The 144179-nt window shown below is 38.8% G+C and overlaps 6 protein-coding genes across 13 annotated transcripts in view; 1 reads left to right on the top strand and 5 right to left on the bottom strand.

The window, feature by feature from the left end:
• The window catches only part of LOC113024698 (B-cell receptor CD22-like), a 9174-nt gene extending 1103 nt beyond the window's left edge, over positions 1-8071 (bottom strand). Inside the window, exons 1-10 of one of the 3 annotated variants that reach the window (XM_026171975.1) lie at positions 8007-8071; positions 6752-7108; positions 6435-6659; positions 5408-5761; positions 3720-3929; positions 1541-1798; positions 672-932; positions 317-574; positions 100-181; positions 1-6 (exon numbers count right to left, since the gene is read on the bottom strand). The exon at positions 1-6 is cut by the window's left edge and continues 55 nt beyond it. In XM_026171975.1, the coding sequence (XP_026027760.1) occupies positions 1-6; positions 100-181; positions 317-574; positions 672-932; positions 1541-1798; positions 3720-3929; positions 5408-5761; positions 6435-6659; positions 6752-7108; positions 8007-8067 (2072 nt within the window). In that variant the 5' untranslated portion in view covers positions 8068-8071. The remainder of the gene's footprint in view (positions 7-99; positions 182-316; positions 575-671; positions 933-1540; positions 1799-3719; positions 3930-5407; positions 5762-6434; positions 6660-6751; positions 7109-8006) is intronic. The other 2 variants (XM_026171976.1, XM_026171977.1) reach the window with 2 other exon arrangements.
• Positions 8072-15351: 7280 nt separating this feature from the next.
• On the bottom strand, positions 15352-22712 carry LOC113024695 (titin-like). Its single transcript, XM_026171969.1, has 13 exons — positions 22350-22712; positions 21660-21974; positions 21323-21532; positions 20869-21201; positions 20438-20638; positions 20008-20340; positions 19665-19889; positions 18850-19104; positions 18449-18601; positions 18150-18234; positions 17894-17951; positions 16235-16491; positions 15352-16041 (listed from the first exon to the last, which is right to left on the bottom strand). The coding sequence occupies exons 1-13, from the start codon at positions 22417-22419 to the stop codon at positions 15978-15980; spliced, it is 2559 nt and encodes an 852-aa protein (XP_026027754.1). The 5' UTR covers positions 22420-22712; the 3' UTR covers positions 15352-15977.
• Positions 22713-33503: 10791 nt separating this feature from the next.
• Positions 33504-71068, bottom strand: LOC113024696 (B-cell receptor CD22-like). Of its 3 annotated transcripts, none has more exons than XM_026171971.1 (13): positions 70653-71068; positions 67171-67327; positions 63708-64043; positions 63376-63591; positions 62922-63254; positions 46792-47028; positions 46347-46679; positions 46038-46262; positions 40087-40341; positions 37128-37212; positions 36978-37035; positions 33785-34041; positions 33504-33617 (listed from the first exon to the last, which is right to left on the bottom strand). In XM_026171971.1, exons 2-13 carry the CDS (start codon positions 67223-67225, stop codon positions 33554-33556), a joined length of 2454 nt encoding a protein of 817 aa, XP_026027756.1. In that variant the 5' UTR covers positions 67226-67327; positions 70653-71068; the 3' UTR covers positions 33504-33553. The 3 variants fall into 3 exon arrangements, with proteins under 3 accessions (XP_026027756.1, XP_026027757.1, XP_026027755.1); XM_026171972.1 differs by having other exon boundaries at positions 70793-71068; XM_026171970.1 differs by lacking the exons at positions 67171-67327; positions 70653-71068 and having other exon boundaries at positions 63708-64182.
• A 2721-nt stretch (positions 71069-73789) lies between these two features.
• Positions 73790-91209, bottom strand: LOC113024694 (B-cell receptor CD22-like). Of its 3 annotated transcripts, XR_003272697.1 has the most exons (16): positions 91015-91209; positions 89407-89742; positions 89084-89290; positions 88630-88962; positions 88133-88369; positions 87689-88021; positions 87321-87551; positions 82398-82655; positions 81902-82162; positions 80757-81017; positions 79192-79273; positions 79022-79079; positions 77242-77459; positions 77022-77095; positions 74053-74259; positions 73790-73971 (listed from the first exon to the last, which is right to left on the bottom strand). XR_003272697.1 is itself a non-coding variant. In XM_026171967.1 (15 exons), the coding sequence occupies exons 1-14, from the start codon at positions 91118-91120 to the stop codon at positions 77026-77028; spliced, it is 2991 nt and encodes a 996-aa protein (XP_026027752.1). In that variant the 5' UTR covers positions 91121-91209; the 3' UTR covers positions 73790-74259; positions 77022-77025. The 3 variants fall into 3 exon arrangements, 2 of the variants coding, with proteins under 2 accessions (XP_026027752.1, XP_026027751.1); XM_026171967.1 differs by having other exon boundaries at positions 73790-74259; XM_026171966.1 differs by lacking the exons at positions 73790-73971; positions 74053-74259 and having other exon boundaries at positions 76485-77095.
• A 3159-nt stretch (positions 91210-94368) lies between these two features.
• Positions 94369-125271, bottom strand: LOC113024691 (hsp70-Hsp90 organizing protein 3-like). Of its 2 annotated transcripts, XM_026171964.1 has the most exons (18): positions 125058-125113; positions 117336-117459; positions 117083-117254; positions 108009-108091; positions 107825-107905; positions 106512-106571; positions 105360-105530; positions 103275-103403; positions 102980-103025; positions 100871-100961; positions 100615-100756; positions 100351-100455; positions 96845-96932; positions 96656-96689; positions 96321-96395; positions 96087-96189; positions 95800-95939; positions 94369-95638 (listed from the first exon to the last, which is right to left on the bottom strand). In XM_026171964.1, the coding sequence occupies exons 4-18, from the start codon at positions 108069-108071 to the stop codon at positions 95503-95505; spliced, it is 1464 nt and encodes a 487-aa protein (XP_026027749.1). In that variant the 5' UTR covers positions 108072-108091; positions 117083-117254; positions 117336-117459; positions 125058-125113; the 3' UTR covers positions 94369-95502. The 2 variants fall into 2 exon arrangements, with proteins under 2 accessions (XP_026027749.1, XP_026027748.1); XM_026171963.1 differs by lacking the exons at positions 117083-117254; positions 117336-117459 and having other exon boundaries at positions 125058-125271.
• A 1114-nt stretch (positions 125272-126385) lies between these two features.
• On the top strand, positions 126386-136764 carry atpv0e2 (ATPase H+ transporting V0 subunit e2). Its single transcript, XM_026171962.1, has 4 exons — positions 126386-126596; positions 127190-127237; positions 133366-133464; positions 135615-136764. Exons 1-3 carry the CDS (start codon positions 126493-126495, stop codon positions 133457-133459), a joined length of 246 nt encoding a protein of 81 aa, XP_026027747.1. The 5' UTR covers positions 126386-126492; the 3' UTR covers positions 133460-133464; positions 135615-136764.
• Positions 136765-144179: the final 7415 nt, after the last annotated feature.

The following is a 144179-nucleotide window of genomic DNA, read 5'->3' as shown; positions in this document are numbered from 1 at the left end:
CATTTTCTAAATAGGAGACAAGAATTCAATGTAACAGCACATTTATGTATCAAAGAGATGACAGACTAATTGATTCATAAGAATCACAGAACTGCTCACCTAATGCACAGGAAAACCATGACCAGTGTGATAGCAAGGAAAACAGCAGTGATTGTACCAGTAACTGCTGCTTTCCGTGTACCTGAGAAGTCATAAAGGATAATAGAAACAAATCAGGAACATCAGAAAATTCTTATACATGACTACACACTTAAAAGGTGTTCACCTGCATAGAGACCATTCTCATACTAAAACCATTCAAAAACCTCTAACTCACTTGCAGTAATCAGATGTAAGGTGGACCTATGTTGTCCTCTTGAGTTCTGGGCGTTACAGTAATAACTCCCACTGTGTTCAGTTCTAAATTCAGTAATAGTGAAGTTCTGTCCCAATGCTTTTGATGAGTCTTCGCCTTCCTTGTACCAGGTGTAATTAGCTTCTGGGTTAGCATCACTGCTACAGGTCAGAGTCACTGAACTGCCCTCCACTATCTCAGCAGAGGGACTCACTGACACAGAGGGAAACTTTGGAGCATCTGGGAAAGAACAAATATATATATATATATTTGAGAGAGAGAGAGAGAGAGAGAGAGATACATAGATACTTGAACTGAAAAATCGAATTTTACTTACACTTAACATCTATGAATCGAGAATTTGAGGTTATCTGTCCATACTGATTCTCAGACTTGCATGAGTAATTCCCGCTGTCCTCTGAGCTGATGGCAGTGAAATGATAGATGCTTACTGGACTTGCAAGCAGGGTTTGGTTCCCCTTGTACCAGGTGTGTTTAGCTGCTGGGTTAGCATCACTGCTACAAGTCAGATTGACTGAATCTCCCTCCACCATCATACCAGAAGGTGTCATTAACACAACTGACGTATTTGGACCATCTGCAAGATAGATCACAAATTTTAGGTAGATTGTGTGTTGCAGGACGTGGGGCAAGGTATTGTGATAAACCCCTTTGAAACATTCAAATAAAATTGTAAATTGTATTATTTTTTAACTGCTTCTTCACGAGCTGTTACTGCTCAGTGTGTCCTAATGCATGACCAGGACTGAACTACCAGCCATCCAGGACCTCTACAGACAGGAAGGCCCTCCAGGTCGACTCTGATCCCAGCCACACACTGTTCATGCTCCTGCCAGGAGGTACAGGAGCATCCACACCCACATCAGCAGATTCAGGGACAGTTTCTAACCACAAGCCATCAGGCTACTGAACTGCTCAAAGTATTTTTACAGTAGTTTAAGTAATTTCTATTTATTTATTCTGCTGTTGTTATATTTTTATATTTTTTCTTTATTTATATGCATTTTCTTTTATTTTTGCCTTAATTACTTTATCTGCTATTTTGCTGATTATAATGTGCAATGTGCCACCTTCATATGACAAAAAAAACTTGAAACTCAATGTTAATAATGACAAGTATGAAGAAGGTGGGCATCATATGGACTTCTTTTTATTTTGCATTTACATAAATAATTCTTTACTCACATTTTACATTAATGAAGATAAATTCAGATATCCTCCTTCCCAGCACATTTTCAGCTGTACAGTAATATTCTCCAGAATCAGAGGGTTGGATGGACTGGAAGAACAGCTGTTTTTCTTTACTGACCAGTATTTGAGCCTTCCTGTACCAGGAATACTTAGGTAATGGGTTAGCTTCACTGCTGCAGGTCAGAGACACTAAACTGCCCTTAATGATGTCACCAGGAGCCGTCCTCATCACTGAGGGAACCTTTGGAGCATCTGGACAACAAAACATACATGAATGTGTTATTAGCCTTTAACTGTGTGTCACTGTCCAGAGTGATGATGGTTGAGCTGCACCAGCTGCTGGAAATTCTGTCGCTTGTGCCTGTTTTTAATAACTGTGAAAAGATGCATACTATAATTTCTTCTACAGAGTATTTTGGCGTTGTCACTCATCCTGGTTAACAACAAATAAAAATGAAAGAAACATAGTATTTTCTAACTTCATACTATAAACTCATCAGCAATACACAATCTCAACCAGTGTTGGTCAAGTTACTTGAAAAAAAGTAATCAGTAACTAATTACTGATTACTTCCCCAAAAAGTAATCCCGTTACTTTACAGATTACTTATTTTCAAAAGTAATTAATTACTTAGTTACTTTTTAAAAACACGATTTACAACCTGAATAGGTGATAAAGCGATAGATCTTTCAGCCCAATTCTACTTTTTCTGCATAATCCATCATACAAAATGTAATCAAATGGAAAAGTCTCTTTTTAAAACTTGTTTTATTAGTTTTAAGCTTTTAACTTTATGCATCAAGCAAAAATTTAATTATATGCAACATTCTCTGACTTGAATAAATTAGTTTAACATTTAAACCTATTTTCTAAACATTCCAGCACATAAAATAAAATATTTTTTGTGTTTACACTCACTCTTTCAAATAGATTCAAGTAAAACACAGCAGAAAATAAATAAAGTCAAAGACTCAGCGGTCCTGTTGCTCTATTTTCACCTGTAAAGCAGGACTGCGGTAGGCGGAGGGTTACCCTGGTGCAGGTGTGCCGCGGTCAGTTGAAGAATCCGCGAGTTTCTCTGTGAGTTTCCCATTACGTCATTGCGCACTCGGTGCTTGCTTGGAAGTTTAGGGTTTTAGTTTTCTTCCCACGCACGATGGACGCTAATGTTTTTGTCACTTTTTATGGAATCAAACTCAAAGTAAGGTCAGTACTTCCACGCTTTAAACACTGCACGCTCATACTCTCTTCCACAATTGATATGTGATCCATTGTTGATCTGCACACAGCTGTTGTCACTAACGGCGCACTCGCTTACGTCACTATCGTGAGACATTCTCGCAAAAAATCACGGTTTTAGTAACGCAGTAACGCAGCGTTCCTACGGGAAAGTAACGGTAATCTAATTACCGTTTTTGCAATAGTAATCCCTTACTTTACTCGTTACTTGAAAAATGTAATCAGATTACTGCCCATCTCTGATCTCAACAAAAGTGAACACATACCTAGAGGCAAAATAAACCTGCTACAGGAAGCCAGTGCCATAAGTGTACCAACAAACACAACACAGTCGAGTCGCTGCCAGTCTTATCTTTACTAAAGATACAAATATGAGCAGCAAGAGTGCATGAACAAATTTTGCTGGAATGATCACGTCAAAATAGAAACTGAGTGCTGTGTTTGGAGAAAGGAAAGCACAAGGACAAAAACTGGTCCTCTGCGAAGCAGTCTGATAGTCACATAGGCTGAGCCTTTTTTTTGCTCAGCCTCAATAACTCTGCATCATCAGTGGACCAATGAACTCTCCATCATCAGTGGACCAATGAATTTTGGATTATTCTCGTAAATTCTACATTAAAATAGCAGTAATTGATATCTGTGAACTAAATCTAAGAAGCAGTTGAGCAGTAAGACAAAGTTGTTTCACTGTTTGATTACAAACAGCCAAAGATAATTTTCAGGATTAGTCAAAGATCACTGGATAAGATGGGTGGATACGATCACTTTAATCATTTGACGTTTTTTTCTTGGTTTCTCTTTAAATATGTTTCATATACAATACTTATCATATTTACTACTTGTACTTTATTCACATAATTTACTCTGTCTGTAATATAACAACTGACGATCAAAGATGATCATTTGTTAAGTGGCACTGTGAAGTAAACTCACACACTGGGTTAGAGCGGTGACCCTCGTAAGCACAGGAGTAGCTGTCGGGACCATCAGCATATTTTGTGTATAAGGAAGAAGATTCTCCAAGAATTTCCTCTTCATTCTTATACCAGACAAAGGATGAATGACCAGAAGGAAAACAGCTGCTCTGACAGATCAGCTGTGGGCCAGTGGAGGACCAAACCACCTGTACCTGTATATCTGGATCTGCAAAGAAAAATGTCAGAATTTACCTGACTTAGATCCACCGTTAACAGGTTGCTTTTAAGTATGCAGTAGAATATTGCTCTGTATAAGTATTACAAGCAGTGTTGGGTGTAATGTGTTCCAAAGTAACACTTTACTGTAATCACATTACATTTGTCAGTAACACATTCATGTATTCTTTCTGCTTGCACTACAATCAGCTGATTTTCGTTCATGTGCAAGAACTAGGGCTAGAACTAGAACTAGAGCTGTCAACGTTGACACTTTGATGCGTTAGCGCCGCATTAACGCCCGTTAACGCCGCATCATGATTAACACGATTAAAATTTTTAACTCAATCAACCCATTTGGAGCGCAGAATGACTCAAAATCCTTCAAATGTCTCTGTCACTGCATTACGAGCAGTTTGTTCAAAGTTTCTCCATTCTGTGCTCCAGATGGGTTGATTATATTAAAAATTTTATTCGTGTTAATCGTTATCATGCCGCGTTAACGTTGAAAGACCTAGCAAGAGTGAAAAAGATGATAGAGGGGTTCTGAAACTTTTCAACTTTTTCAACTTTTCAGGAACAGAGATATAGGCATTACTTTGATTTTTATGCACAATATTAGAAAAGTGCAATGGTAAACTGAAAACTGCTCCAGGAAAGAAACAACTTCAACCCAGCAGCCAGAACCTGTAAATCAGCATCAGAATTAAGTTTCTACACATATGAAGAATGTGTCTTGGTGTCATGATGCAAAAGAAAGTGGTACAGAAATAGAATACAGACTATATAAAATATTAATATAATAAATATGAATATAAGTGCACACAACAGAAATATGCACTATCTACCTAAAGATATTAGAATACAAATCAGTGTAAGCATGTAACGGTTATGAGCAGTATGAGGAAGGAAACTGTTCTTGTAACAAGAAACAAAGGCACTGATGGGCAGTCAGGCTTGCACCACTGTAGCCTAACCTTCATTTCTGCTTGCATATGTTTCTACAGTAGAACAACTGAGGCAATGGCTTTGAAGTATTGCTAGGCTGTTTTTCATCTTTGTTTTTTGGTTTTGAGGGTATTTTGATGTTGTTTTGTTTTGTTGTTGGGTTAGTGTTTGTAAACACTAAAAAAAACGGTATGTGTGTCCTCATAAGGACAGAGATTTGTGTTGGTATGTGAAACTGTAGCCTAAGATTCAAAGTGTTGACTGGTAATAATGTGGCAGTGTGTTTTAGTTCATTTTACAGAGTAACGTGAAATTAATGGACTGCATTACTTTTAAGAAAAGTAACGAGTGACGTGTAATACATTGCTTCTTTTTTTTTTTTTTTTGTAATAACGACCCCAACACTGATTGTAAGTTTACTAAGAGGATATATGGTTGTCATTCACATACAATATAGACTATGTACATGTTGAAATTAACACTGCACTATACATAGTATAGGGTTATAATACAGATAAATACTTATTAGTCAGTCAGTACCTGTGACAGTCAGAGTTGTTCCAGGTGAAATGTTCCCCCATTGAAACGATTGCGTTGTGAATTTGAAGCGGTATTCTGCAGAGTCAGTCTTTCTCAAGTCACTGATTCTCAGAGTGGAGCGTCCTTTCTCTCTTTCAAGGAGCTGAAAACGATCTGCATGCTGGGAGTCTTTACTAGGGTCCCATAGCAGAAAGTGAGTTCCCAACCAATAACTACGATCAGGTCTGAACCAGAATTTTGACACAACAGGATCTGTGTGATAGTATGTGCAAGAAATGTTCACTGATGAGCCTTTGAAGGCACAGATTCTTCTTTCAGTGTAATTCACTCTGTTGCAGTACTGATAATAGCCACCTGAAAAACAGAATTCTTTTTACGATCGCCATGAAAATACAGTTTTGCATACATTTACTGTCTTTGAACAGTCTTCTCCATGTTAAAGATATCTTACTACAGTACATTAAGGAACAGATGCACATAATAAATATTGCATCAGCGCAATCTGGGTTCTGGCATTTGAAAAATACTGTCTGTATTTAAAAAGACAGCACAGAGAAAAGACAGCGTTCATGAGGTGGGAACACATTTCTACGAGGGTCTTTGTCAAGGCGGAAAATACAGGGAGAATATTCAAATCAGGTACACAAACTTATTTACTAATGTTTGTTACACACAATTTACTGCTGACACACAGAATAAAAGCATGGCTTAATTTTTGTCTGCTCACAATTCCCATTTGGCTCATTTAGGAAATCTGGCCGTGAAACAGCATCATATCCTGCTGAGACGCTTTGTACTAATATGGGGAAAATGCATTTTCTCTTATATTCTGTTAAGATAATATTTTATTAATGCTGTACTGCCCTTACATATTTTTTTTATTACGTTCTGCTTAAAGATGATGTTCAGTTTTGATACTTTTCAGATCCAACTAATCACAAACAGCTAGGAAACATTTAATACACATCCCAAACAAGAGCTTGGGTTCTCAGGAGAGTATGAGTGGAAGACTGTGGCGTATACTCACACACAGAAGGAGAAGGAAAGGTCTCATGTGGCTTGATAGCACAAGAAATGCTGTCTCCAGAATAAAGGTAGCCTGAATAAAGTGATTCTGTTGAAGTCATGTGTCCATTCTTGTACCAGATGTATGAAGAATGATGAGGAAGGCAACTGCTGTGACACTGCATCTCTAATTTGTTGCACCAATAAGTAAGGCATTGAGATGTGTGAATCGTCTGCACTTTTACACCTGGATTAGTAAAATGCAATATAAAAGACAGTGAAATTTGCTGCACTGTTTCATAAATGTTAAGAATTTGATCCAACAGACAACAGTCTTACCTGTTACAGATAAACTGACTCCAGGTGAACCAGTATAGGTCCCCCCTGGCTGGTTTGTTATGAGCTTTAATCTGTACACAGCTGAGTCGCTCTCTCTCAGGTCTGTGATTCTCAGAGTGCAGTCGTTCGTACCACAGTGATACCAAACACGACCTGCATACTTTGAATCTATTCTAAGATCCACAGGTTCAACATTGGGCACATAAATGAACCAGAAGATATTCTGAACTGTGGTATTGATGCTGTTTATTCTTGGTGGGTATGTGTAGGTGCAGTGCATTACCACCGTCGATCCTTTAATGGCACAGATCTCAGTAGTAGTAAAAGTCACTTCCCATTCTCTCCAACTGTGCGCCACTGAAACATCAGAAACCACAGTCAAGATTAGCATAATTTTAAATGTCAAAATTGTATTTTGTTTTCATCTGAAGTCACAAAACTTTCTCCACAAGAAATATTTGAATACATAATGCAGACTTCAAACTGAGACAATACGGTTTGGTCTCTCAAAGATAAGCTGGATATTCCTAATGCACATGTCTCAGTAATCCATCCATATATTAATAATGACTGAGAAAACAAATGTGGGAAATTTGACTCTGTGTTTTGGGCATTCCTGGCTGCTGGAGAATTTCCACCTGTGATATGGATGGGAAAATCCTAAATGCTAACAGTTAGAAGGGCGTGTCGTGTCTTTGCTTGGTTGGTTTCCCATGTTCGTTGAAGCGTGGAGCTGCTGAAGAAATGTGAAACTCTTCAGCATCAGACTGTGATGTCTTGATAATATGAATTTTGCTAAATGTTGCAGAAATAGCACATTGTAGTCAGAATACCATCGCACAAACTGAAACAACAAATACACAATTCAAAAAGGAAATCTTAACTATGGAAAAAAGTTTTAAAGAAAATTTACAAATTTACTTTGTGTTTGTGGTGAACAGGTAAAAACTGTTCATCACATTTTACATTAAATATTTCATTTTTTTAATTGAAAGGTTTCTATAAAAAGAACATGTTCAGTTTATGTAAGACTGGAAATAATTCCTTGTTGCTTTATATTTAGCCTGAAACCATCACTATTCTTATTACGTGCAAGCAGTTTAACCATCTCTGCAGGAAGTTCCGGTTATTTAATGAAATAATTACATTAAAGCATACAGTGTTCCAGGATGATGTCCAGTAAGTAAATATACTTACAACAACTATAATAACTGTACTAAAGACGTAAGAAGTGTATTTAAAAGATGTTCAGTACCTGACATGGACAGAACGATGAGAACAATCCCACTCACAGCTGTTGTTACACTCATAGTCATTCTGTTCGTCTCACTGTTAGAAAATGTCACATGGTCAGAGCTGCACATGAGATATAATCCACATAATGATCTAAAATAAGACATAGGACAGCAAACATGTGACCGTTGTGGTTTCAACACATTAATAAGACAGCTGTCAAAGTCTGTCTGAGCTTACTTCCTCTTTACCAGCCTGTAATATTTGAATATCCGGACATTCCCAACATGAAATTAAAACTTCTCATAAGCAAAAAAGAAAGTTCAACTTTGAGGCTGATGATCATTGCAGTAATGAAACTTTAAAAAAATAGAGTGCACTATCCACTTGACAGCTTCTTCTGTTTCCTGATCAGCAGATCAGGACTCAGAGATACTGCGACATGTAACTCTTCATTGACTTGAATTTAATGTGGTGTGCATAATACATGAGACATCTATAGTGGTGTGATGTGTTTGTGTTATTTCATTAATTCTTTAAAGTCATACAATGTGAATTATTTGTCCCAGACAGTGACAATGCACTGTCAGTACTGCTGCATAAATGCATTAGCACATACAATTATTATTATTTCTAATTAATAAATGCTCCGTCTCTACGCATTTTACTACTGCAATGGATTCCAAGTACTGACTTCAGGTTTCACTTATTATATGCTGCAACCAGAGAGCAGACAGACACTGTAATCCTGTGTAGGTGGCACTAAAAACAGAACAAGAGTTTCTTTCTTCTACTACTTTTTTACAAACTTACTAAACTGCACCCCCTCGTGGCAGACGCTGTGCTGTCCACGTCCAAATGTAGATTGAGAAAAAATAAAAAACAATTGTTGCTTCTACTAGCATTAACTGATTGTTGACCATTTGAATGTGAACAAACAAAAACCAAACAAAAGCTCTAACAGTGTTCAAAACAACTGTTTCAAAAATATTCAACATGCATAGAGCTGTGTATCACAACATCAGCTGTCCTCTTACATTTAACTCCAAATTTATCAGGTTTCTACTCCTGTTCAGCATATTCAGAAACCACCCACGGTGCACGCAGAGTGCAGCAGTGAATTCTGACCAACGTCCAGTGAAGTGTCATTTTTAATGGATCAAGACAACATAGCAAAGAGAGACAATAAAATCTAAAACAAGTAACAGTTTTTTAATATGGATCCAGGACACTGACTGAGAACTTGATTTACTCAGTTTCTTGCAGAGACTGTTTGTGGAGAGGCTGGCCTAGTTTATTATTGTACCTACAATTTATAGACTTCTCCTGATTCAGAGGCAGATTGGCTATAACTACAGACAGGTAGTTAAAAATGAAGTCAGTGTGGAAATGCCTTAAAAGTGCATTCTAGCTGAAGGCCAACAGATGGTGATAGCTGTGCTCGTAAAAATGAAAAAACAACAACCTTGAAAGTCTTTTGGAGAACATGAGAAAGCAGCTCTGTTTCTAGACGTGTAAACACTTCCCTGCAGAGTTTATGTTCTCAGTCACTCATTTTGAATCCATTAAATAAAAAATTGGAGTCTTTTTTTTTTAACTTGGTCATACTATGTTTCGCTGTTTTTTTTCTCATTGACTGTACTGGCCTGTCAATCACACTCATCAGTGCATGACAAAGGTACTCTACGCGTGAAACTAATGAACTGAATAAAAACCTACTGCTGTGATCTGCTAAATAAAACAGACAAGAGTTAATCACCCGGTTATCTTTGGGAGTTTCAACCAAAACAGTTTTGGTCGAAACTGACAGTTTTGCTAATGCACTTAAATTCAAATGCAGATGGAGAAAAGAAATGCCCGTACCAGTGTCCCTTTGGTGTCTGCTTAATGTGTAACAAAGCAAATGACAGATATTCAAATTCAGTATGTCTTTAGTGATTTGACGTCTATCCTCAATAACCTGCAATCCTCTTCATATTATATAAGCTATTATGTGCTTATTTGTACAACAGAGTCAAACACCACTGAGCCGATTTCTCCTGTATGAAGTTGAAGTCTCTGGTTTTCTTTTGTGAGTCCCTGCTGCCAAAACTGACTCAAAGTGTTGCGAGGTCACCGTCTGTCAAAGATCACTATTTATTCACTCTCACATTCACACACTGGTGCAAGCAAACCACAGTTGTAGCCACAGCTGCCCTGGGGCAGACTGACAGAAGCGAGGCTGCCATATCACGCCATCGGCCCCTGTCGCCAACACCAGTAGGTGTTAGGTGTAGGGTGAAGTGTCTTGCCCAATTAAGGACACAACAGCCAAGACAGACAGAGCTGGGGATTGAACTGGCAACCTTCCGGTTACAAGATGAGCTTCCCAACTGAACACCAATGGCCCAATGTGTCCTCATCTGCCAGAGAGAAGTTGTGCTGTTAGCTTAATTGGTTGAAATTTAGTTTTCACTTTAATTGATTTCCTGCAGCTAAGTTGACAAAAAAATTGGGTTAAACGTTGTCGGCATGATATTTAGGGCCAGATTCAGTGTATTCAATCATTCAATGCCATCAGGGCGACCATCCTGGGTGAAAACCTGACAGCGATGCAGGTGGATGTCTCTCTCGTGTCCTGGATTGTAGATATTTGACGGGAAGGCCACACTCAAAAAAATGAAATTGGGTGATTGTTACATGTACAAGAGTCAAACTTGTAATTTGAACTAAATAATTTAATGTTTCTATGGTGAACATAAGTAAATCATGTAGCATCAGCATGAAAATCAGCAACTTATTTTCTTCTTGTTGAGATGACATGATACAATCTAGTAAGAGTGGTTAGTTGCCTGGACTCACGAAATTCACAAGATCACATTAGATGCCAAACTGCAGGAAAATCGCTGGAGTTTTAAGAGGCAGATAACTACATCCACACCACATGTGTATGCTATTGCTATTTATTGTGGTTTAACCTGTCAGGGACAAAAACGTACAGAAAACTCTGCATCAAGCCTTGTAATCATAGCTTTCCTAGTTTTGCTAAGCCTGGATTGGCAGCTTGGTGGTGTGATGGTTAGTGCTGTTGCCTCACAGCAAGAAGGGCCCGCGTTCATATCTACAATCTGGCTGATTTGCAGTGTGTATTTAGAGTTAGGTTCATTGATGATTCTAAATTACCCATGAGTGTAATTTAGTGTAATTTAATGGTTGTTTGTCTCTAATGCCAAACGTGTTGATTTGACATGGTCAAAAATGGGTTACTGTACTTGGTTAAATCACGTGGAAAAAGGTGCCATGATTAAATTGTGTTCATCCAACAACATATTTTTTTGAGTGCACAATATGTGTTTCTTCAACACTGTGTCTGATCAGCAACACTATATGATTTATTTATTATATTTTATGTGGCGTGAATAAATAAAAGTATATTTACGGTGGCCCCTAGAGACAAAGCACGTACAAACTCCAAAACACGTACAAACTCCAAAACACGTAAAAACTCAAAACATGTGCACTGAAGCACCGCAGCAATTTCCTAATGTTGTAAACCTGCTCAACATTTGGCAATAAACCCCTTTCTGATTCTGATTCTGATTCTGAAAACACAACAGAAGTGCTCCAGGATGCTAGGTGCAGTGTTGAGCTTTTGTTACCTAGTGGCTACACAAGCCAGCAAGTACCAACGACCGGATTTGGTGTGTGGTAACAACAGGTAAATGAACTTTTTTTTTTAAATTATTTGAATATATATGAGTGCTTGTGTATAAATACACAAACAATACACATATGCTTTCAATTGTCTAATTTAAGTGATCTAGGCAGCTCTGTTTTGGAAGTTCAGTTCATGCTAGAAATGTGTTTTGGAGTTTGTACGTGCTTTGTCTCTAGGGGCCACCACATATATTTATATATAAACATATATAAATAAAACCACTTTTTTTTTACATTAGTAATTCCTTTTGTGCATAATTTTATATTATTGTTAATAATAAATTAATCAAAGCAACAAAACAACCTGAAGAGCCGGTTGGGAGCCGAAAGAGCCGGAAATCCCATCACTAACAGGAAGGGCCAGAGTCGGCTCTATTTTAACACCTGTCGGACAACGCTCAGGATTTTGTAGGAGTCTGTTGTGGCCAGTGCCGTCCTCTATGCTGTTGCATGCTGCAGCATCAGGTTGAGGGTGGCAGATACCAACAAACTCAATAACCATTAATACAATGTATTGTATTATTTTATTGGTACTTTAAGTAGACATTTACTGTTCCTATTGTCTGTGAGTAAATGTGTATTCTGATTCTGATTCAGTGACTGTCTGAAGACACATTTGCCTTCAAACAGCCACTGTAGGGGTTTACCAGTTAGCCTGATGATGTATTAGCAGAAATGCGCCCACGGGAGTGGGAAGTTCTTTGATCTAACATTGCACTTTTTCTTTTTTTTTTCAAAGGTGCGGTCTGTTCATTTCAACAACATCAGCGCAAAGTGCTGGCTCAGAATCATCGGATGAGGGAGCGAGTGAACAGACTGTAAGTGCAGCTTTCCCCCCTTTCTCACTCAGAACGGTGTGACTGTTGAGGTAAGTGAGAGGAGGTAACTGTTGCACCATATAAACCTGAAATCTGTAAAAGAGCAACAAACACTTTACTCTCCTCCCCTCTCCTACCTTCCCTGTATGCTCACGTGCCGTCTAGATCAGTTTAGTGTGGAAGAAGTGTTTGATAAGGATGGATAAATAAAAAAGGAAAGCTGAAAGAGGTAAAATAAACTAAAAAATAAATGCAACAAAATGTGTCAGACTACCCAATGTAGGAGAAATAAATAATATAAAGGCCTCGGATTCACGGGTGGTGACTGCTGTGAACACTAACCGGGGAGAAACACTGGAGGAAGAACAGCAGTCCCACCAACCGAGTGAGCAAGAGACGGAGAAAAGTGTACTTTACGTGCGAATAACAAAAATCGATGGAGGCACATAAAGAAAGAATAGAGGAGGAAAATCAAGTAAACTTGATTAACCTCGTTTAAAAAAACTGTCTCAATATCAGTAATTAAATCTATGTATAGAATTATATTTATTTTATTTTTATTATTAATTTTTGTTTATTTATTAAAATGGACTGATCACGGCGGGCCGTTTTTTAAATCGCAGTCCAGACATGACCGTTACTGAGCCGTGTTCGTAAATATCGCTGCAGGCTGTGTGAAACTGAAGCTGCATGAACGGATTAGAGTCGTTATTATATATCTGAAGGCTGTGGCATGAAGCAAAACAGTTTTATTAAAAAAAATTAAGAAGAAGAAAAGGAAATGACATGAAAATCGCTCTGCGTGCTCACTGGTGAGACACTTGAGGTTTGTGCCGATCTCCGTGCACAAATGCAACTAAAAACCTGAAACACGCTTCAGTTCTGCTCAATAAAAATCTCTGTGTTATTACTGAGGAGCAGAAAGCGCTCAGCTCTGCGTGAGGACTGAGCGAACAGAGAAAGCCACGTTTCAGCCGTGAACTCTCAGCTCTGAGACATCCACCCGTCACAGTTACTCTACACTTACTGACATTTCCCCATCTCCTCAAACACTCTATATACCCTTACTTACTTCTTGTTACCCTTACTCATTTCTCTTTTTTAAATTGCATTTTTAGAAAAAAAATCTCATATAATTTTTTTAAGTAAGAATTTTTTTTTGCCTTTTATTTTTGTTAATCCCTTCACCATTTGAATTATTTATTGATTAATCAATCATTATTTATTATTCCTCTTTTACTGTTCATTAAATTTTCTAAATTCACAGCCTCCCACATAACTCTTAACCCTTTCCACTCTGATAGACAACTTTGTTTCTTTAGCTCTGTCTTTATTGTGGCATGATGTGTTGCATTTTGTGCTCTTCACTTAATCAGATAAGTTCTGTTTAAGTGATTTCTTCATTCAGTGGGTCCTGCAGCAATCAGGCCTATGTGTAGCAAACTAAATTTAACTAGCTTTCCAATAAATAGAAAAAAGCCAGTTATTTCAAAATTTAACGGGGTAATATTTCTCATAATATAAAAAATATCTGTCATATTGTAGCAAATATACAAAAAGAAAGAAAGCATATGCAAAGACATCAGGAAGGGGTAAATACTTTTTCAGTGCACTGTATGTGACCTCACATGTACATGCAAGAATCCTTGATCAAAGCTGTCAGATAAAATGCTTGTAGTGGTGGACGCTAAAGTAACATAGTATAAGTATATTTTCTAAAATTTGGTTTCAGTCCAAAACAGCCGTTTCTTCATCCCGCTCATTACACAAACACAGCTTTACAGTATCATATGATGTGCAGCGCTTCAGATGCTTGAGGTGAAACCACACGTGAGTGGTTTGTGTATAAAAACAAAACATAAATGGAGATTTATATTTTGTACCATATCAGCACAGAGAGAAGGAAGACTTCACTCGTTACTGCAGTTGCATTTATAGCTGCTCCTCTCATTTCTTTAAACACTTCTTGCTTAAACTGCATCAGGTCGATCACATATGAAAAATTGTGTATTTCATCAAAGATGTTTGAAGATGGTTTCTTCTGTGGTTGGAAAATTAAAGCGAGATCGATATCCGGCTGTCTTCCTTCCTCCGCACACGCCTAATGTGCATGAACAGATTAAATCTCCTCTGGTGCGATCACTGACGACAGCTTTAAGAAAACACATTTAAAATGGTTGTTTTAAAACACACAACAATTTATTAATGAGATCATTCCTTGTGATAGCTGAGCTATTTTCTTTCCCATACGGAAAAGAAATAGTAAAAACTTATATGTGATTACTCATGAAAGTGGCCACTTTCATGTGTAAATCATATAAGGCTTACATGATTTACTCATGAAAGTGGCCACTTTCGCATTACTTTCATACATTGTTTTAGTAAGTATCCAAAACATACAAGTTTCATTATATAATTTTTCAAGGGATCTTATATGTGTTTTCACTCTTATATGCTTTTCATACAAGTTTCACACAAGACAGATACAAACTTTATAAGATTTATATATATCTTTTCCATATGGGTTACCTTCAGCTTTAAATTAAGTTTATTGTGTGAACTTGCAGTAAAAGAGAAACTCAATGTCTCATATCACCCAACTTGAAGTAGATAACAGGAAGTTGGTGAAGTGCAGCTGAATTTAGCCGTTCTGCTTGCAGAAAGCAGCTCAGCTCAAACCCTCTATTTAAGATGTTTGGGACAAAAGCAACCTGCAATTATTTAAATATGTAAATGCTCAGCACTGTTACTAGCTTGCTCAAAAGCAGCAACATGAAGTGGAGAAAGACACCAGAATTTGTAGAAACAATGTTTTTTTATTATTTTGTTTTATTTTATTTAATCTCAGTGAAACATTTCTAATTTTACTCAAATTACAAGAACGACTTGAATGATGGACAAAATCATGCTCCCTCTGATTCACTATAAAGGAAATAAGTTTAAAGATAACAAGAAACTGCTAAACACAGCTGTAATCACAAAACACATGAGCGCAGTTCAGCAGGGCACTGAAAATAACAGTAAATGGTCAAAGCACCAGGACTTTAAGATTAATCAGACCTACCTCCTGCTGTTCTGCAAAGACTCCTATATCCCATATCCACACAAATAAAAAATAATTCTACTCACAATTATGTTAAGTACATTAAAATGGGTTTCAGCAGGACAAATAAAAGGCTTTACACTTGTTTTAGTGTACTACAAACTTAAAGTACCCTTAAAAAAACAAAGAAAAGTAAACGAACATACACAAAATACAGTACAATTCCCTGAAGAGTGCATAGTGCCCAGAGAGATAGCTGCCTTGGGCTTCCTGTTAGCTGTAGTAAGATTTTATTTCAGTAAAGTTAGACTGATTTTTTACTTACAGCTGTACTGTCTGGCAGCTGTTGCCATCAGAATTAAGATCAGTCTGCACTTGTTGTCTTCCTAAAAAACATTAAATATGTACACTGAGGACACACATTCATGTTCATACTCTACTTTTTCCTGACTGTGCTATACAGTGCTGATGAATACTCTGCAGCCTGTTGATCTCTTAATCTGTAAAGGTAAAAACACACTCTCAGAAATATAAAGATAATATGATTTTTTTTAAACAGCTCATAATGCCAGTACCATTCATTAAGAAAAGAAAAAAGCTTAGTGTAATGCCAAAAATAAACAAAAGACACAAATATAACAAAAAAAATGCTGGAAATATTTCCCCAGCGTTTCACAAACTAAGTGTCCTCACCTTTGGGTGCTGTTTAATCTGACCACAGTGTAGTCCACATCTGTTACTTCTTCGTCCTTTTCTTTTCTTCTTTTGGTCTTAATGGGAAGAATGTTGTAGTAGTCGTGCTCTTCTGGCTTCTTTATGAAAGTTACACTGGAATAGCAAAGATCATCCTGCTGCTCCTCTGCTGCTCTACTCTGTGCTGGAGCTGAAGGGCCGCCACGCTCTGGTCGTCCATTTGGTGCAGGGTCAAACATGTAATAATATGCATTTTCCTGAAAAAAAAAATAACCATAAAACGTGAAAGGTTATGGTTGGACATCCCTCTCTCCCCTGCCATCTGAGCAAAAGCCTTAATCACTGTCTCCAGGAAAACAGCAGACTTTACTTTTTATGAACTGTTCATGTACATTTTCATATATAAGAGAACTTAAGGTACCCACACACTGTGCAGTGTGGATCTCATAAACCTTGGGTGGATCATGAAGTTTGAAGCATGTAAACTATACAAGGCCGCATCATCAAACGTCCGTACTATAGCAGCCAAATTTAAACTTCCCACTGTGCAGTGTATGACAGCAGTAGGGATGGGTATCAAAAACCGGTTCTTGTTGAGAACCAGTTCCCACTGTTTCAATTCTTTGGAATTTGCCATTTTTGCAAATGATTCCCTTATCGATTCCAGTTTCCCCGAATGACGTCACCACGTTGCGGAGCGTCATTTACCTGGCAGGAAACATGGCGGCTCAAACGCTCAAAAGTTTGGTCATACTTCACGAGAACGGATGACAACAGGGCAACTTGCAATACTTGCAAAGTAGATATTTCATTTAAGGGTGGAAACACTACAAATATGCAAAAGCATTTGCTCACAAAAAATGCGATGACCTTAAATCAATGTCGTGTTTTTAATTCTGCTCCGGACTCGTGAATCTCAACCCAGCAGCAGCGGTAACGTTTGCACGTCCTCTCCCGTTAATGCGGCAGGTAAATAATCAACTAACAGTGCATATTATGTTAGCGCAATCTGCCTTATTACAAGACCTGCCATCACTGTGCATTTAGGTGACCACAATGAGAGAGACAGACAGAGTCTGGCTCAGATGCTGGCAGTTCTCACAGCAGTCTACCGGTAGCGTCTCCTTTCGGGCCAGGATAGACGAATGTCACCGAGCAGTGACTGAGTTTGTGGTAAAAGGCTGCCGCAGCAGGTGCCCCCGATTTTCGGTAAGTGAATGTGTTTAATTGTAGGCAGGGACATTACTGGATATTCTTGTGTAATTGCTACAGAATAATTTATGTTATACTTTGTTATTGCTACAGAGGAATATTTATTTTATTATTTTACATTTACAATTTTTTTTTCCTGGGGACCCTGTGACACCCCATTGAAGAGCCATAGGCTGTGGATCTCTTAAGATCTCACTGTTGGGTTTGTAAGGCCATGTTACTCCTAAATTTCTATCTTGTTCAAAGAGAAGATATAAAATAAAGTTCTAAGCTAATCGACCTTAGTGTTCTCCTTTTTAAAAAGAATCGTTAAACAGAATCGAAAATGGAATCGGAATCGTGAAAATCTTATCAATACTCATCCCTAGACAGCAGTATGCGACATATACAAAGAGATTCAGTTACATTAAAATTCAGGTACCTGATACCTGACCTCTTCTTCCTTACCTCTGGTTTGTTGTCTGGCCTCTCTCTGGAAGAATTTGTTTTGAAGCACCCTTTTCTTCTGTACAGAAGAATGAATGAACATTTTAATTAATTATTAATTCAATTCAATTTTATTTATATAGCACCAAATCACAGCAAAAGTCACCTCAAGGAGCTTTATTATTATTATTATTATTATTATTATTATTATTATTATTATTATAACTTGAAATCAATAAAGACACATTGATTTTAACAATATAACTGAACTGCTCACCTAATGAATATGATTCCACAGATGATTATAACAGCCAGAAATAGAACAGTGATTGATGCAATTGCAGTTGATTTTTTCCATGAGTCTAGGAAACAGTGACCAAACTGAAAACTTGTTACTGGATTACAAGATTAATGGTCTCATAAGAATGGACATAGAAGATAAAACATATCAGACCAAAGTCTTAATTAATGACACACTTTGAGTATAGTTCTTGCCTAACGGCATACAGCAGTTACAAACTAAAAATACTATAAACTACACTTGGGCCAATTTTAACAACTCCATTGTGTCACTACCTTGATTGCTCCCAATGTCAGGAGAAAAACTGACTGTGCTACGGGTCAGAGTCACTGGACTGTCGTCACCAATCTCACCAGATGGAGTGACTGAATTACCCTCCATTATCTCAGCAGAGGGACTCACTGACATAGAGGGAAGCTTTGGAGCATCTGGAAGGGATGTGGAAATAATTATGACAAAAATTGCAGCAAATTTACATTTGAATTTGGTGTTCAAACAAGTCAATGTGAAGAAATTGTACAAAATCCTATTCTTTAACTTTAAATATCTATACCCATTATAGCAGATTGTAAAGACAGTTTTAATCTTACAAACCTTCTTTTCTCCCCCTGTGACAATGTCAGAGTTTAAACCCCTGTTTCCTGTGTGGTATTATAGGAAAACTGTCTTGACTCACATTTCACTCTGATAAAGATGACTTCAGATGACATTCGGCCCACCTCATGCTCAGCAGTACAGTAATACGCTCCAGAATCAGAGGACCGGATGGACCTGAAGATGATTTGCTTTTTTTGGCTGATTGGTTGTTGTTCCTTGTACCAGGTATATTTAGCTGCTGGGTTAGCATCACTGCTACAGGTCAGAGTCACTGAACTGCCCTCCACTATCTCAGCAGAAGGACTCACTGACACAGTGGGAACCTCTGGAATGTCTAGAACAGAAAATATTAACAGGACATTTAGAAATTAAGAAATTTCCATCACTTTAATTTTAGTCTCTCACAACCTCAAGTATGGGGAAAGACAAGCCTGTAATTATTGGTCACATTTGTTATTTTCAATATATTAGATTCATGCTTTGCATGAACAGACCATGTTTGCTGGATTTGTCAGTTGTTCCATAAATTGGATGTACACATGACAGTCCATGGACAGACCTTTGTAGACAGTCAGAAGCAGATTCCTGTGCATCTCTGACTATTACACTGCTAATCAGTTCCTCAAAAGTAAAATAAGCAGGATTAACTTCCAAAATGAAAAGAACTTTGATGTTCTCTGATCAGGATCAAAACACTCTTCAGCACAATGACTGTTCTTTTCTGACTTTAACTGAGTGCTTACCTCTAATTCATGAAACTGACTCCACTCACCTTTAAACTGTATGTACAGTATTGTGAATTTTACTGAACATCTTAAACAAAATTTCAGGGAACAAAGAAAGCTGAGGAGCTGAAAATCGTGATCATCGCATAACACAGTGAAGTAAACTTACACACAGGATCTGAGCGATAATCTTCATGTCCTTTGAAAGCACAGGAGATGATGTCTCCAGGATTGAACAGATCTTGATAAGAACTTCGTTCAACCATAAACTGATTGTTTTTGAACCAGACAAAAGAAAGACGACCAGCTGGACTGCAGCTGCTTTCACACTTCAGCTCTGCCTCAGTCTGAGACTCATGGACTGATATTATTCTGCTCACCTTCACCTGCAGAGCTGAATATGACAACACAGCAGACACAAGACATTAAATACTCAAAACAATAAATACAGCCATTAACACAACAGAGCAACTGAGCTGATTAAATATCCATCAGTGTGTATTCATCAGTACCTGTGACAGTCAGAGTTGTTCCAGGTAAACTACTCTTCCATTCAAATCTTTGTGTTTTGAATTTGAAGTGATACTCGGCTGAATCACTCTCTGTCAGGTCTCTGATTCTCAGAGTGGAGCGTCCTCTCTCTCTTTCAGTCACCTGAACACGACCTGCATACTGGGAGTCTTCTGTGAGATCCTCAGATCCACGACCAGAACGGAACCAGGACTTTGATTGGATTGGACTTTCATAACTGTTGTAAGTACAAGAAATGTCCACTGATGATCCTTTGACTGCACAGATTCTTCTGTTACTGTAATTCACTCGTTTGCACCGTTCACCATTGACACCTAAAGAAAAAGATGTATCATTGACAGGAAGAACATGATATTAATAATAACCCAGATTAAAAGTTTTTATTTCGATAAAATCTCAAAGTAAACTTACAAACTAATGGAGAGTGAAAATCCTCAAATCCTTTTAAAGCACATGAGTAGCTGTTTGAAGTGTCATATGGCATGTCATAAGAAGAAGAGCTGGCTCCATTCACTTGTTGTCCATTTTTGTACCAGACATAAGATGAAACATAAGGATTACAGCTGGTGACACAATCCAACTGTCGTCCATTGAACCCTCTGACCTGAACATCTTGACCAGTGGACAAGAAACAATAAATAAGATGTCAGTCACTCTCACACTGAGGGAGACAGAATAGGGAATGCATTTCACAGATCTATCAATGTGTGGAAAAATAATAACTTCCTCAATGTCTAAACATGAAATAATTTAAAGTTTGTTTTTGTTGTAATTAATTTAAAACCCCCAATAATACTAAAAATTATAGCACTTATATTAAATATAAGTGTGTTGATCAGTACCTGTGACAGTCAGAGTTGTTCCAGGTAAACTACTCTTCCATTCAAAGCTTTGTGTTTTGAATTTGAAGTGATACTCGGCTGAATCACTCTCTGTCAGGTCTCTGATTCTCAGAGTGGAGCGTCCTCTCTCTCTTTCAGTCACCTCAGCACGACCTGCATACTGGGAGTCTTCTCTGAGGTCCTCAGATCCACGACCAGAACGGAACCAGGACTTTGATTGGATTGGACTTTGATAACTGTTGTAAGTAGAAGAAATGTCCACTGATGAGCCTTTGAATGCACAGATGCTTCTGTTGCTGTAATTCACTCTGTTGCATGAATCACCTCGGACACCTGAAACATAAAATGATATTTAAGTCAGATTTAGAAAGTAGTTACTGTGAGTTTGACTGTTTTTATTCAGATGTATGTAATGACTCTATGAGATGGTTTTATGTAACTGAAATAAACTCACACACTGAAGGAGAGGAGAAATCTCTTACAGCACAGGAGTAGCTATCTGAAGGCTTTAGATAGTCTCTAAACCAGTACAGGCCTCTAGTAGAAATTTTCTGACCATTTTTGTACCAGATGTAGGATGGACTATCATGTATTTTACAACTGCTCTGACAAGTCAGCGTTGCCCAGTTGGAATTTGATGATCCGTTCACGTGTACCTGAAGAGCTGAATATGTGAAGACAGAGCAAAAATCAGAGTGGAGGCTCTGCTCTGCTGTTCTGTTTATCCATTTGCAAACACATACAGTTATATTCATAACAAGTTTGGACAGATGTGTAAACGAAAATTTTACCTGTGGCAGTCAGAGAGACTCCAGGTGAAACAGTAAGATCACCTTTGTTTGTTATGTATCTGAACTTGTACACAGCTGAGTCGCTGTCTCTCAGGTCTCTGATTGTCAGAGTGCAGCTCTTCCATTGAGAACTGTACGACACTCGACCTGAGCCTTTTTTTAGATCATCAGGGTTATATTCAATACGTTCAGTGAGCCAAATTTTTTTTGACAATTTTAATGGCTGGTTGAAGGAGCAGCCTATGTCCACTGTTGATCCTTTAAAGGCACAGATCTGAGTAGAAGTGTAAGTCACTCCATTATTACTCTGAACCACTGTAACACAGAACACATCAGAATCAAAATCAAATCCTCTAAAGTAATTTACATTTGTTTGCACCTTCCAAAATAAAAATGAATCACTTTAATGCTGTGATAAGGTTCTGGTTAAAGGATTATTATGCACTGGGAAGAGGCAAAAGGAACAATTACTGATGAACTGATCTTCCTCTACTTCTTCTAAATGGTAACTCTATGCTCTAAAAAGGTTGCAAAGCTGCAAAGCTGTGTAGGTCCATTAGTACAAATAACACAATTTGAAAAATTTGGGTTTATTGCGAACCTTAACATTTTCAATTTGTGACAACCGGAAACAGCTCTGGTATCAGGGTGTAACCGTTGATATAAGTCAAAAATAGAGATACACAATACCTGATAAAGAGAGAAGAAAGAGAACACATCTGCTCACTGCTGCACTTAAACTCATAGCTGCTCCTCTCATTTCTTAAATCACATCAACATGACAAATACTGTTCACTAGTTAGTCTTCATGAGACGCTGAGGTGAGATGAGATCTCTTCTGTGGTTGGAAAATATAAAAGTCATATTAAACTGTCTTCCTTCCTGGTGTACACGCTCAGTATGGGTAAATAGATGAAAACCTGTAAACTCCCACACTGAAATGAAGAAGTGGTTCTTATACAGTGCAGCACGCAGAATGAACTTCTTAAAAACAAACACAACATATTTGAATCACTTTTTAATTTTACGTTTCTGGTCCAGTTTATTAATGAGATCATATGATCACAAGACCATAAAAATTTTCTATACATCATTAGCTTTAATGTAGGTTTACTTTATGCAAAACTCATCTCGCAGAGAGCTGAGAGCAAATCTTTAACACAAAATGTCTCCTAGATAAAAACAACATAGGGTGAGTCAGCTACAACTACTTGAATGACAGTTAGCAGTCTTTCTGTTAACATGCTGGCTTTAGCTTATCAGGCTTCTGATGATAATACCAGCTTACCTGCATCATGTAATTATCTCTCTAAAAGTCCAAAAACAAAAGCCACCTGCAGTAGATTATATATTTAAATTCTTAGTGCGCTTCATGAATGTTCATTTCTTGCCTTATTGCCACAGTGTTACATTAAAATAAGTATCCATAATGTAACTGAAATTTTAACATGGATGTCAAAATAAATATATCCTGTGTGGGGCCTGAGTGATTCACATACTTGTTAAGAACCCCGCTGTATGTGATTCAGGAATTTATTTTTCAAGACAATAAGAAACCATTAGGTGTAGATTTCAGAGGGGGCAAATATGACATGCCACCACCTAACATTTTGAATACAGAATACGTCCAACATGAAATTCATGTACATGTTAAAATAACCACAGAACCAGCCTTTTCAATCTAAAACAGTGTCACAAACCACCACTATGCACACAATATCAGAATGCAGGGTGGTCTTGTACTTGCTCTTCTACTCTCAGTAGGCAGCCAAGCAATTGTGTATTATCACAAGTTTATGGACCACAAGCAATTACCACACTTTTATCAGATAAAAGAGCCTTAAATATTAGTCCCCGCAAATCTGCCCTTTATTTTGCACTTTCGGATTCTTCGCTGTTTCCACCAGGTCATCCCTGTTTCTGTTTCGCTAGAGTCTGAGGAAAACCATTTTTTAATTTGGATGGATTACATTTATTTTAATCACATGGCCAAAATAATGCATAATAATTCTAAACAATATGGCTGATCAAGTAATAATGTGAGCTTAGAATGTTTTATTATATTAATCAGGTTTTGTTGACTGAGGAGTACAGTGCAGATGATTTCTCTACTCTTCCTTTACTTCTGGTGTAGACAGAAAAAGAGAGAAGATGATATTATTGCCATTAATACAGATTCACATAGTAGAAAAGCTAAAAAGCATTACATAGAAAACACCAGCAGTTTGGATCAGGATATTTAACAGGGTTTCTTCACACTTAATGCTAAGCTCATTTGTCTAAACAGAAGAGAAAAAGGGGGTTTCAACACATGTTCATGTTTTACCACCAAGCAGTGTGGAAACTGAGTTTAAAACAACATGTCGAGTTCTTTTCCTTAACATTAAGTTTTAAGATTGCTTGTTTTTCTTTTCTAGTGAATTAAAAACTAATTTATTGTGAACATATTATAGCATAAGTTGTATCCGTAGGACCTGTTACTTTAACAATATTTATTATTATATAATATAGATTAATTTGTCCACTTTCAAAAACCTACAAGTCTTTTCCTTGTGGATTTAATCCAACAACAAGAAACTGGTTGTTTAATTAAAAAGAATTCATTTATTGGACTACCCAATCATGTCGCTGTGATGTCTGATGTTTTCTTTATTCATTTGTACAAAATAATAAATAAATTATTGTATCACTCATTGTTACTGTGGGACCCAACATACAGACACTGGGTCTCTCAATGATAGAACACACAGACTTTATTCTTGCAGTGATTAACACACACTGCACACCACAGTCATCACTCACACACCCCTGGTCCCAGCGACCTACTGAGGTAGCCTCAGTAGGTCTCAGTTTTCAAAAATACCCGTGTACGTGTGGACGTAGCGTAGCAACAGGTGGCGCTATATTCCTAACCATGTAGAAATGTTGGCTAGTCTAGAAGCCTCGGTGGGAAATAGTAAACAAGGATGGGGCATAGAAGCGGAACAGAGTCGTATGTGTGGCGGGACAGTAACTGTGTATGTAAGAATTTAAACACTGCAGAGAGTACAACTAACAGTAATAGTATTGTAGAAATTCATTTCACCGAAACAATACCGTGGCGCACAGTGTGACGTCAAAAAAGGCGCACACCTTTGATGCTGCGTTTTCTCCGTTTTTCTCGTCCACACGTAAATGCAAAAACAAGTTTTCAAAAATATCCACCCTGGCCGGAGTTTTTAAAAATCTCCGTTTTCAGTGACCGAAAACGCCATTTACGTGTGGACGAAAGGTGCAAACGCATAGAAAAATCTGCGTTTTCAAAAATACCCGGGTACGTGTGGACGTAGCCTGAGACAAAATAGAGGAATCACAATTAGCTGATGACTGGCAGCTGTGGCCGCCCGACTCCTCCGACACTGTCTCCAAAACCTCTGCTTCACCCATTCACCACACCCACCCACTCTAATTATCAAGTTAAGTTTGCTGTTAGCCAAATTTAGGTTACAAATTTGGTGTGATAGTCATAATTTTAAAAGCATTAACTAACTTTTTGGTCAGTTGGAAGGTTGATCCTAGAACATTTATGACGAAACAGGAACCTTACATGACTGGAACAAAATTTGTTTTTGTTGAACCACACAAAAGAAAACCAGCTGGACTGCAGCTGCTTTCACACTTCAGCTAAAAATAGTTACCCCCAAATCCTTGGGTGGATCGTAAAACTAGTGAATAAATGTTTGGTTTTGATTTAAAGAAAATAATTCTTTGTAAAGAAAATCCTTAGTTAAAGTCTATTAAAATGTTTGTGAACTCTAAAATGTATACTTTAAAATACAATTGTTTATAAAAAAGTGTTAAATGCAAAGAAGACACATTTTGTATATTTAAGAACCACAGTTAAATTAACACAGTTAACCACATAGTAAATGGCTTTACTGAAGTGTATTTTGTTATTGTGTGGATGCATCCACACTATTGAGTTCCTGTTTCTCTTTATTCTTTATTATTATTATTTTTTGTTCCTGTTTCTCTTTATTCTTTATTGTGTGGATGCTTTAAGCATCCACACAATAAATAATAATAATAAAGAATAAAGAGAAACAGGAACTCAATAGTGTGGATCCACACAATAAGCAAAATTTTTGTGCTATTTTCACCGTTCAAATTTTAAACTATTCTGCTATTTCTGCTAATGTGTGCTATGACTTTTGGTATTTTCTGCTATTATACTTTTTAAAATATTAAGCTTTTTTCCTTTAATTTGTCCCATTGAAATGAATGGGAAACTTCTGCAAACTTCTGCAATTCTGCTAAATTTTGCTTGTTTTTGAAACTTAACTACTTCCTGATACTTTCACCTAGAACAACCATTCAAACTTTAAAATGTTCACAAATTATTGGGCTATTCAGCTATGATTCAGCTTTTTCAAATCTTTTACCGTTTTACTTTTATGCCTCTTAAAGTTTTGAGTTGCAAAATTGTGATTTTTCACAAAATACATGCGTTGTTATGGTTGCTATGCTCTTGGCTTCCAGTGTGACACTGACGCTTTTGCAGTCTTCTCTTCATGTCCGAACAACTGTTTGCTACTTGCTCAATTTTCACTCAACTTCCACAAATTATACATCAAAACGTAGGTATTTTTGCTGGCTTTCAGAAAATGGCACTATCATTGTTGTGGGATTTATAGAAATTTCGCAAATCTCCTCAGACCAACACAAGGTCTCAAAACTCTCCATATAAAGTCAATGGACAGCTTGTTCTGTAATGAGGGGCATATTCGAATCGTCATATCTCCTTAACGAAGCAAAGTTAAGACATGAGGCTTGTCCCGGTATATCTTCAGACACTCCTGACGCTCACAATTCAAGAATTTCTTTCTCACCTATTACCGTTTTGAAATGAGTTGGACTTGTTTGAGGGTAGGAAATTTGTCCTTCGCTCAGATTTCTTCAGATTTCAAACTCTGGAAATGAACCACTTTTTTCTCTCGTCATAAGTTTTTGTTGGATTTCCACAGAGACCTGAAAATTTCCATGACTGTTCACCAAAGCCTGCTGTCTCTTACGGTGAAAGAATTATATCGATACTCCAAACAGATTTAGAGTTACAAAGCGTTGTTTGAGGGCAAGTCAAGGCAGTTTTTGCTTCGCTCTACTCAGTTATGGTGCATTAGAAGTCAAATATCTTTAATAATTCATATTTTAATGATAAATTGTCAACACTGGAAGATTCCCCCATCTCTTCTGAACAAAACGGTGTAAGAATGACCACTCTAGCCCCTACGGTTAGGAAATTATGGTCATTTGTTTCAGGGAAGTCGTCACTATGAGAAATAGACTGCAATAATCCTGTGCCTCTCTGTGCCGGGTGTGTAAAAAGATGCACCTTTTTTGGCGGGAAAACGTAAACAGCCACTCTGATTGGTGGATTCAAATTTAGCAGCTCCAAGGCTGACCTAGAAACTTGCTTCTCTCTCCCTGTGTGTGTGTGTGTGTGTGTGTGTGTGTGTGTGTGTGTGTGTGTGTGTGTGTGTGTGTGTGTGTGTGTGTTTAGTGGGAGAGAGAGAACCCTACCCATATTTGGCAGCATGTCATTGTAGGATTTAAATTGAACATAGTTAGACTGGTAAACTGGATTAGAGCCTGTGTTTGTGTGTCCCTCTGTGCATTTGTGTTTCAATAAGTTATTACTATTCTGCTAAATCATAGTATTTCTGGTACTTTTCGGTACTTGTGCTAAATACAGTATTTCTGCTAAATCATACTATTTCTGCTTTTCATAAGATTTGTGCCTAACATAGTATTTCTGCTAAATTATACTATTTTTGCTTTTTATACTATTTGTGCCTAATATAGTATTTCTGCTTTTTATAGGATTTGTGCTTAATATAGTATTTCTGCTAAATTATAGTATTTCTGCTTTTTATAATATTTGTGCTAAAACATAGTATTTCTACTAAATGTAGTATTTATGCTTAATCATAGTATTTCTATTTATTTCTGTCAGGTCCCCAGGCAGCCAATCCTCTGTGAGGACTGAGACATTCAAATTTTCAAATCAGGGCCTGCACGGCTTCCCAGCCAATCATATATGTGTCCTGAGGCATTCAAATTTGCATATTGGGGCCTTCATGGCTTCTAAGCCAGCCAATCATATCAGGGCTGAGGAATTCAAATCCACAAATCAGGGCCTGCACGGCTTCCCAGCCAGCCAATCATATATGTGGCCTCAGGCATTCAAATTTGCATATTGGGGAATTCGTGGCTTCTAAGTCAATAAGTCATCCATGTCATATATCTCTAAAAATTCATATTTTAATGATAAATTGGGGAATCTTCAAGTGTTGACAATCACTTCTGAACAAAACGGTGTAAGAATGACCGCTCTAGCCCCTACAGTTAGGAAATTATGGTCATTTGTTTGAGGGGTGTTGTCACTATGAGAAATAGGGCCTGTTCTTCGTACCGCGCTAAGTGAGTTAGCTGGATTAGATTGTTGACGATTTCGCGTGATCCTGGATCGTTCGGTTCCCCGAAGCCCATCCGGGACTTGCTGTCATAGCAACAGAGCCGTAAGCGTAAACCTGCTGGGGAAGAGGTTTACTTTATGTAAACAGGATTAGATCGCGGCCACAAAGGTATGTCCGCGTCATTCATACGAAAGCAACAGCGATATTCCACCACTGTTTCACCATAAATAAATAACATCAATGTAACTAAAGATAATGCAGCACTTCATCCTTTTATTGATTTCACACAGATACATACAGGTCATTTCCTAAAAAAGGGAAATGTACTATTAACATTCTATTACATGTATGTGATTATTACAGATGTAATTCATATTTCAGAGTAGCAATTGTAAATTACTTCGTGTAATCAAGATGAGAGACCACGGCTATAAAAGCGAAGGTGGATTTGGGAAGCCTGTCGCAGTCATATCCTGTCCGTTTACGCGAGCAACCCATTGCGGAAGGTGCAAGATTGATAAGGAGAGTCCTCAGAATTCAGCGCATATTGCGGGACAGACAGGATCCTTTAGCTCAGCGCGACAGTGTGCTCATAGAGAGATATCGATTTTCCCGTGAGGGTATTATTCACTTAACCAACTTGTTGACGAGGGGGTGCAGGACCACCACCTGTCTTTTTTTGCTCTGCCCTTTTCTTGGTTGCTGTTATGAACAAACAAACAGAGTATTCCAGGGTCTCTTTCCAAGAGACGACAAGCAATATAAGTGATAAATATTACCATTCTGTAGAATATTCTTATATTTCACTTTTACTTGTTCCCATGTTCTAGTGGGTCCTGTTGTGGCTCTAATGTGAAAGGGGATATAATATAACATATTATAATATAATATAATGTAATATAATATTGGATAATATGGTGTGATATGATAAATCTACCCTACCGCCTACTGGTGTTGGCCAGAGGGGCCGATGGCGCAATATGGCAGCCTGGCTTCTGTCAGTCTGCCCCAGGGCAGCTGTGGCTACAACCGTAGCTGCCTCCACCAGTGTGTGAATGTGGGAGTGAATGAATAGTGGCATTGTAAAGCGCTTTGGGTGCCTTGAAAAGCGCTATATAAATCCAATCCATTATTATTATTATTATTGAATTACTTACGAGTTTGATTTGTCAGCAACTTTCTGCCAGCCCTCTCTCCTTGCTTTTGCAGCCTTTGCAGTGTTCCCTTGCGTTTTAATTAAACTCTGAAACTCCTGAAATCCCTCACTCAAGAGTTCTTGCTCTGCTGCCGAAAAATACCGAGCGCGCTCCTTCGACATTTTCGCCGACCAATCAAAGGGTTGCCGATCAATGTTTCTACTATCGATGCGTAGCCCCTGTTGGGCCACCCAGTGATCTCACATTACTTCATCCAGCTATACTAATCGTCAACAACAGGTGTGTTCGGGGAACCGGAATAGCGAGCTCAGAGTTAGCGCGATGATTTGGTCTTGGATGTTTCATTTGATCTTGGATGTAGTAAGCGACGTACGAAGCACAGGGCCATAGACTGCAATAATCCTGTGTCTCTCTGTGCTGCGTGTGTAAACAGAAGCACCTGTTTTGGCGGGAAAAAGTACACAGCCACTCTGATTGGTGGATTCAAATTCAGCAGCTCTCTCCCTCTGTGTGTGTGTGTGTGTGTGTGTGTGTGTGTGTGTGTGTGTGTGTGTGTGTGTGTGTGTGTGTGTGTGTGAGACAGAGAGAGAGAGAGAGAGAGAGAGAGAGAAAGCCTTTTAATGGGATGATCTCATTGTAAGATTCAAATTCAATATATTTAGACTGGGTGACTGAATTGGATCTTGTGTGTGTGTCTCTCTGTGCATGTGTGTTTCCTCATGTGTACATATTTGTAATTTTGTGGCTTTCATAAATTTTTTTGCAGATTTTTGTCGTTTAACAAGTATATTTGAGGGACCCTCAGCATGTTCAGCATTTTTTCAGCTGTCCATTTTGCTTTTCCAATTTTTCTGTTTAACTTATTACTATTGTGCTAAATCATACTGTTTCTGCTATTTTATAAGATTTGTGCTTAATATACTATTTCTGCTTTTATAGGATTTGTGCTTAATATAGTATTTCTGCTTTTTATAAGATTTGTGCTTAATATAGTATTTCTGCTAAATGTAGTATTTATGCTTAATCATACTATTTCTGCTTTTTATAGGATTTGTGCTTAATATAGTATTTCTGCTAAATTTAGTATTTCTGATTAATTATAGTTTTTCTACTAAATCATAGTACAGTATTTCTGCTTTTTATAGGATTTGTGCTAAAACAAAGTATTTCTACTAAATATAGTATTTATGCTTAATCATACCATTTCTGCTTTTTATAGGATTTGTGCTTAATATAGTATTTCTGCTAAATTATAGTATTTCTGCCAAATTATAATATTTGTGCTAAAACATAGTCTTAATTTAAAATTACAATATTCATAGTTCATCACAGTGTCTCTGGTAAATCACAATATTTCTGCTCTGTTGTACTATTTTTCTAAATCATAGTGTTTCTGTAATGTTTAAGTATTTTTGGCTAAATATATTCTTTCTGTTATCTTATACTATTTCTCCTAAATTCTTGTATTTTTGAGAAGTTATCATGTTTCTGGTAAGTTACAATATTTCTGCTAAATTCTGCTATGCTATTGTATTTCTGCCAAGTATTATGTTTCCTCTAAGATATTGCAGTTCTGCTAAGTTATTCCATTTTAGCAAACTTCTTTTGCTTCTGCAAAGTTTTTACAATTTCTGCAACTTTTCAGCTTTTTCAGCTACTTTTTGCTTACAGCTTCAGCTTTAAGCATCCACACTGCATTTTCGCAGGAAATGCAAATTTTTCTAGTTTCATCTGTCTTCTGTGTAATGCATGTAATTTATCTGAATGGTTACTGGTTAATGAAATGTTCTTTATTTTTGTGTTGAAAGGTTTTTTACCTGCTGCTACCTACCTATCTACCTACCAGTTATCTAACTAGCTGGTCTAAATAAAGTTGAGTGAAATTCAAAGTCTGGTCTTTTTCAAGTGTGGACACCTCACAGTCAGAGAACACTTGACACTGCCTCAGTCTGAGACTCATGGACTGATATTATTCTGCTCCGGGGGTTGTGCAGAGATCTTTAAAGGGGCGGGTACTCAAAGTTAAAAAGGGACACATAGAACCATGCTGAAGAACAACAACACACATTCATCAAGAACCTAATATGGAATCATATCATACTATACCACTGTCATCAGGTGGGGACAATGCAAAGCAAATGTAGCCTATTATTATTCACCTAATGGTTTCTTATTCACACTCCCGCACAGAGAGACAGAGCAGGAAATGCAATTCTCAGAAGTAAAAATGGATGGAGATGAAGATGTGATCTGAAGATGATTTCTTCTGTGGTTGGAAAATTTTAGAGAGATAGACATCTGGCTACCTGACTTCCTCTGTACACGCTTAATGTGCATGAACAGACAAAGGCCTGTAAATCCCCTTTAAAATGAGAAGAAAGAAATTACTGCATAAAAATTTAAAATTTCATGTCACATTTGACTTCTGACTTCATCTTTAAGGCCAATAGATTAGTCTACAGGTGAAATTAATAATAATGCTTTACAGAGCTTTTTAAAATGGCAATATGATTTCAGATTCATTTCAGTATGCCTTTGTTGTGTACATTAGATTAACATCTTATAACAGTTGATTCAGTTCATCTGGACGTAGCATTTTGAGACTGAAGAAGTCACTTGGCTCAGTGATGAAATGTTTCTTCCCACTGAAAACACCACGTCCAGATGAACTGAATCAACTTTTTGGGATTTACTTACCTGGATGACTGAGAATGCATCAAAACATTTTGAATGTACAAAATAAACCGAATCAAATCTTTATTCACTTAATGCTTATTACCAAAGATTTAAACAAATTGTGTTAAACAATGAAGTGAATGTTTACACATTTACAATATCCACACGAATAAAAAAAATATATATATATTATACTCAAATTACGTCAAGTATATTAAAATGCTTGCACATTGCACATTGCATTTTTTTACTGCATTACAAACTTCTTAAAGCAAGTTTAAAAATAATAAAGAATACAAAATACATATGCAAAATGTAATAATCTTCCCTTAAAAATAAAACTGCCCAGAGAGTGGTTTGTGCTTTCAGAGTGCTTCTTGTTTGCTGTATTAAGTTTGTATTCCAGTACAAGCTAGATTAACATCTAATAAACTAGTAATGATTGTTACATGTGTTACACATATACACAGCTCTAACGTTTATAATAGTCCACTGTCCAAGGACACATTTTGTTATATCTGTTGCATCATTCTTTATCAAAATGCAAACACAGCCATAAAAAGCAGTATCTTCCTAAAAACATTAAATATGTACACTGAGGACTAGGGATGGGTACCGGTGTCGGTTCTGACATAAACGGTAGTAACCAGACCGAAAAGCAGCGCACATTTCGGTGCTTTATTTCGGTGCTTTTTTTTCCTGAGCTGTGATACACTTCTAGCCAATCATTTTACGTTTCCAAGGATGGTAGGCGGGGCCTTATGCAGAGCTACAGATTAAAAATGCCCAAGGCGAAGCGGTCAAAGTCTGGCTGTACTTCACAGCAAAAGATGCAAACTCAGCAGCAACAAGTGCTTTAAGCTGATACTGTGATACTGTCAAAGGAGGTAACACCTCAAATCCGATGAAACACCTGGCAACGCATAGCGTTTTTTTTAAAAGCCCAGAAATGCGCCGTATTTGATAGCTTGCTGCGAGACCTCACACCGAGCACATCTACTGCGGGTGGGTTGCCTGTTATGCAACATCCCCCAAAAACACGAAGAGGAGCGTCCTGGCCCCTAGCCCTGCCAGTGTAGCAGAAATGATGAGGATGATGATGCAGCAGCAGCCGTTCTACTCTGCGTGAGTAGCTTAATGTTGTTCGTGTGTAATTTACGTTGAGTAGGCTAACCACGTTATTACATTAATGCATGTAAGGTGAACTAGCAAACATCATCATAGCTACATGCGGCTGTCTTCTTGTTTGATGGCAGATACTCCCTTCACCCTGGCCAAAAAGGCTAAAATGACCAAAGAAAAAGAGGGAAACAGCTAAACATGAGAGGTTTTTGGACAAAGTTTGTATTTTTTCCATTGTTTAAGCACTGCTTCCAGCCAAGAGTGATACCATATATGCCCCATAGCTGCAGAAAAGGCTAACATTGTTATCTTTTTACAAAAAACCAGCTGAATATGAGAGGTTTTTGGACCAATTTTGTGTTCTCCATTCTTTGAGCACCGTTTGAGCACCGGCACCGTTTCAAAAGTACCGATTTGGCACCGGTATCAGATAAAACCTAAACGATACCCATCCCTACTGAGGACAAACATTCATGTTCATACTCTACTTTTTCCTGACTGTGCTGTACAGTGCTGATGAATACTCTGCAGCCTGTTGATCTCTTAATCTGTAAAGGTAAACATGATGTCAATAAAAATCACAATATCAGTAACATTAAGTGTTTTCTTTTCTTAAGTTAGACCAAAGTTACACCAAAACTAAATAAATAATGCATTTACAAAATCAAAACAAAGAAATTATGGAAACATTCCCACAGAAAATAAGTGTCCTCACCTTTGGGTGCTGTTAAATCTGACCACAGTGTAGTCCACATCTGTTACTTCTTCATCCTTTTCTTTTCTTCTTTTGGTCTTAATGGGGAGAATGTTGTAGTAGTCGTGCTCTTCTGGCTTCTTTATGAAAGTTACACTGGAATAGCAAAGATCATCCTGCTGCTCCTCTGCTGCTCTACTCTGTGCTGGAGCTGAAGGGCCGCCATGCTCTGGACGCCCACTTGGTGCAGGGTCAAACATGTAATAATATGAATTTTCCTGAAATTCAAGATAACTATTAAAGGTGAAAGGTTATGGTTGGACCCCCCCGCCCTCCCCTGCCAACTGAGCCACAGCCTCCCAAACCTTGTATCTGTATTCCTGGAGAGGTTTATATCCCGAGCAAAGGAAGAGCAATGCCATCAACAACAGCATTAAACAAATAAGTGTCATTTTCTCAACACATGAAAACTGATTACAATTAGTCACTGTCTTAACGTGTCTTTTAGACCCCATTCCTACAAAACTGCTCAAAGAAGTCCTGCCATTAATTAATCCTTCGATCTTAAATATGATCAACCTATCTCTAATAATCGGCTATGTACCACAGGCCTTCAAGCTGGCTGTAGTTAAACCTTTACTCAAAAAGCCATCTCTAGACCCAGCAGTCTTAGCTAATTATAGGCCAATCTCCAACCTTCCTTTCATATCAAAAATCCTTGAAAGAGTAGTTGTCAAACAGCTAACAGATCATCTGCAGAGGAATGGTTTATTTGAAGAGTTTCAGTCAGGTTTCAGAGCTCAGCACAGCACAGAAACAGCTTTAGTGAAGGTTACAAATGATCTTCTTATGGCCTCTGACAGTGGACTCATCTCTGTGCTTGTCCTGCTAGACCTCAGTGCAGCGTTCGATACTGTTGATCATAATATCCTATTAGAGCGATTAGAACATGCTGTAGGTATTACAAGTACTGCGCTGCAGTGGTTTGTATCATATCTATCTAATAGACTCCAATTCGTGCATGTAAATGGAGAGTCCTCTTCACACACTGAGGTTAATTATGGAGTTCCACAGGGTTCAGTGCTAGGACCAATTCTGTTTACATTATACATGCTTCCCTTAGGCAGTATCATTAGAAGACATAGCATACATTTTCACTGCTATGCAGATGACACCCAGCTCTATCTGTCCATGAAGCCAGATAACACACACCAATTAGTTAAACTGCAGGAATGTCTTAAAGACATAAAGACCTGGATGGCCGCTAACTTTCTGCTTCTTAATTCAGATAAAACTGAGGTTATTGTACTCGGCCCTGAAAATCTTAGAAATATGATATCTAATCAGATTCTTACTCTGGATGGCATTACCTTGGCCTCCAGTAACGCGGTGAGGAACCTTGGAGTCATTTTTGACCAGGACATGTCCTTCAACGCACATATTAAACAAATATGTAAGACTGCTTTCTTCCATTTGCGCAACATCTCTAAAATTAGAAATATCCTGTCTCAGAGTGACGCTGAAAAACTAGTTCATGCATTTATTACTTCCAGGCTGGACTACTGCAATTCATTATTATCAGGATGTCCAAAAAACTCACTGAAAAGCCTTCAGCTAATCCAAAATGCTGCAGCAAGAGTCCTGACAGGGACTAGAAAGAGAGAGCATATTTCTCCTGTTTTGGCTTCCCTTCATTGGCTTCCTGTTAAATCCAGAATTGAATTCAAAATCCTGCTCCTCACATACAAGGTCTTAAATAATCAGGCCCCATCTTATCTTAATGACCTTGTAGTACCATATCACCCTATTAGAGCGCTCCGCTCTCGCTCTGCAGGCCTACTTGTTGTTCCTAGAGTATTTAAAAGTAGAATGGGAGGGAGAGCCTTCAGTTTTCAGGCCCCTCTTCTGTGGAACCAGCTTCCAGTTTGGATTCGGGAGACAGACACTATCTCTACTTTTAAGATTAGGCTTAAAACTTTCCTTTTTTCTAAAGCATATAGTTAGGGCTGGACCAGGTGACCCTGAATCCTCCCTTTGTTATGCTGCAATAGATGTAGGCTGCCGGGGGATTCCCATGATGCATTGAGTTTTTCCTTTCCAGTCACCTTTCTCACTCACTATGTATTAATAGACCTCTCTGCATTGAATCATATCTGTTATTAACCTCTGTCTCTCTTCCACAGCATGTCTTTATCCTGTCTTCCTTCTCTCACCCCAACCGGTCGCAGCAGATGGCCGCCCCTCCCTGAGCCTGGTTCTGCCGGAGGTTTCTTCCTGTTAAAAGGGAGTTTTTCCTTCCCACTGTCGCCAAAGTGCTTGCTCATAGGGGGTCATATGATTGTTGGGTTTTTCTCTGTATCTATGAAGCGCCTTGAGGCGACTTTTGTTGTGATTTGGCGCTATATAAATAAAATTGAATTGAATTGAATTGAATTGAATTAACTAAAGGTACCCACACACTGTGCAGTATTATAAATCAATCATTACAAGCCACACTGTGCAGTGTGGATCTCATAAACCTGGGTGGGACATGAAGTTTGAAGCATGTGAATCGTACAATGATAATGATCAGCTTTTATTCCTCTGCTGTTGGTGTCCATACCGAATCATCAGACTGGATTCAGACTTGATAACAGCTGGCAGCTGTCATATAACAACCTGCTGCAAGAGCTCTAATAGATCTTCCTCTTTATTGGAACTCCTAAAAGCCAGATACTTCCATCATTTCTCTTTGTTTTGTCGCTTTCATGAGTGTTGGTGCTCAGTTGATCAGCACAGCTGATCATCATGCTCCGTTTCTGATGGTTGGTTAATAGATGTTGATTGCAGCAGCAGGCACACTGTGAGAGGATCACCCTAAATTTCTGGCATTGTAATGATTTTATCTCAGACCGTCTTTGTTTACAAGATTACTACAGCCAACCTTTTAAGTTCTTCCACTGTTTAAGATAGGACAACCACATTAAACACAATCAAAGCTATCACCACCATTTTTTCTTTATCTTAGATGGCCCACAGTCAAAAAATGTATACGCAGCTTAATATCTGGTTGGGTTAATACCCACTTTTCTGTACTACAACAGCTAACTTTATCTTTCAACTGTGCAGTGTATGACAGCAGTATACAGACATGTACAAGGATATTAAGTTACATTAACATGGTCTTTTTCAGGTTCATATATGTATACCTGATACCTGACCTCTTCTTCCTTACCTCTGCTTTGTTGTCTGGCCTCTCTCTGGATGAATTTGTTTTGAAGCACCCTTTTCTTCTGTACAGAAGGACGAATGACCATATCAGTGAATTATTACATGAAAACACTAAAGACTTTTTTAATAACAACAATAAAACTGAACTGCTCACCTAATGAATATGATCCCACAGATGATTATGACAGCCAGAATTAGAACAGCGATTAATGCAGCTGCAGCGATTTTTTTCCATGAGTCTAGGAAACAGTGACAAAACCGAACATTTGTCACTGGATTACAAGATTTGGGATCACATAGAAATGGAGATAAAACATTTAACCGATCAGACCAAAATCTTCAAATTAACGACTCGATTCTGAATCTAATTCTAACTCTAAACTTTAACAATACTAAAACAAACATTAGGACATTGTAACAACTCCATTGTACTACTATTTTGATTGTACCTAATGCCAGGACAACAACTGTTTGTGTGTTAAAACATGCAGATCTTGATTTTTACTGAAGTCGACCTCAACCGACTCAACACTAAATACAGAGAAAACAGGACAGTAAGACTTGTGGTTAGCATTAGCTAATGGGACTAATGGGAGGCCACTTAATTTCATCTAAAAAGCTCCACAGCTGCAAGTAGCAATGAAACTCTATCTGACATATTTAGGACAACGACCGTGTCTGTAGACTGGCAAACAGTGAAACTGCTACACACTGATTGCCAAACCTGAGAGTTTGCTCATATCACGCTGGTCACCATCCTACAAGATTTCATTTACTCTCTTTCAGTTTGTATTTGGAAAATGTCAAACACATAGACACAAAGCACCACAAGATTTCTTTTTAAGAAAAACAGAGCTGGATATACAGCAGCATTGACTATGACAGCATGATGAAATAGATCATCAAAAATCAGCCTGGAGAACAGATGAAATATTACAACCCACACTTGGTATTTTTACTTGTAAAGAGCTCTTGTAATTATCATTATTCAAGTGTTTTGTATGGAATGTAAGAATGTCTCTCGGGTTGTTTTGTGGGTGTGATACAGTAATATATGGTCTAACAAAACAAAACCGATAAAAAGGCATTGTTCATGAAGCAGACTATGATGATGTCTTTGTATGGGGCGACGTTTGTAAAGTGAAACATGCTGAAATTAACGGCAACATTTTTCCACATTTAGCTCAAAACCTTACAAAAACATATTTTTTCGAGTAATTTTTTACAACATTTAGTAAAATATTTGTAACTTTTCATCAAATGTTAAATATTAAATCTAAATGTTAAATGTTAAATCTAAATGTTAAATGTTAAATCTAAATGTTAAATCTAAATGTTAAATGTTAAATCTAAATGTTAAAAGTTAAATCTAAATGTTAAATCTAAATGTTAAATGTTAAATCTAAATATTATATTTAAATCTAAATGTTAAATGTTAAATCTAAATGCTAAATGTTAAATGTTAAACCTAAATGTTTAGGCTAATATGCAAATTTATTGTACGGATCAACGGAAATACCAAAATAAAAGCTTCCTGAAAACCTCTGGTGCAAAATTGTGTCTGTTCTCTTCCTCGCTTCTGCCCGCCATGTGCTGCTTCACTTCTTGCCTACGAGCATGTCCAGCGATTTTGCTGGACATGTGCTGCAGCGATTGTGAAGTGGAGACTGCAGCTGCTAAGAGTGCACTACTGCTAAACCTTTGGATCGCCGACAAAACAGATCTTCCGATGTTTTCAGCTAAATCGCCGGACGTGCTTTCTCATGGTCGGGTTATGGCTGAATTCCAGTGGAATGACAGTCCCGCCATAATAGACGTTCCAGCCATGTGTTCCAGCCCTAAACCTAACCTTATCTAACTATAACCTTATTCCTGACCTTTACTAGCAGTTAAATGACGTAAAATAGTGTTTTCCAAAGCGATTTTTAGAAAATGAACGAACGTGTAGATTGAGTCCAAACGGTTCTCATGTGCTCTCCTTTTTTCCGATGCCGTAATTTAGGAACGTGTTGGGTACCCGAAAGCATAAAATGTTGACAATTTGTCACCTAGCGAAAATTATTACGCTTTGGGAGTGAGAACGTGTCTGACCACTACCGGCACACTTTTGCACCGGAGGTTTTCGGAAAGCTTTTATTTTGGTATTTCCGCTGATCCGTGCAATAAATTTGCATGTTAGCCTAAACATTTAGATTTAACATTTAACATTTAGCATTTAGATTTAACATTTAGATTCAGATTTAAATATAATATTTAGATTTAACATTTAACATTTAGATTTAAATATAATATTTAGATTTAACATTTAGATTTAAATATAATATTTAGATTTAACATTTAGATTTAGATTTAAATATAATATTTAGATTTAACATTTAACATTTAATTTAAATATAACATTTAGATTTAACATTTAACATTTAGCATTTAGATTTAACATTTAGATTTAGATTTAAATATAATATTTAGATTTAACATTTAACATTTAGATTTAACATTTAGATTTAGATTTAAATATAATATTTAGATTTAACATTTAACATTTAGATTTAAATATAACATTTAGATTTAACAGTTATCATTTAGATTGAATATTTAACATTTAGATTTAACATTTAAAATTCTGTTTTAAATATGAAAAGTTACAAATATTTTACTAAATGTTGTAAAAAATGACTTGTTTTGAGCTAAATGTGGAAAAATGTGTTGCCGTTAATTTCAGCATGTTTCACTTTACAAATGGCGCCCCATATCTTTGGCAGCCAACTTGAGCCAACTGAAAATCTCGAGGACATGATGAAAGCTGAGACTGAAAGCACTGTCAACACCATTTGGTAACAGGTTATGGGTGTATTATCTGATTCATAAATGTATACATACTGTAATCTTATTTTATTTCCCTACATAACTGACACTGGTAAACCAATAATAAACTAAATAAATTGTTCTGTAACTGTAAGATTAACTGCTGTTTTCTACTGATCTGTTTTGTTCCTTGTACCAGGTGTAACTAGCTGCTAGGTTAGCATCACTGCTACAGGTCAGAGTCACTGAACTGCCCTCCACTATCTCAGCAGAGGGAAATTATGTTTTCAAAAAGTTTTTTCACTCACATTTCACATTGATAGAGATGACTTTAGATATTGTTTTGCCCAGCTCATTCTCAGCGGTACAGCAATACTTTCCAGAGTCAGAAAACCAGATGGACCTGAAGATGATCTGCTTTTCTTGGCTGATCGGTTGTTGTTCCTTGTACCAGGTGTAATTAGCTGCTGGGTTAGCATCACTGCTACAAGTCAGAGTCACTGAACTTCCCTCCACTATCTCAGCAGAGGGACTCACTGACACAGAGGGAAGCTTTGGAATGTCTAGAACAGAAAATATTAACATTAGAATTAACGTCATAATACATTGTGTATTTTTCTGTTAATAATTACAGCAAGCAAAACACAAGAATACAAACTTTAATCTTTATTCTTCTGGCATTAATGTTTATTCAAAATATCCGTATTTCTTCTTTAAAGTTATGGTCAAGACATTTCCCTCACTTTCATTTCAGTCTGTCACACCCTCAAGTATGGGGAAACAGTCAGCCTTTAAATATTTGAAGGATCTGTTATCCTCAATATATTAGGTTCATGCTTTGCATGAACATACCATGTTTGCTGGATTTGTCAGTTGTTCCATAAATTGGATGTACACATGACAGTCCATGGACAGACCTTTGTAGACAGTCAAAAACAGATCCCTGCACAACCCTGTCAGAAGCACATCCCTGTTTATTAAACTAGTAATCAAATCCTCTAAATAAGCTAAATAAGCAGGATTACATCTACATTTGTATTTCAAAATAAAATTAAACCACTTACAGTCAGGGGAAACATTATTTGAACCGCTGCTTATTTTGCAAGTTTGGCCGCTAACAAAGATGAGTCTTTAATTTCAATGGTGGGTTTATTTGAACAGTGTGAGATCAATAACGGAAATAAAATGCAGAAAAATGCATTTCAAAAAAGTTATAAATGAACTTGCACTTTCATGAAGGAAATAATTATTTGATCCCCCACCAGTCAGCAAGATTTCTGGCTCCCAAGTGTATTTTATACAGCTGATGTTGGGAGCCTTCTCAACTCATTACCTGTATAAAATACAGATGTCCATAGAAGCCATCAGTGCATCCAGATTCCAAACTCTGTACCATGGCCAAGATGAAAGAGCTTTCCAAGTATATCAGGCAAATCAAAATTCTGGCCCTACACAAGGCTGGAATCAGCTATAAGACCATCACCAAGCAGCTGGGTGAGAAGGTGACAACATTATTATTCACAAATGGAAAAACTATAAAATAACTGCCATTCTCCCTCGGTCTGGAGTTCTATGCAAGATCTCACCTCATGTAGTTTCAGTAATAATGAGAACAATGTGGAACCAGCCCAGAAATACTCGGAAGGAACATCAGTGATCTCAAGGCAGCTGGACCAAGAAAACACTACGCCATGAAGGACTGAAATCCTGCAATCCCCTGTTTGAAGTTTGCCACTGAACCTCTCAATAATTCAGAGGGGGACCGGGTGAAAGTGTTGTGGTTAGATGAGACAAAAATTGAGATATTTGACATCAACTCAACTCGCTGTGTTTGGAGGAGGAAGAATGGTGCCTATGACTCCAGGAACACCGTCCCCACCATCAAACATGCAGGGTGTTTTTTCTGCCAAGGGGACAGGACAACTGGACCGGATTTTTAGAAATACATTTTTCTGGGTTTGGTGGTTATTGTTCTGTCACTCACTGTTCAAATAAACCTACCTTTGAAATTATAGACTGACCATTTCTTTGTAAGGGGCAAACTTACAAAATCAGCAGGGGTTCAAACAATTTTTCCCTGACTATAAATGGTGAGACAAGGCGGTGGTTAAGATTGCTTTGTTATGCATGGGGAAAAAGCAATGATTGCTCAACTCATCTTCTCCTACCTCTTCTCCACAGCAACTTTATAATGAAGTCACCTTATTTCCTTAAGTAGATGTTCCTCTTTAATCTTAATTATTTGTTGTTCAGAATACTACTGTCTTTCATGTAATTATTTGCTTTCTTCACAACAACAATACGAGTCCTTCCGGTATGATGGCGCCTGTGTTCGGCTCTGCCGCTGCCGGTTGTAGTTTGTCGCGCTCTACTACTGTTGTGTTGTTTTTTTCTGCTCTACTGTTCTCACTCAGTTTTAAGGATGTATTTGCGGCCCTGGCTTTGCTATCCATCCGATCCTCTATGATGCCACACGATGTCTCGTCGTCCTCTGGCATTTTCCACCCTCCTCCATTAGCTGGATCCTCATCAGGCGATTTCAGTGGTCCCTCTAGACCATGGAGAAGGAGAGGGAGAAGAGGAGGTATTCAGGTAAAGCTCAGGATGTACTGGCAGCGTGGTTTGTCTGGTAAGCGATGTCGAGCGTGCGTTGTCTCCTGTGTCCAGAAAAGCTCCATGGAGGGGGACTTGTTTTCCACGGCCTTGTTTGGATACGCTGGGCCCGGCTCTTTGAGACCGTGCCACCTCAGGAGGGTTTATCCAGACTCTTCTGCGGGCTGGCTTTTTCTTCCCTCGGTGAGTGGATTCTACGAGCGTGACGGCTCGAACCCTGTGTATTTACGTCCCTTAACTCGAGCCTCTGCAAATAATGAGGCTTCTAGCTCACTGAATATGGCACTTTTTAACGCTCGATCTCTCTCTAATAAATCATTCTTGTTGAATGATTTTATATTATCTAAAAAACTAGATTTTTTATTCCTGACTGAGACCTGGCAGCAGGATGTAGACTACTCGTCACTTATTGAACTCTGCCCGGATGGCTATACTTGTCTGGTCGGGGTGGTGGGCTTGCCGTGGCTTTCCAGGACCGTTTCTCCTGCCGCTCCGTGAAAACTGGACTTTTTCACTCGTTTGAGCTGCAGCTGCTTAAAATTGGTAACAAGGATCCTTTCTACTGTGCTGTGGTGTATCGTCCACCTGGATATAACAGGTTATTTTTATCGGAGCTCAGTGACTTCTTATCCGCTACTATGAGGCTGTCTAGGGTGCTTATAGTTGGGGACTTTAACATACACGTTGATAATGACTCCGACCCATTCGCCAGAGACTTTATGAACATTATGGATTCTTTTCATTTGACTCAGCATGTGTCCGGTCCTACACACAGCAAAGGTCACACACTGGACCTTGTTTTTACTTTGGGTTTAAATATTGATTTTATTTGCTCTGAGGACATTTTTATTTCTGATCACTATGTTATTGTTTTTAACTTGTCTTTTAATGAGCCTTTGTCCCCCGTCAGACGGATGGTTAGCTCTCGCATCTTAAACTCCTCCACAGCAGAGAAATTTCAAATTCCAAATTCAAATTTTATTTGTCACACACACACAACCATACACAGTATGACATGGGGATGAAATGCTTGTAGCTGTACAATGCCCGACCATTAAATGACAGAAGAAAAGTTTTACAATATTTACAAATTTGTGGATGCTTTTAACTTACAGCTATCTTCTCAAAATGGTGTTGATTTCTCAACCAGTCTTTTTAATAATTATTGCCTTTCTATTTTAGATGAAATTTGTCCGGTTAAGATGAGGAGTGTTTCTGCCTCTAAATCTCCTCCTTGGCTAAATGACAGTATTCGTTGTCTAAAACGTGATTGTCGTAAACCGGAGCGTAGGTGGAGGAAAACTCATCTAAATGTTCACCTCCTCTATCTTAAGGACCTTTTAGCTTCTTTTAATAATGCGATCAGAGATGCGAGGGCTGCCCATTTCTCACACTTGGTTACAAAGAGCAGAGGCAATCCTAAGGTGCTTTTCAACACCATTAGTGACATTGTTACTCCTGCTCTGCCTGCGGCCCCTATATTTTCTAACGAGGACTGTGAAAATTTTCTGTCTTTTCTGCTTGCAAAAATTCATAACGTGAGAATGATTTTTACACACTCACCTGTTATCTCAATCTCTACCCCATCCCGGCCCATTATCTTGGATACTTTCTCTCCGGTTTCACTACTTGAGCTAGTGAAATTAGTGGCCTGGCCTGGTAAATGGCCTGTATTTATATAGCGCTTTTCTAGTCCCTAAGGACCCCAAAGCGCTATTTACATATCCAGTCATCCACCCATTCACGCACACATTCACACACTGTGAATTCAGTGAATCCTCCTGTTCACTTGACATTATACCTGCATCATTATTCAAAAATGTCTTCCAGTCTATTGGCCCATGTGTGCTCACTTTAATCAACTCTTCACTGGCATCTGGTATAGTTCCGGTTTATTTTAAAAACGCTGCTATTCTCCCACTTTTAAAAAACTCTCAGCTTGACTCCTCTCTTTGGAACAGCTACAGACCTATCTCTAAGTTACCGTTAATCGCTAAACTTCTAGATAAGGTTGTGGCTAAGCAGCTTATGGCAGCTCTGGACAAACATGGCATTTACGATAAGTTTCAGTCCGGTTTTCGTCAATTTCACTCCACGGAGACAGTCTCAAGGGATATCTTGATGAATAATGATGCAGGAAAATGCTCTGTTCTACTCATGTTGGACCTCACATCAGCTTTCGACACAGTTGACCATCACATCCTCATTGAAAGGCTGAAAAAATGGGTTGGTGTATCTGGAACTGCATTAGAGTGGTTCTCCTCTTATCTCCATCACCGATCCTTTTCTGTGGCAGTCTCCGATTTTAGGTCATCCTCTACCTCCCTTACTTATGGTGTCCCTCAAGGGTCAGTTTTGGGGCCTTTATTGTTTTGAATTTATCTTCTCCCCCTCCAGCATATAATGGGCTCTTTTGAGGACATTTCTTATCACTATTTTGCTGATGATATTCAGTTGTACGTTTCTTTTATGCCCGAGGATTTATCTAAGCTTCAGCGTCTGAATGATTGCTTAGATTTGATCAAACGTTGGATGGCTGCAAATTTCCTCCAACTCAACAAGGGGAAAACCGAAGTCCTCGTATGCGCCCCTGATAGGTTTCTATCGCAGATAGTGAAAGCCCTTGGTCCTCTCTCACTTTATGTTAAATCCTCTATCAGGAATTTAGGTGTCACCTTTGACTCGAGTCTCACATTGGATGGGCATGTGAAATCTCTGGTTCAGTCTTGTTTTTATCATTTGAGAAATGTGGCTAGGCTAAGCCCGGTTTTATCTCGCTCTGAACTCGAAATTGCTATACATGCATTTATTTCGTCACGCTTGGATTATTGTAATTCGCTGTTTATGCGTCTAAGCAAAGGTTCTCTGGATCGTCTGCAGGTTGTGCAAAACACTGCAGCGAGGCTTTTGACAAAATCCTCCAAGTACTCACATGTGACACCGTTATTATCTCAGTTACACTGGCTTCCTGTTAAATTTAGAGTTGATTTTAAGATCCTGGTCTTGACCTACAGAGCTGTGCACGGACTGGCACCTGCCTACATCTTTGATCTGCTACAGCCCGATGTCCCTAGCAGGTCTTTGAGGTCATCTGATCAGGGCTTACTTGCTATAAAAATACTAAGAGGAGGACTAAGGGTGATAGAGCTTTTGCCACTGTGGCCCCTAGACTGTGGAACTCTCTCCCCCAAGCATTAAGAACTGTGGAGTCAGTAGCTGTTTTTAAAAAACAACTCAAAACTTACCTTTTTAAAACTGCTTTTGGTTAATTTTTTGCCTGTTTTATTTTCTCTTTTTAAATCTTTTTATGTGTGCAGCACTTTGTGATTCTGTCTTGAAAGGTGCTATATAAATAAACATTTATTTATTTATTTACATGGTCAAACCATTGTTCATCACATTGACTGTTCTTTTTGAACTTACTCTAAGTCAATAAATGTTTCTGATTCATGAACCTGGCTGCACTCACCTTTAAACTCTTTGTACTGTAACACACTCACACAATTTAAATTATTGTATAGTATTGTAAGTTATGCTGAATATCTGAACCAACAGTTTGGTGAAAAAAAAGGGTGTAGATGTTATTTGGGACATCATCCCAACTTATTTGGGATGATGACCACATAACGCAATGAAGTAAACTTACACACAGGATCTGAGCGATAACCTTCGTGTCCTTTGAAAGCACAGGAGATGATGTCTCCAGGACTGAACAGATCTTGATAAGAACGTCGTTCAACCATAAACTGATTGTTTTTGAACCAGACAAAAGAAAGACGACCAGCTGGACTGCAGCTGCTTTCACACTTCAGCTCTGCCTCAGTCTGAGACTCATGGACTGATATTATTCTGCTCACCTTCACCTGCAGAGCTGTGTGAAATAACAAAAATAGTCACATTATTAATTAAATGACTTAACTGAATGAAATATCCATCAGTGTGTATTCATCAGTACCTGTGACAGTCAGAGTTGTTCCAGGTAAACTACTCTTCCATTCAAATCTTTGTGTTTTGAATTTGAAGTGATACTCGGCTGAATCACTCTCTGTCAGGTCTCTGATTCTCAGAGTGGAGCGTCCTCTCTCTGTTTCAATCACCTCAACACGACCTGCATACTGGGAGTCTTCTGTGAGATCCTCAGATCCACGACCAGAACGGAACCAGGACTTTGATTGGATTGAACTTTCATAACTGTTGTAAGTACATGAAATGTCCACTGATGATCCTTTGAATGCACAGATGCTTCTGTTACTGTAATTCACTCTGTTGCACCGTTCAACATATATACCTGAAAAATTACAATTAAAAATTTTTTTAAAACCAAATTTATTGACAGAACATGACATTAATTATCACCTAGATTAAGTTTTTATTCAGGTAAAACCTCTAAGTGAACTCACAAACTAATGGAGAGTGAAAATCCTCAAATCCTTTTAAAGCACATGAGTAGCTGTTTTTATTGCCATATGACATTTGATATGAGTAGCTGTATGAAGTGTCATATTGAGCTTCATAAGAAGAAGAGCTGGCTCCAATCACTTGTTGTCCATTTTTGTACCAGACATAAGATGAAACATAAGGATCACATCTGGTGACACAATCCAACTGTCGTCCATTGAACCCTCTGACCTGAACATCTTGAACAGTGGACAAGAAACAATAAATAAGATGTCAGTCACTCTCACACTGAGGGAGACATTTGTAAAATTCACAGAAGTGATAAAATTAATTAGAAACAAAGTATTAATTCTCTCCATCTTTAGACCCGAAACCATTCAAACTATTATTAAAAGGTATGGGAGAACATGCAAATAAAAATTTATTAAATATCCATCAGTGTGTGTTGATCAGTACCTGTGACAGTCAGAGTTGTTCCAGGTAAACTACTCCCCCATTCAAAGCTTTGTGTTTTGAATTTGAAGTGATACTCGGCTGAATCACTCTCTGTCAGGTCTCTGATTCTCAGAGTGGAGCGTCCTCGGTCTGTTTCAGTCACCTCAACACGACCTGCATGCTGGGAGTCTTCTCTGAGGTCCTCAGATCCACGACCAGAACGGAACCAGGATGTTGACGGGATTGAACTTTCATAACTGTTGTAAGTACAAGAAATGTCCACTGATGAGCCTTTGACTGCACAGATTCTTCTGTTGCTGTAATTCACTCTGTTGCATGAATCATCTTGGACACCTGAAACATTAAATGATTTTTAAGTCAGATTTAGAAAGTAGTTACTGTGAGTTTGACTGTTTTTATTCAGATGTATGTAATGACTCTATGAGATGGTTTTATGTTACTGAAATAAACTCACACACTGAAGGAGAGGAGAAATCTTCATGACCTGTTACAGCACAGGAGTAGCTATCTGAAGGATTCAGATTGTCTGTATACCAGTACTGGTCTGACTGATTAGAAATTTTCTGACCATTTTTGTACCAGGCATAGAAGAGATGATTATTTAGTCGACAACTGCCCCGACAAGTCAGTGTTGCTGAGTCAGGATATGATGATGTGTCCACGTGTACCTGAAGAACTGATTATGTGAAGAAATAAAATCAGAGCAGAAACGTAGACATCCATTATCAATAATGCAAATGCACACAGTCATGGTAATAATAGGTTTTGACTGATGTGTAAATAAAAATGTTACCTGTGACAGTCAGAGTGACTCCAGGTAAACCAATAAAACTTTTCTGGTTTGTTTCAAACCTGAACTTGTACACAGTTGAGTCGCTCTCTCTCAGGTCTCTGATTGTCAGAGTGCAGCTCTTCCAGTCAGAACTGTACGACACTCGACCTGCATATACTGGGTCGGTTTTCAGATCATCGGGGTTATTATCATTTCCTTTGGTGAACCAAACTGTGTTCCATAAATACGTATATCTTGAAGGGTGTTTGAAGGAGCAGCCTATGTCCACTGTTGATCCTTTAAAGGCACAGATCTGAGTAGAAGTGTAAGTCACTCCATAATTATCCTGGCTTTCAACCACTGTAACACAGAACACATCAAAATGGGTCAGATTTATAATAACAAACAACAGTAAAATTATGAAGTCGAGTAATTACAGCAGGTAAAATAAATATGGAAAACTAAACCACATTTCTAAGTAAATATATTTTTAAAGGCGCTATTGACATGAAATTCTCACCCAATGTAAGTAACAAACCATCCAATCCACACATGCAAAGAAATCAAACCATAGATGTCCATAAATCAAGTTATGTGTAATAATGGGAAATGACAAAAGGAAAAAGTATTGAACACAAAAAAGTGGAGTTGCAAAAAAGGCACGGAAAATAATGCCACCAGCTGAAATCTGTCAGAAATTAGAAACCAATCCTGTCACGAAGTGCAAATTAATATCATCTGGTTCAGACAGGCCATCCACACAAGAAACATCTCATGATGGGTGAAGCCACTATGCTCTCATAAGGCTGTCACGACCTTATTGTTGGAAAACATTGTGATGGCATTGGTCACAGGGGAATTTCTAAAGTACTGAAAATTGCAGTGAGCACTGCTGGGGCCATAATGTGGAAGTGGAAAGAACATCGTTTTACCACAAACCGGCCATGATCAGATCCTCCCTGCAAGATTTCAGACAGAGGAGTAAAAAGAATTCGGAAGAGTTTCTAAGAGCCAAGGAGCACTTGTGGAGACCTATAGAAAGATCTGGAATCAGCAGGTAAGATTTTTTTTAAAGAAAATAATAAGTAATGCTCAACCAACATCGCCTATTTGAACGCTCACCACGCAAAACTCAATTTCTGAAGAAAAAGCATGTTGATTTTAAAGTCTGCTGAACAACATTTAGACAAGCCTGTGAAATACAGGGAGAATATAGTCTGATCAGATGAGACCAAAATTGAACTCTTTTGATACCATAATACAAACAATGTTATGAGGTCAAAGGGCACTGCATATAAAGTAGGGGTGGGTTTTGATAATCGATTTATCGATTCATTAAAATCCTGAATTGATTTTTTTAATGAATCGATTTTTTTTAATGTAAATTTATTTAGCCCGAAATGCCAGAATCTCAGGTTAAACCTCACAAAAGTTTGACAACCACCAAACAGCTAAAACAGTAAATGAGAGCAGGAACACGGATTCTGCAGAAAGACGTAAAAACAAAGCGCGGACCCGCGGATCAGAATCAGTGAGATGTCGCCTTTCTCACCCGACGGCACGGACACGGTCGGGGCTGAAAGCCGACAGCTCCTGATTCTGATGTTTCGGCAGGTCCGCGCTCTATGTTTACGCCCTTTTTGCGCTGATTCTAAAGCTGTTAGTTTGATCTCTCTCCAAACAATATTGACCGAACCAGCAGCAAAAGAGGATCCAAACTATGCTTCACATAAACATCGTCATGAATTCACTCTGACTTTTGCTGTTTTGCTTCCATCCATCCATCCATCTTCATCGGCTTTGTCCGGGGCCGGGTCGCGGGGGCAGCAGCCTAAGCAAAGAGGCCCAGACCTCCCTCTCCCCAGCCACCTCCTCCAGCTTATCCGGGGGAATACCAAGGCGTTCCCAGGCCAGCCGAGAGATATAATCTCTCCAGCGTGTCCTGGGTCTGCCCCGGGGCCTCCTCCCGGTGGGACATGCCTGGAACACCTCACCCAGGAGGCGCCCAGGGGGCATCCTTGTCAGATGTTTTGCTTCCACCACGAGAAAATCACACGTCATGCACAGCTCTCTCTCTCTCACACACACACACACACACAGTACACTTCAAGAACAGTTTCCCGTCTAAAAATCTGTTTTCTGCATTATTCGCTTGCTTGTTACGCACAAGTCCAATGTTGTTTACAGCGCCGTTGGCCGCTGTTTTTTTCCCTTTAATTACTTCCGAAAAGAAAACCTCATTTCTGCTGTTCAATAGGCTACTGAACAAATTTAAACTTTTTTAAATTATGCAAAATGCAAAACGCTTAGCCGTGTCTCTAATAAAACCGCTGTAACTTCAGAGGTAATGTTCATAAGTTGATTAATGGTTTTCTTTTGTTTTTGATGTACTGCAGAATATTTTTATAAAATCCCAGGCCAGGAAAATCACCTTCATATTTTTCTGTTTTATCTTCAGCTGCTTTGACAAAAAGGCATCTGCTGTGATGCTCACACCTTTGATAAAGTCTTGCGAGTGTCAGCTTCCTTTTTATAGATACAAAATATGTAAATGTGAATTATAATATTTCTGACTGTCTGAGGCTAAATTTCCCAGATTCACATTGAATTGAATTGAATCGGAATCGAATCGATTCTAGAAATCAGTGATGATACCCAGCCCTAGTTCTGATCATTTATCAGTGTGTGTGTATATATATATATATATATACACATGTATTATTTAGTTGACATGTATAAAAACAAAGCTGACAATTGTGAGACTGCATCAGAGGTGGAAGCATCACAGCAGCGATGCAGTCAAAGTAACTGAGGGTAAAACAGAAAAATATGAAGGAGATTTTCCTCACCTGGCTTCTTCCTGGTTATGGCTTTATAGCACATAACCTTTAATACAGTGGATTAAAAAATGAAGAAAATCATGAACCAACATAGAGTGGCTTGCAAAAGTATTCGGCCCCCTTGAACTTTTCCACATTTTGTCACATTACAGCCACAAACATGAATCAATTTTATTGGAATTCCACGTGAAAGACCAACACAAAGTGGTGTATATGTGAGAAGTGGAACGAAAATCATACATGATTCCAAACATGTTTTACAAATAAATAACTGAAAAGTGTATGAACTGTATGAACATTACCTGATGCTGCTGAAGTGAAGCAGAGCAAAGTTACAGAGGTTTTATTATGGTAAATGGTAAATGGCCTGTATTTATATAGCGCTTTACTAGTCCCTAAGGACCCCAAAGCGCTTTACATATCCAGTCATCCACCCATTCACACACACATTCACACACTGGTGATGGCAAGCTACATTGTAGCCACAGCCACCCTGGGGAGCACTGACAGAGGCGAGGCTGCCGGACACTGGCACCACCGGGCCCTCTGACCACCACCAGTAGGCAACGGGTGAAGTGTCTTGCCCAAGGACACAACAACCGAGACTGTCCAAGCCGGGGCTCGAACCGGCAACCTTCCGATTACAAGGCGAACTCCCAACTCTTGAGCCACGATTAGAGACACAGCTAAGCATTTTGCAATTTGGCATCATTTGTAAAAGCTTAAATTTCTTTGGTATTGAACAGCAGAAATCGGGCTTTCTTACCGACGGTCATTTTTGGAAAAAACAAATAAATAAAATTTAAAAACAGCGGCCGACAGCACTGTAAACAAGGGCAGACTGGCGTATAATAAGCAAGCGAATAATGCTGATACTTGAGATGGGAAACTGGTCTTTAAGTACACTGAGAGAGAGAGAGAGAGAGAGAGAGAGAGAGAGAGAGATGTGCAGGAAGTGTGATTTTTATCGTGCTGGGAGCAAAACAGCAAAGGTAAGAGGGAATTAATGACGATGTTTCTCTAATGTGATACGTAGTTTGGATCTTCTTTTGCTGCCAGTGAATTTTGGTGTGACGAAACCTGCAGCTTCACAGTCTGTGAGATATCGGCTTTCAGCACCCGATGACATGCACAGGTACATACTGTCGAGTGACCGATCTGCGCTCTGTGTTTACATCTTTCTGTGGAATCAGTTTACCTGCTTTTTAACAGTTTGGTGTTAACAGTTAACAGTTCTGGCATTTCTGGCAAAATACATTTATATTTAAAAATTGATTCAAGATTTAATAAATCGATATCGTGTTATTCAAAGTAAAATCATGAGAATTGTCTTCGAGGCATTAAATATGTCAGTAAGCATGTTTAATAATTTTTCCCAGTGTTATTTCTCCTTATTACACATAATTTCTGAACATCTGTGGTTTAATTTCTTTGCATGTTTTGATTGAATGGGTTGTTGCCGAATTTGATCTCAATAGCACCTTTAGAAATATATTTATTTAGAAAATTTGTGTCGTGTTCAATACTTATTTTACCCGCTGCATATAGGGAGAACTTCACACAATTGAAAAAACGTTGTGCTTCATTTCTATTATAAAAAATATTTAACAACTGTTTTTCTCAGCCAAATGTGTGAAACGATTATCTTAGAATATAAATAGATTTACACATTTTAAATTATCTGTTATCTAAATGATCCATTTATACTACTTGACAACAAAGTATAACAGAAAATTCTGTTAATCTTTAGAATTTTTCTCCCTGTAATTCAATGATATATAATGTAACACTAAAGTAACTACAGTATGTCAAAAAACATTACTATACTTAAATAAATATTATAAAAAGTAAATTATAACAATTAATGCATCAGTTGTTTCTTCTTTTTATCCTGTATAATAGAGACATACTGTAGCTTTATAATGTTAAGTGTCATGGTGAAGTTGCTGAGAATGTGAAAAGTGGAAACCACTCTGTCTTTTTCTAAATGCATGTATATATAATATCTGCGGTGTTTGTACACATCAGACAGCATCTGTATTTATTTACAAAAAATATTTAAATATATGAAAACTGTAAGTACAAATCAAATGCAAACATGTATATGTAATTCCTGCAGATGGTGGATGTGTGACAGCCAGAAACAGCTCTGGTGTCGAGGTGTAACTGCAGATATAAATCAAATATAAGGGTACACAATACCTGTTAGTGAGAGAAGGAAGAGAACAAATCCACTGGCTGCTGCACTTAAACTCATAGCTGCTCATCTCATTTCTTAATTCACACCAACATGACAAATACTGTGTGCCAGCTAGTCTTCATCAGACGCTGAGGATGTAGTCTTTGATGGCAGCGTCTTCTGTGGTTGGAAAATATAAAAGTGATATTAAACTGTCTTCCTTCCGCAGTACATGCTCAACATGCGTAAACAGATGAAATCTGGTAAACCTCCACTCGAACCCTAATGAAGTGAAGAAGTGCTCCTTATACAGTGGTTTACATGTAAGATTAACTTCTTAACAGACAAATTTGGCATACAGTGCCTTGAAAAAGTATTCATACCCCTTCAACTTTAACATTTTGCCACCTTGCAACCAAAAACTTCAATGTTTTTATTGAGAGTTTCTGTGACAAACTAACACAAAGTAGCACATAATTGTGAACTGGTATGAAAACGATACATAGTTTTCCAAATTTTAAGTAAATAGAAATCTGAAAAGTGTGGCGTGTATTTGTATTCATGCTCTTGAATTCTGATACACCTTAAGTAAAATCCAGTGGAATCAAGATCTGAACATCTGAAGGAGTACTGTTCCATCATCCAAAAATGGATAAAGTACGCTACAACTGCAAACCTACCAAGACATGGCCGTCCACCTAAACTGACAGACCGAGCAAGGACAGCACTGGTCAGAGAGGCTCATGGTCACTCTGAAGGAGAAATCCACAGCTCAGGTGGGAGAATGTGTCCACATGTCAACTGTAAGTCGTGTCCTCCACAAATCTGGACTATATGGAAGAGCGGCAGGAACAAAGCCATTGTTGACAGACAGGCATATAAAGTCCTGTTTGCAGTTTGCCAGCAGCCATGTAGGGGACACAGCAAACATGTGGAAGAAGGTGCTGTGTTAAGACGAGCCTAAGTTGAACTTTTGGCCCTAAATGCAAAACGCTATGTGTGGCAGAAAAGTAACACTGCTCATCACCCTGAACACACCATCCCACTGTGAAACATGGTGGTGGCAGCATCATGCTGTGGGGACGCTTTTCTTCAGCAGCGACAGGGAAGCTGGTCAGAGTTGATGGAATGATGGATGGGGCTAAATACTGGGCAATCCTGGAAGAAAACCCGCTGGAGGCTGTAAAGCACTTGAGACTGGGAGGAAGATTCACCCTCCAGCAAGACAATGTCATACCACTTCACATGTATGTGCTACTTTGTGTTGGTCTATCACACAAAGTCTAAATAAATAAAAAAACACAAGTTTTTGGTTATGAGGTGAAAAACTTTACTTTTCAGTGCCTTAAAAAAGGCACTGTATTTCAATCACTCTTTGCTCCTACAATTACCGCAAAATGTGTTAACAACACCATGAACAGATTTACTGTAAAGCTGCAGATTTAATGCGGGTTTAAAGAGAGCTGAGAGGAAATCTTTACCACAAAATATCTCTTAGATAAAAAGAACAGGTGAGGGAAATACAGCTGAAGAGGTCTGGTAGCCTTTCTGTTAAAATGATAGCTGTAGCTTAACAGTGCTGAGTGAGCTTTCCTGTAATCACCTCTAAGAGTCCGACGACAAAAGCAACCTGCAGTAGTTCACATACTGAAATACACAATGTATTTAATGAAAGCAATTTGAATTTCCAGCTCTTGTCTCATGTCCAGAGTGCTTACATTGAAACTAGTATCACATTTCTAATATTACAAAATACCATGGATGTCAAAATAAATATATATGGTGTGCGGCCTGAAAGATTCAAATACTTCGAGACTAAGAAGGGTTCTATTTCTTCACATCTTGACAAGATAACTGAAGATACTAATTTTGGAGCAGATGGGCTGATAAAAACATTGTATCTACAGTAGTTTTAAAATCATGATCTGATTCAAAAACTGGAAAAGAAATCCATATTTAATCCTGTTTTTTACACTATGCCATCTAAGACAGATATTTTTGCACTATCATACATGTGGCTACATTTCTGAGTGTACAACTGTATGCAACCCATTATGCATATAACTGCATGCCGGTTTTGCAAAGGTGGCCCAGGTTTTAAAGGATTGTCTTGTGATGTACTGTTTTTAAGTTACAAATTACTCTTATTTATTTTCCTTTTTTAATTTTTAACCCATATATTTTCCAGAAAAATGGCAAAGAAAGAATGTAAGTAAGGGTGTGATTTTTGGGCTGCAGCCCTGTTCTATTACAGATTTATTATGTGACAAGTGGGGCTGAACAAGACTTTAAATATAATTTTGTATTAGATAATTACTAAGTATTTATCTAAAAACATTTAGACTTATTAATGCATCTTTTGTAATTAATGGAAATATGTAGTCATATCTACCCGTGCTTTGTCGATCAGGCACTGATACCGATCAGTGTTAAACAGTTGAATTTTTTGTAACTTCCTGGTTTTAAATGTGGTACATTTCAAGTTTTTTCAGTCTTGGTATAATATGTCATATTTTATACTACACACCAACCTATTATGATCTTTGGTATGTAATTGCTACATATAGAGCACGAAATGCTGGTTTGGCTGCAGTGGTGTAAGCACAGATTTGGTGTCCCATGCAAAAATAAATATATATAAAACTTTAGGCCCCACCACATTAATACTGTAAACCATGCCAGCTCTGAAAATATAACACTGTGCAGACCTGGATCAATATTCTCATAAATAGATTAAATAGATAATATAAATAGATTTTATAATGTTGTGCAAGACTGATGAGATATGTAGAAACCACTTTTTACATTTTAATATTTTCTAAAATTCTAGTATTTTAAGTATTTTTTACTGCTTGAACATTTGTATTTATAATACTACATATTGGCAAATGTGAATAATCCTTTGAATATCAACTTTCAAGCAAAGTATAGCAAACTAATATGTCTGTCCTGAGACCTATAAAGCAAAGGTTTTAATCTGATTTAGCTCACTGAAAACTCTGATCACCTGTAACAGTACTTCTCTCTTTATGTAGGCTATGATGATAAAAATTCCTAAGGTGCCCCCTTAGAGACACATTTTGGCATAAAAGAACTCACCTGCTTATGTACAAAGGTTCTGCCTCCAATTACAAGTTGGCTAAAACAACCAACACATTATTTTCTGTCAGAAATGAAGCAAGCTGACTAAAACTAGGAAAGTCCATCAAGTTAATTTCTGCCTGTCTCTTTTTTTCTTTTTCGAAACTCAGACTTTACTGATAACAGAGACATCCTACTGCAGCGCTATCTCTGTATCGCTAAGAGCGCGTGCACATGGACCAAACCAAATCATGAAATAAGGAGGGGGAGGCGGGGTCAGAGGCTGACTGAATTATATTCTTTGGTGTCAGAAACAAACAAAACTAATGCTAGAAAACGAACACGTTTATAAGTACCTTGTGAAGCAAACCGTATTTTATGGTGATAAAGTTAATAATTTCATAACAAAAACAAATAAATGAAATAATATGTATGGACTATTTGACTATTCCCTTCATAGAATCGTCTTAACTTCTCTCCTCTAAGGAAATCTTCTCTTAATTGATTTCACTTGCAGACTTAAAAAAGACGTACAACCGACCTGGTGACATCATCACTGGGAACGTGCTCCTGGTTTTGATATGACTGTGACAATTTTTAATTTCTTGTTATTTTATTGTTTTAATTGTAACATGTTTGTCTGAAGCGGGTCTCCCTTGTAAATGAGTTATTGAGTCTCGATTGAGCTAGTAAGTAAAAATAAATAAATAAAAAAGTAATTGAGTTAACTAATGAGGTTGCTTTGTCTGCTTTGGCCAATAGTGGTCACTGCATGACATGTGCATTACATGTGCAATGCATTTTTTTTTCAGTCATCTTTTGCTGACTTTTGAAGACTGGCATATCCTATTTAATACGTGCGTGGTTTTTCTTGATTGATTGATTGATTAGGAAAGCTTTTAGAAAACTTTGTTGGCTGCAGTTCTTCTTTGCTCTTTCAATGTTGGGATAAATTCTCTTTCCACATTCGAGTGAATCCAGGCTGCAAATTTATAATCAAAAATGGACAGGTCAGCAGGGTGTTTTGTTTTTGTTCTGCAGATCTATATGACTGAGTTTTGTGCGATACCTGTGATTCACTGGACAGGTTTAAATACTCACTGTAATGATTTCTTATCTGCAGTGCCACGCTGAGACACAACACAGGAGGTCTTGGTGCATTATCCTCCACACCTGCAGGTGGTGGTGGTCCAAGTTTATTCTCCTCAGCAAGAGAAGTGAGTAGATTTGTAAACAGTAGACTGTAGGATATGCACAGCATGACAGTACGGCAGATTCAAGTAATAATATGAGCCAGGTTTTGTTGACTTTGGAGTGCAGTGCAGATGAATTATGAACTTTTTATTTTTGTAGACAGAAAAAGAGAGGAGATGATATCATTGCCATTAATACACAGACACATGTTATAAGAAAATCAGAAAATGTCAAAAAGAATTTGTAATATTTCTATGTGAGATGCTCCTGAACTGAGGGCTGTGCTGCATCTGTTAAATTTAACAGCAGAGTACTCATTGACGGGTGGCTGGCCTCTCCTTTAGAGATACAGTGATGAATTTATTCCTCCGAGAGAGGCTCCGAGTAGAGCCGCTGCTCCTCCACCTTGAAAGGAGGCAGTTTAGGTACTTTAGGCATCTGACAAGGATGCCTCATGGGTCAGGTGTTTTGGCCATTTCCCACTGTAAGGACAGAACGACAGATGGATACACTGAAGGAGGTGGCTGGGAAGAGGAGAAGGGTTTGGTCAAGGTCACGTGTTTCCGCTTGCTGTGGAGCTCCACAGTGGCTGCAGCCAGGTGCTCTTGGGGAAGGAGGAGGTCTGTGTGTCCTTTAGCTGTTGTTCCTTTAGCTCTTCCTAAACAAGGCTCATGCAGGATGGAAACATTTGTCTTGACAAATAATAAAATGTATTTACATTAATACCAAAGACAGACCACAAACAATTTCTCAGTCAGCTCATCCCTTTACATAATTATTCTCAGGAATGAAAACACCAGCAGTATACGTCAGCAGTATTTATCTGAATGAAAAAATAAAGCAGGAATCAACACGTGTTCATATTTTACCACCAAGCAGTGTGGAAACTGCTGAGTTACAGTGCTTCACACCAAAACTAGTTCAGGATATTAAATAATTTCACTAAATCAAAAAATTTAAATTAAAAAGTTTTCAGGAAGTTTCAGAAATAAAGCTGATGTTTAAGTTTAGCCTCATCTATGAATACTGCATTTGATCCTCAGCCAAACAGCACAGTCCATGAAAACATCCTCCACAGAGGCAGAGACCGTGCTCCTTAACTTTTCTCTTTCTGTCATCATTCTAACGTCTGATTAAACACCATCTAAACAACATGAGTTTCAGTCTGTTTCTTTTATACGCAAGTCTCTAACATGACTGGACTTCACTGCAGCTCCTCCTGCTCTTCAGTGTCGTCTGCAGTGACGCCCTGTGAGGCTGAGACGTTCTCATAATCAGCACGAGTGTTTACCTGATGGAGAGAGAGCGAGAGAGCTTTCTGTATGTTTTTGATAACATTCAAAACTAAATACTTTAGTAATACTTAAAGAACTTCACATTATCCTACCTAATTTTATTTACATTTATTTTTGGATCACTTATTTTTCTATTCTAGTGCAATAGAAACTATCATACATCTATCATAACACATGTTGTATCAGTAGAACCTCTTACTTTGATGACATTTACAGATTCATTTGGTCCAGTTTCTAAGGCCACATGTGTCTTCTTTCTGGATTTAATCCAACAAAAAGAAAACGGTATTAAACTAAAAAGAATTCATGACTTTAAAACTGAAGGTTTTAAGATGGACATAAAAGAGCAATTATGACACTGTTGTTACTGTTTTTCTTTCTTTTTAAAAAGAAATGTGTTACCTCATCCACAGACCCAACACGAAGAGAGCAATCAGCATCAGGACCACCAGAGTCAATCTGATGATATTCAATATTATTACAGATTTTCCTATAAATTGAGAAAAGCACAAAGGAGATATGTCTTAGTCGAGAGATTAGATTTATAGGGTCATGCTATTTGTCATTGGGTATCATCAGTAACTGCTGTCACTAAGTTTACTCTCTTAACACAACTGCAGAAAGTTAAACATTTTTATATTTTCTTTGCACTGGTTAGAATATACACTACCAGTCAAAAGTTTGGAGACACCTTCTCATTTAATGTTTTTTCTTTCTTTTCATGACTATTTAATTGTAGATTCTCACTGAAAGAATCAAAACTATGAACGAACACATATGGAATTATGTAGTAAACGAAAAGTGTGAAATAACTCAAAACATGTTCATGTTATAGATTCCTCAAAATTGCCACCCTTTGCTTTGATTACTGCTTTGCACACTCAGTTCACAGTAACAAAACTCCCACTGTGTTCAGGTCTGAAGTCAGTGATGGTGAAGTTGTGTCCTGATGCTTTTTCTGAGTCTTCATCCTCCTTGTACCAGGTGTAATTAGCTGTTGGGTTAGCAACACTGCTATAGGTGACTGAACCGCCCTCCACTATTTCACCAGAGGGACTCACTGACACAGAAGGAAGCATTGGAGCATCTAGAACAGAGAATATTAAGATTAGATGATTAATAAGAGATCACATTTGATCATAATATACTGTCTATTTTTCATAGGGGGCAGGGGTAGCTCAGTAGGTAGAGTGGTGGCCTCATGATCGGAAGGTTGGGGGTTCGACTCCACTGAACGGCTACCCTGAGGTACCCCTGAGCAAGGTACCGTCCCTACACACTGCTCCCCGGGCGCTGCACTGGTGGCTGCCCACTGCTTCACTGGGTGAATGGGTTAAATGCAGAGGAACTATTTCCCTATGGAGACTAACACGCACACTTTAGATAGCATCATGCTCCCTGTGTCCTCACTGGTCTGACCTGTGATGTCTACTTATCCCTCCACTCCTGGAGTTGATTCTTTGTGCAGTGTCAGACTTTAAGGAGAGTTCCTGCTTCTTGGCTTCACACACCTGCCTTTAATGATCTTGTCAAGAGCCGATATTTATAAGAGTGATGAGCTGTATCATTGAATGAAAAACGGAAACCATCTGAGTCCCGCGTTTCGCCTATGGTGGCCAACCTGACATAGACTTTTATCCTTACTGTTCAAATTATTTCTATTTCTTATCTAAAGCTGTTGTCAACACATTTCCCTCAGTATCTTTTCAGTCCGTCACACCCTCAGTTGTGGGGACTGACAAGCTTTTAATTACTGCTCAGATCTGTTATCCTCATTATATTAAGTTCATGCTTCTTTTCATGGACAGACCTTTGTAGACAGTCAGAAACAGCTGATGTACACCTGTTCTTCACAATTCACACATCTCTGCTTATTACATCTCTAAGGTAAGTCTTTAAGTAGATATTCTTGTTAAATCTTACACATGTTGTTCAGGGTACTGCTGTCTTTCATTAAATTATTTGCTTCCGTCGCCACACGGCAGTCTACAGGTGATGATAGGAACTGATCTTTCATGTTCTCTGATCAGGATCAAACCACTCTTCAGCACAAAGACTGTTATTTTGGACTTTACCTCAGTATCTGACTCAGATTCATGAACCTGGCTCCACTCACCTTTAAACTGGTTGTACAGTAAAACACTCAAAGAATTTAAAATACATTATAGTATTTTGAATTCCACTGCACATCTTAAACAACATTTTGGTGAAAAAAGAAAGCTGAAGATCTGAAAACACAAAATTGTTCATGATGACCACATAACACAGTGAAGTAAACTTACACACATGATCTGAGCGATAATCTTCATGTCCTTTGAAAGCACAGGAGATGATGTCTCCAGGATTGAACAGATCTTGATAAGAACTTTGTTCAACCATAAACTGATTGTTTTTGAACCAGACAAAAGAAAGACGACCAGCTGGACTGCAGCTGCTTTCACACTTCAGCTCTGCCTCAGTCTGAGACAGAGGTGGGACCAAGTCATTGTTTTGCAAGTCTCAAGTAAGTCTCAAGTCTTTATCCTCAAGTCTCAAGTCAAGTCTCAAGTAATGTCAAGCAAGTCAGAGTCGAGTCTCAAGTCACTGGTGTAAAAGTCCGAGTCAAGTCACAAGTCTGAAACTTTGAATTTCAAGTCCTTTCGAGTCTTTAAAAAAAACAAACGAAAAAATAATGTTGCAGTTATATGCTAAATGTAAATATTAGACCATGTAATTTTAAAATCTGTGTTTTTCTCAACACATGACAAAATAGTGAACTTAGAAAATATACACAAATTGTGAAATTGCACCTCTTTAAAATGCAGCTCAATTAAACCTAGCTCCAAGAATAATTTTCACCGACAGTTCTGAGATACGCTGCATGTTATTCTTGGATGTGGTTGTAGGACCGGCTTTAAAATCGCATGACAAAAATATCATACACATTAAAAAAAACTGTATCACCAACGTAGCCTGGAAAACATTTGCTAGTTAGATGAAGTCAGCTATCTCATCTTAGCATATTTATATGCATATTTATAATCATACGGTTCTTGGAGTGAGTGCATACACTCATGAAGTTTAGTAACTTCCGGTCACTGCAACAAGCCCAGGTACAGTTTACCGCCGGATGGGTGCAGGACCTTGAAATGCACCGTGTAGAACGAAAGACCATCGTACGTATCATAAGTTTACCAGTCTCACAAATCGTCTTCATAAATACACATTCGTTAACCGTTTATTAATATAACCTTTGAGCTCAACGGTAATTAATTAGTAGTGGAAATAATTTCTGGTACCATCACAGAAATGTAGCAGTGACAATAATACTGTATGCTGTAATCGTACTGGGCAATTAGTGATACAAAAAACCTGTTTTATCCTGTGAATAAAAGTATGTGTTTTTGTCAGTGTACCATAATAACAGAAGCGAAACGCAATATTGTGTCAGGATAATTCACTATTTATGCACAATAAATAAAGGAGCATAGCACGACAATTTCTGTTCAGCGCCAGACTTGCTTGTAACCTATATCACCAATTATGTTAAGAAAAATGACGCATTAACTACAACAGCAGACTGACCTTTGTGTAAATGCTTGGAGCAGACTAACCTGTGAGCTGGAGTGTTCTAGGACGTTATATTTGATCTTTGAATGGCTGCAATCCAGGCCATCCGTCGGGTCTTTGTTACTTCGGAAACATGGCTCGAACAATTTCTCTTCAACGACGTAATCCGATAACAACCGATCTCTTTACCCGTCGGCTTCCCGTGGCTGTCATGCGACCGGCTATTGCAGTTAATAATACAACGGCTTCTTGACATTTTTGTGTTTCTTTTTATCGCTGTGTGACTGATTTCAATTGAAAGCCTGCGTGCGCTAGCACCTCTTGCCACGAGTTCCCAGAATCCTTTGCGGTTCTACCCGTGAATGACGTCACATTTTCAATCTCTATATAATATGCATGTTAAATTTTATATTTGGGGTAAAATATCAAGTCTTTTCAAGTAAACCGGTTCAAGTCCAATTCAAGTCCCAAGTCATTGGTGTAAAAGTCCAAGTCAAGTCACAAGTCTTAGAACATTTTTTCAAGTCAAGTCTAAAGTCATAAAATTAATGACTCGAGTCTGACTCGAGTCCAAGTCATGTGACTCGAGTCCACACCTCTGGTCTGAGACTCATGGACTGATATTATTCTGCTCACCTTCACCTGCAGATCTGAATATGACAACACAGCAGACACAAGACATTAAATACTCAAAACAATAAATACACCCATTACCACAACTGAACAACTGAGCTGAATGAAATATTCTGTGTGTATTCATCAGTACCTGTGACAGTCAGAGTTGTTCCAGGTAAACTACTCTTCCATTCAAAGCTTTGTGTTTTGAATTTGAAGTGATACTCGGCTGAATCACTCTCTGTCAGGTCTCTGATTCTCAGAGTGGAGCGTCCTCTCTCTGTTTCAGTCACCTCAACACGACCTGCATACTGGGAGTCTTCTGTGAGGTCCTCAGATCCACGACCAGAACGGAACCAGGACTTTGATTGGATTGGACTTTCATAACTGTTGTAAGTACAAGAAATGTCCACCGATGATCCTTTGACTGCACAGATTCTTCTGTTGCTGTAATTCACTCTGTTGCATGAATCATCTCGGACACCTGAAACATAAAATGATATTGAAGTCAGATTTAGAAAGTAGTTACTGTGAGTTTGACTGTTTTTATTCAGATGTATGTAATGACTCTATGAGATGGTTTTATGTAACTGAAATAAACTCACACACTGAAGGAGAGGAGAAATCTTCATGACCTGTTACAGCACAGGAGTAGCTATCTGAAGGATTCAGATTGGCTGAATACCGATACTGGTTTCTTCTAGAAATCTTGTGTCCATTTTTGTACCAGATGTAGGAGGGACGATAATTTAGTCGACAACTACTCTGACAAGTCAGTGTTGCCCAGTTGGAATATGATGTGTCCACGTGTACCCGAAGAGCTGATTATGTCAAGAAATAATATCAGAGGAGAAATTTTAACATCCATTATCCATACGCAAACACACACAGTTATGTTCATAACAAGGTTTGACTGATGTGTAATTAAAAATGTTACCTGTGACAGTCAGAGTGACTCCAGGTAAACCAGTAAAATCTTTCCAGTCTGTTTCAAACCTGAACTTGTACACAGCTGAGTCGCTCTCTCTCAGGTCTCTGATTGTCAGAGTGCAGCTCTTCCAGTGAGAACTGTACGACACTCGACCTGCATACGCTGGGTCTGTTTTCAGATCTTCAGGATTATAATTGTTCCCTTTAGTGAACCAAACTCTTTTTAACACATTTACTCTTGAAGGGTGTTTGAAGGAGCAGCCTATGTCCACTGTTGATCCTTTTACAGCACAGATCTGAGTAGAAGTGTAAGTCACTGCATAATCATTCTGACTCTGTACCACTGTAACACAGAACACAGTCAGACTCATTACAGCAACAGTAAACAGTTTTACTTGTAGTTGAACTACATGCAGAGAGAAATTCGGATTCTGACATTCGGACCAAGCGCACTTCATCACAATAGAAAAAATGAAGTTGTGCTTCATTTCTGTTTTACAAAATATTTAACAACTGTTGTTCTCAGCCAAATGTCTGAAATGTCTGTCTTCAGAACATTAATAGTTAAAGATCAGCTTTCCACATATTAAATTATTATAGAAATTGTCCAGTTAGGTACAACCTATTTATATCTACTGATAGATGTAGATATATAGATGTATATAGAGATATAGAGAGAGATGTACACTCTTAGAAAGGATGTGTTAAAAAATGACACAAAAAATGTGTTGTTACACTATTAACACATTTTGTGTAAATTTTAACATAACATGTGTAAGAAAATGTGTAAACATTGAAAAAATGTGTAAAACGCTTAACACACTTGATGTGTTGCACAGTTTAACACATTTTGTGTGTTATTTTCAGAATCTAACAACAGGACCTAAAATTAGCAGCTCAGTAATTTGATGCTAGCCCTGTGTTTAGTGAAATAAATTGTAGATTAACAATGTATTATAACTATATTAACTGAATAAATAAAATGTTTAGTTATTGTTTGTTTTCCTTAATCTGCGGGAGATTTCACTTGTCATGTTTGCATAGTAAGCTAACGATTAATAAGACGATGTCAGAGGAATTGGTGCACAAATTATCATCACTCACAGATCAGTGCTGTCGCTCTCTATACACAGTTCGCACGATTGCAAAGTGAAAGCAAAAAAACAAGCGCAAATTCAAACGCGACTTCAATATGTCACATATTGACAGTGGCTCACCGATGCCAATGACATAATTACCCAGCTACATTTCCGAAAGAATGCAAAAGCATTGACATATATCTTTCCTACAATAGCCCGACGGGCAGGGAAGAGATAGATTTTGGTAGCCCGACTGAAAAAATCGCTAGCTCCGGGACGTCGGGCTAGCGATATTGCAAGCCCTGTATCTGATTGAGGAATCACTCATCTTTGGAAAAGAGAGTTTATTACAGAGAAATGTCTCTTTCCAAAATAAAAGCTATACTATCCGCTTCTTCTGGGCTATATTCTCAGCAGCATAAGGAGAATCATGTGCTAACAGCTGTCTAAATGACTCGGCTAAAGTTAGTAGCATGCTTGCTTTTTTTTGTCTGCTTCCACTTGTCTTTGCACTAGGATGATGTCGGCGTAAATGTGCAGTCATATTCGTTGTGTTCCCACTAGTGCTTTCAGGTTAATCTCGTTGAAATGACCTTAACGCCACAACAGGCAAATCTCCGTTAACGAGCTACCGCCGATCTCTCCGTGCATGGGGCTAGACGGCCAACACGTTAACGAGCTAACTGCGCTAAAACACTAGTTCACACCAATGTAATTGAGCATTGCATGGCACATCCAACATACTGTTTTACTTTAGTGCATGACTCGCTTACCTTCAGGGTCATACGTCACATGAAAACCAAAATAATTCCAAACGCCAGATCTGAATGAGGGTGGGGGAGGTCCATGTTGCAAGGAGAGCTTAACTTCTGTCTCACTAGCTTGCCCTGCGCTCTTCCTTCTGACTATGCTGTCTGTGTTGAGCGCTCAGTGGATCTGCGCTCGACAGTGCAGCCTAGGCGGAGTAGTCGAACACAGATTCACTGAGCGCTCAACACAGACAGCATCGTCAGAAGGAAAATTGATAAAATAAATTACAAATGTTGTATTGTTCGATACATATGCGTACCGAACCGAAAGCACTGTATCGAACGGTTCAATATCGATACGAATATCGTTGCACCCCTAGTATTTACCTGAGGAAAGCATTTGTCTACACCTCACTGAATACTATCTTTATCTTCCCCCATCTCCAAGCCTGGAACAAGTATTGCATCGCTTTGCAGTGATCCTGAAGCATCATCCACAACACACCAACCCCAGCTGATATGCATCGGTGATCTAAAGAGGGCAACCAGGCAGTACAACTTGTCCTATCCAGCACCACTTGGCTCCGTCTTCACCTTCTTTGAGTTTGTCTATGACCTGCCGCTGTCCACCCAAAGGAAAACCAAAGTACTGGAGCTGATTGCACAGATTAAAGGATGCAAGTAAAATGTTCACCTGTCCAAAATGTAGAGAGTCTCTGTTCACAGAGGTGAGAAACCTCATTTGGCATCTTTGTCAAATACACTGCTTATCAGGACTGACCATTTTTATGCCTATGCAGTGGAAAGGTCAGACAATATGAACTGATTGGCTGAAATTTTTGATTTTTGTATTTAAACCCAAGGTACAAAATTGTATAACCTGGATGCTATATTCGCCAAAATGTATGTTTTTCTGTTTGCATGCAACTGCACATTTGTTAAATGTTGACAATTTGTTGAAGATGACAATTGTTACCTTTAAAAATTTTAATTCATGTATTGTCTGGATTATATCAGAACATTATATATATATATTGAAAAAATTGAAAAATTGAAAAAAGGGCAATCATATATATGATTGCCCTTTTTTCAATTTTTTTTGACATTTTAATGATCTAGAGAGATAGAAAGCTAGTCAGATATGAATTTTGTTTGATTTTGTAAAGTAAAAATTGTGATATAGCTTTGGCTAAAATTGAATTTAAAACATTTTAATTGAAAAGATTCTGACAGTTGTTGTTCATTCAGTTTGTAATGATTTATAATATGCCAAATAAAAAATGGAATTCAATAAGTGTATAATATATACCCATCTTTTTTCTCCTTTTTAAAAAAAATTGAAATGTACACATTTTAACACATCTTTGTGTCAAAATAACACATCTTTGTGTTTACATTTTTTAACACAGAAGATGTGTTAAAGGAGCAGACACATTAATTGTGTTAAAACTGACACATCATGTGTTGTCCCTAATCTGATGCAGCACATGTGTTAAAATTTAACACATGATGTGTCAATTTTAACACATCCCTTCTAAGAGTGTACTGGGTCTACAAAAATAAATCCCTTATGTATTGTAATTTTACATTAAAAAGTAACTCCTGCAGATACTGAATGTGTGAAAACCAGGTACACATAAACCTGTTAGAGAGAGAAGGAAGAGGACCAATCCACTCGCTGCTGCACTTAAACTCATCGCTTCTTCTCTCGCTTCTTAAATCACATCAACATGACACATACTGTTTTCCAGTTAGTCTCCATCAGTTGTTGAGGATGTAGTCTTTGATAACAGGGTCTTCTGTGGTTAGAAAATATAAAAGAAATATTAGACTGTCTTCCTTCAACTGGACATGGTCAACATGCATAAACAGATGAGAGCCTCTAAACTCCCACACTGAAATGAAGAAGTGGTTGTTATACAGTGGTTTACATGCAGAATAGCTTCTTAAAATACAAATATGGAATATTTTTAATCAGTTTTAAAATCGTACGGTTCCGGGCCAGTTTATTACCAGGATCATAAATAGATTTTCTCTCATGTACATTAAGTTTTAATGTAGGTTTTCTTTGCAAAGTGAGTGTGAAGCTCTCTTTTGAGAGGGCTGAGAGCAAATCTTTAACACACAATGTCTCCTGGATAAAAAGAACAGGTGACTCGGGTAGTGATGACAAAACCGTTTTTGACCAGGTTAAGTTTCAATGCACGTATTAAACCTATTGTATGACTGCTATCTTCTATTGCCCAATATTTCTAAAATTAGAAACATCCCGTCTCAGAGTGACACTGAAAAACTAGTAAATGCATTTATTACTTCTAGGCTGGACTACTGTAATTCATCCAAAAATGTCAAGAATCAAGCAAGTAAATAAGTGCATCAGCAGTCATGTGCTCAGCACTAAAGGAGCTGCTGCAGAGAACCACAGTTGTGCGTCAATGAACCTGTAAGCGTTATTTCTTTTGGCAGTTAACTGGCAGGATACTGCTTCTAATTGTTTGTGCATGTTAAAATTATGCCTCAGTACTTTTATACCATGTTGATAGAAATAATAATGGATAGGATTTATATAGCGCTTTTCAAGGCACCCAAAGCGCTTTACAATGCCACTATTCATTCATTCTCGCATTCACACACTGGTGGAGGCAGCTACGGTTGTAGCCACAGCTGCACTGGGGCAGATTGACAGAGGCGAGGCTGCCATATCGTGCCATCGGCCCCTCTGGCCAACACCAGTAGGCGGTAGGGTAAAGTGTCTTGCCCAAGGACACAACGACCAGGACAGAGAGCCCAGGGATCGAACCTGCGACCTTCCGGTTACAGATATGCTTCCCAACCCCCTGAGCCACAGTCGCCAAACATTTAGCACCAAGTTAATAGCAGTGGCCATAATCTCCCGCCATGATTACATCTAGCGTTATTAGGAATAAAGGACTTTTCTATTGTTTAGTTTAGTGGTTCCCAAACTTTTTTTGCTAAGCCCCCCTTTGTTTTACAAGAAAAATATCCCCCCCCCCTTCTTGCGCGTGCACGCACACACGCACAAATGCATCCTCCAACCACACACACCCATATTTTGCTCCATTGCGGTTTATTTCACACCTCAAACATTTAGTAAGCAATTAAGCAAATACAAGTAAACTGCAATAAATTACAGGTAGTAAGGAAATACACTACTAACTCTTTTACGCTACGTCCGCACCTACACGGGTATTTTTGAAAACGCAGCTGTTTCGTCCATAAACGGCGTTGCCAATCACCGAAAACGGAGATTTTATAAAACTCCTTTTTTGCGTTTACATGTGGACGAGGAATACAGAGTTTCACAGTGTATGTGCCTTTTTTCTCGTCACGCTGTGCGCCACGTTATTGTTTACATGAGATGAATTGCAGAATGGCAGATAGAGACAAAATACTGTTACTGTTAATCTGACTATCTTCAGGTTTTAAAGTGTGGGCGGGCCCCACACTTTGGGAAGGTCTAGTTTAGTTTAAGTGTTGCTAGCTTGATTAGCAACTTGTAAGACATGTGCTATTTATCCAATCTGTGGTCTACAGTGACCCCTTGTGGACATGTGTTGAGTAGATGATGTGTTGTGATTGTTTTCCTAGTTATCTATGACTCTACTAACTATAGAATTGAATGTTTTCCAGAAAACCATGCTCATAGTCACACACACTGTATACTAACAGGAATAAGTTCAAGTATGGCTGCACTGAATTTGTATTAAGCCTAGCAAGCACTCTGATGGAAACAATTATTCTGTGGAACTTAATCAAAGACAGTCAACCCAACTCCTGGACTGCTGCAGACTTGTATACCCAGCTTTCCAATATATATATTTTATAGTACCACTATCACTCCACTAGAACACTTCACTCTCAGTTCTTTCCTATAATATTAAGTGCATTGAGACAACTGCTGGTAGCCAGATGCCCATCTCAGCCAAATTAATCGAGAAACCAGCGCCTCCTCCTAACCATTAAATCAACAAACAATGCAAGAGGTAGAAAGTGAGAGAGATAGAGAGAGAAACACTCTTCTACTGCCTCTTGTCCCACAAACAGTTGTACATTACTGCCAACTTCTGTACAAACAGTCAGTATTTTTCACATAAGAGGAACCTAAATATCAGTCACTGAGCATCTGTACACTATTTTACATATACCCAAAGAGGATACAGTGTGCCCAGACATGTGCACAGGGTGGTTTTGACATGTTTTTGAAAATGTATATCTGGCTCTGAAAAGAAATTTGACAATAGAATACTAGGTGAACAAATTCACCCCTAATTACCTTCATATTAGCACGTGTATCAGTATCAGAGTGCACACATCTGGCCTAAGCACATATAGCCATATAAATGTCACCATACTATGTACATTACATTATTTTCTGGGCTTCATGTATAATAACATATTATACCTAACGATTTAAACTATTTTATTGAATGATTATACAATAGTCTTTTATCATGCCACTTTTAGATCAACACCATTTTTTGATTTGCCTCTTTAATAAAGCTGATGTCAAGGTTATGGTGAATAAGGACCCAAATCCAGAATCACTCAGACTCACGCACATCTAGGAATCAAATAAGAATAAACTTTTATCAAAAGGCAGATGAAAACTAAATCCAAGACAACAGAAGACATCCCAGGGATAACAACAGGAAACATCTGTGGGCAACAATATGATGTGGCAATAAATAGAACTGAAGTTATAAATTCACACAACTCAGAGGAAGTGAACACAGCTAGGGGAAGTAAAACTGAATGTCAAATGCAAACACTTAATGAGAACACAACACAGATACAAAGGCTACACAAGACACATGCGAAAAACAGGACTTTTAACTTTAAAACCTAAAGACAAAACTGAGAGTATCATCAGTTACCACTAATCCATGAAAATAATGAAAAACTTGAAACACTGGGGTCAAAATATTCAAGACACACAAGATCAAAGAAAGACAATGATAAAACAATCAGCACCTACAACTAGGCAAATACAATGGAAACACACATGAAAATCTAAACAATAAGCAACGTCCAAAAACACTTTTGCCCACTTTTTCTTAAACTAAAGGCAAAGAAGTTAGAAATAGGAGATAAGATGGGAAGTACTTTTGGAAAGCAGCCCCAGTCTGTCTCCTTGTCCTCTGATCAGTGTCTCTGTTGGAAGTCAGTTGTTTCTGTCTGAGCTCTATACTGCAAAGGAGGTCCAGTGTACCCAGGATATGTTTCTGTCATCTAGATTCACTCACCCTAACATTGGCGAATGGGATAAACTGTCACATGAAGCTGGTTCTCAACTGGCTAAGTTATATGAGGGTTTCCCCTGTGTGTTCACATGACCAATGCCAAAGGGGCGTTTCACAGATCATATGACTCTTCTTCCACAGAAAATGATCCCTGTGAGTGCCACCTACTCCAGAGATGCTAGCAAATAAAAATCTCTAAAAATCATACAAAATATATCAGTAAAATCCAACACTATTGTGAAAAAAAACAAGATAAATCTGGTGATTTAGTGCAAACAATAAGCATTTTCATTCCAGTTAATTATTTGCAACATTGAAGTTTACTCTCCTTACAGGAATCCTTGGTGTGTTTCGTGTTTCCAGCAGTGTAAAACAGATTAATTAACAGATTAGAGTGAAGTATGACAACATTTAGACATTTTCTAAATCACCAAATTAAAATGCGGATATTCTTGTAGAGATGTGACTCTCAGTTTACGGTGTGTTTAGTAAGGTAGTTAGTTTAAAAAGCTGCCCATATAAAATGTACTCCTCCAACAGAGATTTTATATCACACGTAAAACATGTTGAATTACAAAAAAATAAGTGGAAATGTTGCGTTTCCAGATGATTTTACACTGAAACTAAAAACATTACATGCTTCCAGGAATTTTTTCACAGTCCATTCTCTGCTCGCCGTACACGCTTCACATAACACATCAACCCTATTTTCCCATACTGTCAAACTGAATTCTGTCATTAAACCTTTTCCTACCCATCATCTGTCAGCCAGTCAGCCTTTGTTCCATATGCTTTAAATCAGCGGTCCCCAACCCCCGGGCCACAGACCAGTACCGGGCCGCGAGAGTTGAGGCTTGGGTGTGAAATTTATGGTTTTCAGGGTTATTTTTGTTTTTTATCATTTTTTTTTATTGTTTTTACCATTACCTCGGTTTCCCTGGGTCTTTTCCCGTGTGTTATGAATAAATCTTCTTTTTTTGGTACTGGTACCGGTTTTATTTTGTTGTATTTATCCGCGACACCTTAAAGGCTGGTCCGTGAAAATATTGTCGGACATAAACCGGTCCGTGGTGCAAAAAAAGGTTGGGGAGCGTTGCTTTAATTCTTAGTGCTCTTCTATCTTTTTGCCTTTCATGTCACTTCCTGTCTCCTCCCCATCTCCACATCATGCTGAAGAGTAAGTGTCTGATTAGTCATTTAGACCTTTACAACTGCAACAAAAAGCACATCACAAACTGAAATCAGATTCAAACAGAATGGACACACTGTTAAATTCTGGAAAGTGGAAAGTTCTTGAATATTTTAAGTACCCAACTATAATGCCTCCCTGCTTGATGTCAATAACGGTCTGGGAAGTCACAGTGGAGCAGGGCAAACAAAGGATTTCTGAACTTTTTTTAAATGTTTTTTTAATAAACAGGAAGTGAAACTGCTGAGATTAAAACATTCTTTTGCAAGAGTGTCCTGGGCTGACACAGGCACCATTAACCTTGCATGTTTTTTCATTGTGTAATGTTCAGAAGTCAACCATCAGAGCAGCATGGAACGGATATACTGCAGAAGTACTGATCACCAAAAAGAGCACTTCTCCCCATTTAAAATGAGATTTGATGTGTCTAATGAAGGCACAAATCCAACAACACGTGACACTAAATGTGTCATACACTGATAATGACTGAGGAGCCAACAGTGCCAAGACTTGGCACCAAATGACAACAAATTTGTGACACCTCGCTGAAATTTTCAGGCATTTTAAGGGTAAAACCTGAATATTAATGATTAGAAAGGTGTGGCTGTTTTCCTCACTGTGTTCACTGAAGTGTGAAACAACAGACGAAATGTTGAAGTGAAACTCTTCAGCGTCTTGATAATGTGCCATCATTTTATTTTATGCACACAAAGTAAACTACAGTCTGAACTAACAAGGTTCTCATACACATGTACAGGCTAAAAATTAAATGGCTCACAACTGGACAGACGATTGGAGAAACATCGTCTGATCTGATGAGTCAAATTCTGGTGTAACATTCAGGTGGAAGGTTCAGAATTTGGTGTAAACAGCATGAAAGCATCATGGATCCATGCTGATGTGTATTGGCAGCTCAGGCTGGTGGTGTAGTAGTTTGGGGGATATTTTCCGATAACACTATGGGTAACTTAGTGCCATTTGAGCAGTGTTGCATGAAAATTGTTGTTGACCACGTTCATCCCTGTATGACTATTTTCTGATGACTGCTTCCAGCTGTCACAGCCGAGGCCACACCAAACAGACTGACTCAGAGCAAAACTCACATGAAAGCACAAGATAACATGGTTTACTTTTAAGACTTTATAGCCAAGAGATCAAGAATATGAACTATAAACTAAGAACTGGTAGGGATAACCAGAAATGAGGACTATAACCTATGAATTAAGGTTTTCTAGATCAGCGGTCTCCAACCTTTTTTGCGCCACGGACCGGTTTATGCCCGACAATATTTTCACGGACCGGCCTTTAAGGTGTTGCGGATAAATACAACAAAATAAAACTAGTACCATCCATCCATCCATCTTCATCCGCTTTATCCGAGGCCGGGTCGCGGGGGCAGCAGCCTAAGCAAAGAGGCCCAGACCTCCCTCTCCCCAGCCACCTCATCCAGCTTATCCGGGGGAACACCAAGGCGTTCCCAGGCCAGCCGAGAGATATAATCTCTCCAGCGTGTCCTGGGTCTGCCCCGGGGCCTCCTCCCGGTGGGACATGCCTGGAACACCTCACCCAGGAGGCGCCCAGGGGGCATCCTTGTCAGATGCCCGAACCACCTCAGCTGGCTCCTTTCGAACTAGTACCAGTACCGAAAAAAAGAAAATTTATTCATAACACACGTGAAAAGACCCAGGAAAACCAAGTTAATGATAAAAATGATAACAAAATAAGGCTGAAAACCAATAAAAACCCTGAAAACTATACATTTCACACCTGAGCCTCAACTCTCGCGGCCCTGTACCAAACGACTCACGGACCGGTACCGGTCCGAGGCCCGGGGGTTGGGGACCGCTGTTCTAGATCTATGACATAAATGACAAACTATTACTAGAACTAAGCACAAACATGTTAAACATGAGGAACGTTAATTCATTTAGTAGACTTAGGTTCAAGGCTAGGGGGAAGGGCATCGGGAAATGCAACTGGGAGTCTCCGAACACTGCAAAGAAAAGAGGAGATTTAATGACGAAGCCCTGAAGTCCAGAAGAGGAGAATCAAAGTTGAGTCATCTCAGTCTTACAGCTGACGAAAGGGGAGAGGTCAAAAGGTCCGAATGAGCAGCCAGATTCCAGAGCGGGTAATCCGTAGGGCGCTGTGACGACGACTGGAGAGCAGCCAGGTGAGTAGAATAAACTGCAGATGCGAGAAACTGAACAGCCACGATTAAACCAGCAACAGGATGAGGGTGAGTATTGTTCGGGATTGAGCGCAGCAGTCGGCTGGAAGTCTACAGAGATAAACATAGCATCAGTGGCTTTCTGTGAAAAACACCTCTTTAGACTAAGACTGTGGTGACCATCAGTAACTATGGTTAGCTGAACACTTGGCGGCGAGTAGGGGTGAGCGGTGGTCTTAAATGCTGGCAGCAAAATTGCTCACAGGTGAGGAGGCGTGCCAGAGCACGGCGACTCCACCCAGAGGTGGAGGCAGCAAAACAGATAATTACGCCAGCACTCACCCAGACCATGACACCAGCAGAATAACACACCATGTCAGAAAGCTCAAATCATCTTGAACGGGTTTCTTGAACATGACAGTGTGCACTGTATTCATATGGCCTCTACACACAGCACCTTTGGGATGTGGTAGAACGGGAGATTTACGCGAGGGCTGTGCAGCCAACAAATCTTCACTAACTGTGTGATGCCGTCATGTTGATATGGAGCAAAATCTCTGAGGAATGTTTCCACATGTTGTTGAATGTGTGCCACAAAGAATTACGTTTCAAAGGGAACGACTTGCAGAGGGTATCGATAGTGGTGATCCAGTAAATGAGGGTCGTTACCTGACATAAATGTACAGTACCAGACACAGACAGGTACTGTTAGCCACTGTTAGACTAAAGGGTTCATCAGATCTGTGCATCAACAATCACTTATCTAAAGTAATAAATAGCACAGCTCACGCAATCTTAAACAAAACTTGTGACTTTTTTGAAAGTATGGAAACCACAAATCAGTTGTCTGTGCTGGTTTCCTTCCTCTTTATGGTATGAAATAAGCTTAATATTTGAATATCTGTATATTCCCAACATGAAATGGAAACTGTGCATGAAATCTTCAATACACTATAGGCTGGGTGGGGCAGTCTGAAACATGTACTCCCCCCATCCATGACACCATTTGTTAGAAGAGAATTAATTGCAATAAAATTATTATTTACAGTAGTGTTTGATGATCATTCAATCATTTAACAAATATATATATATATATATATATATATATATATATATATATATATATATATATATATATATGATAAACATCAGCAGATGTTTTGGAGGTCCAGCATCATGTTGCTCTTTATCGTCTGCTTTCACTTTATTGTGGTATATGTGGGGTCGGTTTAGTACAGGCATTAAAATTTGATTGGTCTCGGATTTTTATTTATTCTTTAAAGACATGCACTGTCACTTCTTGTTTGTCTTGCAGTCTGTTGTGTAAAGTTCTACTGCACTAACTGCACATAACACGGTCAAAATGCTGAGAAGGCAATAAAAATAAATGCATTTCACTGGTCTGGTGATCAGGCAGCTGCATTTTACCACTGCAACACTTATTTTCAGTTTCATTAATTATATAACTTCTTATTTCTTAATTTTCTTGTGCTGTTCAGCATATCAGAAACCAAGAATGGTCATGAAGCACAGAGAAAGCATAAAATCTGAAACATGGAACAGTTTAACCAACCAGGCTGGCGGCTAACACTGTGGTTTACTGAGGCTAGCTCTGTGGACACTAGCGGTTATTTTTACTCTTTCAATTTACAGACTTCCCCTAAACTGACTGACTGAGTTTTAGATTATAATTGGGCTTTGATGGGTTAAAGCAATGAAAGGGGCGTAACTAAAGATACTGAAACAAACCTGCCTGTGTATTATGTATACAGAAGATGGGCTGAAAAACAAGACACAGCTGGGAACGGGGCGCAAGTAAAAACAGTTACAGGCAAACAGTCACTTCTAATTCTAGAATAAGACACATTAGAAACCAAACCTTCAACCAAAAATAGAAACTACTGAAAGACAATTAACACAGACAATCTAACAGTAACCACAGTGACAGAGATAAAGAAGACAGAAGACATGGGACAAAGAGAAACCAGGAACCCATGACATGACACAACGACAGATCCACTCACCCAAACTACCTCAAACTGTGGATCTGGTCAGCAGTTGTCAAGATGCTGAAGGACAGATGGACACATGGATGGACAGGCTGTCTAAATCTTGTGGACAGAGCTAAGCAACCAAACAGCTGGAGCAACACTGATATGAGATATAAAGGATGCACAAATTATTATTTGCCATCTACTGAGAAACTTGACCCCGCTCCTTCACATCTGCCCAACTGTAAAATACCCACCTACAGTGCAGTCAGAGGTGTGTGGGTATGTGTGTTTATTAAATCTATTTAATGAATGAATACCACTGCATATTAAAATATGAAATATAAAAACATGTCCCCTCACTTACAAACAATTAAACCCATGAAAAAAATCCTTAAGCCCTTAAGAAATATTTATTAAAGTTTTTTTTTTCATTAAATAATATATATCAGTGCATTCCAGTCAGGTTATTATGAGAGTGAAAGCATTGGTAAATAAGTCACGTTCTTAAAAAATAAACGAAGCCACGGTAAATAAAAAATCTCTTTGAGTTGATAGATACATAAAACAGTCATCAGTGCATGGAGACGGAGCTATAATGCATTTGAATGATCGCATTAGAAAATGAAGGAAGCAAGAGTGTACATGTGGACATACACTGATCAGGAGAGTGAGTCATTCACAAACAGTGCATACAAACAAATCTGTGTTGAAACCACATTCATGCACAAATGTGAATACATTTAAAATGCTCTACACTATACATATCAAACAAATTAAAGCCTAGCTGTCATGGAAAATTTCTTCTTCATTCCCAGTTTTCCAAAAGACCATTAACCAAAAACGCTCAACACTCTTTAATAAATACAAACACATCCTTACAGACTCAATGGTAGATTTTCCTGACTGTGCTGTATAGTGCAGATGAATCTTCCACAGCCTGTTCACCTCTTAATCTGTAATGATAAAAATACTGAATTATGAAGATTTTATAATAAGAATCTCACAATATTATGAGCATTAATTAAGGAAAAAAAGTCATAGGAACAACAATCAAAGCAATAAACATTTTTCAACATTGTGGACAAATAAAGAGGCTCACCCTTGGGCTCCATTAATAAACTTGACAAGAGAGTATTCCACATCTCCCCCTCCCTCTTCCTCATCTTCTTCATTTTGTCCTTTGGGTTTAGTGGGCATAATGTTGGAGTAGAGAGGATCTTCTTGGCTCTTTGAGAAACTGACACTGGCGTAGCAAAGGTCGTCCTGCTGCTCTGCTGGTGGAGCTGAAGGGCCATCATGTTCTGGAGATGCACTTTTCTGAAGAAAAAATTTTCAGCAATAAGAATACTTAATACTCAAATGAATCCCACAGAAACAGGGTTGGACATCATAGGGTCCACCATGAGTGGACTGTATCTGTTTTTGGAGAGGTAAGTATCCCCAGCAAAAGATGGTGACGGCAAAAACTAAGTGAGTGAGAATGACCACCTGAAGGAAAATAACAGAAGGACACAGTGTTTTGGAAATGACAGTCTTCACTAGTGGGGATAGTTACAAAGCTTTCTTCGTTATGAATTAGCATACATGTTTTTATTGAAACTCTTGTAGACAACACAAAGTCCGAGATAGAAACGACAAGGAGCAGGTGCATCTAGTACAGGTAGAGCTGCTGTAAAAACCCACAGAATTCAGCAGCCAGCGCAACAAATTCTGGATCCTTGGCTTTTAGTTAGCAGTTAGCATTAGCAGCACATCCTGCGTCCGATGTGAAAGGACCTTTATGCTGCGCACTGTGGCTCACAGCAATGGTCCCGGGTCAGCCCTGACTTTGTGTTAAACTAATCCTAAAGTAATAATGGTATTTCTAACCACTGATATACCACAACTTTATCCTTTCAACAGCTGCTGAAAGTTAGGGGACCTAGCTTCTATCGATATTTACATAGAGATCCTCCAGCTTCAAACTGTATTACCCTTCAAGGACCTGCTGAACTGCAGATAGGTTTGGCTGTCGGAGGGGGCTTTTTAGTTCAAAAAAGCCCCCTCCGACAGCCAAACCTATCTGTTCTCTGATTTGATAGTTAAATTTGTGATTGACATGACATTGACCAATCAGATGAAAGGAATAAAAATAGGGTCAAAATTCGTACTTGTAACTTGCAGAGTTTCACATGTATTTTTTTGGCTAAGTCCACATAAAAATCTTTTTTACGCACACACAAATTCTTTTTACACATACAAATCCTGATTTACAAGTACAAAATATTTATGACCACACTTTGAGCCCATATCCATCCGTCCGCCCGTCCGTCCATCCATCCATCCATCTTCTTCTGCTTATCCAGGGTCAGCTCGAGAAGCCCAGACCTCCCTCTCCCCAGTCACCTTCTCCAGCTTATCCTGAGAAACACCAAGGCATTCCCAGGCCAGCAGAAAGATATAATTTCTCCAGTACATCCTGGGTCTGCCCCAGGGCCTCTTCCCGGTGGGACATGCCTAAAACACCTCACCCAAGAGGCACCAAGATTCATCCTTGTCAGATGCTCGAACCACCTCAACCGGTTCCTTTCTATATCGAGGAGCAGCACAGCTCCACTCTGAGCCCCTCCTGGATGGCCAAAGTTCTCACCCTATCATTGAGGGAAAGGTCAGCCACCCTTCGGAGGAAGCTCATTTCCAATTGCTTGTATCCACAATTGTGATCACTTGTGATCATATGTCAGGGAAGGATGTAGATCAATAGTAAACTTAGAACCAATCCTCAGTTGGGACAACTGTGTGCAGCCATAACCAGAGATACTCCTACAGTACAGCTCTTTCACATTAGTTTTGTATTTATCTTATGTGTGATGACCATTTAATCACCCTTTCTTCCTTACCTGTGCGATGCTGTTTGTCCTGTCTTTGGAGAAAATGACTTTTAAGGGCCTCGTTTTTCTATACAGAACAGAGAACGAACATTGAACAATGAGCATTGGAATTTCAGGAATCTTTGGATGACAAGAGTGAAGAACTAATTGTAGTTCATTTTAAAAACTGATCTGCTCACCTTATGAATATGACTGCAGAGAGGATTACGATAGCCAAAAAGAAAATAGTCATCGATGCAATTGCAGCTGATTTCACTAAACCTGGGAAACAAACTCTGGATTAGTAACTGGCTTACAGGATTTTGGGTCTATTAACCCTAGAACACTATCGCTGGGTGAAAATACATTTACATGATTTCTCACTCCTGCAGCTGTTTGCGTGTCGAGGAGCCTGTGCCATCACCAGGGAAGTCTCAAATGTCCCAGGAATGGGTGGACCAAAGACCAGCTTTCCAGAGTCATTATTTTGTTTTAGGAGTTTTATTTTTCATTTTGTTAGACATGGCACAGTTGAAAGTAAAAGAAGACCACTCTAATTTGTCATGTGTTGTCATATTTTGATATATTTGATTACTGTTCACTGGTTATATTATACCGGGTATAAATCACCCGGCATTAGTGATCGTGTTACTATTTATAGCGATAGTGTTCTAGGGTTAAGAATGAACATAAAGCATATCAGACCAAAACCTTCTAGTTTATGACTCATGGACTGTGGTTTTGCATCTAATTCCTGCTAAAGTGGCTTTTATTCTGACAGCTGGTACGTTGTCGAGTAGGAGGAAGGATAGCTCCACAGTGGGTGGCATCAACTGTCAACCATGGAGGAGGACGTGTGATGGTCTGGGGCTGTTTTGCTGGATCCAGGATCGGTGACTTGTACAGAGTCGCCCTGAACCAAAACGCCTACGACAGCATTCTGCTTATCCATGCAATACCCTCTAGTATGTGCCTAGTTGGTCAGGGGTTCATCCTACAGAAAGATAATGACCCAAAATGTAGTCCAAGCTATTCCAGAACTACCTCAAGAAAAAAGAACAAGGTCGTAAGCTTGAAACCATGAAGTGGCCAGCACAGTCCTCAGACCTAAACCCCATCGAGCTAGTTTGGGATGAACTGGACAGAAGAGTGAAAGCAAAGCAACCTACAGGTGCTGCATGTTTATGTGAATTTCTGCAACAGATATGGTAAGAACTCTCTGAACAATGTTTGATTTCTATTGCAGAAAGAATGCCACAGGCGTGTTCAGCTGTTATATTTGCTAAACATGGCTTAGGTTTAAAATACATTTTGGAAAGACTGGGATGATCTAAAAACTTTTGACTGGTAGTCTACATTTTTCTATTTTTTGCAAAGTATTATATTTGGGTAATGCTGTATCTATTTATTCCTGATCTGATCTTATTTTCTCAATGTCAAAGTACTATAGGCACTGTCATCTATTTTGCGTGATTACAACTTCAACAAAAAAGAGAGAAATGGGGAGTTAGCCATCTGTAACATCTTTGAACTGGTAAATGTTGTTTTACATTAATAAAGTAAGAACAATATAACTAGTATTTTTGGAACTGCCTAGCAAAGACAATGATGTTTAACTGTCTAGTTGATGAATCACGCACACACTTAGATCCTAGTGTAATATTTCTACATGTATCAATGTTCAGGTCAATTTTTATTTATTTATTTCTGAAATGATGAAATGATGCAGAGATAAATGGGCAAATTTATAAATTTAGTCACTTACTTGCTGTAACAATCAGCTGTAAGGTGGAGTTATGATGTCCTCTTGTGTTCTGTGCAACACAGTAATAACTCCCAATGTGTTCGGGTCTGAAGTCAGTGATGGTGAAGTTCTGGCCTGATGCTTTTGCTGAGTCTTCATTCTCCTTGTACCAGGTGTAACTAGCTGCTGGGTTAGCATCACTGCTACAGGTCAGAGTCACTGAACTGCCCTCCACTATCTCAGCAGAGGGACTCACTGACACAGAGGGAAGCCTCGGAGGATCTGCAGCATATTGGAGACCAGTCGTCAATATTTGAAAGCCTTGTTTTGTTTAGGTTAATCAGTATTTATTTATTTTTTGACATTTTTAGAAACCCAATAATGCAGAGTCAGAATATATAGATTACATAAAACACATGGTTGTAAACTCTTTGCATGTACAGTACATTCAGAAAAGTGTTCACCACGCTTAACTTCCAGTTCCACATTTTTGTAATGTTACAGCCTTAAAGTTCTACACACAATACACCATAATGACAAAGTGAAAACATTTGCTAACCATTTAGAATAAGGCTGTAATATGACGAAATATGGAACAAGTAAAGCACGGAAAATACTTTCTGGATGTACTGTAATGCCAGTCTTAATCCAGTTTATCCTGTTCACACAGGGGCACAGTGACAGACTATAAATGGTGAGCATTAAAGCACACTAACAGAGAAAGAGACAAACATTCATATTGACCGCTACTGCCAGATTAGAATTACTGATTAACCTCATATGCATGTCCTTGGACTGTGGGAGGAAGCCAGAGCACCAGGAGAGAACCCACACAGGGAGAACATGTAAACTCCACACAGCTGGCAAGAAGATTCAATCCCAGAACCTTATCATACCTATAATTATAGTTTAGCATGTTTGCATCATAGATAGTATAAAAGACGGGCATGACGTGAAAAAGGAGGGAGGAGAGTCCGACTATAAAACCATTTACTTACTGCAAAGACTCAATCACAAGTCATTTGTCAGTTAGCATATAATTTTGAAAAAAGTATGACCAAAAATTCTGGTCTTTTTTTTAAGCCTCATCTAGTGCTAGTGAGTACTTAATAGCGCAATTATTTGCAACCAGACATGTTTTCTGAGCTGTTCACTGAAATACTTACACTCAACATCTATGTATAGAGTTACGGACTGTGCTGGTCCATACAGATTCTCAGCTTTGCACGAGTAGTTCCCGCTGTGCTCAGAGCTGATGGAGGAGAAATGGTACCTTCCCACTGGTCCATGAAGCAATAATTTGTTCTCCTTGTACCAGGTGTAATTAGCTGCTGGGTTAGCATCACTGCTGCAGGTCAGAGTGACTGAACTGCCCTCCACTATCTCAGCAGAGGGACTCACTGACACAGAGGCAAGCTTTGGAGCATCTGGAGGAGAAATAGAAAATATACTAAAAAACATGTATTCCTGTTCCTGTTTGACCTAAAATTTGTGACATATTAAACCTTTTCTATAACTGAATACTGATAAAGGTTTTAGACCTGCAGCATTTACTCTGACTCTATGACTGTATCGGGGTTTGTAAAGTGTGGCCTTGTTTGGTTGTAAAAAAAAATTGCTGTTAAAACTATTAATTATGCAAAGATAACTGTCTTCACTCACATTTCACATTGATAGAGATGACTTCAGATGGTCTTTGACCCAGCTCATTCTTAGCGGTACAATTATACTCTCCAGAGTCAGAAGACTGGATGGATCTGAAGATGAGCTCTTGTTTTGTACTGATTGTTTTTTTGTCCTTGTACCAGGTGTAATTAGCTGCTGGGTTAGCATCACTGCTGCAGGTCAGATTCACAGAGCTACCCTCCACTATCTCATGAGAGTTATTCAGCACCAGTACTGAAGCAAATTTTGGAGCATCTAGGAGAGAGAATATAAAGATTGATTAGATTTGATTAGATTTTAACAAACACAATAAATAAAGCAATTTAATTATCAGTCATTTTCTGAATCTGTTATCTTCAGCATATAAACGTGTTTTGTATAGATCAATTGAGTTTCTCAGTCTTACCACTCTCACAATTCACAGGACAGACTTTACATCTGCAACTAACCCTCTGTGTAGTCAGAGCACTGCTGCTTATCTCTTGTTCAAAATTGCCACACAGGTACGAGTACCGCAATGCTCATTACATTGGTAACGGTATCTTCTGAATTAATTAAGCATGCCTTCCAAAAACAAATTTAATGATGATATGATAAGGCTATAATTCAGGTTGGCTGGATTAGGCACAAAAATGATTTTCTCAGCTTTTAGAATTGATTGTTTCTGTCATGGCTGTGTGCAGGCAGGCAGAGAGGAAGGACCCAAAATGCAGGACTCACTGACGCAAAGGTAAACTCAAACAGCTTTATTGCAGCTTGCAGACTGAACAGAAGACTAACTATACTGAGGAAAAAATAAACTAACAGGCAGGCAAAACAGGTAACGGAACACACAGCGTAAACTGAGGGTAAGCAGACATTAACAACGCAACAAAGAGTGTGTGTTCTGTTACCGGCAAACACAGGGCTTATATACACTGGGGAGTAATCAGGGAATGGGAAACAGGAGGGAGACACAGCTGGGAGAAATTAGACTAACGAGACAGGGGAGAAGTAAAACTGAACATTATGACATCAGACTGGGACTATCAATATATAACAGGAAACACAGAACAATTTACAAAGACACAGACCTGACACTGAGGCAGACTGAAAGAATATAACACAGGGAACCCAAAGACGACAGAGACTAAAAGAAGAATTAACATCAAACTAAACTTATAACCAGAACCAAACTGAAACCTAGAATAATAATAAGCAAAAAAGCATATCTTGAGAATCATAACATTACGGAGCCCCGCAAGGGACATGGGAGAAAAAAAAATTAAGACGGACTTTTGCGAGATCTCGCAAAACAAACTCGGGATCTCGCAAAAGTGAAAACATTTCGGAGACCGCCTGCTCGAAGCCGACCGGGAGTTCGAAGCACGATGTGCCGGGAGAGCGGTGTTCCCCCCGGCTGTAGTAGGTCTCAACCTCCCGTTAGCTTCGAGATGGTGGGTGTCAGACATCTCCAAAAACGTCAGAGCACTTTTGCAAATATGTGATGTCTTGTAAACCGAGCAGATATTTGACGTTTAAACAGCTACATTCACACCTCAAAATATCTTAAAAGTTTATTTTGTGACCCAGAAAGAGTAATAGTACAACTAAGTAGCTGCCGCCATTGTTGGAATTCAACTTTTGCAAAACTTTTGCGAGATCCCGAGTTAGTTTTGCGAGATCTCGCAAAAGTTCATCGTAATTTTTTTTCTCCCATGTCCCTTGCAGGGCTAGATTATGATTTAGAACATAAATATAATCTAGAACAGGGGTCTGCAACCCTAGGCACGCGTGCCACAGTTGGCACGCGAAGGGTTAACTGATGGCACGACCATAGCTGGACTGGCCATCGGGCATTTGCTGGGTGGCCAGATTATTTTTTTAAATTTTTTATTGTAACGGTATAAACAATGAAAGGTGGTGGATTGGCCAGATGCTGGCCGGTGTGTAAAAAATAACTCAGTTGTTTGGTGGTGGCTGTGGTGGAGCTTCCACAGATTCAGTAACATTAGCAAGTGGTGGAAGCCAACAGGTGGATGAGGGAAAGGGGAGGCAGGAGGAGGAGAGACCCAAGGTGGCCGCTGGTCCGAGTTTGAACTGAACTTCAGGTAAGAAGTTATGACCTGCAGTCTGTCTGGGTCAGATATAAACCAAGTTTAGGTGGAGTTTATTTTCGTTGTGCTGACTTTCTACAGTCAGTTACAATAACTCGTACTGCATACTAGCTAGCATGATGGATTTTCTATACAGCTGGGTGGGTGCTATGATGTTACTGATAGTGAACTTTATTTTATTTATAAGGTTAGTTAGTAGAGTTGCCAACTGTCCCGTAAAAAGACGGAATTCTCCCGCATTCAGAGACAATATTTGTGTTTCGTGTTGAGCTGAGAAGGGATGCAGTTTGTGTGGTTTTTTTTACATTCTAGCTGAAGTATGGGACAAAGCTGGAGTTATTCTGTGTCGTGACGCTGCACAGCTGCCTCATTCTTTCCCCCTCCCTCACCTGTTGCTACTTTAATCATGAAACTGATCAATGATCAGCTGATCGGCTTTTCTCTCTTGTTTGTTTATCGCCACTTTGCGCCAGAAAGAAGAAACCGCCGGATGTCGCACTAAACAACAGCAGCACATTTAAGCTTGATCAGCTGTTGTTAGAATTTATTTAATATTACTTTCTAGTGGGCAGCACGGTGGCAAGGTGGTTAGCACTGTTGCCGCACAGCAAGAAGGTCCTGAGTTCAATTCCACCATCAGGCCGGGGTCTTTCTGTGTGGAGTTTGCATGTTCTCCCCGTGTTTGCGTGGGTTCTCTCCGGTACTCCGGCTTCCTCCCACCGTCCAAAGACATGCAGCTTGTGGGGATAGGTTAACTGGATAATCCAAATTGCCGCTAGGTGTGAATGTGCGAGTGAATGTGAGTGCGAATGGTTGTCTGTCCCTTTGTGTTAGCCCTGCGACAGACTGGCGATCTGTCCAGGGTGTACCCCGCCTCTTGCCCTATGACAGCTGGGATAGGCTCCAGCGCCCCCCGCGACCCTGAAAAGGATAAGCGGAAGCGAATGGATGGATGGATGGATTACTTTCTAGTATCAGCTGATGTTTGCTGGAGCCACAGCTGTAAAAGCTGCTGGTCATGATATCGGTTTGGATATGTGGCGAGAGGGAAACATGAAATCAGGAGATGTCCTTACTGAATCATCAGAGATGAACAGGTGATGGAGAAACAGGTTTACCTTTTAGGTGACATGAATGAGTTGAAGGGAAGTTATGAACTGTTTCTGAGAAATAACACCAGGATCTGTTTCTAAGTAGCTGACAGCTGGTAACTGTGCAGGGGCGGGTCTAGCAAAGTTTTGCCAGGGGGGGCAGGTAGGGCATTAACAGGGAAAGGGGGGCACAAAGATGTACTTTCTTATTCTCATTTAAAATGTCTGGCTGTTATTAAATAATTATCTGAATCTTACAACCAAAGGTGTTATCTGATGTAAAATGTATAGAAATCATACATATACCAACAAGACAGTGTACATCACTGTCACAACAGCGTTTGTTTTCATTCAAAGGCTTTATGGCTTTAATACCTGGTGGGCAGGTCTTTAGTCAAAATGCCCGCGCTGATTTTTTGTCCCAGTCCAGCCCTGGGCACGACACCCAGGGAATTAATCTGAGAAGGTGCATCAAAAAATAAATGGCCGCACCTCGGTGCACACTGCAAATTGGGACTTTCAGGTGTATGGACCAATGTTTTATTTTCTGATCAAACCAGAGATCTTTAATGAGCAGCTGGATTTGTCTCGCATTAACTGGCTGAGTTAATACCAGTTAATGTGACATCGAAGCAGCTGGAATCCACAGCTGTGTGTGTTCATGGAGCTGCATTTTCACCTGCTGGACATCACTACCTGACAAGTTTAACTGTCTTCAGAACATTGCAGAGGCCTTATTGACAGTACTTGGCTCTAAATATCTGTGTGAGCAGATTTTCTCTCACATGAAGAGTGTCCTCAGGTAGCCATCTGAATGGGCACTCAGAGACCTGTGTCTCTGAGTGGGAGACCAGAGATCACATTAACATGTGTGTCTTTGTATTAACAGACATGCTATATTGGCTTAGTTTATTTTTCTTATCATCGTTGTGAGGAGACCATAAATAACATTTGTATTTTCTGTTGTACAGTTCATTTGCTGTTATGGATAAAAAGTGTCTTTTTTTTGTTTCAAAATAGCTGATAACTATTCGCTGATAGCTGCCAACATCTGCAAACAAATATAATTCTAGAAAGTGGTTCTATATATTGTGTAACTGTTCATATAGCGCGTTATTCAATTTATTGCTAATGCAATCATATGGCACACTGACTTCTGAGGAAATTTTAAATGGCACTCGTCATCAGAAAGGTTGCCGACCCCTGGTCTAGAAAAACATCAAAATATAAGAAACAGAAAATGCTGGGTCAAAATGACCCAGAACTGTGACAGTTTGGTTTGAAATGGGTAATTAGTTCAAGTTTAGTTAACTCTTATTTATCACACGTTTAACATTGATATCCATATTGTGACTGCAGAATCATCATGTTCCTGAATTATGAAGAAAAAAAAAGTCACATGAAATAGACCTGGCAGTGAGAGAACGATGAACGATCTTTCCAAACTTCCAAAGGAAGAGCTCCTTGTTTCCTTACATGAAGCAGATTTCCTGCTCAAAAATCGTTCGGCGTACGGCCGTCTTTCATTAGAGTATATGATATCTTCACTATGCAGTAGCCTACAGCTGGGCAGTGAAAGGAGCTGATATATCCTGTCCTCTGATCACGAACACACACAAAACTGAATGAAGGTTTCAATTTTGTGAACCTGACTCGAACTATCGTCACTTTGAAGTTATTTATAATCTGTCAGAATGATAAAAGTCTGTGACTGAATCATGAAGTGAACTCACACACTGGTGGAGAGTGGTAATCCTCATATCCTGTGAAAGCACAGGAGATGTTGTCTCCAGGATAAAAGCAGTCTGTATAAGTAGAAGTTTGCTGTTTTGTGTTTTTCTGTCCGTTCTTGAACCAGATGAAAGAAAGACGACCAGCTGGACTGCAGCTGCTTTCACACTTCAGCTCTGCCTCAGTCTGACACTCATGGACTGGTATTATTCTGCTCACCTTCACCTGCAGAGCTGTGTGAAATTAAAGTATTCACATTGTTAAATAGTCAAACCACAAAGACACCAACAAGTAAATAATTAACAACACAAGATTCAGTTTGTAAAATTCAACTGAATGAAATTATGAGTCACTGTGTGTTGATCAGTACCTGTGACAGTCAGAGTTGTTCCAGGTAAACTACTCTTCCATTCAAAGTCTTGTGTTTTGAATTTGAAGTGATACTCGGCTGAATCACTCTCTGTCAGGTCTCTGATTCTCAGAGTGGAGAGTCCTCTCTCTCTTTCAGTCACCTCAGCACGATCTTTATACTGGGAGTCTTCTGTGAGATCCTCAGATCCACGACCAGAACGGAACCAGGACTTTGATTGGATTGAACTTTCATAACTGTTGTAAGTACATGAAATGTCCACTGATGAGCCTTTGAATGCACAGATTTTTCTTTTACTGTAATTCACTTTGTTGCACCGTTGACCCTGTGTACCTGAAAAATTACAATTAAAACATTTTAAAACAAATTTAATGACAGAACATGACATTAATTATTACCCAGATAAGAAGTTTTAATTCACGTAAAACCTCAAAGTGAACTCACAAACTAACGAAGAGTGAAAATCCTCAAATCCTTTTAAAGCACATGAGTAGCTGTTTTTATTGTCATATGACCTTTGATATGGGTAGCTGTTTGAAGTGTCACGTGACACGTCATAAGAAGAAGAGCTGGCTCCATTCACTTGTTGTCCATTTTTGTACCAGACATAAGATGAAACATAATGATTACAGCTGGTGACACAATCCAACTGTAGTCCATTGAACCCTCTGACCTGAACATCTTGACCAGTGGACAAGAAACAATAAATAAGATGTCAGTCACTCTCACACTGAGGGAGTCATAATAGGGAATTCAGTTCTGAGTAGATGAATTCGTGAAAATGATCATTCTCTCAAAGTGTAAACATGAAATCCCTCAAAAGTTAAAAGTGAAAGTGCAGTATATGTATATATATATATATATATATATATATATATATATGCAGATAAAGTATAAAGTTGTTCCTGATTAAATATCCATCAGTGTGTGTTGATCAGTACCTGTGACAGTCAGAGTTGTTCCAGGTAAACTACTCCCCCATTCAAAGCTTTGTGTTTTGAATTTGAAGTGATACTTGGCTGAATCACTCTCTGTCAGGTCTCTGATTCTCAGAGTGGAGCGTCCTCTCTCTGTTTCAGTCACCTGAACACGACCTGCATGCTGGGAGTCTTCTCTGAGGTCCTCAGATCCACGACCAGAACGGAACCAGGATGTTGACTGGATTGAACTTTCATAACTGTTGTAAGTAGAAGAAATGTCCACTGATGATCCTTTGAATGCACAGATTCTTCTGTTGCTGTAATTCACTCTGTTGCATGAATCATCTCGGACACCTGAAACATAAAATGATTTTGAAGTCAGATTTAGAAAGTAGTTACTGTGAGTTTGACTGTTTTTATTCAGATGTATGTAGTGACTCTACAAGATGATTTTATGTTACTGAAATAAACTCACACACTGAAGGAGAGGAGAAATCTTCATGACCTGTTACAGCACAGGAGTAGCTATCTGAAGGATTCAGATTGTCTGTATACCAGTACTGGTTTCTTCTAGAAATCTTGTGTCCATTTTTGTACCAGATGTAGGAGGGATGATAACAACTACTCTGACAAGTCAGTGTTGCCCAGTTGGAATATGATGTGTCCACGTGTACCCGAAGAGCTGATTATGTCAAGAAATAATATCAGAGGAGAAATTTTAACATCCATTATCCATACGCAAACACACACAGTTATGTTCATAACAAGGTTTGACTGATGTGTAATTAAAAATGTTACCTGTGACAGTCAGAGTGACTCCAGGTAAACCAGTAAAATTTTTCTGGTTTGTTTCAAACCTGAACTTGTACACAGCTGAGTCGCTCTCTCTCAGGTCTCTGATTGTCAGAGTGCAGCTCTTCCAGTGAGAACTGTACGACACTCGACCTGCATACGCTGGGTCTGTTTTCAGATCTTCAGGATTATAATTGTTCCCTTTAGTGAACCAAACTCTTTTTAACACATTTACTCTTGAAGGGTGTTTGAAGGAGCAGCCTATGTCCACTGTTGATCCTTTTACAGCACAGATCTGAGTAGAAGTGTAAGTCACTGCATAATCATTCTGACTCTGTACCACTGTAACACAGAACACATCAGAAACTAGATTAATGACAACAACAAACATATTGTTTCAGTAAAAGTTCTGAGAACCTTTCCTCAGAATAAGCAGCACAGATTTATTGTTCCTGAGATTTTTTATCATGCATATGGTATTAAGTATTTAGGAAGGTATTTTTGTTTTTGTTGTTCTTGTTGTTTACATATGCGAGATCATGTCCATTCAGAAGTCTTCATCCAGTCAATTTCTGAGTGAGTTAATGATGTGATTTTTCTTTGAAAACAAGTCTTTGCAGGCTGTGAGAATGAGTCAAAACAGTAAGTACATCCATCCATTCGCTGGCAGGGGGCTGCAGCCTATACCAGCTGTCTTAGGGCAAGAGGCAGGGTACACCCTGGACAGGTCGCAGGTCTGTTGCAGGACTAACACATAGACAGAGATAACCATTCACTCACATTCTCCCGCATTCACCCTATGGGCAATTTAGTGTTTCCAATTAACCTATCCCCACTAACTGCATGTCTTTGGACTGTGGAAGGAAGCCAGAGTACCCGGAGAGAACCCACGCAAACACGGGGAGAACATGCAAACTCCACACAGAAAGACCCCGGCCTGACGGTGGAATTAAACTCAAAACAGTAAATCAGTAAATCAAAAACAAGATAATAATAATGGTATCTGTGGGTTTGTTATTACAAATATAACAATTTGCATAATACATCCATTACAGAAATATGACAAAATGTTGTCAAATGTTGTCTATGTAAAATAAATTGCAGTGGCATGAAAGGGCCATTATATAGTGTAGTAAATTATTCAGGTGACATACAAATTTCGCTGTGTGCCTAGAATTTATCTCACAATATAATTTACAAAACATGTTTAGGAACCAGGAACTATGTGTTTGTGCAAAAAACAAAGAAAAGAAAAGAAAAGAAAAGAAAAGAAAAGAAAAGAAAAGAAAAGAAAAGAAAAGAAAAGAAAAGAAAAGAAAAGAAAAGAAAAGAAAAGAAAAGAAAAGAAAATGGCTGGGAATTCACTTTCTGTTTATCTGTTAGTTTCTGTTAAGAAACTTCAACCCAAGTTAAAGCAGCCTGAAAATTGTATTTGTCCATTAAATGCAGTGGAGACAATAAATAAAAAAAACTTTTCTACAATCTGTATTCAGTTGCAGTATTGGAAATGCAAACCTTTAACAGCTATGTGCTGCAGATGGTGTGGTGTAAAAACCAATCAAAAACAGTTCAGTTGTGATCTACCTCAAGACTGACTTACTATTACAGAATTACCTGGCAGCGAGAGAAGGAAGAGAACCAATCCAGTTGCTGCTGCAGTTGAACTCATGGCTGCTCCTCTCGTCTCATAAATCCCATCAGCAGGTAGATCACACAACATGTAACATGTTGTAAACCAGCCACAATTTCTGCCAGTGTTGAAGATGCTGTCTCTCTGTGGTTGGAAAATGTAACAGAGTTATCTGGCTGTCTTCCTTCCTCTGTACATGCTTAACATGCATGAACAGACTTTAAACCTGTAAACCCCCGCGCTTAAATAAAGAAGTGATTCTCTCACAACACTTTGCATGCAGCTTTATGTTCTTAAAATATCACCTTAAGAAAAAAAGGACTGCCTCTGATACAACTGCTGAGGACAATAGAAAACATTTTAACATGAGTCTTTTTTGAAAACTTCAGGCCTGACTTTATTAATGATCATTTTGAAAACTGGGCCATGAATAGATGTTTCATGTTTCATGGGTTCAAGTTCAGTTTAAATCTCTCTAGAGCTTTTTTTTTGTCCAGAAGGAAGATAATAACTGCTGAGTGGAATCCTAACAGTTCAGTAGTAGGACGGCTAAAAAGTATGCTAGGTATAGCTAATATACTGATAGAGTTTTAAATGACTAAAAAATGTTCTTTGGCAAGCTAGGCTAACCCTTAAAACAAGTTTAAGTAGGGATGTTTTGTTACCCCCACTTCTGTGTGTAGTGTGGCTGGTAAAAGTGAGGGTAAACAATACCCTGATGCAAAAAGGAAACAAAACAGAAAGAATCACTAAGTGCCCAGCAAAGTTAAAATTGATGCAGCAAAGCTGATGGGAAATTGGGGATTGCATAAACTAGAGACTAGACTCAGACAATATTTAAGGATCTTCTGCCAGCTCTGTCACAGCCCCACAGCCATGTGCCTTGCTTTCTGCCTTGAATTCTTAGTTATTATAATCAAGAGTGAGTTATGTGTTGTTATCTTGTTATTTCTCTGTAGGAAGTTTAGATTAAGATGCCACGTCAATACTTGCCATCTCACATATTGATGTGCAGTTTAAATATTGATGTGGTGGGAAAGAAGGTTTGCTGTGTCTCACAAGCATGCACAAGGTTACAGGAGACAGGCAGCAGCACCCTGACTGCCAAGTTTCAGGATGAAATCCCTGGACCCAGTGTCATTACCCTACACTGCTGCAGTGTGTTACTTTAGTGCAAAGTCTTTATAAAATCAAGGAGACTGTGGTAGAAGATGATTGTTTTCTAAAGCTCTAGCAATGTTTTGAATCCAACAAGTCCAACAAATGCAGTGCCTCCAAAAAGCTGTTAAATGACTCTTCTAAAAGATTCAGTATCCAGCAAAGGAGTAAATAATGCAGTGGGGTTTTGAGTTCTTAATCACACAAAAGTTATATTCAAAACCTTTGTTATGAATCCTGATTCTGTTTAAACTGCTACCTCGGTTAGCGGACTGCACGGTTAAGATGCAACCACAACATCTAAAATCGCTCAACAGTTCTCTTTTGCCACAAAGATTACATAAACCTTTTCACCAGGGGCAAACCAGAGCACAGGATCAGAAAATGAAACCAGCAGATACAGAACATTGCAGCTCAAACCAGCCCCTGAATACTGTGGTTAATAAAAAAGTGGTAACTGGTGTGGCAGCTGGAGCCTGTTAACACGAGGGCTTCACTTGCAGGTGGAGCAACCACAAAGCCAGCCAGACTCGCCACCTGAGAGAGAAAGAGGAAAACAAAATACATGCCTGACAGTCAACAGGACCAAAAGGATCAGTGGGTGTGTGTGGGTGTTCCTGTGCTCCGTGCAGGTCTGAGAGCCACATCAGTGTTCTTCTTCAAAACTGTGTTCGTACCTCTCATCAGTTAAGAACCTGCTCGATGACGGACTTATGATCTGCAAAGGGCACTGGGACCTCCTGATGAAATCCACAGCGTGTGTAGATTAGTTTATTAACAGGTGACACATAACAGAAAAGACTAAGTCAGGTATGTGCTGACTCAGCAAGGACTCTATAAAGAAAAGTGAAACACAATACCGGAGAGTTTTCCTTTAAATTTTCACCTGGTGCCTGTGAACTGTTCATTCTTTTAAATGCTTTGGATTCAGTTTAACTCAGTTCAAGTTTATTTAGAAAGCACCAAATCAAAGGTCCCCTCAATGACCTTTGTACTGTAAGGTAAAGACTCTTAAGTAATAAGGATCACAGTGGGCTCATTACTAAGGCATTACAGCTGTCACTGCTTATTTTCTAACATTACACAGAGCAACATGTGTATCAAGACAGATACACATCAGTACAGCCTCTGCACTCATTAGATGTAACTAATACTTGCCTGAAATCTAAGATTAATCTTCACACCAAGGATTTCTTCTGATCTTGAAAATGTTATTTTTACAGTTCAGTTCAGTGACTGTGAGCTAAACACACACACACACACACAAATGCGCTCACTCTCCTTTGCTGAAGTGTGTGAGTGTCCTCTTGTGTTCATAACGATGTCCTGCAGTGTTGCAGATATATTTCAGCCAGAAATGATCACCTACACAGCTCTGGTTTCTTCCTCTGCCACCGATGAAAGACAGCATGGATGTGCTGTAGGTGTCATTATGTGTATTTAATATGAAGCCATCATTTAGCAGTCTCAAAGGATTAATTACTAATGAAGCTGCTCGTGACCATTATCATTTACACGTGTCATTGTCCACCCGAGATTTACTTATTCTTTTAATGACTCTGATTCTGACTGAAATGAAAATGAATACATTATACAGATATGAATACAGCTGATTTTATTTGGACCTTTCACAAAACACTGTTATGGTAAAAATGGCCTGTATTTGTATAGCGAAAAGCTGCTCAGATGACAGTGTCATCAAATGAAAGTAGCTCAGGATGCAGAGCGGGTCATCTACATCAGAAGGTTGGTGGTTTGGTGCCTGGCTGCTCTCAGTCTGCATGCCAAATATCCTTACACTTCCTTCAGAGTATAAATGTGTATGAATAGAAGGCACTTACGCTTTGAAAAAAAAGTGCTTGTCTGAACAAATGTGAACGAAGCAAATTGTATGAAGCATTTTGAGTGCTCTGATAGAGTAGAAAAGTGCGCTATAATAACCAGTCTATTTACTATTTAGCAAGGACAGCAACCACAAAAAACAGGAAGATGTAGCATGTTCATAAACAGGGATTATACTGGCAAAGGACGAGTTGATTCCTAAACTAAAAGCTGGAAGAGAAAGTGGAGATGTGTCTTTTTGAAACTGAAAAAGAAGCAGAGTGCTTTGGGTTGATAAGAACATGCTTGTATAGCCGGCAGCCAAGAAAATACAATAAAATTAGGAAAAATGTCACCAAACTAAATCAAAAGTAAAAGACGGCTGTAGAGCCAAGCAGAACAAAGCCATAAAACAGAATGTCAACAACCTACATTAGTGGAAGGGAAGCTTTAACACAAAGTCCAATGAAATTGCAGGTTCGGTTTGCAGGGTGAGGTGCATTAATTAAGAAAGCAATAAAATAGCTTATACATTTTGTACACGGAAGTAAAAACAATTTAGTAACAAGTCTGACAGAATACCAAGAACCTGACAGAGAGGAGGAAAACTGAACGATCCACTCATGGTGCTGATAAACCCATAGCTGCTCCTTTCATCTCTATTCAAACCCATCTGCAGGCACACTCTGCCCCGGGCAAACTCAATTAGCTAACATATAGAGCACTTGTTCAGGAGGATGTGGTCTCGGACAACACAAACAAACGAAAACCCACTTCTGTTTAGATTGTGGTTGGTAGACTCCTCAACAATAAATCAAATAGCTCACAATGGGATTGCTTTCTTCTGCCTCACATTACTGAAAAATAAGAGTTTAATACGCATGAACACACATAATGAGAGCGTCTGTATCTCTGTCTTCTGTTTTAATAACACAGAGCGAAGATCAAACCATCACTCCCAAACCCGAGAATTTCTCTGAAGAACAAATGCAAGCAGCTGGAAACTAAAACAACAAACAGTAAGGGAAAATAAAAGGTCTCATATATCAGTTTTTATTGTTTTATGCAAATATTTATACATTTTATATGCAAAATCTAATTTTACTGATATGAAAATAACTTCTTTTTAAAATCTGTCCCAGTGTCGGACTAAAGTGTTTCCAACATGGTTCAACCAAACATTTGGACCATAAATCTCTGCGACATGCGTCTGTACACAAACCAGGAGCTCCTGTTTCTGAAATCCAAGTGAAGCCTTGAAAAATACATTTCCACTGAGGACTGTCTCTGCTACAAGATTTTCTTTAAAATGGATTTATTCTTCCCCGGATCAGGGTCTGCATAACATCCTTCATTATTTCAGAGTCACATCTTCTGACTTTGGTTATCACATGTGATCCATGTCTCAGGTTTCTTCACAAACATTCAGTTGTCAGTGTTCCCAAGTGGACTTTGATGTGCCTTGCGGGCAGGAGCTGAAAAGATAAGGGACATCATGGTTGCCAAGACTTCTTGTCTCGACCTTGCTGGTCTGGTATGTGTTTGAAGCGGCACTTGTCGCCATAGAAACAGCCTGTGGTCCGCCAGTAAAAGCACTCATCTCCATTTAAAGGTGCCCGCCATCGGGACCTGTGTGGACAGAAGCAGAGGAGATCCGATAAGAGATCAATAAGAAAAGTAACATCTCTCAGCTACTACTGAAAACTATTCTACGGTGATTTTGTTTGTGTCACACTGTAAGGGACCCTCCCTCTGGAAAGCCCACAGATACACATTGAGTCGCTCTGTACCCAGAGGCAGCTGAACTTGGCTGAGTTCCTGCAGTGTTGGAGGCCAAGCTGCTGCTGCTTCTTTGCATGGAGGACACAGTCCTGTGGATCCAGCGATCTGGGTACCTCATCACCAGCTTGTTGCCCCCGAGCTCCACCCCCTGGACAGAAGGACACAGTGCAGTTAAACTTTTTTAAGACAAATTTTCATGACAATATTCAGTTTTTTGACACTCAGAAGTATCAATCAGCGTAACGAGACACAGACAGTCCCAATGATGAAGACGGTTTCTAGGCCCGTCACACACCTGCAGCTTGTCCAGGGCTTTGGCAGCCATGTTGGCGTTCTTGAAGTTGACAAAGGCACAGAAGCGTTCATGAAGAACTCTGATGCTTTCAATCTCACCGAAGCTGAACACACACAGAAAAGGTTAATACTATTAATAAACTATCACTGCTGGAAACTCTTTAAAGCTTTAATGTCTTCATAGACACACACAGACACACACACACACACACACACACACACACACAGTCTTTACATTTTGAAGAGATCACAGAGGTCCTTCTCTGTAACTTCCTGTGTAACGTTTCCAACCCACAGAGAGCGACAGTTTCTGAAAGACAGGAGGAAAAAACAGAGAAGCGAAGGAAACGAGTGTGGCGACCACACAGAAGGGAAAGTGTGGTTATTGTTCAGTGTTAACAGATGACAAAGATGCAGAACTATTTTCTCACTTGTATCTACATGTCTCTTTCTATGAAGGAAATAAAAGAAACTTGTTGTGTTTCATTCCATTCAAATCACAACAAAGATTTCCCTGAAAGGTGCTCTGGGTTTCTGAATGTGTGATAGATGGGTGAGGTAATAACCTACCCACTCTGGTCCTGCTGAGAAAAGAGCTTCAGAGCTACGAGAGAGAAAAACGAAATACTTTGTCACAAAACGATTTAAACAAACAAACTCCTTAAACTTGCTTAAATTTTGGTTTTATTACAAAATACTGTCATTATGCAACAGTGCTGCCTCATGGTGGACAAAGGTGACATTGCAGGCAGTTCTTACTTCTGGCTTCAAATTGGTTGACGACTGCCTGAACAGTGGTGAACTTTTGTAGAAGCTCTTTGCTCTGCGCCTCATCGAAACCCATCTCCTGCAAAAACAAAGTTAAAAATCATTTATGTCAGACAATAGAAACATTTTACTGTCATCACTTGGAAAGCAACATCAGCTCGAGTTTTGTATTGTATTGTATTGTATCTTTATTTGTTTCAGACATATAAAACAAAAAACAATATATACACACTACATATATTTTCATTTACAGATACGAATATATATGTAGATATACACACACACACGTATGTGTTCAGATAAACAAAAAATATATAATGAAATAAAACAAAATCGTCTGACATAATGTAACAATGTTTGGTCTGAAAAGGAGTAGGAAGAAGTATGAACATACTTATTAATTCCTACCCCTGCTCAACATCTTATTGATCCCACATAATTCGCCTAATTCCCATCATCACATACTCCACACGATACACGAGGAGAACCTATATAAACTTGGCTACCGTGATTGATATAATTTGGATATAATTTGATATTTTTATACATACAATGGGTGATCATCTTTATCGGTATCATATTCTTCCAAAATCAGTTTTCGAAGTATTTTCATGAACTTACTAATTCCTGAGCATTGCTGTAGATCTATAGTAAAACTATTCCACAGTTTTACCCCATAAATAGTGACACAAAAGGTTTTAACCTTTGACCGTGCTTTAAGAATCCTTAGATTCAATTTCCCCCTCAATTCATAGTCTCCTTCTCTGTCATAGAACATCCTCGGTATATTTCCTGGTAACATATTGTATCTGGCCTTGTACATAATTTTTGCAGTTTTATATTTTATAAGATCCATAAACTTCAGTATTTTTAATTTCAAAAACATGATGTTAGTATGGTCTCTAAATCCTGCTTTATTAATCATCCTGATTGCTTTTTTTTTAATTTTACATATTGGTTGAAGTGCAAGTTTTATATGTGTTTCCCCAAATTTCCACACAGTATTCCAAATATGGCAATATAAGTGAACAATAAAGTACCCGGAGTGATTTGGAAGGCAAAAAATGTTTAGCTTTACTTAGTACGGAGATGCTTCTTGACAGTTTGGCTTGTATATGCTTTATGTGAGGTTTCCAGCAGATTTTGTTATCTATTATCACACCCAGAAAATTTGTATCCGAAACTTGCTCTATTTCAACATTGTTTACTAATAATTTTGCTCCTGCATCTTTTTTACAATTTCCGAATAACATAAATGTAGTTTTTTCCAAATTTAATGATAGCTTATTTCTATCAAACCATGTTTTCAGTTTAATCATTTCTTGTGTGACAATTTCCAAAAGCTGCTGTAAGTTCTCTCCAGTACAAAAAATATTTGTATCATCTGCAAATAGAATAAACTGTAGTATATCTGATGTTCTGCATATATCATTGATATAGAGGATAAACAGCTTTGGTCCCAATACTGACCCCTGCGGAACTCCACAAACAATGTCCATACACTCTGATTGATGTTCCCCAATTTTCACAAATTGCTGCCTGTCTCTCAAATAACTCTTTACCCATTCTAACACCACTCCTCTAATGCCGTAGTACTCCAGTTTATCAAGTAATATGTCATGATTAATTGTGTCAAAAGCTTTTTTTAGGTCAATGAATACACTAACTATACATTGTCTTTTATCTATATTGTTGGTGATATTTTCGATCAGTTCCATTAATGCCAATGATGTTGATCTATTTGATCTGAAACCATACTGACTATCCATTATTATTTTGTGTTTATCTATAAATTTGTCAAGTCTATTACTAAAGACTTTTTCCAGTATTTTTGAAAACTGAGAAAGTAGAGAGACAGGCCTATAATTTGTGAATTGGTGTCTGTCACCATTTTTAAACAGTGGTGTTACTTTAGCTGTTTTCATTTGTGTCGGGAATGTACCAGTTTGTAAGGACAAATTGCAAATGTGTGTTAAGGGTTTGGAAATGCCCTCTATCACTCTCTTAACGATTTCCATATCAATGTCGTCAGAGTCTGTAGAGTTTTTTGTTTGTGATTTCCCAACAATATCAATGATTTCCATTTCTTCCACCACCGTTAAGAACATTGAATGAGGATTGCGGTCAATGAGTCTAGTTTCTTTCTCTACAGAATCTGTTATATCAGGAATTGTTTCAGCCAAGTCTGGCCCAACACTTACAAAGAATTTATTGAACTCATTTACCACATCTCTCATATTAGTAATATTTCTATCATTATTTGCGAAATACGAAGGATAGTCTGCCTGCCCCGAGCCCTTTTTGATGATGGTATTTAATGTTTTCCAGATCCCTTTAATATTATTTTTATTCATAATCAGTAATTTTTCATAGTATTCCTTTTTACGTGACCTTAAAATACTCGTTAATTTATTTTTATATTTCTTGTATTTATTTTCAGCTTCTGTACTTCTGTTCAATATAAATTCTCCGTATAAGGTATTTTTCTTCTTACATGCATTTTGCAATCCTTTTGTAATCCATGGGCACTCTGCATATTTTTGTTTTTTACTATATTTCTTTACTGGGCAATGACTATTATATAACAGTTTAAATTTTCCTAAAAAAATCTCATAAGCTTTATCAATATTTTTTTCCTTATACAGCATCTCCCATTCTTGCTTGAGTAAATCACTTTTGAATGCGTTTATTGACTCTTCTGTTCTCACTCGTTTGTATTTTATTGTGTTTTGCTGTTTAACCTTCCTGTAATTGCTGTTATACACTATAAAAACAGGTAGATGATCACTGATGTCATTAATTAGGAGACCACTTATGGTTCTATTTTCTATTTCATTAGTAAATATATTGTCTATTAGGGTTGCCGACTGTGCTGTAATCCTGCTGGGCTTAGTGATCACTGGAAAAAGTCCCAAGCTATACATTGTATTAATAAATTCCTCTGTCACTCTCTGCTTGTTTGGATTTAGTAGATCTATGTTAAAATCCCCACAAATGAACATGACTTTTTGATTTGTCCTAATGACAGTTTGATTTAATAAACACAGAATTGACTTTTTATTGCTCATTTTCAGCAAAAAAGAATTCTTACAGAATATTGGCTTATAACAATAATAAGCTTTTATCTATTTTCTAAGTCATCTAAGTTCAATGTCTAATCTCACATTCGATGAAATTCAAACGTAAACTACAACAGATACACATCTAAAACTGTGTGAATAAATGAAGGAATCTGGTGGAGTTTAAGGAAATGTACAGCTGAGTTGAGCTTTTTCTCTCAGTCGTGTCCCATCGTCCTGTTGGACACCAGCAGTAAACAGCTCACTTTGGTTTGTCTGCATTTCTAAGCACCAACAGTAACTGGTGTTCCCAAGAATTTAGGATGTTTTATACTTTTTTAAAGAATGTGAAATGTTTTTGTAAATTTAAGTTTTTAAAATATCTTCCAGGCAGCTGTTATACCCCAGAACCCTGAAGTCACTCGTGACGTTCCTCACCATGAGCTGAAGGACCCGACAGTTAAAGAGTTTTTTGGATGCTTCCTTACAATTCTGATCCAACTCCAGCACCTTCTCCAGGGCCTTCTCTGCTTCACTGTACCGCTGTCATTTACACAGACACGCAACAGCAGTTAGTGAAAGAAGGAGTGGAGGAAATAAAACGATAGAGTGTTGTAGCATCTTTTATGCAGAAACATATAAAAATAAAGACACAGTTGCTTGGCATTGAAATGTATTATTTGTTATATAGAACTCACTGACCTTTAACCCCACCAGAGCACAGCCCTTACGAAAGTATCCCTTCGGCCAGTCGGGAGCCAGCTGGATGGACCTTCGAGCATCACTCAGAGCTGAGGAGTACCGCTCCAGAAACCAGTGACAGTACGACCGATTTCCATATAACCTGAGGCACAAGAAGAGACACGAACACACAGGCAGCAGGAGACTTTACTCAACCAAAGTGGATGTGAAAAAGGCTGAAGTCTGAGCTGGAGTCTGGGTTCACAGGTCAGCTCACCTGTGATCTTTGGGGTCGCAGAAGATGGCTTCTGTGAACATGTCCACCGCCTCTGTGTACTGGGCTTGCTCGAACATCTTAATGCCCTGCACTGGAGAAGGTCACACACACTTTTATGCGTAGAGTAGGGGTGACACATTCATTTTTTTGTCTTAATTCTTACTTATTACGCACTATCTGGCCACTTTATTAGGTATGTTTTTGGCTAGGCCAAACCATCCAATGTAGCAATGTCTGTTTTCAGTTCTCTGTGCTGCTGCAACCGTCTGACTTTCATAAACAGCAACTCGCTTTCCTACAGGCAAACAATCCAGCAGCAACAATTTATGATTAGCATTTTCCTTTTTGTTTATCATTATTAATATTATTATCATTACAACTGTTGCCATTATTACAGACTCAGTAATAAACAAAGTAGACTGATCACTTTTGTTGACAATATTTTAAAAAACTGAAAACGTAGCTGCTTCCTAAACATAAAATTTACAAGACGTGCATAATTAAAAGGCCAATGAGTATATATAAGCACATATTATTCATGAGTTACATAATCGAATACCGATCAACGCTCCTGAAATAGACACCATCTTTTAGAGAGAAGAAATATTTCTTCCTTTTTTGGGGAATGACTAAATATTTTGCAAATTTGGTCCAAAATTTGGAATTTGACTGGGCTTAAATCTAAAAATGGACCGATGGCATCTTGTGCACTGAAATTATTGCAAGGCTGCAGCAATGTTCCCTCTAAGGGGCGCGCGTGCGCAATTGCGCACTGCTGGCACGGTCTCTGCGCACAAAAAATCTGTTTTGTGCACAAAAAAAATCTAACCTGAATTGAAATTAAAGTAAATACATTAACAATCTGTTTTGCAGTGTTAGTCAGTGACTGGCTGCTCCCGTATGGGATCAGAACGCTGCCACCTTATCCCATAGTCCAGCCAATCACGCGATTCACATTCGTATATACGCAGCTAATCAACGTCGTTGACAGGCTATGACAGCGTCCTTATGTGCCGACACCGGTGTTTTAGCGAGCAAAACGGCGTGGCTGATGTGGAGTGAAGCCACGTTAATGACAACGTGTACAACCATTGGAGATGTGAGCAGGACAGATGGAACCCAGCCTTTCCTATTGGTCAAAAAATGTACCATGTGTCGGCCAATCAAAAATAATATGGCAACATGGCATTTAGTGGTTTAAGAAGGGGGAAGTTTTAGGAGTGACGGCGGTGTTTGAGATGTGAGAGATTTGCGACGTTTAGCCCATATCTTGTATAGTTAGTGTGTAGTGTAGTCAGTAGTTTTATTGTGTGTGTCAGAACAACGAGGCCACTGCTGAATGTTACAGGTGTTACAGCAGTGATACATCTCCTGCTGTCAGGCCTGCAGGTATCAGGCTGTTGTTCTCCTTCATCTCATAGTGGACAGAAATTACTTTTTGGAGTGGCACAAATAATTTGTGTGGCATCAAATTTGATGCAGAACAGCTGATTGTTCTGTAAATAATTTGAAATGTTTATTTAAAAAAACGACTTGGCTGCATTTTTAGGTAAACAGCTGCAAAAAACTTTGTTTGCAAAACTCAGTAACTTTTTTGAAGAAGTAACTATATAATTAATTGCCCAACATTGGTCATTATATGCTGTATTTTGCAGACAGAGTTACAGGACTCTCTCCCAGACCACAGACTCATAATACAAGTCAGAGCTTTATAAAAAATAAAAAAAAAAGAAGAAGAAGAAGAAAAAAAAAGAAAAAAGAAAGTTGTGTTTTCAAAATTGGAGTTCAAGTTATTTTTACTTCCAGTTGTGTTAACATGCTACACAGGTCATGAACAAGATTTTTTTTTAATTTTCATTGTAAGTGGGCTAAAGCAGTTAAGTAAAAGTAGTGTAACATAAATGTAAATGCTGTAATGTGATTATTTTAATAAACCATGTAACTTGGATGGATTCGATGCTGGTGTGACCACAGTGCACACGTCTGCTGTGGCTCACAGTGGTCCAAGGGACCGCTCAGGGAGTTTGTGTGTTCGCTCAGACACATGAAAAATTAGAGGGAACATTGGCTGCAGGATAGAGCTGAAGAAGAACACATGAGCAGACTCACATGTCAGGGACTCCCCCATCCTCCTCATTTCTTCTGTGTTCTCCTCCTGAAATCACCACAGAAAGTTCTGTCACTGCAGTCACGTCACTGGTTTCTAACTCAAAATACATTTAGCCAGCCATACATGAAAGAGGATGGATCATATAAGCTCATCTCTGGGCTAGATCACTGGACCTTGCGTGTGTGTGTGTGTGTGTGTGTGTGTGTGTGTGTGTGTGTGTGTGTGTGTGTGTGTGTGTGTGTGTGTGTGTGTGTGTGTGTGTGTGAGTGAGAGAGAGAGAGACAGAGAGAGTACCTGGCTGCTCCTGGCCTCATTTTCCTTGTTCTCTCTGGAGATTTGCTTTGCTCTGTTCATCAGGCCTTTCAGTTTAATGTTGTTGGCAGCGTTGGCCACAAATGCACTGCTGATATCCCACTCAGGCTCCTGAACCACAGGAAGTAACACAAAACCTTCAGTATTATAGAGTGACAAAAACTGAAGATGTCAATCTGCTCTGACCTGCTCCGAGCTAAAAATACATAAATCAGACTGGCTGATCTTTATGATCCTTTATGATCCAGAACTGGAGGCGCTGAATCCAAAACACGGCGCAGTAGCTTTAGTATTTTTTAGAGGTTTTACTGTGTTTGTGCACAGATCTCTTAGTTCTCACATCAGTTGCCTAAGTCACAGTTTATCCATAAATCAGAGCTTACCTATTCATAGAAATGCAAATACTTTCTAAGACTCTGAGTCGTGTCTTTGTGTGTGTTCAAATAGTTCTGAAACACATAAAAGTCAGTGCAGGTTTAATTTTATGATAATAGGAATACAGGTGTTGTGTACAAGTGTTTCACAGTCTAAGACCCGTATTGCTTAAAATTATTAAGGGAAAGATTTTTAATCAGAGTACAACATCAAGTCAGCTGCTTTGATGTTCATGAAAATAACAACAGCTGCACTAAAGGGACAACAATGAGACAACCCGTGAAACAGGAATGGTGTGGGACACCATGGACACTGAGGTTTTCTCCCTCCTCATCTTTTCTGACCTTTTTCATTAATTGTGCATTTGGTTAGAGTCAGTGTCATGAGGTGATACTTGGATCCTACAGAGGTTGCACAGATAATGAAGGTCTGCTGTCTCCCAGCACAGTCTCAAGAACACGGAGGAGATTCCAGGAGACAAGCAGTTACTCTAGGAAAGCAGGACAGGACCATAGAAGGTCCTTAACCCATCAGCAGGACCGCTATCTGCTCCTTTGTGCGAGGAGGGACAGAATGATCACTGCCAGAGCTACATAATGACCTCCAGCAGGTTACTGCGTGAATGTCTCTGACCAAATATTTAGAAACAAACTTCATTTAGCGCCCAACATCCCCACGCCCTGGCCCTGTGCTCAGTGCCCTGCACCATGGGGCCAATTAGCATTTACCATAGAATACCACAATTGACATCTCCACCACTGGCGCCCTGTGCTTTTCACAGATAGGAACAGGTCGCTGCCTGTAGCATTGTTCAGCAGTGGTTGTCTAAAATGGCACATCTATGGACCGACACCCAGACCTCTACAGGCTAGGCAACAGCAACCTGACTTCCATTATGGATTGGGATAAAATTCTTGGATCCAGTGTCAACACCCTACACTGGTGCTGTAGGTCCTGGGTCCTCCTGGTATGGCAAGAGCATGCAGGCAGTTCCTGGAGGATGAAGGAAATGTGATACCACTGACTCACCCTCAAACTCGCCTGACTGAAATCTAATAGAATAGCTCTGAGAGATCATGTTTCGTTCCATCTGACGGCTCCAGGTTGCACCTCAGACTATCCACGAGGTCAGTGATACCCTGGACCTCATAGAGTTCCCCCAGGACACCATCCATTGATTCACTTGGAGCATATTGTTAGGCATGCATACACGCATGCCCAATCAAACTATTAAATGAGTTGCAGCAATGCAATTTCAGCAAAATCTTTGACTTTTGGGTGTCTTTGAATTCAGCCCTCTGTAGGTTGATCATTTTTATTTCCATCAGGTTATGTGGCCTCCTTTGGGTCCTAACACAACACCCAGTCCATGTCAGGATAGATGTTTAAAATGCATTGAGATCTGCCCATGCCACTGCTTTAAGCTTTTTGAACAGTGTATGTGCATGACGGTGCACCGTCATACCAAGTGCAAGTCATACCAAGCATGTTTGGAGCAGGTTATTACAGAGTAGAAATCAGTGTTTTCTATGATAAGCCTCATGTGTTACTCTAGCACAGGTCTGTTAAACCGTTGAGTTTCTCTTTTGCTTCGCTGGATGAAATATGTTCACAGACACTCTGTTTTATTATTTATTTCCCACCAAATGGACGGGATAAAACACTAAGTACGGCTACCTTGCTTCAACCCACCTCATCTGACATCCAGTGGGACAGCTGGCGGTTCGTCTTGCTCTCCGTTGTGACAGCAGCCACTGATTCAGGATTGCATCTGGCTCTGGAATGAACGGCAGTCCATCGCTCTTCTTCTTTCATCTCCTCATCACTGTCAGTATCTGACACTTCTCCAGCTGCTTCCTCTTCCTGTTACAAAATAAAAGCATCACTGTGGAATAACTATAAAATCATTATATAAAGTGACTGGATAAGCTAGGCCTTCTTCAGTGTGGGAGTAGAACAACTCGAAACCTTGAGCTTTTGATGAACTGGATTTGCAAGAAGAATTTGTCTTCACTCAGTATTAGGCAGTCTCTCTCTTTTGTGTTGTATTTCACAGAAAGTGAGCATTTTATGTGTTAGATTAAAGCAGCCAGTAAACCCAATAAAGAAGAAAACAAGTGGTGATGTGATTGTTTTCTCTTATGCATTTTATAAGAGCCTACATTATAACAGAAGAGCAAAATGTTGTTATAATAAAGCCTTTAAAAATAAATGTTGAGCAATTACAATCTAAATCACAGACTGTACATAAAAATACAGACTTATGACTTTTGTACTTATTATAAAAAATAAGTAAGATGCAGATACCTGTGAGAACTGATACCTGTCTTTAAATTTACAATAAAACACAGCCTAGCTGACCTCAGAGCAAAGGACACTGAATGGGGCTGTAGCAGAGTAAATGGTTTTGTGTGCAACCTACAGACAAAGGTAAGAGCTGTGATTTCTACACAACAGATTTCTATTGTCTGTAATTTTGTATATAGTTTAAGAACATATATAATACTGTATAATAGTAAGTGTTGTCATTAAACCACCATTGTAAAAAGATGACAGTTCCACCTGTGGTAACATATATTTGCTGCCTGCAGTAGAACAACACAAAGACACCAAGCAGAAAAAAGACTTATTACATGAATCAGATACTGCATAACGTGGAGTGAAGGTGGACTGCAAAGTGGCTTGCAGAAGCACAGCAAGTGTGGGCAGGATAAGGCAACTCAGATAGTTTCCCAGCTAAGTGTGTGAAAGGGTATGAGGCATCAGGTGATGTGGTCTGATGATTGCAGTGAAAAGAAAGAAAAGAGAAAGAAAGAAAGACAAATGTGAATATTAGCACCGCACCTGCTCTGAAGCATCCTCCATCCTCTCCTTTCGCTCTAGTTTCCTCCGTTCTTTCTGCCTCTGAAATTAAGAGCAAGGACATGATGGCTATTGGATGATAGATGATGACATGAAACATGAGTAAACAGAGGTGGAGAAGCACACGTGTATTAGAATGTATCATAAAATGAGGAAAGAGGTTGGTTAATGCATTTTAACAATGTGTGTGAACAGGTGGAGCAGCAGGGAATGTGAGTAGTGCTAAGCTGTATGATAATGTAGCAGATGCAGTCATTTCAGTTAGAAAACAGCTTTTAACACTGACAACATACTATATATGACATTGGTTTGCACTCAATGTCATTTACCCTTATATTGTATATTGTATAGCTTTCTTGTTATATGTAAAATTGTATTATATTATTTAATTTATTTTTTTTTACTTTAAAATATTTTACTTGCATTTTTAATCACTCTTATATTTAAATGTTCATTTTCTATTTTATCTAGGGATTGAGAGTAACGAAGTTTCTATTCTCTGTATGTCCTGTACATGTGGCAGAATTGACAATAAAGTTGACTTTGACTTTGACTATAAGCTGTAGGTATCGTAATAGTACTGTGTAGACCTGAGCCACCACTCTGTTCTTTACACTTCGCTTCCAAGCAGCCAGACACTCGTGTCGTTTTTAAAGTGGGGTTTTTTTGGCACTAGTTCTCCAGGCTTTTTGAAGGTTGGCTGCTTTTCCACTTATCCACTCCTTGAATCTGATCATTTTAACTTAACTTTCACATCATCAATAAGCAGAGGCGGACAGGAAAGAAGTACAACAATGAGTGTCTACAGCCAACTTGTAACACAAAGCAGAGGCTCCGTCCTTGTTTGGAAGTCAAAATTACTGGAATTATGAATACAGAAAAGTACACGAAGATTTTGATCCACCGTGCAGTGCTATCTGGAAGGCATCTGATTACCAACAGCTTCACATTTCAGCATGAAAATTATCCTAAAAACAATCCCATTGCAGTAAAAGCATACACGAACACACAATGAAACACTATCAGCCATGGATTTCCCCAGATCCCAGACCTCAACTTTATTGAAGCAGTGTGGGATAATTTTAATGGAGAATGGCAGCTTTAAATGCCCTTCAAGAAGCCTATGCAGGAAGACTACTTTTACGAGAAAGTGTACAAACTCTGCTTTTGGCTTTGGCTTGTACATTAATACCATTCATGTTTACACGTTTAAATAAATTGCTGTACCTACTTCACATTTTCCTAGTGGTGGTTCAAGACTTTGTACAGTGCTGTTGTGACTTTTTCTTACTTACTTTCCTTTTGGCCCTCCTTCTTTCAGCTCTCCTTCTTGTTCTTTCCTCATCATCCAAATCTTCTTCATTGTGCATCATGGCCTGCTCCACAAACAGGAGCAAACACACACACATTCATTCCATGACTGGCTTTAAACACAAGCTGACCAAATGATGACGCATAGTTTATAATCGCTCAGTGTACCTGTGATGACTTCTGATCCTTCCTCCTGTGTGATGGGTCATGGGGTCCATTCTGAGCCTCCATCTCCTCCTGTCCAGAACCGTCTAGACACAAACAAACAGGAATATTCTCATTGCACTGAGCCGTTTTCCTGCAAAGTGACAGGACACAAAAGGCATGACGCGAAAACACAAACAGCCACTTTGCTATCAGTTTAACTGGGCCTCTAATGACGGGCATTTGACTATATTTTCTGTTTGTCTGTAGAGTACGAGAGCACGTGCTCAATTCAGATCTCTGACTGGCCAATTTCCCTTGCAAAACCATGCAGGTGATCGTGTGGCAGCTTCTTACAGAAGGAAAGGAAAGGAGGAAACACATAAATGTGTCACCTTATCTGATCTCATGTTTCCCCTTCTTTTTCAGCCTTCTGGGCAGCTACAATAAACACAACTGCTATTAACTTATTTAAATACAGGCCACTGTACATCTCTATTCTTAAAGCGTGAAAGAAAAAGCACAACACAGGATCACGGAAAGGTCAAAACTAAGATGTCAGTTTGCTGTTTGGGTCAAACAGATGCTATGTAAAACTCAAAGTACAACAAATATATCAGTGCCAAGTTAGATATTTGTTTAAACTGAAAAACATGCAAATAAATCTGCCTGTTTCTCCTGATAACGTCAGTGGGTGCATCTACATCATTCAAGACCACAAGACAATTTTCCTTCATGTAGTGCTTCCAGCTTACGTGCAACTGAAGCTACTTTGTTGTTTGTGTAAAAGGCACAGATGCAGGTGATTCTACACTCTATTTGTGGCATCAGTCTTTTCATTGATTCTTTTCTTTTCCCCCCTCGAGATGTTTGTCTCATGATTAAAGCCAAAATATAATCACAACTAACTCTGCGCTCTACACGATTCAATTGAAATTTTAATATGGTTAAAAAATATTGAAATCAGAAATGCAACTTGTTACAAAATGCAACATGCAAAATGTAAACAAAGCAGTTTTATGTAAGGAGTTGGGGAACTCCAGGCCTCAAGGGTCGGTGTCCTGCATGTTTTAGATATCACCCTGGGTCAACACACCTGAATCAAATGATTAGTTCATTACCAGGTCTTTGGAGAACTTCAAGACATGCCAAAGAGGAAATTTAGCCGTTTACATGAGCTGTGTTGGAACAAGGACACATCTAAAACATGCAGGACACTGGCCCACCCCTGAGTTAGATGGTAATAAAGCCATCTCCATTGACAGGATCAGATAATTTAGCAACTTAGGCTCTGGTTACGCAGGTCTAGAGACTGATTGGTGACCACCTTACAACCAACACTCACTACGGAGAAATGTGTATTTTCCAACCAACCATTGATTTGTTGGCAGTTTAAACCCTTTAGATGGTAAGTGACCACCTGGTGACCACTAGGGAAAACGTGTATTACCAACCACTAGTGAATGGTTGCTGTAAGATGAAGTGGTATACAGATCTGCAACAAAAATCTCCTTCAGATTGCTTTGTGACAGTTTGCCATAGTCTTCTGTAGTTTGCATTGAAGATGCCAACTTGTCAACCAGAAACTATTGCAAAGTACAGTGGAACTCCGACTTACGAATACCCCATTTAAAGAAAAATTCAAGTTACGAAGGCACTGAACGGCAATATGTTACGGCAAAATGCCCGTGTAACGAAATCCGCTGGCTCTGATTGGCTGAGCCTACAATGCCCACAATGCTTTCCGAATCATGTGACAACCCCTTGAACAACGTATTGTTGTTCTAGTTAGCAATTAGCCTATAGCCTATCGTTCAGCATCGCCTCACTCAAAAGGTGCCATGGGTGATTCGACTTACGAGAATTTTTGACTTACGAAAGACACTCGGGAACGAATTAATTTCGTAAGTCGGGATTCCACTGCACTTTACAGCCTTACTTACTTACAATCCAAGTCTCCAAGAATAGAATTACAACTAACAGTGGTAAATAACTAACAGTGGTAAAAACAATGAGAAAACACAGAACTCATGGAAAACAGCCACCATGACAAGAATAACGACTAAATTCCAACAATGCTAAAAACAATGGTAAAAAAAAAAAAACAGCCAAACAGCAAGCTTGACCAGAACACGAGGGACCTCAGACTGGACCAGAAGCAGTTAATAATGTCTGATTTAAAACCGTCAGTTGTTGAACAGGTTCTTATGTTGGATGGGAAGATTATTCCAGAGCTTAAGGCCAATAATAGCAGAGGCCTGATGGCTTTGAGTCTTTAGGTGAGAAGAGGGAACTGCGAGAACTTGTTAGGATGATGAGTGCCTCAGTGACCTGGAGGCAAAATAGGGAGTTAAAAGATAATAATAATATTAATAATAATGGATTGGATTTATATAGCGCTTTTCAAGGCACCCAAAGCGCTTTACAATGCCACTATTCATTCACTCTCACATTCACAGATGTGTATTAAGGAGTTAATACAGGGCGGTGTTTAAAAGCACATAACAAAAATGTAAAATCTTTAGAACCCCACAGGTAGCCAGTTCAGCTGAGCTAAAACAGGAGTGAAATTACAATCAAGCAGCTGCAAACAACAGAGATTGGAATTAGTCGAACTAAAATACAAGGAGCTGCAGTAGTCCTGCCAAAAAAGTGTGGATAACTGTTTCAGATCCTTCAGTGCAGCAGCGCTTTATCCCATCATTGTGCTTCTGTTTTTCTTTTTAATGTTATTGTGTTAAAGTGCACAGAACAAAAGAACATTTTGAGTGTGACTACTTCTCTACCTTTCTGTGTTCCTTTTTGTTTTTTCATGACTGTGACAGACCTAGTAGGTCCTAGCATGGTTTTTCCTATGTTGGCATGTATTACTTTCCCTCCCCTGACTAATGTTTATTACATGGCACCACAGTTGTGTCTGTTTGCATAAACATTTGCCTACACAGAGGGGTTTTCAACCAACACACCTTCTCCCATGCAGTCCTCAGCACGTAGCTCAACTTTGTGTATGCTGAAGGCTGACTAGTTGACAATGCTGACAGATGTGAAAGAAACTCAATGATTAAAAATAAAATACACTATGAAAAGCACAGACAGTGGCTGCAGTGGGCATTTTTCACTGTTTTTAACACCTCGTTTCACTTCAACTCTTTATAGGTTACTAACGTTTCCACGCCTGGAAAGGACCAGCAGCTGCACATGTAAGAGTATCCCACAGGCTGGAGGGCTACTGTCTTTATTTGACAACAGCCACTTTTTGTAGGTAGACGGGCTGTCCATAACTCCTTATGGATTACCAATGGAGGAGCACATAGAGTCCATTGGGTATTGCCAGCTGCAGCTGACTCTACTTAGCAATTATACCAGGAGCACTTAAGTCCAGGAAGAGAGCTCCAATACCAGAGAGCTTTTCTCCAGTGTGTCCTGTGCATTTGTAGACTCTTAGTTTCTTAGAGCGTCCCTCCTTTTTTAACTTTCAACAGGTGAGTGGAGGCTGTGGTGAGGGAAACGCTTGTGGGCCACACGAGGAGATCATCATGCCTGAAAAATGCCTGACACATCTGAGACCCTCTGGACAGAAATAGTGCTCAAACAGCTAGAAGCATTCTAGAAATATTTCACTCTTGCTCTTGTTTAATTTTCAGCTGAACATTACCCAGTAAGTTAAACTTTTCAAATTCAAACAAGACACATTTACCAATCAATCAATTATTAAAAACTCAGACGGGATGCCAGAACTGGGATGGTCGAAAAAATGTCACACCCAACCGTTTCACAGATCAGTGACCTCGCGCTTAAACTAGAAGCAGGGAGGGCCAGAGCAGCCTGTGCATTTCAAGTGACTATATTTACTTTTTATAGAATATTTGACATGCCACTGAGATTTAAAGGTTTCAAGGGTTACAAGGGAACCTCCACCTTTATCACACTTGTTAATGACTATATTTGCAAGACAGTGAATCATGTAGTAGTTAGAGGTTAATAAAACTGCCTGCAATTTTTTTACTTCCTGAAAAATCAATATGTTGAGTAGTCATAGATAGTTAGTAACTTGTTGAATTTTTTCTCTCTAAAGTATTTCCTTAATAGGTTGCCAGTTTGAATAAACCATGTAATATGCAAACTTTGTCTGGTAAACATATTTAAACATTCATCAGACTTTTCTATTTAGACCAGAAGTTGGGTGAGATGCCAATTAAAGGAGCCACTGGTCATTTTAATTCTTGTGTGAGTTTATTTTTCAGCCATTCAAGATTTGGTCTGCTGTGTTATGAACAACAGAAGAGATCAAATGAAACAGATTTGAAACAGATTCTCCTCCTGCTGGCCACATACAGAATGTAAAAGGGAAATTTTTCCAGTGTGTTTTGTGTTGGTCATCATTTTGTAAGTGCAAACTGATAGACTTGCAGAGAAAGAGCAGGCATAAAATCATTAAAATGTTTAAATCACTTTTAAAAACACACTTTTTTTCAAAGGCCTTCTAGGAGTGTTATCAGAGCCAGTTTGTAGTCAGTTTTTAGTCAGCTGTTGGTCATTCTTAATCTTTTTACTTTGTTAATCTTATTCATTGTATATCTTATTGTTTATTCTACTCATGTTGATTTATTTTTATCTTCTTTTTCAATTATATATTTGTTTTGTTTATTGATTTCATTGTATGCTTAAAGTATGGTTTTAACTGCTATCTCTGTTTTATTATTGGAAAGCACTTTGGTCAACTTTGTTGTTTTTAAAAGTGCTATATAAATAAAGTTGGATTGGATTGGATTGGATTAAGAATCCTTTTGTGAGTCAGTAATGAGAGCAGTTTTCTGTTGCTGAGCTTCCATGCAAGCTGCGCTCTGAACAATTTGTTCTGCTGCCCTCGGAGCAAAAAGAAGTCAGAAGTTCAGTCGGAGAGCACCCTGGAGAATAAGTCCATTTCATAAAATGTCTTGTGTTAACAACATCAAGCTATCTGAGCTCTCAAGGTGGTAAATTTTTAAGTCTTGAGGCTAAGGCTGATGATACATTTGCACACTCCTGGCATGTAGCCACATCTTTACCTCAGCTATGTCTTCCTGATATGAAGCAGACCTTTTCAGTTATCGTTGTGAAAAACCAAGACCACGTAGCAGAAGGAAACCAGAATTATCTCATACTACCTGTCCATTTGCATTGCTTGATAAGAAATTGAGTCGGAAATGTGGGAATGAGTGGGAAATCTCTGGCGCTAAACGTACATTGGTACAGATTGCCACACACACACAATAAAGTCTCCTATACTCCCAAATATGAAGGCAAAGAGGGGGAAGGAAAGAATATACTTTATGGTGTCATGCGAACATTTTTACCCCTCAAAAACAACATTGCTGCAACTGGTGCTAAGCAGAGCAGACTTTTTCATCAGAAACAGTAAGACACTGAATCGTTTTACCTTTCCGAAATGGCACCACCTGACTCAGTGGCACCAAAGACATGCAAAGGTATGAAAAGAACAGGAAAGAGGGAAGATGTTTACACGGGTGCAACAGGCTTGTTTTGAATTATCATCCACATTTAGCCAATGTCAAATTACAGTTTGAAACAACATCACCACAACATAAATACCACTTACATGAAGACAGCCTATAGAGAGCTATTTTACAGTATGCATTGTGGGGTTTTTTGGGTAGGGCTGCCCTCCATGCTTTAAATTCATGTGTTAGTAGTGGAAGATCAGCTGGCATGAACAGATTTCAATACATATGCAAGGTTGCATTTTATATGTCATCAAATCAGGTGATATCTGTGGTGTTTCATTTCATACTGTCTTTATCAGATTTACTAAGAATACAGTAATCCAAAGATATGCGGACAACAACTGATTAATATGATCATGTTTCAGGGGAGCTTATTGTCTGATGATTTTAGTGTCAGAACCGTCTTTTTCTTTGATGACACACAGCCTTCTAATGCCACCGGTTTAATGTAGCCAGCATAGTTTCCATTTATATTCATTCTTAAAATATTTGACTACACAAATGAAATGTGAATGACCATTTTATGATGAAACTGAATGAAGCTGGATGTTTTGATGAGGCATTTATACGCAGTTGTCTGAAGTGCTTAAACTGTGTACATGCAAAAGCAGACACTTTTTTCAGATTCTTGCTTTGATTTTGCTCATGTATTCGATTCTTCTTCTAGAGAGTTGTACTCAAAGTAAATAACTTGCATGTAAAGCACAATTAATGCAAAACAGTGGCGTCTTCATCCCTTTTTTGTGCTGAACTTGAGTTAAAAATCACATGCAGACACTAGCATACTGCTCTGATAGAGATTCTCGTCTTGCAAGTGAATGAAATGCCCCAGTAATAAGACGTAATATGAATAATGCCGAGTGCTGCAGAACAAAGCGCAATATGCAAGTCCCGATTTTTATTTCTGTCAATATGATGAGAAAACAAGTTCTCCTGGAGGATTTGCTAGTTACGCTACTAAGTAAGCTAGATAGTTACATGTTACAACATGTGCATCCTAATCATTTACTAGCTTCTTTTTGCACTGACTGTGATTAAGAGGCTTCATGAAGTCATTCATTTAACTGGCACATTTAACTCCATCCAACTTCATGACAAAAGAAACATGGGATTGAAATACAGCCAGGGCTATGACAATGTGGACTATTAGACTTTTTTTGTATGCATAATCAACATAGACTCAAAGGTTCAAAAGTAAAAGGACAATTCAATAAGAGGAGGTTTCGTGGCTAGGTGAGGTCTATTCTTTTATCATTTTATATCAAACTAAATTGACTTACTAAAAGATTTAGATTTTCTTTTCAAGGGTTCCAGAGATATAAAAAAAAATTTTTTTGAAATGGCCAAAGCACTGTGGATATATGGATGATGGCAGAATTATTTCCTTGGTTTAAAAAAGGTCCTTCAAAATATCTAGTCAAGTCAACACTCTCACACTCTTGATGAAGGAGGCATATTGTTGTCAGGGTCTACAATCAATAGATTCCTTTATGAATCCAAACAGAGTGGGTTACACTCAAAACCATAAAGACCAGATTAGACTGGAAGAGCCTGCAGAGTTCTGGAAGAAAAACTTCTTTGGACAGATGAAACAAACATGAACTTGAACCAGAATGATGAGAAGAGAAAAGTATGGCAAGAAACAGAATCACGATCACAATCGCATTACATTATCTGTCAAACATGGGCAAAATATTCATGAAATGGCTGCCAGTGGAACGACGCTAGTGTTTATTGATGATGTGGCTGCCAGCAGAAGTGGCAGTGCCTTTATTTTCATACGCACATGGCGGAAAACAAATGCTGCAACTTCAGTGGTGTGGAACTGGTTTAGCTTTTGTCCGTCAGATACACAACTAAGCACTATTTTTGGTAGAGCGTGCTAGCGGGCCGTCGTTATTACAGTTTTTTTGGAAAATACGGCACACTTAAAATCAATCCTTTGATTTTTCTGAAAGTCGACAGAGCCCCTTATCATCCCGTGTGCCTTATGTTTGAATTCTGGTTGTGTTTACTGACCTCAAATCGATTTTATGTACACGGTGACAGCACTCGAAAATCTGTCAAATGTTTTAGTACGACTGCTAAGCTATGAAGCCGCACCGCTTGATGGATTGTCGGAGCATTACTGCTATTGTAGGCAGGAGCCTTGCAAAGTGATACGTACTGCGCTTCAACATAGTATTACCGTATTGTGTGTATAACCTCTTTTTACGTTTTGTGGATATTATACATGCTTATGCTGAGGATATGTCGGCCAATTTCCACTGGAAATGCCTTTTGGTTAAACTGTCAGCAAGGATTTGCACTGTTACATTTTTATATAACTTTAATGCACATAAAATAGCTGCTTATTTAAGTGAAAATACATTGATGACTTTTTTTTTCTTTTTGCACCAATAAAGTTGTGGAGTTGTAAAGTGTCGATTATATTGTCAGTTATATCCTTATTGCAAATGTAATGTGTTTCAAATGTATAAATGTATAATGATAAACATTTTTGGTCATATTGCCCTGCTCTAACTCCAAACCAAATAATAATGACCCAAAGCATGCTCAGAGCAAAGAAATTGAATAGTCCTCAAGGGACAAGTCAATCACCTGATCTCATCCTGAAAGAGCAGGATTTTAAGTTACTGAAGACAAAGGTGAAGCCAAAGAGACTCACAAACTACTGAACGTGGCTGCAGTACCTTGGAGAGAATCTTAATGGATTAAACACCATGATGGTGATTTCTAAGGTTATTTTGCCATGAGTCTTTGTCTCAAGTTTGTTTTTAAATTTGCTCGAGAAAACACGTTCATTTATTGAACGAGATTATACAGGTGTGTGATACATTCGGATTATTTGTCACAATCTGCACCAGATATTTGGAAATGCATCTAGAATTGTCTTTAAATTAATCTGGGAGCATGGGAAAAGACCACTGGAAGCATCAGGTCAGAAAATGCAAATTCAATTAACGCAACAGGAAACGAATATCCTAAAAATCCACCATTTTCTCCTGCTTATCCTTACCAGAGTTGCAAGGGGGCTGGCGCCCATCCCAGCTTACCATCAGGCGAGAGGCAGGGTACCCCTTGGACAGGTCACACATAGAGACAGACAACCATCCGCACTCACATTCCCACCTATGGGCATTTATATTAGTAAACCTAAGCCACCAACATAATTCAGAATACAAATCAGACATGTTAGTTTGCATTTAAATTAAATGTTAATATTACTGCTGCATGTGATGAAATTTCTTAAGGGTGACTACAAGATTCCACTGTGATGAACAAGCATGTCAATCAATCAAGGCTTTATTCGCCACATGCAGATTGCCCTGCAGTGAAATGGGACCCCCCCGACCTTACACACACAACACAGACATCACATGGGGATACAGGTCGGAGATCGGTAGCGTTACGAAAGAAACACTGAAATGTACACAACAATGGGAAAGTCCAAGAGGAAAAAAAGAGACCTCTACTCATGCTGGGCTCCTATGGGAGGTGTCAGGTTTTAGTTAACGGACTCAGGCGCAGACCGGGACTCTTTACAGAGTTTACAAATTTATTTACACAACGACACCAGGTGATGCTATTTACAACGTGCTGGAGGGAGGGGAGGGGGGTCCAGGGTTCCGGGGTATGTGAGGGGAAAGACGGGAATCCGACGCCCTCCAAAGGCTCTCTCTCTTCACTCCCCACACTGGGGAAACACAAATCCACTCACTCGTCCACGGGATGATAGGCAGGCAGGGAAAGGTCCGGGAAAGGTCTGTACACAGAAACTTTAGTTAGAGGCGAACAGACGGAAAGAACTCACAGATTCTGATTCACAAACTACTGAGCGACTGACGCTGATAGCTCAACGATCCAGCGACGAGTGACACAGTGCTGCTGTCTTAAATCGGCCTTGTGATCATCCCGATAGGCAGCAGGTGCGTGGGCCAGGGGCGGGAGCCCATAATGAGCTGGATCAGCTGGTGAGGCACAGGGACCATGACAGGAGGACAGGATATCAGGATGATTCAGCGAGTTATGACTGCTCTCTATTCAGCCTAGGTTTGTAATATTTACTCAGCAGATTAAGCACCATGGGAGCTTTCAGATCAGGTATGAAAGGCAACATTAAGTTATGTGCTACATGCATGAGCTTGTGTGCAATCTCCAAAATGTTAACAAGAGTGTGTACTGCTTTAGTAAGTCCTCCAGAACTGAAACAGGGCAGCAGGTTGAGTCTACACTGCAGTTGTTATTTGCAGTAAAGAACGACAAGAATATGATTGGTGTAAAGATTCTTCTGCAGTTTATTAACAAGTGAAAAACGTAAACTTTTTACTGCAATTCAAAGAAATCTATGTAAATCCACTAATTCCTTCGAGTGATGTCATAAAATAATTGTTTTAATGATGTTTAAATTAGGACGTTGTGTTACATTCACATGAAAACAGAAAAATGTTATCTTTGTTCTTTCAAAGATAAATATATTCTCAAATCGGTTATTATTCAAATGGTGGCCCCAAAGTGACGTTACAGAACAACACAGTCATGCACCACTAGCAATCTGAGGTTATCTTTCAAACATACATGCTGTTCTCCCAAACCTATTTACTATTTTATGCTGACTGCAACAGAAACCTCAATATCTTCTCTAACTGTTTCATGGTTAAAAAAAAAGTTTCCAGGAAAGTGAAGCAATTCTATCCCCTGGACTGCTGGAAGAGTTTAAGGGTGATAAATAAACCCTGACCTTGCTCTAAAGACAAGCAGTACAGCAGAACAGAGAGGCTTCTGACTCAGACATACAGATAAACGAAACAGAGAAAGTAGTCTTTGCGCACATTTCACTGAAGTGGTAAGCTACCAAGGTCCTCGCATTTAATCCAATTATATCTTTGTGCGTTTTTTTTCCATAAATGGCAGTGTTCAAATTCATCTGCAGGTCTTCCAAGGCTGTTTACCAGTAAAGTATGCTAACAAAGCATAAGAACTGAGCTCAATGTTTTTTAATAATCAACTGCAAACTATTTTGGTGAAAAATAAAAAATATTAGACACATTTCAAGAGAGAGAGGCATAACTAACCTAATTGCACCGGTGAAATAAGGTCATTTGCTCGGATTATGTTTTTACTCACAGACACGTGGTATGACATAAATATGATTCCAATGACACTTTAAATCTACGGAGGAACCCCACAATAGCAAAGATGATGGTAAAAGTCTAAAGAGTTGTCCACACAGCGAGTGATTCTCTTCTTGCTTTTTGCTTGGTAGTTACTGGACACTAGTAGACCAATCCCTCCAGTTGCCTAAGCAACCTTATAATGCATTAAACCCAGAGCATTGAATAGGAGAGTCGTGCCATCACCACGTGTGATGCTGAACTATTGCGAGACTCCATCATCCTCGCAATAGTTCAGAATGTTAGTAACATATGCTAGCCGCGCCATAGCATTATACCAGTATAAAGGTTTGAGATGTATTTTAAAAGGCAAGAACTTAAAAAAACAACTAAAAAGCTACTCAAGGGCTCTGGTTTAAACCTATTCCCTCAAATCTCAAACAGTAGCATTCTTTGCTCTCATTGTTAGTTTCAATCACTCACCTCAAAGTTGGGAGAAGTTTAATTCCGGTTAACCCGCCCGCTTCACAATGCCCACAGTTATGTCACTTGCTGTGACTCAAAGTCACTGAATGTCACTGACTTTCTATGGCTTCTGATTGCCAACCTGCTGTGTGGACACTCCCTAGCTTCCAGAGGAATTTTTTTTTTACTTTATTCTTTTCTTGTTTTAGGAAGAAAATCAGAAATCATCTTATGCAATTTCTAAAAGATAGTGATTTTATATCCCAGCAACCACTAAAATTAAACTTTACTTAGATTATGTTTGTGAATACCTGCCTACCTTCATCAATACATCATCTTGAATTTTGACACAAATTCTTTCATGCTTGGAAGCTCTGATACACATAGGTCCATAACCTTTGGACAATGGCACTTCTTTTTTTTTATTTTATTTTTGCCTCTATAAACTACCAAAGCTAATTTTACAGAAGCAGTAGTAAGACTGTAGACTTCCAGCTTCCAGTTACAGCCACTTTTATGAGCAGTCCTTCAATTTCAGAGGCTCAAAAGAAAGTCAACAATTAACTGATTGTTTCATAACCAAGTGAGGTCTGTGTGATAAAATATGTGGCGCTGATTCCTCACACCATTTACAGAGCAGAGGAACTTGCTTCCATTTTCCAAATTTGAACCGTAATCAACTTAAAAAGAAAATAATTTTACATGTTTACATTTAGGTAACAAGTTTCTTATCCAGCCTCTGTATTATAGCTGTGACATTAAATTCAAAACGGGTAGTTCCCCCTATTTTAGCAGCTAAATCTTTTGGCTAATTAGTGCCGAGGCTAATCACACACAGACGCACCCAGTTTTGTAAACAAATACAAGACTGAAAGACGCATGCAGGACATGCTATCGCTCTGACTCATGTGTGTCTTTATGTGTTGCTTCATTGCAGTAAGTAGATCACTATAATTCCTGATAGGACAAAAAATGAATTCATGGTCTTCTTAATCATATTTGTATTGGGGGGGGGGGGGGGGGGGGGGTGTATATATTCCTGTCTTATTTCTATGCCATGTTTAGTTTTCACCAAACATGGTGCTGTGCATTATGTCCACAGCCAAGTCTTAGTCTTCTAGAGGTTTTGTGTTTGTTCCCCTCCAAACAAGCCTTTCTTTATCCGTCGTGTTCGAATTGTACTTTCATGCTGACTGAGGTCTGTAGCGTCTGAGATGTAGCGCTAGGATTTCTCTGAGGATTGCATGGTCTGATCTTGGGGTGAATTTGCTGGGACGTCCACTCCAGTCACAACCAGTCACTGTCTGTGACTAGGGTTTTTATGTGTTACTTAATTCCAGTAAGTAGTTCATTATGATTACTGATAGGGCGGTAATCATAATGAAGCCGTCACTGTCTGTGACTGGTTGTTTTTCAATTCCATTCCTGTCCTATTTAAAAATGTGTTTGTAAAATGATTATCATGATTGAAACCACAGGGCCAAATGTGCTTGACAAGGAATAAAGCTGCCCTTTATGATACAAAAGCTGCTGTAACTTTAACTTCTTCTGTTCTCTGTGTATTTTGGAACCGGGGGAGGTTGTGCTTGAAAGCTTTACTCTGATTTAATGCCAAAATCTGTGACTCTTAACTTGAAGTGTAACATCTTTTAGTTCCTGAAAATTTACCAAGCGATTAAAAGAAAACCCATTGGGACCTTTAAGAGATTTAAGAGAATGAGCTGCTCAGTCACCTCAATAACATTTCTTTTTTTTAAATGTTTAAATGCTTGTTTCTTATGCAGCTATTTAGGAAAAGCAGCTCTTTAACTGGAACTAGAAAGTGAAACGCAATTCATACTTGGAACTGTTTTTCGTAAGAGTAGTAAGAAGATGCTGATTTCAAATTGTGTTTAAAGTACCGAGACGTACAATTCTTCTTTAAGATGTGAAATAACATAAGCACTGAAAAGTCAGGGGAATGACGTTCCCAAGCAACACAGTCCAAGGACACGAGGAATGATGAACATGGTAGTACTGATACGAAATACAAAATAAACCTAATTTATGTCTAGAGGTTATAGATGGCAGGAAGAGGACCGTGTTAATGGTGTAGGCGTTTGTTTAACCAGAAAATTAAATATCTTCAGCTGCCAAAGTCATGATACAGACAGCAAAGGTCAGAACTTGAAAGAAGACACAGTGTGATGAAGGATGTTGGGTCTAGTAATGCTTCAGATTCCTGTCGACTTTTTATTACTTTGTTGAAGGAACATGATGAATTTAAAGTGTATCATCAGTTTTAAATGTACATGAGCTGAGTGCATATTATCCCATATGGAAAAGATCTAAATCTTATAAAGTTTGTATCTGTCTTGTGTGAAACTTGTATGAAAAGCATACAAGAATTAAAACAGATATAAGATCCCTTGAAAAATTATATAAATGAAACTTGTATGTTTTGGATACTTCCTAAAACAATATATGAAAGTAATGAGAAAGTGGCTACTTTCATGAGTAAATCATGTAAGCCTTATATGATTCACTATATGAAGTAGGCCACATCTTATGCAAAGTTTTTTCTATTTCTTTTCTATATGGGATATTACACACAGATATTTAATCATGGATCTGGCAGGTTACCTGTAGATGATCCCACTCAAACTGATCACCATGACTACTGATGTTCTAAGAAGTGGGTCTCTCAAGTCTTTCTATCATTATCATTCGATACTGGTGTATCCACCGTAAAGGGCATCCATGTGGGTGCTCGTCACACGTGGTGTGTCGCTAACATATACGCCACACCATCGTATATCAACAGGATCCCAGGATACGCTCAGTGAAACTAAAAACAAGCTGAGTTCAATACCTGCCTATTTTTCTTTGCATTTTCATCACTTGAAAGTCATTAATGTTCCACAGGGTGTGGTTTCCACATCACAGCAGTCTGCATCCTATGTGGACGATTAGGAAGGGCTGCACGATTACAGCCAACACAGTTCAACATTGAGATCATAATAATTTGTCACAACTTTTCATTGACTGCAGTGACAACATGTTTTCATTTCAATATAAACACAACAGTGCTTTTACATCTGTACTTTATATAGAAACACTATATTTCCAAAATTATTCACCCACACATTATATTCCAAGTGCAAAACTAACCCGGAGACTATCCACCACATAGTAGCAAGAACTAAGATGGAGGCTGAAGCAGCATACACTCAGAAGCACATCCAAGCGACTGTCAAACTCCTGATTTATGGTAAGGTTGGGGTCATCACTGATGAAGTCGTCTCCTCATGGGATTAAAAGAGAAATTTGTTTTAAAAAAACAAAGGGCATCCATATGGATAGACACTTTCAGCGATTGCCCAACACTGAATAGCACGGAAACTGAGCAAAATTAGAAAACTGTGGCACTAAGTGGGCAGGCTCACAGCTAAATTTAGCAAGTAAACTATGCAAACAGAGCCTGGAATGTCAACTAGCAACCAACTACATTGACATAGTTAAAGGCCATGTCATACATAAGGAATTTCCGTTTGGATTTAGTTTCAGGTTTCATTTTCATTCATAAAATTCTGTCTCAACATGTACCTTTGGTGGTTAGGGAAAAATTTAACTGAAAAAATTGAAAAATAAAAGTACAAAGGAAGGAGGTATTTCTTGTAGTGCTCTTTGGTACATTGCAGTGGAATGAGTGGTTTGCTGAACCTGCTTCTGCGTGAGATGAGGCATGTGTGACGGAGATTCAAGCTCCAAACCAATATATAACCTCACTGACTTATAAATCACTTTCTTTAGTCTTTTAGTATTTGATGCCCCTGTGCACCCCACCATAGAGCACAGCACTGAACCCCAGGCACATAAAAGTCCTGTTTATTGTCATACATCTGTACGTCTGTATTGTATGAGTGATTTTGTTCTCCTGATGTTCACAAACAAGTTTTCCTGTTATTTCTAGTAATTTGATTTTTAAAAATGTATATGGTGCTGAATTAATTGAATCCCTAATTTTAAAAATTGTTTAAAAGTCTTCTCATTAAAAGTCCTTTCATGGTGATTTTCCCACTGAGGAAAGGCCAAAACTTCTTTGCGGAGGGCACCAAATTTGTTTGTATGCAAACAAAATTAAAGTACATTTTACTGCTTTCAGTAAAATTCAACTTTTATTTTCTGTCTCCTGCTGCTGGCTTGAATGCCCCATATTTGGAGTGTAGACACTTTTATTAAGTCTTCATTACATGGATGACGTTATTACCGGTCATGGCTGACCATAAACTTAAAGGTTACAGTGGTGGTCAGACCAGTTCCTGTACATTCTTGTGGGGCTGGCGTGCAGCTCATTTGTCAGTCAAATATTTTTGGTTGTGCTTATAATCCTTTTCCAGCTGAGTCTAAACATAGTAAACGCCCAAACAGGGCACCTAAGATCTAATTCATTTGCAAACAGAAATGGAAATCATCATAACAGAAGACCAAAAGTACAATTTTGAAGCCATAAAGGTCTTAAATATGAACTGTGTGGCACCCATCAGTATAAATGCAGACTTTATAAATGACTTTTAAAATAATGTTCAGCTTTAAAAACAGCAAGCTGCTGTAGTGAACTATTTACCTTGTAGTGTTCACTCTTTAACTTTAGTTAAACAGTTGATTAAAAGTGTGAATAGCCTTTGGAACTAAAGGGTCTTCGGTCAATGTCATTTGTATGCTCTGTTTACACACTACATAGAAGATCTATATGAGTGAGACAGACTACAAAAAACTCAGATTATTATTACTCAGTAGTAATAATAACTTGGATGCTCATATATGTGCTTTGTTCACAACAGACACTGTTATAAATTAGTGATGCACCAACCCTGTTGGTCATTTGATACCTCAACTCAGGATATGTGCCAATAAAACCATGTTCCAGAGCAATCTTTCTTTATCCTTTATTTATAGTGTTTTTAAAAAAGGCAAAATGCCACAAAACCAATCTCCAAAACCTCACAGCACTTTAGTAATCTGAATGATTCCTATAAAAGCCATGGATTACTGTTGGCTGCTACTGGCCTATTAGTCACACATAGCTAACAATAATCAACTGGCAATAACAATGATGTGTGTGCGTGTGCGTGTGTGTGTGTGTGTGTGTGTGTGTGTGTGTGTGTGTGTGTGTGTGTGGGTGGGTGTGTGTGAATGTGTAAAAATATTACTAGTATTATAAATCAGTAATGTCATACCTGATACTCAATGGACATTAATAGGATTGTGTAAATACATATAGTGCATGAAGCTGAACTCGGATTAAAGTAAAGTGAAACAGGTGGCAGCTCTGGCAATAACCTTCTTCAAATACAATAAAGGTATAGATGGCCAGTTACTATTACTGTGGTTGGTTTGTGATTGTCTCCAAGGTATGTGTATTATACATAAACACTGATAACAATTCCAAAGAGCCCTCATTTCTCCCCAGAAATGTTACTTTGGTGAGCTCTGGGCTCTCACTCAAGTCAGAACTCACTGTAAAATCAGGTCACTTACACAAACACGAAGAACAATTAAAATTACAGGCAGGAGTGACTAAAACGCCCACTCTCCACCTGAGTCCAACTTCTATTAACCTAAAAACACAGTTTGGTCTTATAACACTCAAAAAGGCCACACTTCATTCATATGTAAATGTAACAATGTAGCAACTATAGAAACTCGGAAAATGCCACCAACATCATTATATGTTGGCAGGTGACGGATAACAGTACAGCTACTGAATCTCTGAATAGTCTGTTTGACTCTTTATGTTTTATACATCTTTCTGGCATATTTTTCTAACACATATACAGACTATTTCCGAAAGTTATTAATTGTGAGTGCTACTGAAGCCTGGACAATAGGGGCTCTGAGATACAGTATTCAATAAAAACAGAAAGTCCACAGAGCAACCAACCAGTGTCACCACTTTATTTCACCGAAGAGCCGAAAGTTGGTAACGGCTGGCTGGCAGTATTACTCACCGCCTCTTAAGCCTAGCAGCCGGCAGATATCTCTGGTGAACTTCATCAGCTTTTACCGTCCACACATTAGCGGGCCTCACTCGGCATTAAATCCCAGCTGTCCCTCTGTACACAGTCACACACTTCCACCCTTCATTAAGCGCCGACAGCTCGCCGGTGCCAGTACCGGCTCATATGAAACATTCCCCGCTGATCCGCCTCCGATTGTACGGTCATCAAGTTAACTGGATTACAGCAAAACACTTTTCCGGTTATTGCTTTCAACAATAAAATAGGAAAAACGGCTTCCTTTCCACACCCATCAAAATAAAACCGCGGAAGCGTTAACGTCGGTCTTTTCATAATTTTCCTAAAGGCTTGACATCAAACTGCGAGATTTACACGTTGAAAAGAATAGAAAACAATATAATATTTAAAGATCAATAAATTGTACAACTACAATTATTTTTTTGTGGGTTTTATTTAATGTTTTGTCAATAATTTTGTTTTACTTGCATTTTAGATTCATTTATTTCATTCTGTTAACTGTTCCAGCATTTAACTATAATTCCCTATGAGGGTTTAATTCTGAATAAACTATCCTTTTTTTTTTACATGTATTCACTTCAACTGAAGATTAATTGAAGATTAAAAATATTAAATCCTGTAGTAAAGCCATCAACAGGGGATATGAAAGGAGCATATACAAATGACATAGTGATTCACATCAAATGCCTCTCAACACATTTTCTACTGTATCATAAGCACCAAATTTTGCTTATAAGACAGCAAATTTAAATATGTACTCATTTGGTTTTCTTTCTTCTTTTTAAATGAAGTTTAAGCTGTTTGAAGCCCAGTAAAAACAATGTTTTTTTTCCAAACTTTATTTGAAATTATAAAGTGAACAGTCAGTCATTCCAGTTCAGTTTGTAAAAAAAACAATGTATTTGAGGGTTTACTTGAGCAGATGTGAAATGTAACAGTGAGGTCAGAGGTCAAATGTGACATGATATTTGGATGTTTAGAATACCAGTACCATTTACTAAAAGGAAGTATACAATAAGAAGCTGTAGCAGAAAAACAAATATGGAAACTTAACTTATTAGAAATTTTTATATTTGGTTATGGTTTAATTAATTAATTAAATATATAGATTTCTGCTGAAAGCATGGTGTGTGATGTGGTGATGGTGAGGGGGTCTGCACTTGCCTCTAATCTGCTGGCATATACATCCGTCCAATCCCCCCGTTCTGTAATGCTGAAAGACAGCAGGCTGAACCAATAAAACGTCGCTTTAGCAGAGCTTTCAACCAATCATCGACAGCAGCGACTGATTTGGGCGGGTCCCTAACAGAAGCGACAGACTGGCTCAGCGGCCATTGAAGCATCTTTATCTTCAAAAGGACAAGCAGAGATTTTTTTGTACATCTGCGGGGTCCTGCGGACTGAAGCCATGGTCTATCATTCTCTCGCCCTGCCGATGATCTGCTTCACCACGTTATGGGCGTTGGTGGGGGTCGTAGCTCCGTTTTTAGTGCCCAAAGGACCCAATCGGGGGTAGGTGGTGTAACTGCTTTTAATTGGATACAATTAACGACATCATTTTGCGTTCCCTTTCATTTGACAGTGTTATTATTATACTTTGTAACTATAATTGTATTTTCCTTGCTGTTAGTGTTTTCGCTGTGTCGGTCGGAAAGAATCTTTAGACATATGCGACGCGCGCGAGCGTGCTCCTGTTCCTCTTCTGGTGATGGAGGCCCAGCGTCATCCACGAAACAGTCATTCAGCTATCCCTCCATCCAAACACACACACACACACACACACACACACACACACACACACACACACACACACACACACACACACTCTACCAGTAATTTCAAAGGTCGAGTCGGCTCGTTTGGACAAAAGTCATTCTGATGGTTTTATTTGTGAAAAGCAGAGTACGGGGAAGATTGTAAGTCGTGGAGTCAGGGCCAGTCTCCTTGAAAAACTGTGTGATTACAATATTTCTATCGTTTGTGCATTAATGTCCAGTATTGCTCAGTATGTGACTCGGGATCTAATTTTAATAATGTTTGCTTATGAATGTTATAATAGTAAAAGTGGGCACGTGTGACTCTGACTCCTCTGCTCTCTCTGACAGTGTGATTGTCACCAGTCTGATCCTTACAGCGATCTGTTGCTACTTGTTGTAAGTACCTACTTGCTTACTCTTCTTTGGTATGTAGCTGTTGTCATTTTGCATGTTGGCCACTTTGTTAAGTACACCTGCTCAAGGGCTCATTAATGCAGGGATCTAATTATCCAATCACATTCGAGCGACTTAAAGAATTTAGGTATGTAGACTCCTTGCTGAAGCTCAAACTGATCATTAGAATAGATAAGAAAGGTGATTGAAATATGACTTTGAATGGGGAATGGCTGTTGGTGCCAAGCAATGGTGATCCAGTGAGCTGCAGTAACCTGGGCTAAAATGCCTTGTTGATGCCAGAGATGAGAGGAGAATGGCCAGACTGCTTTGAGCTGATAGGAAGGCGACAGTAACTCAAATAACCACTTGTTACAACTGAGGTGTGCAGAAGCATCTCTTAGCATACAACACTTTGAAGCTTCAAGCCGATGGATTACAGCAGCAGAAGACCACACCATTACCACTCCTGCTCTTTTATTTAGCACAAACTCACAAAACATTTTCAAAGGAAGACTGTAAAAACAATGTCTGGTCTAATGAGTCTTAGATTCTGTTGCAGCCTTTGGTTGGGCTGGTCAGAATTTGGCATAAAGAACATGAAAGCATGGATCCACCATGCCTTGTGTCCCCAGTTCAAGTTAGCTGTCGTGTAATGATTTGGGGAAATGGCTTCTGCTACACGCTGGAGCTCAAATCGTCTCAAACTCTTGAATATGGCAGTGAGTTGACTGAACTCCAAAGGCCTCCACAGTCACCAGATATTAATCCAATAGAGCACCTTTGAGATTTGGAGAGCGAAAGATAGGGATTGTTAGTGAGGTGTAACTAATAAAGGGTCTGATGTTCAACTGTTTGCATGAAGCAAAAATTTGGTTATCACATAATTTTCTTACATTGAACGAGAATAAGACCGAAATCATAGTCTTTGGTAGTCACACTCCGCTAGACCAGTTAGCTGATGCCCTAGGCCCTCTCGCTAGCCATCTCTCGCTCACTGTAAGGAACCTTGGAGTGTTCCTGGATGGCTCTTTTAAACTTGAGAAACAGGTGTCCACTGTGGTAAAAAACAGCTTTTGCCAGTTGCGTCACATATCTAAAGCAAAGCCATTCCTTCCTTTAAAGGACCTTGAAAAGCTTGTCCACACATTTATCACATCCAGATTGGACTACTGTAACTCCCTCTACTCGGGCCTCCAACACTCTTCTCTTTACCGGCTTCAGTTAATTCAAAATGCAGCTGCGCGTCTTTTAGCAGGTACGAGAATCTATGAACACATAACTCCAATTTTAGCCAAATTACACTGGCTCCCTGTTAAATATCGCATAAATTTTAAAATTCTTTTGTTCACTTTTAAAATTCTGAATAATTTAGCGCCCACCTATCTCTCTGAACTACTCCTCTTATACAATCCCAACAGAGCACTTAGATCATCCAATCACAGGCTCCTAGCACAACCTAGGTTTCGAATGAAGTCGAGAGGTGACCGGGTCTTTGCAACCGTGGCACCCAGACTCTGGAATAACCTCCGTGTTCATATTCGTACTGCCGAGTCTATCCAGTCTTTTAAATCACGTCTTAAAACGTATCTTTTTACTTCGGCCTTTGATTCTAACTAGTTGGCTGTTTTAGCTTATTGTGTTGTTACCTATTGTTTGTTGTCCTGTTTTATTGTTTGTTTTAATTGTCTCATGTTTTTACTGACTGTGAAGCACTATGGTCAACACTGTTGTTTTAATATGTGCTATATAAATGTATTTTGATTTGATTTGTATTTGCCACAGGCTTACTAGCAAATTGAGAATTTTTAGAGGCACAGAGGGGACAGGGTCTTTTTACCTGGCTCTATCTCCAAGGGTAAATTTTTGCCAAATACATGACATAAGTTACCATTGGTTTCATAAGAATATGAAACCATGTTATTTATTTTTTTATTTTTAAATTTTTTTTTTACTGTAAATAAAATGTTTTTTGTGGCTGTAGCATTTTAGTGACCAACATATGAAGTATGAAAATAAACATCAGTGTTTCCTCACACACAGACCAGGTCAGTGACCTGCCCAGGAATGTTGACTGCTGTGGAAATATATTTGGTGACTCACGTTAGGATTTTTTTTTACAATTTATCTGACAGAACAACACTAGCAGGCAGTCCCCTTGCTCTTATTTTGAAAGTTCAGTCACTGCTTACCATTGAGGTCTGGCCCTTCCTGTGTGTTGTTTGTGTGCCCGTTGAACTCTTGCCAGGCTGATATTGAGCCAGTCCTCAGTGTCATTCAGCTGCTTGCCCACTGATGATCTCACTCCCACAGTCACCCACACTCCAACATCTGGGACTGCAGCTGCACACGTAACTCTTGCTCTACTCTTTAAAATCTGCTCTGTGCTGGAGAGTCACTGTAGTCAGAACCTGCAGCAGGTCATGTGGTGGAAACTCATGCGTGCTGATACACATGAAGCGAGAAGATCTACAGCTACGTTTTAAAAAGCAACAGTGATGAATAGGTTGTTAATTAAGCAATAATGTTCGTCATAGTTTTCTTCTACAAAAACAAGATGATAATGCATGAGGACAAAAACTCTGATGAAATGTATTGACACTTTTTTTCAATAAACAAGGTGAAAATGGAGATGAGACCCAGATAGAACCAGTTAAGTTGTGTAGAAAGGCGAGCCAAGTTTGGAAGTGGTCGCCTTGTGCAGTAAGGATAGACGTGCTGTTTGATGTCAAGGAAAATAAGACGCTTTGTAAACCTTGTGGATCAACTCTCACCAATAAAAACACTTTTACTCAACTGAATCAACTAAAATCCAACTTTTAACTCGTTATTTCTATCAGCTAACAGCTCCATGCTGCTTTCATGGGAGGCGAGGGAAATCAAGGAAAATGGATGCTCTCTGCCTTTCTTTCTCTCAAAAGCATTAATTATGCCCAATGGGACATCTGTTTTACATTTTACAAGGAGGATACTTCTGCATTGGGTTAACAACATCCCGTGTGTGCTGGAGGCCCTAGAAGTCAAGTTACACACTGATAACAAACCCTGTAAAACATCTGCCACCTGACGAGCTGAGTCACAGCAACGCCATCAGCCAGCTGATTCCTGCTGACACGAGTTTTATTTTGTTTTTGTTTTTCCCAAGTGCAATAAGAGAGCGAGAGAGAGCACAAATTGGGGTTTGGTTGAGACAGAAATCCGAAAGATGAGAAAACTAACCAGGCTTGTTCTCGTCTGATAGCACAACGAAGGTCAAACTGAAAAAGATATGAACTCCCAGTGTTGTAGATGCATATATATGTGTATGCACCTAGTGGGGCTGACTCAAATCTTTCATTTGGCCTTATGTGTCTGTAATTTGTCCATATCTACATTTAAAATACCAGCATACTAATAAGACTACTGAAACACAGGAATGAACCCAGACAGGTAACAAAGACTGAAGGATCTCAGTGGCAGGAAGTATCAGTAATGGCTCAGTTGTTATCCTTGATAAATCTCATAAAGGGTTTGCTGTTTAAGCTCATGTAGCCTACAGTTGGTGCACAGCTGCAAACTGCTTTGCAACCCGCAGCCTCCCCAATGAATCAGTGTGGAAAAATCAGCAGATTATGTTGATGGCAGCTCGTAATCAAAACATCTTCATCCACCTCAGCATGAAATAAAAAGAATTCATAGTTTGTGTTTGTTTGCAGTCTGTGTGTTTTAATATTTGCATTCATATTTCATCAATGTGTTTGTTGTCTCTGATATCTGCTCTGTACTGCGGTTAAGTCCTGCTTCTTCTATCACTGCCTCCAGCTTTGTGTGTAATCACATGGAATGGTCAAAAGAGGTCCCAGAGGAGAGCTGCGCAGCTAAAGTAAATTACAGCAGATGAAAACGACCACGACAGTAACAATATTCTTCTCAGCATAGTGGTCCCGACTGAAATGCTTTATAAAACAAACAGCAGTTTGGCATATACACAAAGTGACATGGCAATCAGCATTCATTTTCAGGGAACACCAGTACCGTGCACTCGTTTGGCTATGGCTCTGTGGGGGACCTGCAAATGTGTAGGAGGGCTCTGGTCCTCTGGTCTATCATCAGAAATGTTCAGCTTTCAAAAGCAGTCGCCGTTTTAAGGGGGATTAAAAAATGGGGATGCAAGAAGAGGTGGGATGTGCATAAATAAGATTATCATTCTACCACTAGAGGGAGCTGGGCACCCTCAGGATAAACCTCCACCAACAACAGCATTCGTACTGTAAACATACACTGTTTGCACAGTTTTAGCCTGGAAATGATGTACCTGGATCAGCCGTACAGATCTGTTCCACAAATCTCGCTGTGTGTCGTGAGTGTCTGCTGTTCTTTTCCCAAAAATAATAACAAGCTTATTTACGAAGAGCGTTTAAAAACATGCACAGATTGGCTTACAGGAAGAAAAATAAAAGCAGAAAAGGTTTTAACCAGTTTATTAAAAGTGCTGTGAACAAACGAGGAGACCTTCTTTTCCATTTCATGTTTCTCTGCATTGGATAAACTCTTCCTTCGCTCAGGCTACAGACTGCTTTCTACAAGTGTCTACAGTTGGCTTCGGCTAATTTATGACCCAGTTTTCTGCCTCTGGCAGAACTTCAGCAGTAGATACTGGCTACAAATAGAACACTACAGCCAATCTGTTTTCTTTTTCTTATTTTTGGTATTTTTACTGAAGCCCTGAGATAATAACAGAAAGTGTTTGTGTAAGCTGACACTGATGCAAACTGTGTTGGAGGGTTTCTAACACATTGACATTTAGAGGAGCCAGATTGGAATTTCATCTTTCTTCTGTTTTTCATTATTACTATTATTATGTGGGGCAGTTCTACATCCTTCTTTTAACAGTCAGTCGTTGCCTCGATTCTTTGTCCACATCTTCTGAAGTGTCCTTTTGCTTTCATAAAGATAAAAAGTAATTTTGTCGTCTCAGTCAAGACCACTCAGAGAGACTGATTCTTAGACCCTCACCACTCCTTTTTCTTCACCTTTACAAATAAGCGTCCTGCTTAAGTTGCTGTGCCTGACTCTTAATCTGCTATTAATCACTTTTTCTAAATTGACTCTATAATAAGTTCCCAGAAGAGCGTCTGACTTAAAGTCCAGTAAAGAGGGATGAAGGTCGCACTCCTCTCTCTCATGTCAGTTTTGTATTTTAAAAAGATAGAAATTATGATGGTATTGAATTCCTTGTTTTTCTTGTTAGTAATGATTGGCATAAATAACTGATAACGTTTTATAACAGAATTAGGGCTGTGCGATATGACCAAAATCTCATATCCCAATATAAGAATTCTATCGTCCGATAAAGATATAAATCACAAAAATTTAACATTTTCTGTAAATTCTGTGAATCTCGGGCAGCTCGACTCGCGTGAAGTGTTTCCAGCTGGGCGTCGTGTACCTGGAAACGAGTGTTTTAACAGATGCGTGAAACGATGCATTTTTAGACATAAGTTGTAACGGCCGCCGTTTTCTTTGTGAGTATTTATTACACGGCGTGCTGCGAGGAAAAGCCTGTTCTAACGTTTGAGTCTAAGGTTTATTTTTTAGCACCTGATGACTCTGTCTGGCTTCTCATCCGTAAATACTCGGCATAATCTTTCACGTGATTCAGTTTATTTTGAAGTCTCAACAGGATCTTGAGCTTTATTGTGAAAGGTTTATGTGGAAAATAAACAAGCGGACATGCGAAGGTTTTACTGTCGTTGTTGCTAACGACAACGCATAAAAACAGGTGCTTGTCCGTCTGTAGTGTGGTTATATTAAATATAAGAGAAAGAGAGAACTTTAAGAAATTAATATAGCCACTACAGTGACCATCAAAACGATGAAAAAATATTGCCGTAAACAGTTTATTTTGCGACACCACGAAACAAACGATAGCATTTTTATATCGTCATCCGATATATATCGTCATATCGAACAGCCCTAAACAGAATCATTTTTTAAAAAGTTGCTTCAATTGGAATCAGATTTTTTTTTCCAGCTCATACGATCGAATGGTACCGTGACCTGGTTACAACCATGATAAATGCACCCATGTTCTTTCACCACACTGATGGTGCTTTGTCATTTATCTGCTCTCTCTCACTTTCTCTTTCTAGTTGGTTGATAGCCATTCTGGCCCAGACCAACCCTCTGTTTGGTCCTCAGCTCAAGAATGAAACTATATGGTACCTGCGCTACTTCTGGGAGTAAACAGGGTAAGTTTGCCTGAGCAGGACCTCAGAGGCAATGCTGAGGTTTAAATTTATCATCTTAAATGTTTATATGCTGATTATATTGCTTTATAAGAAAGGCCCAACTCTGAGTACACTCTGTGCCAAAAGTGCTGACAGGAAATTACATGCTTTTGCAGAGCGTGCTTTTGCAGCTAGAAAGTGAAACCAACTAGGCTGTTGGATCGAAACTTAAAGTGTGGTGTGACGTGGAGAACAAGTATATAAATACTTAGGCTTCCGTTTGTGCTTCAGACCTTGGGTTGTGTGTTTTGTGTTCAGGTCTCCATATCCCGGATATGTAAAATAAAGATCATTTTTAAAGTAAAAGGACCACTTCTGAGCTGTGTCTTTTTGGCCGTAAAGAATACAAAAGAACCGGGATTTAATACTTGTTGCCACTGACCCGGATTCTTGTGCGGCTGAGGTGACTAATTTGGACCTTAAGGTACGATCTGATACGAGGTGGACAACAGACCGGTCTAAAAGAGTATAGGTAAGCGCAAGCCTGTTGAAAATTGTGCACATTGGATGAATTCTAAATGAGTTGTCCACCGAATTGATCATTGTTACCGTTAAATGGCTCAGTAGTGGAAATTAAACTTAATTATAAAATCTGTTAAGTAGATTTCAGGTGACATGTCCATGATATGATGACAGAATCTAAGCAAAGTGGGTAACTGGCTCACTGAATGTCAGTCCAACACAAGAAATTGGCATTAGCACCATTTTCCTGTCTCCACTATAAACAGCTACAAATAACTACTTAAAAAATACATTTATTTAGTTATTTATAATGAGATTACCTGTACATAAAACAGAGCATCTTATTAGAATATCTGACCATTTAACATAATAATAGTAATCTCTGCCAGACAGACGTTCAGTCTAAAGACTACTTAAGGTGGCTTTTTTAAGAGGCTGCCCCCACAGCCTAGTATAAGATATATAAGGATTATTTTGAGCATAATCATGCAAAGCTAGTCTAGATGATTCCATGCGTTATCCAAAGGCAGCACGGTGGTGCACAAACATGCATGCTGGGTGTAGTACAGTCCAGGAATAAGTGTGGAACTGGAAATGAGCTTAATAGGTCACTTTTATTTATGTAAAATCTCAAATTGTTTATATAACTGTTTCTTTTCCTCATAATTTTTTGGGGGGTGTCACCTGGTTGTATGTAATGTCCTGTTGTTACCAGAAGGTGGCAGTTGAGGACTGCTCGGATATGATAAGCGACTGTAATTATGCTTGAAATGCCCATCCCTGGTAAAAATTAAATACAGTCTGTACAGTCGCTGCAGAATCACAGATCTTTTTAAGTACACCCACACACTGAACATCACCCTTCAAAACAAAAGCTCACTGCTGATTTTTTTTTTTTTTTTTTTGTCATAAAATGACCATTACTGAGTAAAAACAGTGGCTGTTCATAAATGTTTACTGTGGAAAAAAGACTTTAAGTGTAATCAAATCAATGAATTGGATGAATTACGGGGTAAGAAATACACAGGTTTTTATGTAGAGACCTTTTGCTACATATCACCATGTGCATGTGTCGTATATGTGGACCTTTAAGAGTTTAAATGAATGGTTATTTCATAGCTGTGTGGAATCATTTTATGTTTCAAAGAAAAAAACCAAGCCGTTGCCATAGGCAAACAAATTATTGAGAAGAAACCTGAGAGCTGTTTCGTTTTTCTGTATTTCCTTTTCTGCCACTCAGTACCATCAGTTCCTGCGCCTTCATTTGTTCTTCGCAAATTAAAAAAAGAAAAGAGGGAAAAAAGCTCAGTTTTTCAAATTTAGAGCACAGTGGGGGGAAGAAGAGGAAAAAAGCTCACTACTAAACAGCCCCTGGGGACAGAGGTGGCATTCAGGCGTGAATATTTATCAACTCCACGGAAATGTGAGCCAGGTGAAATAGAAAATAAGGGCACTTTTATGAATTTTCAGAGGACATGTTTGCCACACGAGTCCCCTGATGCTTTTGGTCACGCAGCGCTGACAATATTTGAAAGAGGCTGTTCGGGGTGGGGGTATTGTTGGCTACAACAAACACGCTGGTTCGATTCACGCCTTAAGATGACATATTTGTGATTGTGCTGAAATGTTTGCTTTCCTTTCTGTTGCAGGGCTGTTCGATGTGATGCCTCTCATCTTTCCTGTCCTCTGGTTTGCTCGCCTTTAGTTTCGGCATGTCCTCAAACACCCGAGCAGCCTGCAGAATGGGTGGATTCATTTTGTTTTGCCACCTTGTTTTTTGTAACCTTGAGGAATCTTAAGAATAATAAGAGTTAAAAAAAAAAAAAAAGCTGAATTCATCCTGTGACTACAGAACAAACCAAGATGAGGAAAGTGAAGCGTAACCACCCCCCCAACCCCCCACTTGAAATGTGCAATCCTTTAGTTTAGTTCCGTGTACATATTTTCTTTTTGCGTTGCTGCCATCGTCAGCGAGGAACATGGATTTCTGTGTGTATTTATTTTGGCTTGCTGACACTGATGTAAGCCCGGTGTAATCACCTCAGTGTCCGCGAGGTCCTGTTATATAAGTGTTGTTACCCGTGATGTAATGGGGTGTGAGTGTGAGCGCGTGTGCGAGCGTGTGAAGAGTTCATTAATGTGGGCGCTTGGACCGCGGCCACGAGAATCTCCTGAAAGCACGTAAAAAAAAAATGAGAAAAAAAAATAAGCAGAGAGCGATTCCTTCCACTTTGGGGGCACTTCAGCGTGAAACTCCCTCCCACATTCCCTCGTGCTCCGCACCACGGAGGTCCTCGTTGCCATGGTGATCTCATCGCCCAATTCAGCCCCTCTTCACTTGACCCCTTTTGATGAAATCCTGCCCAATTCTCGCCTGCCTGTGTACAGATGCACTGTAGGTTGTACTGTAGGGACGTGTTTTTGGAGCAAAGCTGCAGATAGATTGGGTGTTAACATCTGCTATTTTTAAAATGTACCTTCAAACAACGCTTTCACTGCATTCCTCATTTTAACTTTAGCAAATAAACTCAGACTCTCGAGAGCTTTTAGAAAACAAAGCGATGAAAAAGTGCGTTATTAAAATAAGATGTGAAGAAACCTGCAGCATTGTAACCTCTGATAGGCTGAATATGAGTTTTTTTCTAATTCAAAGGCGAACAATCCCCGTGCATGCATCACTAATTCTTGTTTGGGGAAATAATGACAAGTGCTCTGAATTTATTTTAATATAAGAAGTCTTATCGTTGCAGTTATTGGTTATTTATCTTATTTCATCTGCAGTCCCTGCCCTTATAATCGCACACAGAAAAAAAGCATGTACACAATAAAACACCCCCCAAAATTAGTTCATTGCACCTTACCAGCCACTGCCACAATTACACCTCCCCTCTCCAAACCTTGAGCGCCCGTCCTTCCCTCCTCCCTGGAACTCGCCCTCCCTGTCCTCTTCTCTGAAACCGCTTTGCTTCAGCCAAAAAGAATCCAAATCAAAATACAGCTACTTTTTAGAAAGACCAAATTGTGTTCTGTCTTTCCCCCCCCCCCTTGCCTTTTTCTGTAGTTGTGGTGGTGGTGGTGTGAGTCTAAAATCGGATGTGTAACAATGTGTGCATTACAGCAGTTTACACATGCAGAGCCCCGTGTCACTGGAGTGCAATTACACTTGATTACACTCTCAAAGTAGCCTTTGCTCACCAGTAAAGTTTGTTGTAGTTGGTATTTAGTTTCTCTGCAAGTAAGCCAGAGTGTGTAAACAAACATCACATGGACTCCCAAGTAGCTCACTTATTCGACAAAGTTTTGGTGACTTTTAACTGCACGTAAAAGACGGGCGTGCCCACGGCGGCGGCGCGCATTGGTTCGTGAACACCTGCTTTTGAAGCAGGTCATCGTCTTTGTTTTTTGAAACTGGACGTGATGAGCACGGGCAGAAATGACTGAGAAACCGAGGAAAACTGCGGCCTCATATTTTTCTTTAGTGGCTTTTTTTCTTTACAAAGGACTGTATTTACAAAAAGTGAACACCATGTTGTATTAAATATAGCTTGCCATCGCCAGTGTGTGAATGTGTGTGTGAATGGGTGAATGACTGAATGTAGTGTGAAGCGCTTTGGGGTCCTTAGGGACTATAAAAGCGCTATACAAATGCAGGCCATTTACCATTTACCATTTTAAATAATACTTCAAATTTTCAAACTGAGACTAGAAACTCCTCAAGAAGGTGTTCGTTAGGGTCACAAGTTAAGGGTCAAAGTAGTCTGTTAGTGCTGGTAAACCATAGACTGGAATATATATATAAAACATAGATGAAACCACCATAACGTCACCCACATGGATGTGAAGACCAGTGTACAAGCCTCAAACGGAGCATTTCAACTGTCAGCAGCATGTGTGACATCACCCAGTGGTTTTTCAAGTCCCAATTTGATGCCTCCAGATGTCCTGGTTGCAAAACAAACGGATGGCATAAAATCGTTAGCCAGTGATCTTCTTTCCATTTTAAAACACGATTCGACACATTACTGAATAAACACATTTTTTATTCGTGTGACCCGAGATGAGTGACTGAGCCCACTTCTTTTTAAATAATCAAAAAAATAACACCTAGCCAGTGAAAAGGTGTCCATGCTGTGCAGCTTACTCAGCCTTTTCATCTATTTTACTCTAAATTGGACTATAATTTGCAAGGTGAACATGCTGTATTTTTTTTTTTAAAAGCTTGAAACTACTAATTGACACCATAAACTTACAAGATGAAAGAATGCAGGTTCAAGGCATTTCTACACTGGCTTTACTTTCAGACCTAAACCGCCTCCATCTTTTATATGCAGTCTTTTGTCAAAACAACCATGTCTTGTAACTTTGGCACTGTTTTGTCTTTGTGGCAGTTGACTGCATGTGAAGAAAAGCTGAAAATGTCTCTGGTTTTGTCCTGACATCTGAATTCTGTTAGACGTTCTGACCGTACAGTTTTGTTTTGGGTTTGTTTCCTTTGGTTAGGATTACCATAGGAAACAAAGCCATTACATTACAGTATCAATCCCACTCATCATAAAACAAACCACAGTTTGCTTGCAGAGTCAGTCCGTCACTGGACACCAAATGTCATTATTCTCCCATATCCAAGCTAATCGACCTAAAGGAGGGAACCGCTGGGACGTCAGATAACCCGTGTAAAATGTGCAGAGTATGAATGCTCAAAAAAAACATTCAAATTTTCAATTTCATTTCTTTTTCTCGTGACTTTTTTTCCTTTTCATTTTTGATAACTGGCTACTGTTCATTTGTTAAATGTTCCTGGCAGCATAGACGAGGATAGATTTTTTTTTTAAGTGTGTTAAGAGTCACCATGGTAACAAACATTCAATAAATCACAAATCGGATTGTTTATGGATTTGGGACCCTGTATGTAACCTTGTATTACTGTGAAGTAAATGCTTGTATGTGAGTGGCACTGTATGTGAAATACTTAATAAAGAACTATGTCTCATAGGATACAATCGCACTCTTCAAGTTATTTATGTTCCATCTGAGCGTTGGCTTTCAGTTGTGGAAGAAACATTTGCAGACACACCGAGAATATACAGGCATGAACTGACTGGTCAAACATACAAACACTGACAGGCAAAGTTAAAGAAATCGTTAAACTGACTACACTTTGTTGCACACTAAGCCACACCCCCATGCAAAACTGTTCACGAATGATTCCTAAATACAAAGAGCCCAAAGTGATGCCCCAGCTTCTAAATTTGCCACGTCATAATCTAACCAAGCATTCAAAGGATACAAAAGTCCCATCCCAAACTAGCACTAACCAAAGAAATTCCATGTCCATGCCCATACAGTCAGGTTTTTTTTGGATTTGCACATTGTTAGGAATGTGATTTTAATCATATTTCAAGTGAGATCATATGCCAAGTAAGTACTGAATGTTTTACTCAATGTTTTGCAAATTAAACTTATCCTTTTCTCTTATAGAGTTTTAGTCTTATTGATGGTACATGATAAGAAACACAGACTGATTCATTTTTAAATGGTGACTTTTTAAAAAAAATTTCTGTGAATACCCAGAACACTGATGGGAAGTTGTAGCAGAATTGTAGATCTACTGTATCGCTGTGTATTTGCGCTAAGAATAAAAATATCATTGAACCTTCCTGGTGTTGACCTTTTTGCAGCATCTCTGTTGATATTTTCCACTATCTCTAAAAGAGACAGAGGTCTATGCTGTGGGGCTGAGCTAGTTTAGGTTACCTTGGTAATCAAGGACAAGGTTGACTCCCTCATGCAAGATTGTCACAACAGAGCAGTAAGATAAGCATGCATGATTTATAGACACTCACCCAAATCTATCAAAAGAAAGTGCATTGCTAAAAAACAAACAAAGAAAACTGAAGAGCTGTTGAACTAGAGAACTCATCAATTAATGTCTTTTTAGGAGAAATGTTAAAAGGAGCCTGAAGAGATGGAGGAGGGCCATATTGGCCTCAACTGGCAGAAGTCACTGACAGGGTAGATGAGAAGAGCTATGACAGGAAGCACCAGGTTCGGATGAGATTTGCCCTGAGATGCTAAAGCCTCTAGACATTATGGGAATGTTTCAGTTGACACACCTCTTTAATGTTAGGTTGTAATCTGGCATTGTGCCTGTGGAGTGGCAGACTGGAGTGGTGATTGCAATTTTCAAAAAGGAGATCCTGAGTGAGTGCTCCAGTTATCGTACTCAGGCTCCCGGCAAAATTTCTTTTAGGGTGCTGGAACGGAGGCCCCAGCTAATGGTGGGACCTCAGATTTAGGACAAGCAATGCAGATTCCAGCCTGGTTCTAAAACAGTTGCCCAGATCTTCACCCTTGCAGACCTTCTGAAGGGAATAGAAGAGAATCTGACCATCCAGTCTACTGGTGCTTTATAGGCACAGAGAAAGCTGACAAGAATGGAGTGAGGGTGAGAGCTGTGTCTGCATCCTTGGTATAAAGTACACCGTGTTTTTAATGGATGTTGAGTTACCGCTTGTCTCTGATCCTGTTTTTGACGTTTATGGACAGAATCTCAAAGTGTAGCCAGGCTGAGGAGGGCATCTGCTTTTTGAAGCTCAGTCAAGCATTTCTTCAGTTTGCAGAAGATGTGGTTCTATTGGCTTCATCAGAGAGTTCCCATCAGCATGCACTGCAGTGATCTGCAGCCAAGCATGAAACAACTGGGGTGAGAGGTCAGGGTTCTCCACTGAAAATCTCCTCCTTCTGCTCCTTCTGAGATACAGAACAGAGGAAAAAGAGTTAAAATATCTTGAACTCATTTAGAAGTGATGAAAAGGTGAAGTATGAGTTGGACCAGCAGATTGGTGTAGTGTCAACAGAAATGCACATACCAGTCTGTGGTAGTGAAGAGAGAGCTCGGCTAAAAGACAAAGTTTTGAATTTACCAGTCCATTAACCTCCCAACCCTCTCCTGTGGTTATGAAATCTGGGTGAATACAGCCACAGCTGCTGCATGTCAAAAGAAGCCAGTGGAGGTGGTTTGTGAATCTGGTTAAGAGGCCTCCTTCACTTTGAAGCCACCTTTATCAAATTTGGCTACCACCATCTCAGATTTTGGATTCACCAATGAAAACAACAGCTAATGCAAGCAACTTTGGTTTCGAGGCACAAACACAAATAGCTCCTAATTAGTAACACAAATTTCCAATGCTGTATAGAAAAATACAAAGGAAAGAAATTCACCAATTCAATAAAAACACTGCCAAACATTTTATTTAGCTAAGTTGAAGCACAGCAACCGGCTAGAAGGCTGGCTCCAAGAAACCACGCCTCTTAAGATAACTTTATTGTCGCCTAGACAGACGTCAAGAATGGGTAAATTAAGACTGCAGAGAACTAAAACCTTTTTGTGCTAGGTTGTAAACATATTTGATTTCTGCTGTAAAGTTTATGGAAGTCTATAGAGATTTACTTGTTTTGAAGCAAACAACCAGTGGCCAGTTAAGAAGCTGCAGGTTTTTTGGCACTAAAGCATTAGCCAGCTGGAGATTGCCATCTTTTCCGGAGGCATGGTTGAAAACCCTGCAGACATAAGTAAAATACATAAATTCATTTATTTAAGTATATAAATATTTAGTGTTAAGATTTGGTTACCAAAACACATTCCAGAAGTCAGGTGTCTCAAGCTTATGCTTTGTCTGAACCCTGTTTTTTGCTAGCTAAAACTCAAATCCAGCTTGGGGTGACACTGAATCATAGCTGTACGTTGCTAATGAAACAAGATAGCCAGTGCTGGCAACAGCAAATAACACACTCAGTTATGGGCTCTGTACTTTAAACATAGCAATCTTTGAGAAGAAATAGTAGTTCATTGTCAAAACAATAATGTGTGTTGAATGCAATCACCAAAAAAAAATTTTTATATTAATTATTAAACCAGTATTGGTGTTGTTGTTGAAATACAGAGCCATGGAGACAGCAGTGAGCTAAAGGCTGATGTCATACATTGTGAATTTTACACCTTATTGTGTTTGTATAATGGTATACTTTTTACATTGTTATTATTTCACTGTGTCTATAAATCAAAATTTCTTTATCAGAGTAACAAAAAAGGTAGGTGATAGGTAGACATTTAATAAATGAACTTTGAACTTATAGATGACACATCGAGATGTATCAATTGAAACACACCATACTAAGTAGAATGCAGTCATGTATAAATACTAAGAAAAAAACAGGATTACAACCTTAATATTTTGAAATGTAGCTTAGAATGTGTAACAGAGTGGCAGCAGAAAAGAAACATTCAGAGTTCAGAAAAAAGAAGAAAATCTCATTTCGCATGTGTATAAATATTAATACTTATTATTGAGGGACTACTAAGTAGCAATGTACCTGGAGGGGCAGTTCAGATTGCTGTGCTCGGCTGTGACTATTACTCATATTTCATTGCAATATAAAATTGAAAATATTAATTTATATTTCTCAGCTGAAATTAAATTAATGGTGGGGCAGAACTGCAATTTCACCATGGACATAAATTAATGAGTAAACAATCCTTTAAATCTACACAATCTTTTGAAAACACAGGCGTGTTTTTGGTAAATGATTGACTAATAAGGTGGGTTTTACTTCCCAGTGGTATTTTGGTTGAAAAGGTTAATATTGTTCTTTAAGTGTCTATCTATCTATCTATCTATCTATCTATCTATCTATCTATCTATCTATCTATCTATCTATCTATCTATCTATCTATCTATCTATCTATCTATCTATCTATCTATCTATCTATCTATCTATCTATCTATCTATCTATAGTTGAGAGGGCAACACATATGGGCTTCAACTGGCAGACACAGATAATCACAAACACCACGCAGCTTATCCTCGGTAATATTCATAAAATGTGGTGTAATGCGCTCATGCACCATGACAACCTACTTTCCTCTGAGAGTACATTAAGAATTAACTATCTTTACACAAGCAGCTATATCTGACCTAAATATCGCTGCCTGAACTGTATGGCTGTCTCTGTAATATAAGGCAGCAGCCAGCTTTTGCTATGTCACTGCTATGTAACTGATATAATATAAACATAATTTATCAATATGACATAAAAAATAAACCATGACTGTAAGTATAATGTTGAATTAAATGCAGTTATTAAATGAATACAATGTGTAATCATGTGCAGACTACAAAAGTAAGAATTTCTACGGTAAACCTGGCTTATCAATAGCTGCTCTATACACCCCAGTTTCCTAGGAGGCTGGAATACCGTGTGTAAAATAAACAAACGCAGACTGCAACGACCTGCAGATGAGTTGAAAGATGTTATCTCAACAGCAGCATATTTTGTTCATGTATATGCATGTATAGATGCATCATACATGCCTATCATGAAGCATTAATGGTCACACGCATTCAAGTTCTCCATACCACATGTGCTGCTTGGAGCTATTATTTTAAATAACCTGCAAACCATTGCTCCATGAATCTGCATGTTACAAACCATTGTTTTTGTTTTTGGAAAGTGGTGGTTGTATATCCATAGTAATCAAACAATCTTTTAGTTTTCAAACATTTCAAAATTTATTAATGCTCTTCTTCTGCTGAATTGACTAAATGTTTGCTAAGTGTATCAAATTAGCACAGGAACACAGTTTCTAGCTTGCACATATTTACAGAGTTAAAAATATCTGTTGCCTCTGTTTGTAGTTCAAAGAAAATATTTTTGATAGAAATCTACTGCATACGTTTCTTACATGTTAAGAAATCGTTCTTTATTATTGTGCAAAATGTTTGATCTGATTACAAAATAAATGAATGTTGTTATTGACCATGATGAATATTAATGTTACAGCTTATCGTCTTATGTTTACTGAACACGTTCTGTCAAGTTCGATTATTCTACCTCAGTTGTATCTATATTCACAAACTGGCCTGTCTCTATTTAACTGGTTGTTAATGCGAATATAAAGAACTGGAATTATATGGTACTTTTATTGCTTTACATGGGTTAGAAAAAGACTTGCATCATGGCTGTTCAGTAACAGTAAAGACGTCTGCTCCTCTGTTTGACATGGGGGTATGTAGGTGAAGTGGTCCCAGCGGGGTTCTGCTCTAAAGTCGCCCCAGAGCCCCGCTGAGGTCAGTGGGTTCGTAGCGTGAATCCTCCCGGTGTCCTTAAAGACGGGTCGTATGACCACACCCCTATGACGACACCGTGTCGTAGA

Source organism: Astatotilapia calliptera, chromosome 6 (assembly GCF_900246225.1).
Source record: "Astatotilapia calliptera chromosome 6, fAstCal1.2, whole genome shotgun sequence".
NCBI lineage: Eukaryota > Metazoa > Chordata > Actinopteri > Cichliformes > Cichlidae > Astatotilapia > Astatotilapia calliptera.
Note: the sequence above shows the minus strand (reverse complement) of the source record. Positions and strands in the feature narration are given on the sequence as shown.

Excerpts from the sequence above, each read along its gene's own strand:
- atpv0e2 (XM_026171962.1), top strand. The coding sequence starts at position 126,493 with ATGGTCTATCATTCTCTCGCCCTGCCGATGATCTGCTTCACCACGTTA. Across the intron at positions 126,597-127,189 it reads CCCAAAGGACCCAATCGGGG|TGTGATTGTCACCAGTCTGA; the intron begins GTAGGTGGTGTA and ends TCTCTCTGACAG. Across the intron at positions 127,238-133,365 it reads GCGATCTGTTGCTACTTGTT|TTGGTTGATAGCCATTCTGG; the intron begins GTAAGTACCTAC and ends TTCTCTTTCTAG.
- LOC113024695 (XM_026171969.1), bottom strand. The coding sequence starts at position 22,419 with ATGAGAGGAGCAGCTATGAGTTTAAGTGCAGCAGTGAGCAGATGTGTT. Across the intron at positions 21,202-21,322 it reads TTTCTCCTCTCCTTCAGTGT|GTGTCCGAGGTGATTCATGC; the intron begins GTGAGTTTATTT and ends TTTATGTTTCAG. Across the intron at positions 16,492-17,893 it reads GGCCAGACAACAAACCAGAG|GAAAATGCATATTATTACAT; the intron begins GTAAGGAAGAAG and ends TTTTTTTTTCAG.
- LOC113024691 (XM_026171963.1), bottom strand. The coding sequence starts at position 125,103 with ATGAAGTTCACCAGAGATATCTGCCGGCTGCTAGGCTTAAGAGGCG. Across the intron at positions 103,404-105,359 it reads CCCACTGGATGTCAGATGAG|GAGCCTGAGTGGGATATCAG; the intron begins GTGGGTTGAAGC and ends CCTGTGGTTCAG. Across the intron at positions 96,190-96,320 it reads CTCTGTGATCTCTTCAAAAT|CTTCGGTGAGATTGAAAGCA; the intron begins GTAAAGACTGTG and ends GTGTGTGTTCAG.
- LOC113024694 (XM_026171967.1), bottom strand. The coding sequence starts at position 91,120 with ATGTTGTGTGATCTACCTGCTGATGGGATTTATGAGACGAGAGGAGCA. Across the intron at positions 81,018-81,901 it reads TCTATACATAGATGTTGAGT|ATCCTCCGAGGCTTCCCTCT; the intron begins GTAAGTATTTCA and ends AATATGCTGCAG. Across the intron at positions 77,096-77,241 it reads TTTATTAATGGAGCCCAAGG|ATTAAGAGGTGAACAGGCTG; the intron begins GTGAGCCTCTTT and ends TTATCATTACAG.
- LOC113024696 (XM_026171970.1), bottom strand. The coding sequence starts at position 64,158 with ATGAAGTGCGCTTGGTCCGAATGTCAGAATCCGAATTTCTCTCTGCAT. Across the intron at positions 37,213-40,086 it reads CATCTCTATCAATGTGAAAT|ACTCATGGAAAAAAATCGCT; the intron begins GTGAGTGAAAAA and ends ACTGTTTCCTAG. Across the intron at positions 34,042-36,977 it reads GGCCAGACAACAAAGCAGAG|GAAAATTCATATTATTACAT; the intron begins GTAAGGAAGAAG and ends CTTGAATTTCAG.